General features: G+C 44.8%; 5 protein-coding genes, 1 long non-coding RNA gene and 3 pseudogenes across 15 annotated transcripts; 6 read left to right on the top strand and 3 right to left on the bottom strand.

Annotated features, from left to right (window-relative positions):
• The first annotated feature begins 7,487 nt into the window (after nt 1-7,487).
• LOC120660452 (probable protein arginine N-methyltransferase 1) lies at nt 7,488-11,278 on the top strand. The gene is made up of 9 exons (XM_039938990.1): nt 7,488-7,871; nt 8,752-8,762; nt 8,884-9,039; nt 9,668-9,731; nt 9,825-9,967; nt 10,111-10,198; nt 10,336-10,451; nt 10,535-10,685; nt 10,781-11,278. The coding sequence occupies exons 1-9, from the start codon at nt 7,679-7,681 to the stop codon at nt 10,984-10,986; spliced, it is 1,128 nt and encodes a 375-aa protein (XP_039794924.1). The 5' UTR covers nt 7,488-7,678; the 3' UTR covers nt 10,987-11,278.
• Nucleotides 11,279-11,699: 421 nt separating this feature from the next.
• On the bottom strand, nt 11,700-14,244 carry LOC120660453 (syntaxin-71-like). The gene is made up of 8 exons (XM_039938992.1): nt 14,107-14,244; nt 13,894-14,019; nt 13,634-13,796; nt 12,358-12,443; nt 12,171-12,239; nt 12,033-12,077; nt 11,883-11,945; nt 11,700-11,780 (listed from the first exon to the last, which is right to left on the bottom strand). Exons 1-8 carry the CDS (start codon nt 14,242-14,244, stop codon nt 11,700-11,702), a joined length of 771 nt encoding a protein of 256 aa, XP_039794926.1.
• Nucleotides 14,245-15,886: 1,642 nt separating this feature from the next.
• Nucleotides 15,887-22,547, bottom strand: LOC120662610 (ubiquitin-60S ribosomal protein L40-like). Its single transcript, XM_039941720.1, has 6 exons — nt 22,356-22,547; nt 21,036-21,313; nt 17,825-18,014; nt 17,077-17,293; nt 16,912-16,978; nt 15,887-16,176 (listed from the first exon to the last, which is right to left on the bottom strand). Exons 1-6 carry the CDS (start codon nt 22,456-22,458, stop codon nt 16,141-16,143), a joined length of 891 nt encoding a protein of 296 aa, XP_039797654.1. The 5' UTR covers nt 22,459-22,547; the 3' UTR covers nt 15,887-16,140.
• Nucleotides 22,548-32,803: 10,256 nt separating this feature from the next.
• On the bottom strand, nt 32,804-35,869 carry LOC120660451 (annotated as a pseudogene).
• Nucleotides 35,870-36,732: 863 nt separating this feature from the next.
• On the top strand, nt 36,733-53,753 carry LOC120662609 (annotated as a pseudogene).
• Nucleotides 53,754-86,410: 32,657 nt separating this feature from the next.
• LOC120662608 (receptor-like protein kinase At5g59670) lies at nt 86,411-93,457 on the top strand. The gene is made up of 13 exons (XM_039941719.1): nt 86,411-86,486; nt 86,577-87,123; nt 88,936-89,438; nt 89,718-89,850; nt 89,953-90,024; nt 90,658-90,729; nt 90,835-90,909; nt 91,033-91,184; nt 91,293-91,558; nt 91,656-91,782; nt 92,322-92,390; nt 92,690-92,879; nt 93,055-93,457. Exons 1-13 carry the CDS (start codon nt 86,411-86,413, stop codon nt 93,455-93,457), a joined length of 2,685 nt encoding a protein of 894 aa, XP_039797653.1.
• A 3,818-nt stretch (nt 93,458-97,275) lies between these two features.
• On the top strand, nt 97,276-104,875 carry LOC120660449. Of its 10 annotated transcripts, none has more exons than XR_005669604.1 (9): nt 97,276-98,044; nt 98,337-98,412; nt 99,261-99,309; nt 100,349-100,464; nt 101,433-101,534; nt 102,529-103,535; nt 103,883-103,978; nt 104,190-104,272; nt 104,674-104,875. XR_005669604.1 is itself a non-coding variant. In XM_039938989.1 (5 exons), the coding sequence occupies exons 1-4, from the start codon at nt 97,311-97,313 to the stop codon at nt 100,420-100,422; spliced, it is 921 nt and encodes a 306-aa protein (XP_039794923.1). In that variant the 5' UTR covers nt 97,276-97,310; the 3' UTR covers nt 100,423-100,464; nt 101,416-101,534. The 10 variants fall into 10 exon arrangements, 2 of the variants coding, with proteins under 2 accessions (XP_039794923.1, XP_039794922.1); XR_005669605.1 differs by lacking the exon at nt 104,674-104,875 and adding an exon at nt 104,415-104,626; XR_005669606.1 differs by having other exon boundaries at nt 98,349-98,412; nt 102,529-103,978.
• A 19,221-nt stretch (nt 104,876-124,096) lies between these two features.
• LOC120662606 lies at nt 124,097-125,340 on the top strand (annotated as a pseudogene).
• A 275-nt stretch (nt 125,341-125,615) lies between these two features.
• Nucleotides 125,616-126,229, top strand: LOC120660448. The gene is made up of 2 exons (XR_005669600.1): nt 125,616-125,836; nt 125,919-126,229. It is a non-coding gene; the product is annotated as an uncharacterized LOC120660448 (long non-coding RNA).
• Nucleotides 126,230-130,858: the final 4,629 nt, after the last annotated feature.

Below are 130,858 nucleotides of genomic sequence, written 5' to 3'. Positions count from 1 at the left end.
GTGCCCTAACTCCTGGCATATTGGGCACCTATGTTTCTTCTTTCTGCTATTACCTCCCTCCATAGCTGATTTCATTCTATTCTTTCTCCTTCCTCCAACAGTTGACTTAAGCAATGGAGGATGCATGAAGAAGCCATGTGTGGCTTTGGGCCACATGGATTTATCTAGAATACTAGGGATAGAACCCTCGTATGCAACTTTGAATTTCTCAATTGAGTAGTGCTCATGCACATAGTCTTCTAGGTGAGTACCAGTAATTGATGTGATGTAGGCAATGGCATGTTTGCAGGGTATCCCAGACCCCTGCCAAGCGCTGCAGGTGCATGTCCTCTCAATTAAATTGACTACAAACCTGTATGCAGTGGCAGAACAGTCCTTAGCACAAATTTCAGCAATGCCATCAGGTGAGCTTGTGATCACTTCAATGTCAAGGTTGTAGCTGTCGCCCCTCAACTTCTGGACTATATGAGGCAAAATCTTCCCTTCAAACTTTTGGGCACGCCTTTTCCTATTATTCCATTTAATCAAAATGTTTTGTCTAATGGTATCCATCAGATCATCCAGGTGCTTGCCCTTGTGATCCTTTATCTGCAAATGTAGGAATCAATGGTTAGGTACTGGAACAAAAAAGATATCAATGCAAAAGAAAGTCATGATGAATTGAACTTATTGCTTACCCATTTATTGAATGCCTCAGCCAAGTTATTGGTAATATAATCCACCTTTGACAAGGTGGAGAACTGGCTCCTGGTCCACAATTTCTTGTGAGTTTCCTGAAGATATTTCATAGCCTCTGGTTTGTATTCAGCCATTGCTTGATAATGTTTCTCAAACATGTATGGGTTCCAAGAATATGCAGACTGCCACAAATGCTTATCAAAAACCTCACCGCTGTATCTCTTCTTGAATTTTTGGACTAGATGGTACATACACTCTATGTTCAGCTTCTAGAAAAACCTCACTAACCCCATTCATCACTGTCTGCCCACAATCAGTGCTGAATGTTAGGCCAACTGGGGTGCCTATAGCTTCCTTCAACCTCTCCATGAACCACACCCAATTTTCATTTATTTCTGAGTCAATCACACCAACAGCTACGCACAACTGGCCTTTGAACTTTCCATTCAAAAATGTATTATCTACAGCAAGATATGGCCTACAACCTCTAAGGAAGCCATCAACACAGGGTTTCATAGCAAAAAAGAGCCTATTAAACCTTGTTTTGTTGTCGATGGTGTGGTGATCAATCACGACAAAAGATCTAGGACTGCTTTCCTCTATCTGAGCCTTAAATCTGTAAAGGTTGTCAAAAATTTTGCCCCAAGGGCCATAAATTATATCCATAGCAAATTGTTTACCTAGATAAACTTTTCTGTAGGTCACATCAACTTTGTGACTTTCCTTCAGCTTCTTTTTTAGCTCTGTGGCTCCCAATTTTCCATCTTCCTTTAGCCAATCAATCACTTGGTCGCGCACCCAAAACTTTGTCACCCCTACACATGCACCTGCCCTCCTAGTGCTGTGACCCTCCTCATGAGGGTATGGGTTCCTCCTCACCTGCCAACAAAAACAATATCATGGTTAATTACAAAGAAAAATAATGATCTATACAAATTAAGGACAATATAAAGATTACTTTTACTGTGACCCCATCGCTCAAAACAGAGGCATGAAGTCTCCACCTACAGCCCACATTCTTGCCATTGCAGTACACCGTGTGCCGAGTTTTATCACTTTTTTTAATGTTATAATGGAACTCATATTTAGTAGCATGTGAACCTAAAGCCATCTTAAAAACATCCATGTTTGAATACAAAGTGCCTACAGCCATAGGAGGATCACTCTTATCATAGTTTGCATCAGGCTTCTCTGGAGGCAGTCTATCTTCCACAACCTCATCTATGTCCTCTACTATATCTTCCTCATCAGAGAAAGATTCATCATCACCCTCTGAATCATAGCATCCATCTGATTGGGAGGTTTCAGGCTCTTTTTGTTGCATGTGAGGATTGACAGGTGCTGAATTTTGGGGACCAAGATGTACAACCCCTCTCCATCATTTTGAAACTCATTTCATGGGTTTGGATTAGCCATATGTTCAGTAGTTTCAGCACAAAGAGTATGTGTTTCAAGGCTTGGTTCTGCTAGGCTAGGACATGGCATTGAAGGGGTGAATGGGGCTTCCACGGAATGGCCAGTACTACTACCATCCCATACATGAATCCCAGGAGGATCACTACCAGGGCTATGATAACATAAAGACAAATAGCAGTACTTAGAAGCTTTATGTTTTGCAAACATTTCAACCAAATCTTGATCAGAGCATATTGGGATGTTGTCCTTTGTATCCATGCATGAGTAAAATAATTTTACTGTCTCCATAAGAGGGAGGACACTTGTCAACAACTTCATCAACCAAATCTTTGAAGTTGGTGAAGTCAGGATCCACAACTTTGTCTACGATGTACCCCCAACCACGGCTTTCGGGAGGAACAATCCGGATTTCTATATTGAACTGACTCTTTTTGTCCATCCTACAGATGAACAAAAGAGCCCAACATTACAATTGAAGCAGATCCTTGTTCTATGTCTACAGAAATTACCAATCTTGCATCAAGAATTTGATAAATGCTTAAAGAAGAAATTACCTTGAAGCAAACGAGGGCGCCCTGAGAAATTTTTCTGGGCAGCGGCTGGCCTGCCGCCCTTGGCGAGGGTGCGCCCTGCGGCTGCCACGCGTGCAGCCGGCGGGCGAGTGCGGCCCCACCGCCCAGCGCGCGGTACGCGCGGCCTGAGCGCGCCAATCCCTTGCCAAGCCTGCACTCCACGCGGCTGGTACTCCCGAGGCGGCTCCCTGCCGGCGCTCCGCGCGACAGCGCCTGGGCCTGAGGGAGCGCCCGGCCGCCTGCGCACGGAGGGAGCCCCCGGCCCCGCACGGAGAGAGCGGTGCACGCCTACAGATCAGGCGTCTGCCTGCAGTCAGCGCCGACGGCCGGCGGCGGCTGCCCCTAGGGTTCCGGGGAGAGGGGTGAGAGGGAAGGGATTAGTCTCGGGAGTGTGCGGCTCGACTTCGAGAGGAAGGGTGAAGAGACATTGAACTCACAAGGGAAGTATGGTCATTTCCACTTCTATGTCCCACCTGTCAGGATTGTTTCACCGTTATCTTGTGACGGTAGATGGATGGAAGGGTATGTGGGTAAAAAAAGATTAGCGGCAGGGTATACAGGTGCAACCGATCTTTTTAGGGGCATATAGGTCAAGAGTAACTTTCATAAGGGTATACAGGTTAAAGACTCCCGAATAGGCCGGTAGATGCACGGGAAGGCCACACGGGGGAGTATGGCGGCGCGGGAGAACCATACTTATTATGACCGGACCGGAGATCGAACCGGTGGGGCTATCGGTTCACTGGTTCACTGGTCCAACCATAAAGAACCGGTTGAACCTCTGGTTCGATAGTTTCGAACCGGAGAATTGAACCGTCCACAAATACTTTCAAATCAGTGTAATATTATAGTATATAATGGATAATTAGCAATATATAATTGACCACATGTACAAATAAACTATCAAATAACATAATTATATAAACAAATTCAACAAAAATCCATAAAAGATGTGTCTTAATATAATAGTTTTCATATGTTTTGGTGCTCTAGAGTTGTTTTACATGACATATTAAAAATAAATATGCATAAAAGATAATATATGTAGCATTTATGAATTAGAAAATGTTTAATTTAAATATTTGTCATTATAAAACAACCTCAAATGCTAAAATGAAGTTCACCATTGCAATGAGCTCTACGAAATAATCAAAATTGATATATTATTTGTCTAATTTGGAGCTCATATGAAGCTTATATAAAAAACAGCCCGGTTCAATTGAAACCGGCCGGTTCACCGATTCCGTAAAAAACCAACCGGTCCAACCGGTTTTTACCGGTCCGATTGCATGGACGGTCCGTGAAGTGAACCGAACCGCTATAGTCTCTGGTTCGGTCTTTTACCGGTCGAACCGCCGGTCCGGTCCTAATAACTAGGGGGAGAAGACGGCGGGAAGGATGCCGACGACGGCGTGGCCTGTCCCAGCTGTCAGTTGGATTGGGCCGGAAAGGTTTCGGCTCCGTCGAGATTTTATACGGCGTGGCCCATCTAAAAAGGCAACGTATGGGGTGCAAACCAAGCTTCTATGCAAACTATGCAAACCAGCGATCAAAACTCGAGGATTCTAATTCAATGGCTAGAGATGAAGGTGGGCTTTTATAGCACTTAAACCCTCCCACCAATCTTCTCCTAATCAAACTTTTTGCAAAAAAACACCCCTAGAATCCCAGGCACCGGTTCGGTTCCTCCCCTGCGATCGGTTCCGTTCCGATCTTTCCTGCCGCCGGGCTAGCAATCGCTGCTGGGCTGCCATCGCCGCGCCCTGCGCCTGACGCCGCCGCCTCTGCAGAAAACGATCGCTGCAGAAAATTGAAAAACGTTGCAATTTTTAATTGGATGAGTTTTGTGAATTTCATTTGTCGTTTGTTTTTTGTCTGCAGGATTTTTTTTGAAAGCACCCAAGAGCACTGAGGAATCATATAAGAATTCAGTTGGGCACCCACGCCGACCGCACGCTCAAGCACAGGTGGACTGCCAAAAAGTCCGAGGATGCGCCTACCGGGGCACACACACCTACACACTCACACACACAACACCACACCCCGGCACCCTCAGGGGAATAAATCCCCGGTGAGGCAAGCAGGAATCATCCCAGCCAGGGACCACGCCGACCGCACGCTCAAGCACATGTGGACTGCCAAAAAGTCTGAGGATGTGCCTACCGGGGCGCACACACCTACACACTCACACACACAACACAACACCCGGGCACCCTCAGGGGAATAAATCCCCGGTGAGGCACGCAGGAATCATCCCAGCCAAGGATCGATCCCGCGAGCGGTGGCTCACACTCACACACACAACACCACACCACACCCCGGCACCCTCAGGGGAATAAATCCCCGGTGAGGCACGCAGGAATCATCCCAGCCAAGGATCGATCCCGCGAGCGGTGGCTCACACTCACACACACAACACCACACCCCGGCATAGGGCTGGAAACGAGCCGAGCAGAGCCAGGCTCGGCTCGGCTCGCTTCGGCTCGGTCGTGCAGCGAGCCGAGCCTGGCTCGGCTTGGCAATTTCACGAGCCCATAGAAGAGGCTCGGCTCGGCTCGTTATCGGCTCGCGAGCTGGCTCGAGCCGGCTCGCGAGCCACAACAGCCCATTACATTATAGAGCAGTTTTTGTAGGAAAAATGCAAACGACAAAGGCTAGAATAAGGCAAACAACAATGTTCTTTATGTCTTAACAGCAAGGTTCTCTTAGCCCCACTAATTAAGTTCATGAATGTAACAGCAAGAAAAAAAGCATAAAGTTCATAACAAAATGTAGCTTTGGTGGGCTGTCCGCTGGCAATTTGGGCTGGTTGCTTGGTTTGGCCTCAGCTCGCGAGCCGGGGCGAGCCGGCTCGGCTCGGCGTTTTAGCGAGCCGAGAAAAGAGGCTCGGCTCGTTCCAAGCTCACGAGCCGCTCTGAGCCGAGCCGAGCCGAGCCGCACCAAGTCCGAGCCGAGTTTTTCCAGCCCTACCCGGCACCCCTCAGGGGAATAAATCCCCGGTGAGGCACGCAGGAATCGTCCCAGCCAGGGAGGCACGCAGGAATCGTCCCAGCCAGGGATCGATCCGCGAGCGGTGGCTCCTCAACTGGGAGACCGACCAACCGAGCTAACACTCGTCCTCGTCTGCAGGAATTGGAAGCGCTGGTTTTTGGAGCTGACTTTGGGTCTTGCGCAGGCAGGCACGAGCCAAGGAAGCAAGCAGCGTCCTGCAGGGGTTGCTCTTGCTTGGGCCTCGTGCAGCAGAGGGGGCCATCTTCCTGGTCCAGGGCAGGGTTTTAAAATCCGACAGGGTGACCGGTAACCGCCGGCCTCCGGTTCCGGTATATCAGTCCGGTTTGGCCGGTTACCGGTTGGAACCGGACAAATTCAAATTTAAATTCAAACTTCCAAGTTCAACCGGTTCGTACCGGTATACCGGCCGGTTTGGCTGGTAACCGGTCAAATTCAATTTTTTTCTTTTTTGGTTTAAATTCAAATGCCCGCAAAGTATACTAAATAAATATTTGTATAACATATTTTAGTCTAAATAAACCCTCTAACTCTCTTTTGTACTATTTTTACATTGTATTTGTATACTTTTGTATGCACGCTTTTTTTGTTTAACTTCAAATCCCTGCAAACTATACTAAATGAACGAATTTTTGAGAAAATTTGACACCATTAGATTTGTCGCATCTTGAAGTATTTTTAGGATTTTTTTGAGAATTTTTTATTTTTTTGAATTCAAATTTAAATTTTGAATTTGGCCCGGTTTTATACCGGACCAAACCGGAACCCTGGTCTGGGGCGCACACGAGCGGGGGTCATCTTCAGCGGCGCGGTGGTCCAAGCAGGGCAGGCGGCCAGGGTCAGCGATCCACCAGACCACCAGCAGCGCGTGGCCTCTCTTCTGCGACGCAGGGGCGGCGACGGCAGCCCTGCGATCAGGGCGATCGCTAGGTCACGCGCGGCTGCGGGGGAGGAACCAAACCGGTGGCAGGGATTTTAGGGGTGTTTTTTTTTTCAAAAAGTTTGATTAGGAGAGGATTGGTGGGGCATTTAAGTGCTAAAAGAGCCCACCTTCATCTCTAGCCATTGGATTAGAATTCTGGAGTCCTGATCGCTGGTTTGCATAGTTTGCATAGGAGCTTGGTTTGTACTCCAAACATTGCCATCTAAAAAGCATATGTTCTGTCAATTTAAAATCCATTGCCATACAGTAAAAAGAATTTAAAACCCCCTAAAAAAAGTAAAAAGAATTTAAAAACTTGAAAGCTCAACAAACTAACTGGTAACTACAAGTAAAATTTGTGTTATTTATTTTTGCACTGCTTATGTTGAACGAAGAATAATATCCCAAGATATGCTTTTCCATGGGAATTGGGAAGGCCACTTTGGTGCTATCTCAACTTTTTTTTCTTAGATCAAATATTTTCTTTGGTGTCTTTATAAACCCTTGCCATACACATGAAATCAAGTGTAAGGGTGAAATGAATTATTTCTTTTTGATGAAATTAGATGGCAATGCAAGTTCTAAAATGAAATGCAAGATATTTGACAAATTCACATGATCTTCATAATAATATTTTACTACGTTCTTAACATAAAAAATATAAAATCACACATATGGTCATCATTTCAAATAGTTTCACAAGCACAAATTCTAAATCAACTAATAAGAGTTGAAAATTGGATGGAATATTTGGAAACGGACCGGAAAACCTGTGTCTGTGAAATTTGCAGACATGCACCTCCAGCTCCGAGTTTCCAACTCGACCCCCCCCCCCCCCCCCCCCAAAAAAAAATCAATCCAACTCCAACTCCAACTCCAACTAGTACATGGCAGAGGCTCCAGTTTAAGAATTGTGATGATGACTCGTGAGCTGCAATCCGGGCAGATATTTGCGCCACCAATCACACCGTATAAAACCTCACTTCCCCCAATCCCCTCTGTCCTCGCAAAACCCTAGCTTTTCCTCCTCCCCTGCTTTGCGGCGCGCCACAAGAACACAGGCGGGGAGAGATAGAGAGCTATGGATCGGGGCAAGGACGCCAACGGCGGCCTGGCGGAGGCGACGGCGTCGCGGCTGAGGTTTGAATCCGACGAGGAGGCGGAGGAGGTGGAGGGCCCCGACGCGGAGGGAGAGGAGGAGCAGGCGGCGGAGGAGGTGATTGGCAGCGACAAGACCAGCGCCGACTACTACTTCGACTCCTACTCTCACTTCGGTACGCGCGCCGCCGCCGCTCGATTTCGCCAAGATGCTGTTTATTTTACCGCAGATTTGGTTGATATTTCTATTAACTTGCATCGGAAAAAATTTGAATCTTGAGATTTTTGCGGGGCAAAGGAAGTGTTAGATTTGTTTCTATCATTGAATGGCTGTAGTGCGGGCGAAAGGATTGGTCTCTGGTTGTGGATTCGATGCACGCGTGATCAGCCGGAACTTTTAGCTTCAGTGCTGTACTGAGTCCTAAGGAATTGCTAAGTCTGGCCGAAGTTTTTTTTTTGGTTGCTTTCGATAGTGAAGCTGCAGATCGTCAGTGTGGTCTTTTATGTGATCCCATAAGCCTAGTACGTACGCCATTATCTTTTTCGGTCATGTATGTCAGAACCAACATTGAAAGATGACATTTTGATCGGTACTGAGCACATATGAGTTAGAGCTTTGATTAATTGCTGCATTCAGGAATTGAAAGATTGGTGTTTAGATAGTTTTGTACTGTGTGCGGCCTTGCAGTGCCTCCCAGATGATAGATGTTGAAGTGTTGGGAATTTGACTGAAGTTGTTTGTTGGCCAAAAATTGAACCTAGTTCCAATCATTTGTTGAATTTGTATCTTGTGAGTAATCTGCTACAGAAAAAGTATTATTGGTGATGGAGAGAGAAAATATATAGGGCATAAGAGATGGGTAATCTGCTGGAGATGTTACCATCAGGTGATATTTATAGCACATTTCCTGTCTCCTTGCGATCTTTTTAAAATGTAATTATTTTTGCTAGCGTTTTCAAATTAACCTTCATTGTTCTGTTTACTTTGTACCCATGCTTCTCCAGAAAACGAAGTGTCATATTTTTCTCATGTTTCCCCTGTTCTTTGTTTTGCAGGTATTCATGAAGTAAGTGATTCTAGAACAAGCCTTGCTTTTGTGGATCATTTCCCAAGCAGTTGGTTTCTCATTACACTAAATTTTCACAGAGAAGACATTTATGCCAATTATTTTCTCGTACTGACTGCAGGAAATGCTTAAAGATATTGTTCGGACAAAAACGTATCAAAATGTTATCACCCAGAGTAGCTTTCTTATCAAGGACAAAATAGTCCTTGATGTTGGTGCTGGAACTGGCATTCTTTCACTTTTCTGTGCAAAAGCAGGAGCTAAACATGTCTATGCGGTTAGTTGGATGACTTATGCTCATGTTTTCATTTTACTACTATGGTTATTGACCCCACATGAACTATTTCAGTGGATACATCCTAAACTTTTTTGTATTCAATCTAAACTACTAACCTAGTTACCATGCGAATATGTGTCCACAGCTATCATAATTGGAGATAAAATGTATGTCATCTATCCTATTTGGGTTTGCTTAAGAAGCATGAGAAACACAAAATAGGTTAATCTACTGTCAGCAGCTGCTCGAAATAATTTCTTTCCTGTCAAGTTAAAAACGCTCACATTTCCTCAAATATTGTACTCTTCTATTTAGATGCCTGTTTCAATAAATGTCTTTATTGTTTACAATAGAGGACTCCCTGCACGTGCAGTTTGGGATATGTGAAGTTCTGTAGTTTTAATTCAGGGGATTATTTTGTTTTACTATGGGCTTATTGACCCGTATTTTTTTTCCTGTCATCTTGACACGTTGTGAATGTACATTTAAGTTTTGACTTCAATCATTTTCTTTACTAATATATATTGATACGCTCTTACCTGTTTATTTTTCTGTTACTTTGACATCATGTGAATGCAACTTCAATCCTTTTCTTGTACTATTATGTTGATCTGTTTATGCTTTACAGATTGAATGTTCCCAGATGGCAGACATGGCAAATGAAATTGTGAAAGCAAATGGATATTCTAATGGTGAATATCTCCTGCCTTTTAACTGTACTCTTCTGTTTATACATATAGTGTTTAGTTGGCTATGGAACGTTAACATTATTTTGCTCTGTGTAGTCATCACTGTAATAAAAGGGAAAGTTGAAGAAATAGAGCTTCCTGTCCCAAAAGTAGATGTTATAATCTCAGAGTGGATGGGTTATTTCCTCCTGTTCGAGAATATGTTGAACACTGTCCTGTATGCACGTGATAAATGGCTTGTAAGTAATCCTTTCCTTTGTAATTACAATGTTCAGATTTTTGTTCACAGTAGATTTTGTTTGGCTATGTCTAGTTCTGACCTTGTGGACAGTGTTTGAACTTTTTGAGGTGTGTTGCTCATGTTGTGCTACTGTGATGTTAGACTGATGATGGAGTGGTCCTACCGGACAGAGCCTCTTTGCATCTTACTGCAATCGAAGATGCGGAATATAAGGAAGATAAAATTGAATGTAAGTTCGGCAGTACATGGTGCATAAAACTTGCAAAACATGTTTTATATTGCAAGTTTCAGGATGTTCTGCCTGGTTATTACCTATTTAAGTAGTTCTATTTAGATCTCTCTTTTATGTTTTAATTTCTTTTGCAGTTTGGAATAATGTATATGGGTTTGATATGAGCTGCATAAAGAAACAGGCAATGATGGAGCCACTGGTAGATACAGTGGACGCAAATCAGATTGTCACTAACTGCCGGTTACTGAAGGTATTTGCATGACTAATGAAGTTGTATTTCCTTCCCTAATTTAAGTTCAGTGACATTTGGGCCTAAATCTCTCTGTAATTCAGACAATGGATATCTCCAAAATGACACCTGGGGATGCTTCCTTCACTGTACCATTCAAGCTTACGGCTCAGCGGAATGATTATATTCATGCTCTTGTTGCATATTTCGATGTGTCATTCACTAAATGCCATAAGCTGATGGGCTTCTCAACAGGTTTGCTCTCTTATCATCTTTACAATTTGTAGTGATGTTCTTTCATTCTAGCAGTTCGGTGAGCAGAACCTCATTTTAAAATTAACTCCTTGCAGGCCCGAGATCAAAAGCCACTCACTGGAAGCAAACTGTTCTTTACCTTGAGGATGTAATAACAATCTGCGAGGGGGAAACCCTGACGGGTAGCATGACAGTTGCGCCCAATAAAAAGAACCCCCGGGACATCGACATTAAGCTCAAGTACTCGATAAATGGGAATAGATGCCAGGTTTCAAGAACACAGTTCTACAAGATGCGGTGACCAAGGTGCAAACGGGAGATGCCCCAGAGCCCCCTAAATTTTGTTTAACTGAGTATCTTGTTTGGCAGAAATGATGCCTTTTTCTCATGCCCATGTATTATTATGCATTGGTTGGTTAGATTCTTTGGAATCTAGCGAATGTAGAGAGTAGATTAAACTGGTCTGCAGATGTGGGATTGCTGTAGTGCAAAACTTGCAGATTTCCTGGTGGTATGTCTTCCTAAACAATGTTGGCAGTTGTTGACTTGTATGCATCTAAAGATTGCTGTTGCAGTTTATCGTGTTTGAAATATTTTGCCATTTCTTTTTGTTTATGCTCATTATTTCACTTGAGCGTTCGATAGTTTCTTTGTGAGTGCATCTTATGACAGCAAAACAGATTACTGACCAGCTGTAGATGCATGCAGCCTTGGATAAAAGTACTATGTTGTCATTTCCTTTTCCTGGAATATGACCAGGTCCATTTCTTCACAACAGATCATACTCATTTACATAATTACATGAAACAAGGATTTGTCGAAGGTACAGTTTCGGAGCTTATCATTTATGCACAGGAGATACTAATGTTACCATGTTGTGAAGATTCACTGGGAGAGAATGCTGCATCAGAAATTGAGCCACGCAGATTGAACCATGTCAGATGACAACAGCAACAAAGAATGTTATGATGAACTTTTTTTGTTGTTGCAAAAAGTATAAAAATGATGAGCATCTTACTCGTAGAGGTATGCTGCAATGCCAAGAATGATGCATATTAAGATAATGTCAATTGTGAAGTTCCTAGTGGATCGAAACTGCACAAAACAGGACCTAGATTCGTCAGCAAAGCTAAGAACACTATGCCAAAGTTTACCACTAAGTTTCAGTTCAGGAATTCAAGAATATCAGCTAGTCACCTGGTTGACAGTTTGTTTTAGCCTGACATTGGTCCTCTTGATCTCTATATTAGCTTTATCCACCTTCACATATCATGTACACAATTCAATTGCAGCCTTTCACAAGAGATAACAGTTAACAAATTAGCTGCGCAGACTGTAGAAACTAACCTTGGTGTCAATCTCATCCATCAGAGGGGCCTGCCTATCCAGTTCCTGCATAAGTAAATGAACAATGAGAGGTAACATAAAGCAACCACAGAACTATGGATCGCAACACAGAAAGCAGCTGGCATTTGCTACAGAAACCTCGTTCATGTCCTCAGCCAGATTCTTCAGTGTGTCCAGACTTTCAGAGATGAAGTCCAGCCCTTCATCCTGCACATTACACCGCACAGGGCACATTTTATGTATGGCTGTAGATGAAGAGAACAGAGCGATATGATTAGCGTGAAATGCATTTGGTCAAAAAGATTTGCATGACCAGAAAACCTGCCTGTTTGATTCGCCGCATCTCGTATTCTCTTCTGAACTGCTCTGATTGCTCGCTTGTCTGAAAGTACCCCTCTTCTAACTTTTCAACTGAATTTGGATCGGAAAAGATGAAAAATATAGAGTAAATTTCACCAGCTGTCCCTGAACTTGTCCCGAGTTCTCATCCCGGTCCCGGTACTCTCAAAATGCACGTCTAGGTCCCTGAACTTGTCCCGAGTTCTCATCCCGGTCCATGAACTTGCTAATCTGTTTCATATAGGTCCAAATCTCCATAACATGCGCTCCAAACAGTACGATTAAGTGAACTGATAGGTGGGGCCCATATGGCAGTCACACCTCTCCCTTCTCCTTCCTCCCTCTGTATGGGCGCCGCCGGACCCCACCCCTAGCGTCTGTCGCCACCCGTGCGCCTGAGCTGCCACGATGGACCTCAGCTCCGCGCCGCCCCGGTCCTCGTTCATGCCCCAACCGCCGCTTGGCCACGCCGACGGCGGACCCCGCATCCCCGCCGCCCCTCCACCGGCCCCACACCCTCCCTACCCAGCCGCGCTGCCATCAAGGCCGTCGTCCCACGCGACCCTCGGCTACCCCGCTCCTTGTGGATGTCGTGCCACCCCGAGGGCGGCGCCCTCCATGGCCACCACCGCCGGCGCGCCCTGGCGGGCGAGCCCCGCTCTGGTCCTGGTCCCGGTCCAGCGCCCGCGGGCCCGCACAGCGCCGCCCCGGCCGGCGAGCCGGCGACCCCCTCGCCAGAGCCTGCCCCCTTCCCCATTCTCAAGGTTGAAGATGGCCATGGCCATGGGCGGCGACGTTGGGAGCAAGAGAGGAGGGAGAAGGGAGAGGTGTGACTGCCATATGGGGCCCACCTATCAGTTCACTTAATCGTACTGTTTGGAGTGCATGTTATGGAGGTTTTGACCTATATGAAACAGATTAGTAAGTTCATGGACCGGGATGAGAATTCGGGATAAGTTCAGGGACCTAGACGTGCATTTTGAGAGTACCGGGACCGGGATGAGAACTCGAGACAAGTTCAGAGACCTAGACGTGCATTTTGAGAGTACCGGGACCGGGATGAGAACTCGGGACAAGTTCAGGGACCGCTGGTGAAATTTACTCAAAAATATAAGTTTGAACCTGCTTACACAACCAAATCCCCATGTCTAAAAGATGAATTGTGCTGTCGATTAACTAAGATGAAGAATGAGCTCAATGCCCAGTGGTTATCGCTACACGAAACTCCTATGAAACTGTGTTCTTATGTTCGGGAAGGAAACCTGAAGAATCATCGAACTTGATCCCTGGCCGAGCATTCCAGTCGCCGCTGTCCTGATATGTGGCGCCGCCGTCGTGGGTGTCGGGGATGGCCTGGATCCTGTGGGGCAGCGCGGCCACCAGATCAGCCCGCAACGCCTTCTCCTCCGGCGACAGCCCCTTCACCTGCGTCCGGATTTGCGTCAACAATCTGGTACATACATTTCGCTTCGAAAATTAAAAGTATGCGCATTCGAATTCTCCTCTGAAAATTTGTGACGACCTTCTTGGTGGCTATCTTCTGCAGTTTGACCACCTCCTCCAGCAGCCGTGCCTTGGTCCGCCGCACGTCGGCGTTCATGGCCACCGCCGCCGCCCGGTTCTTCTCCCTCGCCGCCCGATCCGACTTCTGAAAAAGAATATTCACCAGACATGAGTGGCTGGCGACACCTCAATCGGCGTCGAGAGCGGCGGATCACTGGGAAACATCAATGACCTCGACGGCGGCGTCGATCTCGGCGTCGACGGCCGCGTAGAGGCGCGAGAACGGGTCGCCGTCGCCCCGGTGCCTGTCGGCGTCGTACCGCTCGTACTTCTTGCAGATGGCGTCCACCCGGGTCAGCACGTCGATCATGCTGCTCATCTTTTCTCCCTCCCGGCGACGATCACCGGCGGCTGGTGCAGGCGACGAAATGCCTTTCCCGGAATAATGGTGCGTCGTCGGCTCGCCGCCGCCGCTGATGTGTCTGTCTGGTGAGACAGCGAATACGGCGGAGCGGAGGAAGAGGTGGGCCTCGTCGGTCTGCGAGATGGTGGCTCAAGATGTCTGGCTTGCAGTTGAGTTCGCTAGTTACCCGCGAAACTCTTGGCGTTTCTTCTTCTTTTCTTTTTTAAGGGAAACAGGAGGGACGCCCCATACTGTGCTCTTTTTAGAAATTTAAACAAAACAAAATAACAGGTTCTTACAAAGCCAAAGAGAAAGCAGGAAGTTAGAGACAAGAAGAGAAACTAGAAACTAGTCTACAAAAGAAAGAAAGAAAGAAAAAAGAGGAGAAGAATCAAATGGAATTTAGCTAACTGTCATCGCATTGATATTACTGTCTTTTAACTCTGTGGAGGACCAAAAGGAATTCATCTGTTAGCCAATGTATGATCACCCCTTCCCCTGCTCCAATTTTAGAAAAAGACCAAGGGTTCGTCATCCCTGAAGCTAGCTTGACACTTGCAACAGTCTTAGGTTTTTGTTGTGATAGTGCAATGGTGCAAACGGGCAATATATATTTCTGTGTAGGTGACACATGAATTGCAACTGTACGAGAATGATAAAAGAAACCATACATTTGTATGAAACTGGTAACTTTACATGGACAACAGGCACAAGTAAAAACTCAAAACTCTGTGCAAAGATGGTTGGCCAGACCAGTCATCACAAGAACGGCCAGAGTTCAGCATGGCTTAATGATGCAGGAGAAGAGCCGAGCAGCATGATGAACCTGATCAGAAATGAACCCAGCATATAGATCAGCATATAGAGCTTTTTTCGTAGGCTCTGTCGGTTTTGAACCTTGGAAGCGACTCTGGAAATCTTGGGCCCCCAGCAAATGCAAAACCTTTGTTTGGTTGGCTATTCGTAACCGATGTTGGACCGCTGATCGCCTGCAGAAAAGAGGACTCCCTCATCCCGTCTGCTGCCCGCTGTGTGATCAAGAGGAGGAGACAAATCCAACATTTGCTCACTTGGACGTATGTCTAGCTCCTTCTCAGATTTGTGGAAGAAGTCTTGGAAGAAATTGCAGAGACAACTACGAAAGGGATTTAATTCTCTTGTAATCCTTGGAGCCTGGACCATATGGAAACATAGGAACTCCTGTGTGAGCTGCTCCTAATTTAAAGGAAGCTCTTCACCTTTAAGAATGAATTTCATCTTTGGCAAATCTCAGTCGCCGAAGGGCTTTCTGCCTTGAGCCTAGAAGGATTTGTAGCTGCTGGTTAGAGGAGTTCTAGTGGTGGTCAGGTCTAGTTTCCCTTCTTTGCTTGTAATAGTCTCTGTTTTCTTTTTCTATTACATCCCTTACTCTAGTCCAAGGTAAGGTGATGGATTTGTAATTGGACTTCTTTCTCTCTTAATACAAAAATGCGCAGCTCTCCTGCGTGTTCGAGAAAAAAGAAATGAACCCAGCACATTTATATGGAATATCTCCAGCCTCCAGGTGACACCAACAAATTCAAGCATGAGAAGAAAAGGCATGCAAAGCAGATACAAAGGAATCGATCGCTAGATTAAGATTCACGTAGTACGTTTACTTGCATTGAATATCAACAACGAAGGTCCAACAATAGACAGCGATCTTAAACTAGCAGTTTGATCTTAGGCTACATGCCATTGCTCAGATAAGTACTCCAGCATGAAAATTAGACTAGGATAAACTTCTATTCAGACAGTATGCAAACATTAGTAATAAGACACACTAGGATTCAACTGATGAACGACACATGGATTGATCACTTTCTGATGTTGCTGCATTCCTTTTTAGTCCTTGTAAGCCAGCTTCTTCTTTAACCTCAGCTGAATCAGGAAAATAAGGGAAATATTAGACATCAGGTTGAAGAGTGAACAAATATTTGCTACAAAAAGAACATGAGGTGCCAGCAATGGCATGCCGGTTGATGCAAAAACAGCTCCAGAATGGAAATTTCATTTAGTATACTATGTACAAATCTGCATCAGAGAACAGAAAATTAAGAAGCGTAACAGTACAAGCTACATCAACATCTGAACTGATATAAATTGACCTAGATATATCACAGTGATGCCAAATTATGAAAACTCTGGAACAAACATCATGTAGACCAAGAGATCACGGGCAATGATATGATAGATGATCAAAGTCAAGGACATGGAAAATTAATGTAAAACAAGGCAACATTTTTCTTTGCTCTCAACTGAACAGGAGTGTTATTGGAAATATATTACCAGATCAAACACTGAACAAAGATCCCCTTCTATTTACAGGAATGTAATCAGCTGCCAGTAATTGAAATTCAGAAGAACAAATTTGTTGCACAACTTGTCCTTGGGCGGATGATTCATGGTTCAGAGAAGCAGATGCATAAACACCACCAATTAAAATAAAGGAGCAGTCATAACTCATAACGACAAACCAAAACATGATGTATCAGTAATAAGGCAGTAACGTCGACTTTGACATAACAACGCTGAACATGAAAGGCTGCCTTCATGGATATACAGGAGGAATCATTGACATAGAAACACATTTGGATGGCATGAAAGGCTGCTCACCTCGTTGAAGTGGCCGCACTTCTTCTTGCGGCAGTTGTAGGCCCTGATGGGATTGCGGGCGTAGCACCTGCACGGCATCCGACGACATAGCACAAGGCACGGTGAGTGATTGATAGCAAGGACAGACCGAACTGAGGATTTGAGATGGCTAGATGGGCGTCGTACTCGCGGCAGATCATGTTGCGCTGACGACGGTACTTGAGCGCGAGCTGGAGGAGGTTGGGCTCGACGTTCCTGCGGTAGCTGCCGCCCTTGCCGCCGCCGCTGAGGCGGAGCACCAGGTGCAGCGTCGACTCCTTCTGGACGCTGTAGTCGGCGAGTGTGCGCTCGTCCTCCAGCTGCTTCCCGGCGAAGATGAGCCAATGACGGTCCAGAGGGATGCCTGCAAAACACAATCAAACACAGCAGAGGTGGTCAGCAAGAACAGGAAAAATTTCTAGGGGATATATAGATGATTGGACCAAATCCAAAACAGGGGGCTTTGACGAAGCACAAAGATAAGCCAAATCCGAACTATGTGAACAACGAATTCATCCAACATTAAGCTCGATCACAAGAAACGGTAGAACAAAGCCCACACAAAACCCTCTCCCCCCTTCTCCCGGAGCCCCGATATCCGAAAAAGGTGCCCTTTTTCCCCCGCCCAGGTCGATCTGCTCCGTTTCAGAGCAGAGACATCAAACTCTTAAAGAATCGAGCACCCAGTATGCAATGGCCCCAATGATCAAACCACACAAACGTGCATGACCGCTGATAAATTAAACCAAACCGGAGCCAAAAGGAAGCGTCTTTGAGCTCGCCACGGCGGAGCAGGGGCGCGTTGTTCGCGCAGCGTGAAAGGATCTGAGGCACAAGGTGGCGAAGAAGGTGAGGGCCCGGAGGGCAAGGAATGCGTCCGCACGCACGCACTAACCTTCCTTGTCCTGGATCATGGCCTTGATGTTGGCGACGGTGTGGCTGCTCTTGACCTCCAGCGTCGCCGTCTTCCCGGTCAGCGTCTTCACGAAGATCTGCATCTCGCCGGAGCTCGGGGATCGCTCGCCGGAGGAATGGGGTTTTGGGGGAGCGGGTGGGGTGGGGTGGCGGAGCTCGGGGATTGCACGTCAGCAGCAGGCCAGCAGCAGCAGCGTCAGCGCCGCAGCTTTATAGCCAGACTGGGCTTGACTTGCGTCGAACAGGCTCGGCCTGGTTGCGTGGTGGCAAATGGGCTCCCGGCCCACGATCATGCGTGTTCAAAGCATAAACATATATAATTTTTTTTCTGAAATAAATCACTAACCTAGAAGTAGTATTTATAGCTAAAAATGTAATTACTCCTCAGATTCTTCGGAATATCTGCTTGAACAAAATATGGTGTTACCGTGTCCATTTACGGGTTACTTGAATTCTATGAGGTAGAGAAGTGGAGCAGTATTTTTCACTGTCCATTTTCAATTTTACACTTTACAGACTTGCAAGGAAACTAAATTTTCCCGCAATTCTGTGTGGATCTAAATTAGCTACATTGTAATATCAGGCGACAGATGGCACACACAGTGTCCCAAAAATCTTGTAATTTAGCTGTGTTGATTACCAACAATATCTACACAAAACAAGTCATCTCTTATCTGATTTCTGCATGCGCTCATATTTTGTAAAGAGAAGAGCATTACTTTATCAGCAATGAACCAGGAACACACATATTCAGGTAAGAAAGCATACAGCAGCCATAAAAAAGAAAAATCATACAGCAGATAAGAGCTCATTTCAGACAATTAAGATTCACGCCGACCATGTTAACCACTAGCATCATGTAAGAACGATCAAGTTTCAACAAGGCAGGAACTTTGGCAAGCAGTTTCTGAAGCTGCATACCGCTGCTCTGCATCAGATAAGTACTCCAGTAGGAAACTTAAACTAGGGGAAAATTAAATTCCGAGTCCCCAACTCTAGTATGGTCTCTAACATGGATAAAGTGCTAACATAGTTGGTTCAACTGATGCATAACATGGATTGATCTTCGTTTCTCTCGCTCTTTGATGTTGCTTCAGTCCCGCTTGGCTACCATCTTTTTCTTCTTCCTCAGCTGAAATCGAATGTTTAGAAACAATTAGTCACATCGAAGAATGAAGAAATTGTATTGATAAAACAGCTTGTGATCAGCTTTCAGTAATTGAGTGTTGTACGCTTGATGCAGAAACTGTTCTAGGATTCAAATAAGATCTTTTAGCACAGTATATGCAATGAACCAAAAGTCTAAGGCCCCGTTTGGATGTATGCATTGAAGCCTGGAATTCGGAATTGGCATTGGATACACTCAATGCCAGCTGTTTGGATGATTTCGGAATTGGAAACTGAACCCAATGCCAAGCGGTATTCTGGGTACCGCTCCACCACCTCCCGCAATTCGGACCTCTTGGCCTCCGTATTGCGCTGCATTGAGCGACCCGGCCTCTTGCTCCCTCCGCGCCGCTCCTCTCCCCTGAGCTCCTGTGCCAGGCCGCCGGCGCCCTCCCCGGCAGGCCGCGGGCGCCACCCCCGCAACTCGGCCGCCTCCCACTCCGGCATCCTAGGTCTGCACCGCCCCTCCCCTGCCTCCCTCCATCGGCGAGCCGCGCGGCTCCTCCATCTTCCTCCCCGGCGGCTCTCCGACACGCCGGTGCGGGAGGAGATGAAGGCTGCGGGGCGAACGAGGAGCCGCCCCGCCCCTCCCCTACCTCCCTCCGCGGCAAGCCTCGTGCCATCCGCCGGCGAGCCGCGGCGCCCCTCCCCTGCATCCATCCTCTCCTTCCCCGCGGTCGCAACCTCCTCCACTTCCTCGCCGACGCGGCCTCCTCCTCGGCTCCTCCACTTCCTCACCGCCGCAAACTCCTCTTCCTCGTGGCCGGCGGATCTCCTCCTCTTCCTCGCGGCCGGCGGCCCTCCCCTTCCTCACGGTCGGCGTCCCCTCCTCTTCTTCCTCGCTGCCGGCGGCCCTCCCCTTCCTCGCGGCCGGCGGGCCTCCTCGTCTTCCTCCTCCTCTTCGCCTCTCTGTCCGCCCCTACGCGCCTGCGCTCCTCCGCCGCGAGCTCCGACACCCCTGCGCCCCTCCACCGCGAGCTCTGTCGCCCCTGCGCCCCTTCGCTTTCCCGAGCTCTGCCACCGAGAGGCCCATCCACTTGTGGGCTCGACCTCCGCGTGAGAAGGGAATGGCACGGACTAGCGCGACGATGGCGGCAGCCTGGAGGCCCGGACCAGCGGGGCTTGCTCCGGCAAGGCGACGGCGAGGCGAGGGTAGCGGGGTGAGCTCCTCCCAATTTCTTGATATGCTCATCCAAACATGAATTGGCATTTGCCACTTAATTGGATTCCATCCGCCAATTCCATCTACATCCAAACAACAGATTTGATATCATAACCCATTTCCAATACTACTCTGTTTTGGTATTGGTACCCAATTCAATTCCAGCTGCTCAATATCTACATCCAAACAGAGCCTAAAGCAAATCATGAGCTGTAGTAGTACACCCAGTAACTTCTAAACTGTTGGAAAGCCAAGTAGGTGAACTAGCAAACTGATGCCAGTTTCTGACAACTCTGAAACAAGCTTCATTATTCATGATGAAGGCCAAGCAATCATAGGCGATGCTACCACGATTACTGGAATCAAGAACATGGATCAAAGGTGACATCTGAACATGAACCATGACATATATTCAGAGTAGTTTGTAGACTGGGGAAAACAAGGACAAATTTTTTCTCTTGAAATTGAACACGAATGTTTGAAAAATAAGACGTCAGATCAAAGTATTAACAGATATCCATTTCACTAGATTGTTATCATCTGCCAGTAACTGAAGACTATGAATATACATTTGATTGCACAAAATGTTCCAAGATGGGACGCTACATAATTCAAAACAGCAGATATACCAAACACAAATCTAATTGGTCAGACAGAAGATAAAATCAAGAGAACACGAGTGCTTCACGGATTCTGTACGATGAATTAAGAATGTACATGGACAATGTTCAGCCTACTAATTGAGGCCATAATGGATAAAATGGAATGCATAAAGATGACAGCCTAATTGCACAGAGAACACTTCGGATATTGATAAGGAAAACAAACACGAGACGAACTGAAAATAGAACAGAAAATTCACCTCGTTGCTGTGGCCGCACTTCTTCTTGCGGCAGTTCTCAGCCCTGCTGGAGTTGCGGGCGTAGCACTTGCGGCAGATCATCTTGTGCTGGCGGTACTTGAGCGCGAGCTCGAGGAGGTTGAGGTCGATCTTGGGGTAGCTGCCGCCCTTGCCGCTACCGCGGAGGCGGAGCACCAGGTGCAGCGTTGACTCCTTCTGGATGTTGTAGTCGGCCAGGGTGCGCTCGTCCTCCAGCTGCTTCCCGCCGAAGATGAGCCGCTGCTGCTCCGGAGGGATGCCTGCAGAACAGAGTTAGGCAAGCGCGGACTGTTAAGACAGAGGCAATCATAAACCAAAGAGATTCATTGCAGATACACGCTTTACTTTCCAACGCATGTCACTACTTCAGAATTCGTAGCGAATCGATCGAGCAGATTAAATAGATGCATCCAAGTGCAGAAAAGGGGCTTGCTCAAATCCAGTTCGAGAAAACACCGTGAGAAGCCAAATCCAGCCCTGATCACCACCAAGAAAAGCCAGAACAAGATCTCCTAACATGTTCTCCCCTCTCCGGATTAGAAAAAAAGGAACTCTTTTGCTCCCCCTAATTTCAGCCTGACGCGACTGACGATCACCCAAAATCGACGGACGCACTCTGCTCCGGGCCACAAGAATCAAACACGATAAGGAGAAGGCACAAACAAATGCTTTTTATTTTAGCATCTCCTACGGTAGGAGTAGGACACCAACCTAAATTGTCATAACGATACAACAAGAACGCTGGCCTTGATTCAGAAAGGGAACCAAATAACGGAGGCCAAAGAAAGCACCTTTGAGCTCGCTGGCAAGAGCCGACACAGTAATACGTCCAATCGAGCTCACGAACCACATCAGGAAATCTAATCCAGCACCGTTCTCGCGCCGGATTCGAAATCGAGCCCAAGCAGCTAAACCCATCAAAACCCCATCCCCTTCTCCCCTGGTCCAAGAAAGGAACCATTTTTTCGTTCAGGCGGCATCACCGGGCGATCTGCTCTGTTACCGAAGAAGCGACCGGAGCACAACCCGCCCCGTACTGAAATCACACGAAAGCGGGGAGAGATTTCTCGCGCCTTGCCTGCTTTGGCACACACGCATAAATACTTAAACCACCGACCGGGAGGCTAAAGCAAGCACCTTTCAGCGATCTTACCGGCCGGTACCCGACAGAAGGTCTCAATGTATACATGCGGAACGGAAGGAGCAGCGCCGCTCGCCGGCCGGCGGCCGGACGGCGCGCGGACGAAGGGAAAGGTGGCCGGAGGGAGAAGACACAAGCAACGCAACCGCTACGACGTGTACCTTCCTTGTCCTGGATCTTGGCCTTGACGTTGGCGACGGTGTCGCTGCTCTCGACCTCCAGCGTCACCGTCTTCCTGGTGAGGGTCTTCACGAAGATCTGCATCTCGCCGGAGCTCGGGGATTTCTCGCCGGACGGCAGGAGTGGGGGTTTGGGGGGTGGGGTGGTGGTGGAGGAGCTGCCTCTGCCTGTGAGTACCTGGTGCGGCATTATAGCCAGGGGCGGACTTGACGCGGCCGCTACGAAAGCCAAATCAAACCGCCCCGTCCGGCCCAACCCAACAACTGGTTGGGCTCGCGCGGATACGAAACGGGCTCAAGACCTTGTTCCGGGCTGGGCCGTGCCGTCGATAAATATATTGGGAAAACGAACAGCCTTTCCAAGCAGGAAACTTGGAGTGTCTTTAACATTCTTGAACCGCATGTATTCAGGAGCTAAGATTGAAATAATCCTAGTGCACTCTCTATTGCATAGAACAAAACAGATATAATTTACATGATAAAAATTGAATCAAGTACTAGGAATTTGCTTTTCACCATGGTGCATGTGCACTAGGGAAAATGAACCTGGCTTCGCCCCTGAACCTGCGTATCATCCAAGCGAGAGAAATTAAATAAGTTCTTCAACTTCCGTCTCCAACGCGCCAGAAAACAGTTCCCACGAGTTCACTCTCGAGGACGGCATTTCAAATTCGTGTAGTAAGTAGTCCAAATTCAAACCGAAAGAGTTAAGTGCTCGTAGTATAAGAGAGGGGGAGTGAATTAGACGTACACTAAAAATTTTAACATATAGTTTCAACTAGTTATAAACTAGATGTGGCTAGGGTTCATTTATTGTTCACACCGAATCCAAACAAGAGTTTTGCAACGTATAGTCAATCATAACGAGATACTACTGTAATAATGTAACAGCATACAAATTGTAAGTATGAAAGCCGAAACGTAACGAATTGCAAACTCAGCACGATGATTTTCTAGTGGTAATGGTGGGCTAAAGCTACCCCTAATCCATGTTGAAGCTCCACCAACAATATGCTGCCGGTCAACAAGTCACTTCCAGACAAGTCGTCAAGAATTTGGTCTCACCACTAAGACTCAAGGCAAATGGACGAGGATCTCAACCAGTTGAGAAAATTACAATTATAAGATACCAAACAATACGCTTTGTAATTATAGAACACCAAACATGACTTCACTAAAATGACCGTTGAAATATTGACGCTTTACTATACAATGACATTTCTAAATAGGAAGTTAGAGTTGTGGAGACGCACGTTAGAGTCAAAAGGGTTCAGACTTAGTAGGATCAAGACCGAGTATATGAGGTGCGATTTTAGTGCATCTAGGCATGAGGGTGGTGACGTTAGTCTCGATGGCCAAGTGGTGTCCCATAAGGACACTTTTCATTATTTAGATTTGATGCTACAAAAGGATGGCGACATTGATGAAGATGTTAGGCATAGAATCTCAGCTGGCTGGTTGAAATGGCGTCAAGCTTCTGATGTCCTCTGTGATAGGAGAGTGCCATAAAAGCTAAAAAGTAAGTTCTATAGGACAGCGATTCGCCCGGCAATGTTATACGGTGCTGAATGTTGGCCTACAAAAAGACGACATGTCCAGCAACTGAGTGTAGCAGAGATGCGGATGTTACGGTGGTTTTGCGGGCACACAAGGAGGGATAGAGTCCGGAACGAAGCTATTCGGGAAAGGGTAGGGGTGGCACCAATTGAGGAGAAGCTTACTCAACATCGGTTGAGATGGTTTGAACATGTCCAACGGAGGCCTCCGGAGGCGCCGGTGCGTAGTGGGGTGCTAAAGCATGTTGATAAAGTAAAGAGGGATAGAGGTAGACCTAAACTGACTTGGGAGGAGTCGGTTAAGAGAGACCTTAAAGATTGGGATATCTCTGAGAAGTTAGCTTTGGATAGGAGCTCTTGGAGACTAGCTATCAACGTGCCTATGTAAGGATCGATGGACCAAGAGGGGGGGTGAATTGGGCCTTTTTCAAATTTCTAAAACAAAATAAAGCAACCTTAACCTATGCAATACTAGTAAGGCTCAATTCAACAACCGACTAACTAAACAACCTACACAAGCTATAAAGGATACAACAAGATATAAAGCTAAGCAAGGTAGAGCTAAGTTATGATCTCTAGGGTCAAGCACATGAATAAATTGCATGAAAGTAAGTGCTTGAATGTAAAGAGTAGGCAAGAGACGACTGGATTTTTTCTCGTGGTGTCGATGTGTTGGCACACACCCCTAATCCACATTGTGACACTCACTAAGAGTCTTGTCACCTCCCAAGTCACCGAGACGAGGGTGCTCACTAAGAGTCTCCGTTCACCATCACGGCGTGGTGGAGCTCAAGCCACGTACAATCTTCTTCGGGCTCCCACAATCAACTTGGCAAGCTCCGCAAGAAACACCTCAATCACCAAGATCGCATAGGTGATGCCAATCACCAAGAGTAACAAGCTAGGGCCTTCACTTGAGTAAGAACCGATCACCAAGAACGGATGCACACAAGCTTCTCCCTACTCAAATCCTTAGCCTTGCTTCTTGGATGATTGAATGATCAAATGAGTGGAATGTGAAGCTCAAGGTAGCTCTCAACAATAGAATGAGTGTATGAGTGTTGCCTGGTGTCAAGAGACTTCAAAATGACCCATTGGAGGGGTATATATAGGCAGCTCACGCGGATAGAGCCGTTGGAGAAAAGCTGCCATAATAGTACGCAACGCCGGTTAATCCGACGGCCCTCCAAAAGTCATCGTCGGAATAACCGATGAATGTAAACTGCCCATTTGAAATACTAGCCGTTACAGCTTGGGCAATTTAACCGACGTATCATCGGTTTAACCGGTGAGTGTAGTTGTCCACTGATCAACTGAAAAATCAACTCTCTGGACAACTGCACCGACGCTAACTCAAATCCTTCGTCGGTTTAACCGGTGAGTGTAAGCCTGAAAACCCCTGAAAAACCGACTCTCTGGACAACTGAACCGACGTTAATTTCAAACATCGTCGGTTAATCTGGTGAACACTGTGTCCAGACTTCAGCAACTGCGTTTAACCGACGTATAGAAAATTGATGTCGTCGGTTAAATCGGTGATAAGACTTTTTCTTGATTTTGCTTTTTCTAATCTGAGTCTTTGAATGAAATCCAAATATTCTTGAGATATGAGCTGAATAGCACTTGTTTGAGCTTCCAAGAATCTGAGTGACCAATGTGTGCATCCATTTTTTGATTGACCATGTCCATGCTCAAGTTACTTGACCTTAACCCCTCTTAATAGTGCGATCTCTATAAAACTATAAAACTTATACTAACCTAAGTGTCCTTCTCAACCTTGCGACATTTAGGACTAGAAAGATCCTTAGTCTTGTTATATATTTGAGTTGAATACTGAAATCGCCTTTTTGAATAAAGAAATTTAGAGGCCTCTTTAACATATGATCCAATGAGCGATAAGATTTCATTAAGCTGCACAAACTCATTAGTTACAATAATGATTGTCATTAATCACCGAAACATACCTCGAGGGCCTAGATGATTTCAGCCTGACCAGGACCTTTGTGTCTTTTGGGTTTCATCTCTAGCCTACCCCAACTTGCTTGGGACAAAAGGCTATGTTGTTGTTGTTGTACTATACAATGACATTTGATCCTTTTAGTCAATTTGTTAACCTTGAAATACATGTATTTTACCCTCCTATGACCTTTTTGCCCTCAGCATAAACCCTACCATCCATCGTCATTAATCCTCCTGGTCCTGGCCAGCGACGTTTCTTCTTCCTCTGGCACAGACGCCGGCGATCCTTCCTGTCCTCCCGACGCCGTCCATGGAGGGCCAATGCAGCCGCTCCCCTGGCGTCCTCGCTCGGGCCGCTGCTGGCCTGGCCTCTGGTTGGTGAATAGATCACTCCCTGCAAGCCGGAACGATGCTGATAACCTGAAGAAGGGATGGCCGGTGCTCGCCTGCAAACTTGACATCGGCTGGACAATGATGAGCTAACGGTGGACAGCCTAGGCTAGCCGTGACAAAAGTGAATCTCCAACAACCGGTAATTAATTAAAGGATCATCCGTTTGCAGATCACTCCCTGCATTGATTCCATTTTAGGTTGAGCTGTATGATTTATTTGATTAGAGTTTATATCCCACCATAGGTTAATGATGCTTCTTTTTCCGTTTTAATTCTGTTGCACTTCCTCACAGCTGTTCCACGGCACTTCCTCACAGCTGTTCCGTGATTCAAAGTGAAGCCAGTTTGTTTTTCTACCTTGGGCCATGGCAATCTCGTAGCATAGAGGTGGAGTAGCTTAACTTCTATAGTTCAGTAGTTCATTGTCGGGAAAAGTCCGGTTTATACCCTCCAACTATTGCAAAAATTTGATTTTCAACCTTCAACTACGAAACCGGACAACATAGGCCATCCAACTATCAAAACCGGGCAAATTTGGCCACTGGGGTGGTTTTGAAGATGGTTTTCTATTTTGTGAGAATTAAAAATATTCAATTTTACACTAAAAAAATTATAAGTAATTCATTTTAAGTCAAAAAATTATGAAATGGGTATCAAAAGTTTTCTAAAAATATAACCTATCTATTGTCACATGACTTGTGAGCTATTCAAATCTAATTTTTTTATGTTCATAATATTTGTCTACTTACAGTTATGCTTATTATTTTTAATAACTAAGATTTAAATGGAGCAATAATATATAGGTTACATTTTTAGAAAAAAATTGGTACTAGTTTCATATTTTTTTGATTTAAAGTGAATCAGTTTTGATTTTTTAAATCTAATTATATTTATTTAATTTTTTTAGAAAATGCAAAACTACCTTCAAAACCACCCAAGGGCGAAATTTGCCCGGTTTTGACAGTTGGATGGCCTATGTTGTCCGGTTTCGTAGTTGAAGATTGAAAATCAGACTTTTGCGATAGTTTGAGGGTGAAAATTAGACTTTTCCCTTCACTGGCTCCAAATAGCATATCTGCAGCACTAGTACTCTTGTTGGCATTAAGTTCTTGATTGAGGCTTCTAAATTGTTGCCTGCCTGCCTGCCCTGAAGTATGCTTGCATCATAAGAAACAGTAGAGCATGTGGTAGGATAGAGATTAGTGGGTAACTTGTTTTTTCTCATGTACTTCATCTGGTAGTAACATATCAAACTTTGTACTTTTTTTGTCCCCCCACAGTATCTGTTGGGGGAAAGAAATTTCCATGCCTTCTTTGCTGCACAACTTTACGCTTCCGGTGTGTGTTGGCTAAATTCAATTATAGGGGTCACTGTATGTCCATTTTTAAAATACATTGTATATCTACTTAGGCTTCATCGCCTTGACACCATCAAGATTGCCATCCAGGCATACTCTGGTTCCCTTTATCTGAGTTTAGTTTTGGACTCCTTGAATTTGATATTATCAGGCACTTCGAACTGAATTGGCCACAACCAGTTAGTTTTCTATGAAAAATGCAGTGAGCACATAGTTTTGTAATTGCTTCTAACTCAAATTTCATCTCTTTTCTGTGGTGAATTCATCACCTTTTCCTGGTTGATGCCTTGATATCAGGACACTTAACTTGGCATACTGATACTATATGACTACAAAATGCCATTACAGTCCAGTGTGGACTAGAGCACATGTCCAGAGCTTGGTTCTCTTGAAATGGGTAATGAAAGGTTGCTAACTGTTCCAGTAAATCTTTATTTTTAGGGCATCGAGGTTGTACCAAGAAATGCAAGATCGCACTCCTGCCTGCTTTCGGCGTGTTTATCGGAGATGTGAAGGTTCTAGTCAGGTTATCATTTGGGCTCAGTGGACCTAATGAAGTCGCAATAAAGCTGGCTGTCAGATCAGATGACCCTGCAATCAGTAGAACTGGTAGATAGCTTTCACCTACACAAAACTTGCATTTTACTCTACTGTACACTTCTGTCGTGGTTTGCTTTTGATGCGTGCTGAAATGCTGGTGGATTAGAACCTGTAAGGTGTGGGCTATTCCCAGGTTAATTCATATGTGCTGTTTTGACTTATGCTGTGAATGCAACCTGTAAGGTGTGGATTGGTTCTTTTGATGCGTGCTGAAATGGTGGCTTGCTTGCTGAAATGCTGGTGGATTGGAACCTGTAATGCGTGCTGAAATGGTGCCTTGCTTGAATTGGGCTGAAGAGCCATTTTGAGGTGGCAGATCTCGGCAGGAGTCTGCAACCTGCTGGTTTCATTCCGCAAAAACCTGACGGACGATCACAGGTCTAACGCAAGTTTTTTTTTTTTTGAAATATTTACGTAACGCAAGTTGGTGGGCTCCTGCAGAGCCATTAACTGGTGCTTGCAGGTGATGCAGGTGGCCCTGCGGTTGTCTGCAGATGGGCCCGCCTGCATATCTTGAAAAGGATGCAGCCGGCGCATCGCGGCCTGCATCGGACCCGCGTCGCGGCTGCAGCGGCCAGCGCCCGGCGAGGCTTCCATGGGCGGTGTCGGGAGGACAGGAACAAGGATCGGCGGCGTCTGTGCCAGAGGAAGAAGAAAGGTCGCTCACCAGGAGGATTAATGACGATGGATGATAGGGTTTAGGCTGAGGGCAAAAGGATCACATGGGCCAAAATACATGTATTTTAGGATATTAGATTGATTAAAAGACCCAATGTCATGTATAACAAAGTACCAATATTTTAAGAGTCATTTTAACGAAGTTAATGTTTGAAGTCCTATAATTGCGAAGCGCATTGCTTGATATCCTATAATAACCAATAGCCATGCAAATATTAATTGTGTACATTTTCAATCTAACCATTCTAACAACCAACTAGCAGGCAAGTTATTAATTATATGAACATGCTATATTTCTAACTTTATATGGCAAAAGCATTTAGCCTTCAGTTGGCTAAATTAAGCCATGCTCTTATTAGGTCATCAATGCGGTAGTGGTAGATAGGTGAGGTGGCACTTCTCGGCTGTGGCCATGTGGTGACTGGTCCACTTGGTGGTGGCTAATACTACGGGATACCAGTAGTTTGCCGTGTGTCAGAGACAAACGGAAAAGACCCAAATACACATGGCAAACTCTTTGCCGTGTGTTGCACACGGCAAACAAACATCGACAAAGGTTGCTTTTGCCGTGAGCCATGCATTTCTCAGGAACACGGCAAAGAGTTTACCTTGTGTTAATGACACTCGGCAAATAACATTTGGGGGAAACAAAAAAATCATCAGCCCCACCAGTCGGTCGGCCACTGCCACCCCCATCGGCCAGCCGCTGCTGCCGCCACTAGCCTGCCGCCGTGGCCCGCCTCCAGCTCGCTGCCGCTGCCCACACCATCCCGCTGCCAGAGCTCCACATCGCAGCAGCCTCGCTGAATGAGAGAGAGAGAGAACCTAGGGCCGCCGCCGCTGCCACCAACCCGCCACCGTGGCACGCCTCCAGCCCGTTGCCGCTACTCGCCCCGTCGCCGGACCTCGCACCCGCACTGCCAGATCTCGCCCGGCCGCACCGCCGGATCCCGTCCGCATCGCTGGATTCCGTGCTCGCTGTTACGTTGATACCATCACCTGATGCGGCCGCGCTACTTGCCCCGCCGCCGCTCCTCACCAGCTGAGGGGGGAGCATAGGGCTGGAGGTGAGTGGGGAAGGAGAGGCTGCTCGTGGGAGGAGAGGAAGGAGAAGGCGCCGACTGCTAGGGAGAGAGGGTTGAGTGCCGCGAGAGGAAATTGGAGGGGAGGGGCGCAGGGAGATGAGAGGAGGGTCTGGAGGGCGGCGGTGGGGGCGGAGAGGGAGAAAGAAGAGGGACCGACCGTCTTATATTGATTGGGGAGTTTGCCGAGTGCTCTGATCTAGCACTCCACAAAGCCACGTATTTGCCGAGTGCAAAATGGAGACACTCGGCAAACTTATTTTTTTCTCCTTCTTTTTCATAATGTGTTCTAAATTTATCCGGAAGCATTTTGAAAATACCTTCTCAAATTCACTCAACAATATATAGTTTATTTTTGTACTCATATTATTTCATTATTTTATATAGTTATAGCTCAAATTCAATTTATACCAATTAAAATTGTATAATTACACTTAATACACTAAAATTACCAAACGATTCTAAAAAATTACCAAAATTTCACATGAAACAATCTATGTTCTCTATTGCCTATACAAAAAGTTTTGTAGTCAAATTCCAATTCGACCATCACTTTGACTCCAAATATTATCGAATCCTTCTCAATGGTACGATTCTTCCTATGAGATGCTTCAGTTTGTAAACATCGTACATGACAAACTGCGCGAAACCTTCTTAATTTTTTATCACAATATCCACGTATGATACCATCACATCATGACAAATCTCAGGATTTTTAGACTTCGTTTGCCTTTTACAATTTAAAAATCATTCTGCCACAAGTTCGTGGTCATGTTTTCTAAATAACATGTTGGAAATTCCTGTTCATTTCCAGGGTAAAGCCTCAAACTGAGATGATTAACATGTATTTGAATCACTTGCCGTTAAAATTTGATTTGATTTAAGAAATTGCTTGAAATACTTAATTAAATAAATATAGCAAACAATAAAAAATTATACCAAATTTTATCATGGAGTACCACATGTTATATGTGGAGAGTAGAAAAAAGTTTGAAGGGTAGTAAAAGAACACTCGACAAACTTTTCTTGTTTGCCGAGTGCCAAGAAGAAAACACTCGTCAAACAACCTATTTGCCGAATGCAAAAGATACACTCGACAAACAAGCAATTTTGCCACGTGTAATTACTTTGCCGAGTACTTTTTACGAAGCACTCGGCAAAGAGCGTAAGATTACACTCGGCAAACTAATTAACACTCGGCAAACTCAGGTTTTCAGTATGGCTACAAAGGCCCCCTATGCTTAGACGAGGGGTTGAGTTTGGGACAGCTCTATTTTGTTTTATTGTCATTGGTACATGAGGATCGGTGCTCCGACGACTCGCATTTGTGGCCAGTTCATCACGGCTGCGGCAATTTACAGAAGATGGCTCCTTGGAGATGGCATCCCCTTCATAGTGTCGGCAATAACGTCTGGATGTGTTTGTTGGCCTTGTGAAGTGGCAGTGGCATCGGCATTTGCCCTTCTAAAACAGCTATGATTTGGTGACCTGCGATGGCCTGCGACAATAATGCAAACAATGAAACATAATCATGTATAAAATTAAGTAGGGCCTAATAACATGTACGTCGTCCAACATGGCTTGACATTGTCATTGTTGTCCTTCCTTTAAACGCTAACGTTTTGTGACCATGTTGCTGCTCTCCTTCAAGTACTCCTTGTCAGTGAGAATAATACAATTAAAAAAAATTAATGGATGATTCCTAAGAGAAAATGCGAGTTTGAGAGTGAAGGAAAATATTGGCCCACTAGAAGAGACAATTCATTTGTATTATTTATCTTTAGCATTGTCTAATGACATGGCATGGAGCATGCATGCTCTGATAATCCTTGGATCATGTGTGAATTTGAAGCATGAAGAGGGTGCGGGTGTTGCCATTACCAATCCAAGACCACCCCTGTCACCTCTCATCAGTATAAGCCCACACATCAATCCCACAATATTTCTTAGTATGACTGTGTAACATATTAACTAAAAATATATCAGAAATAAGCGCATAATCCAGTATGATCATAAACTACTGTAGTCTGAAATGTGATCATATAGATCAGCATAACCGAATCACAAGACATAAATTAAAACAAGTGCCTTTTCTACAAATCTATGATGCATGAAAGAGGTCCAACTTTCTAAGAGAGGAACAAGCTGAAAATGAAAAACGAGGCAAAATAAGCAGACAAATCATGCCCAGACATAACTTTTAATTTGAGATCTGCCATAACTCGCGTATTTAGAAAGACAGAAGTTGAAAACAACTGGCAGAAGAAAATTAACCATGTTCTTTTCTCTGCAATGCTCTCCTTGAAAAACAAGTAAAACTCTTATAGGACTAACAAATAAGACTTATTATATCAACTGATTCAATTGATGATTGACTCTTGGGGGTAAATCATCTCTTATGGTGACTTTCCTTTGTTGCTTCATTCCCGCTTGGCATCCAGCTTCTTCTTTCGCCTCAGCTGAAGAGAAACGTTGGAAATTAATATGTCAAATCAAAAGAACGGGAAAATATTATTACGAGAGGTATCTTGCTAGTTATGAGCTGCAGGTAACCTAAACCAAATTAATGGTTACACATTTGTAGAAAAATTAACTGTTCTAGCGAGCGAGAACATGAGAATGATCTATACCTAGCTAGCAGTTACTATACATATATAAAAGTATGATCATCACCAAGATCAATACTATATATAAAAGAATTTAAGGAAACAGAATAAACAATTTGCTTCAACAGATAGCATGTCGTTGGTATTATGTGCACAGCAGTAGAACACACTGCAAAAAAAAAGGCGAATAAGAGCTTTATTATTTCACCTCGTTGGTGTGTCCGCACTTCTTCTTGCGGCAGTTCTCGGCCCTGCTGGAGTTGCGGGCGTAGCACTTGCGGCAGATCATCTTGTGCTGGCGGTTCCTTGAGCGCGAGCTGGAGGAGGTTGAGGTCCATCTTGGGGTAGCTGCCGCCCTTGCCGCCGCCGCCGCAGAGGCGGAGCACCAGGTGCAGCGTCGACTCCTTCTGGATGTTGTAGTCGGCCAGCGTGCGCTCGTCCTCCAGCTGCTTCCCGGCGAAGATCAGGCGCTGCTGGTCAGGCGGGATCCCTGCAATTCGCATGCAATTATAATCTGATTGCTTGGATCGATGTGTGTATACAATCAAAAGGTAGTAGCTAGCAAGATAGAAATTAATTAAAGCACATACATAATACCTTCCTTGTCCTGGATCTTGGCCTTGACGTTGGCGACGCTGTCGCTGCTCTCGACCTCCAGCGTCACCGTCTTCCTGGTGAGGGTCTTCACGAAGATCTGCATCTTTGCCAAACGTCGCCTCGAGCTCGGTCACTTGCCTGCCGACGAGGAGGATGATTAGGGTTTTTTGGACTACGGGTGGCGAGACGTTTTGGGTGGTTGTATATCTAGGGCGCGGCCTGCAGGGACTTACGCGCCCGCTACGAAACCTTGTCCGCATGCAGGAAGGGACGATGCTAGCGAGATCGTGGCGGCCAAGTTTCCGGGAGACCGGGACTTTCTTTGCAGCTATGCTATACTAGAAAGGATGGCGCACTACGCTGTGCCCGTCTAAACTGATTTTAACTAAGCAATATAGTATGTGATAATAACATATGAGTAAATAAGTTTTTGAATCAATTATATTGGAGACAGTCGTCTTCTTTTTTTGATAATAAGAGATAGCCTTCTTTTGACAGACTATAGGAGTGCTAAGACAACTGTATTCACTAACATATATCTGTGGCAAACACCATATAAATAAATTTGTAGGAAAAACTCCTTGTTAGGATCCACGACTGCTAATGTGAACTTCAATATGTAAAGAAAAACAATTGGAAACCACAACACGGCTAAGAATGCATGGAAAAGAAAAAAATGTAATGAAAATTCGAAAAATGGTGCATATGTATGCAAACAATACAATGATAATTTGTTGAGAAATGTAAACATACATGTGAAATCAATCTATGAGTATAGCTAAAAAGGATCAGCTTAGAAACGGCTTTGTGAACCCATAATAATCTCGTTTTAGTGTCCATTATGCAGCCTGTAAGTAGGCACCATTTCCTATCTGGCCTTCTGCATATCTGAAGAAAAGAGGAGCCCAGTGCAGTTAAACAATAAAAGACATATGCTTGCTAATTAGACATGATACTACTGGTACTGACCTAGAGGGTTTTAGAAGATAATTGTCCCATTAGGGAAGATGTGTGTGTGTGTGGCGGCGCCGCCGAGACGCTCAAGGGCCTGGGCATCGACGCCGCGGCCGTCGCGCTCTTCGCCTTCCTCTACTCGAGAGAGAGAGAGACTCGCGTGCCATATGAGCCCACAGTATTTGGGCTTTGATGTACTTAACAATTACATGCAGCAGCCAGCAGAGCAATAAAATCATACAGTCATGTAATCCACAAAAGAGGGAACAACATGGAAGTTAAGTTAAGCAAATATTAAAAATAATAATCAAAGAAACATGGGTGCCTTGTCTTAAATTCTTAGACAAAGAGAATGAAACAGTTGAGACTGGGAAAGCAAATGGAACTGAAGGAGTTGTTTCGTTCATGTGGACCAAATTAGAATTCTGAAGAAGAAAATCAAAGGCACCAACACACGCATCAGTCAGAATAGGCAGTCCATATTCTCACTGAATAGAAACTAAGTAGGCACAGCGTATAATGGTTAAATGAGGTAAATTAATTCGAATAAAGCGCATATGAAAATTCAGATGGAAAACCATGATAGAACATCAGAATGATTTCGACTTTGGAGAGATAGGGAACTGATGTTTGAGTGTCAAGGTTCATCATAACAGGCAATCTTTGTTCCCATAAGTTGAAAAGGAATATAAACCTTAAACACTATAAAAGAGTTAAATATGACCCTACTTTGGGGTAAAAATTCAGGAGTAGTAAGAAAAATCTATATTCCCTCAATCAGCCTCCTATAAAAAGAAAAAAAACTTGGCTCATAAGGCTCTAGTATACCAAGCTCAGAGTTATATCATACCAAGGTTCGAAGGAATCAACTAAATTTAATTTGGGCGATTTGATTCATGAAACGATTCGGTCAGTGTCCTCTTGGTTGTGTCATCCTTGTCAACGCGGCCTGACCAGCGCTTGCCTCGGCATCTCCTCAAGGCCACCAGCAATATCGTGTCAGTTGTTCTGACTGGAATTCTACATGACAGGATGCTATCTACGGCTCGTGCAGGAAACGAACATGAATCCTTGGAGAAGAACGGAGAAGAACATTCAGGATTAAAGGGAAAAACAATCAGGGCATTGGTTTGCTTAATTGGACAAAGGTGGGATAGAGATGGGAGGCTACCTGAAAGCAAGGCATTCCTGCAGTTTTCCTCTCCTTCAGTGGAAACCGCGAGCAGCAAAAACGGGGCCAAATGGCCTCGTCAGGCCGGCCGCGAAGGCTCGACGCTGTATCCTCCCACTCCCGCACTGTACACACAGGCAGTCCCCGCACACAGCGGCCATGGACGGCCTGCGCACTGCGCATGGAGGAGGACGCCGCCGCAGAACCTTCAGGCCGACGTGCTCTGCTGCATGGAAACGGCACCTCCGCGCCGCCGGCTAGATCCACCGCCAGGATCTGCCAGGGCGCGCGGAAGCTAGCAGCGACCGGGATGGAGCGGAAGGGGGAAGGGGGCGGGGACTTCGGTGGACGCCGCCGCCGGAGGGCGAAGCGGTCCAGACCCGCCACCGGACGCCGCCGGTTGGATCCCCCGTGCCGCGGCGGGGCGGAGCGAACGGCGGGGATCGGAGCGGCGGCGGCGGGGGTTGAGAGGTGCGGAGCCCGGGAGGGGGCGGCGGCCGAGGGCAGCGACCATCAGCGGGGCAGGAGGGTGAGGGGAAGAGGGCGGCGACTGGCGGCGGGAGCGGAGGGCCGCGAGGCACGCTAGGGTTAGGGGAAGGGGGAGGCCGGGGGAGGGTGCGCGAGGAGTGGGGGATGCTGGGTGGGTGGCGTGTGGGGGGTGGGGGGGGGGGGGGGGGGGGGGGGGGGGGGGGGGGGGTTGTTTGAAAAAAAACGTGGACGGCGGGTTCGAATAAGAAAAAATCGAAGGGTCTATTTGCAAAAAAAACCAAGGAGCGATGTGGATCCACCGCCCGCGACAGATAGGACGGTCCGCGTCGGAGCTTCCTCTCTAGGGTGTATAGTATATACAGTATAAGTATATATGAGGTTGCAAGCAATGGACCCTATGCATCTTCCATGCGATAGGCAGTTGTATGTGGTGTCGCATGGCCCACGGCGGCTCAAAAGCATAACCCATATAGACAAGACACAGGTGTTGGTGTTTAACCGCCGAACCCACGGGAAGATACAGATACCCCTAAGGTGGTCGATTATAAGCAGGAAATCACCAAGATTTAAGCTTGAAGGTGCAAGTAACACACAGTTTTAGACAGATTCAGGCCGCCGAGAGCGTAATACCCTACATCTTGTGTGGTGGTTTGTATTGCCTTAGAGCATCTCCAAGGGCTCTTGTATCTTGGGTAAGTTGGCTAAAAAAAGAAAAGGAGACAAAAAAACTCTCATCCAACAGATATTCTATCTACCTCGTCTTCTATCCTTGTTTTGTATCCAGGGGTTGCCGCAGGGCAAAGATACCGAGCCCATCAGCTCTTGTATCCCGCCCGCACGGCCTGGCCCCACCCCGCGACCCACAACTCTGCCCGCATGTCTGGCTCCGCCGGCGCGAACTCCTCTTCTCCTTCATCGGCATCCTCTTGCTTTGCTTCACACGTGCACCGCCAGATTTCTGTTTTTTCTTTTGATTTTGGGGCGGTCTTTGTGTCTGGTCGGCGACGGGGCGATGGAGACGGCGGCGGCGGCGATGCTTGAGGCCGGGGTAGGGCGGTTCTCGCGGGCGCCAGCGATGGCCGAGATGTGGGCGCCGCTGGCCGTGGCGCTGGCGACGCTGTCGAGCCTGCTGCGCTAGCTGCAGGTCATCGTGTTGCGCCTGCGGTCGCGCGGCAAGGTGGCCATCCAGTCACACATCGGGACCTACTACTTCTCCGACGAGGAGGAGGATGAGGACGACGAGGATGACGACGACAAGGAGGAGGAGAGCTCCGACGAGGCGGACACCAGCTCGTCGGGCGAGGAGGAGGCGCAGGACCTGAAGCAGATCGGGTTCTACGAGTGCGTGGACGACGGCGGGTTCCCCTGGGGCGGCGCCATGGTGCGGACCTTGCAGTGCCTGCCGCGTGCCGGCGGCATCCCCGCGGGGAGGCTGTGGGGCGCCATGATGGCCAGCGGCGAGCCGTGGTTGGCCGGCGCCAATGAAGGCGGCTGCGCGTGGCGTAGTGGCCGCTGGTGGAGGGGCGCTTCAGCGGGCTGGTGGTTGGCATCGCCGGCCGATGCCGGTGAGCATAGGAGGCGGCATTTGGTGAGCGTGCAAGGGAGACAAGGAAGGAGGCAGAGGAGGAAGAGAGGTGTGCTCGTGGTTGGATTTAGAAAAGCTGTTGGATTTCATCACTTTTTGGCTAGCTATTTTCATTTTACATAATAGCTAAATTGGAATTTTAGCTACTCATAGATACAAGAGCTCTTGGAGATGCTCTTACAGGATTACGTAGAGGTCGTATATTTTGGAGGGGTCCCTGCCCACCCTTATAGTCTGGGGGGCAGAGTTACATGAAAATCCTAGCCGAATGCTAGCACAGAATTCTACTCAAGCACAACTGAGTAGTTTCCTTGTATATTGACTAGTCCTAGGCCTAATCAGATAGTTACAAGAGGACAAGATACTTGCCATGTGCTAGTTCTTGCTCTAGAATATTCTAATTTTCAGAAAAAAAACTCTAGAATATTCTACGCCTATGACCAGTCCCACTGCGCCAGGTTTGATATGCCCCCGAGCTCTTCGTTGTCGAGTCATGCAGACAACAAGTGCTTCTGAAGGCATTTTCGAGTACTTCGAGTGCTTCTAGAATCCCCAAACGCTCCATAGAGTGCTTCGAGTAGTCTTCCTAATACTTTCTTGATTGCATCGAGGCTATGAGATGCTCAAGCCCCGAATCATCATCTTTTATATGGTGCACATGAACTCACGCTCCATATGGAGTAGCCCCCGAGCCTTAGGTTGAATTGTAGATCCAGGCCGAGGGTCAAAACAGTCTTCCAAAATTATCTTCCAAATCGTTTCCTTCCTTTCAAATCAATTTGAAAATAAGCCATTTATGCCACTTGTCCGGCATCCCCCGAGACTTGAATCCAAACCCAGAGTTTTGGAATTAGTGATCTAAAGTTGTGGCATGCAGTGTAGGAATTTTTTTTATGGTACAAACGGAACAATTGATTCTGAAATTTGAATCCCTCTTTTTTCAAATATAATTCCAAAAAAAATGATTAACAGATAACTGTCGGTGTTTACCGCCAAGCCTGCTCAGGGATGTCCTTAGCAGTAGGGTTTGTGGGTAGGGATCGACGGCTGTGGAACTCGATAGTGCAAGGAACATGTAGCAGCACCACCTAAATTAAACCGGCTTAAGTGCGCTAACCATCATCTTAATACTTAATCAAGTTACTGTGCACTTAAAATGGTGTAATCTGACAGGCTGTCTGGTAAATCCCGATTAAACTACTGTACTCCAGGATCACAATTGCACTAGCAGACCCACACGAAGATGAGCACAGGTGATACCAGCATACAAAAATCTTCAAATTAATTTACAACACATGTTTTACATAAAAGCTTTAAGTACAAACGACAGAGTTCAAAACACAGCGGAAGTTTAAGACCGAGTTCGAAATACAATATGATAACCACGACGACGATACAAGGTGAGCTCCACATCCTGCCCACCGATGTGATGCCATCCTGCCCAATCTTCACGGGGAAGACGGGGCCCACTCGACGGTCCAACCCGGAGGAAGCTGTAAGGATCGATGGACCAAGAGGGGGGTGAATTGGGCCTTTTTCAAATTCTAAAACAAAGTATAGCAACCTTAACCTATGCAATGCTAGTAGGGCACCAATTCACCAACCGGATAACTAAGCTACTAACCCAAGCTAAGAGAGATAAAACAAAGTAAAGCCTAGCAAGGTAGAGCTAAGTTATGATCTCTAAGTCAAGCACATGAGTAAATTGCATGAAAGAAAATGCTTGAATAAAGAGAGTGGACAAGAGACGACCGGATTTTTTCCCGTGGTATCGATGTGTTGGCACACACCCCTAATCCACGTTGTGACACTCACAAAGAGTATTGTCACCTCCCAAGTCACCGAGACGAGGGCGCTCACTAAGAGTCTCCGTTCACCATCCCGGCATGGTGGAGATCAAGCCACGTACAATCTTCTTCTCCGGGCTCCCACAATCCTTGGCAAGCTCCGCGAGAAACACCTCGATCACCGAGATCGCCTAGGTGATGCCAATCACCAAGAGTAACAAGCTAAGGCCTTTACTTGAGCAAGAACCGATCACCAAGAACGGATGCACACAAGCTTCTCTCTACTCAAGTCCTTAATCTTGCTTCTTGATTGATTGAATGCACAAGTATGTGAATGATGAAGCTCAAGGTGGCTCTTGACTATAGTATGAGTGTATGGATGTTTCCTGGTGTCAAGAGTGGGCGAAATGACCCATTGGAGGGGTATATATAGGCAGCTCACACAAATAGAGCCGTTGGAGAAAAGCTGCCAGAAAACTGCGTAGCGCCGGTTAATCCGACGTCCCTCCAATTGTCATCGTCGGTTTAACCGGTGAATGTAAACTGCCTCCTCTGAAAACTAGCCGTTACAACTGGGGCAGATTAACCGACGTAGCATCGGTTTAACCGGTGAGTGTAGTTGTCCACTGAACCACTGAAAAACCAAGTCTCTGGACAACTGCACCGACGTTAATTCAAACCTATCGTCGGTTTAACCGGTGAGTACAACTTTTAAATTCCTCTGAAAAACCATCTCACTGGTCAATTGCACCGACGTCTTGATTCAAACAGCGTCGGTTAATCCGGTGAATAGGACTTGAATTTCCCTGGAAAAACCAACTCTGGACCAATGCACCGACGTTAAATTCAAACACGTCGGTTTAACCGGTGTATTGAATTTGTCCAGACTCTGCTGACTTCGTTTAACCGACGTATAGAAAATTGAGATCGTCGGTTAAACCAGTGTATAGACTTTTTCTGATTTTGTCTTTTCTGATTTGAGTCTTGAGTGAAATCCAAATATTCTTGAGATATAGTTTGAGAACCACTTATTTGAACTTCTAGAAACCTGAGTGACCATAGTGTGCATCCATTTTCAAATGACCATGTCCATGCTTAAGTTACTAAGCCTTAACCCCTCTTAATAGTGCGATCACTACAAAACTATAAAACCTATACTAACCTAAGTGTCCTTCTCAACCTTGTGACACTTAGGACTAGAAAGATCCTTAGCCTTGACATATATAAGTTGAAAACCGAGATCGCCTTTTAGAATAACCGAAATTGAGGGGCCTCTAATAAGCTGCACAAACTCATTAGTCACAATGATGGTTGTCATTAATCACCGAAACATACCTTGAGGGCCTAGATGCTTACAATCTCCCCCTTTTTGGTGATTGATGACAACACAAACATAAATAACGAGAGAGCGAGAAAGATAAAGCAGGATAAACACAAGCAAACTCGAAAGCAGGACCAAAGAGCTCAACGGCTCAAACGAAATCCATAGATATGTCTCAAAGAACGGCATACTCAAGCGACAAAAGTACATATCCATGAACTAACACCAAATGTGATACAAAGAATCAAAGTCCTGATAACTACGAGCTCTCTCTAGCTCTACCCTCCCCCTAACTCTGGTGCTCCCCCTAACACCTCTCCCCCTTTGGCATCAAAACACCAAAAGGCGAGCTACGGGTCGTGCTGTCGTGGTACGGCGACGAAGCGGTCCGGGTCGTCGTCGTCGGACGGAGAACTCTCACCCTCGGTGACAGACGGAAGCTGCTGGTCTGGGTCTGAGCTCACTGGGGGAGTAACTGTCGTGGAGGCTCTCGTGCTGGCACTGCCTGGTAGAGGATCCGTAGAAGTCGTAACCGGGTCAGCAGAAGAAGTATCAATATCTGAAGAGGTGACTGCTGAGGCCGCCGGCTGCGTCGACTGTGGAAGCAGGGACTCCTCTACTGCTCCTCCCCCTGAAGGTGCTGCCTGAAGTGAGGAAGGGAGGGCGACTGACTGAACCGCTGACGGTGAGTCCTGAAAGAGTGTGGTCGCCGGCAGTGGTGAAAAGAGCGGACGACTGGCAGACCCAAAGAGTGCTGACATCGAGAACGTGGTCTCCGGTGTCGCTGTAGTAGCTGGGGCTGCAGTAGGGGCTGGAGGAGGAGGAGCTGGTGTGACGGCAAGCTGAGGTGCTCCTACACCCTGAAGTCCGGGCTGCTGCTGCTGTGGGGCGAGTCCGGTGTGAGAGTAAAGCTGGGAGATCATCCCGAACATCGCCATCATGCCCTGCTGCATCTGCTGGAACTGAGCGTCTGTTCTCTGTGAAACTCTGTCAATGAGGCCGACAAAACGCTCCTCTGTCGCTGCACGCTCTCGGGCTGCCTCTCTCTGAATAGCAGCAATCTGAGCCTCATGGGCTCTCCTGGCCTCCTCCTGAGCAAGTCTATCCTCCCTCTGCTGGGTCACGAGCTGCTGTAGTAGTGAAGTGAGCTCGGACGGCTGAGTCACCTGAGACTCAGAGACTGTAGCAGCTGCTGAAGTCGGAGGAGCTGGCTCTCCTGAACCTCCTGCCTCGTGATCGTGACTGGCTGGGGCAGCTGAAGGAAAGTACTCAACGTCGTCGGAGGAGTCTGACTCAAGCTCAGACCAGTGAATCTCATCATCTCCCCCGGGAAGCTGTGCCTCTGCTGCTAGGAGTGCCTCATCCTCCTCTGCCACTCGTGCCTGAACCTCCGGTGACAGTCGAGCCATCGCTGCTCTATCTGCGTGTCTGCCCCTCCTCCTGTCCTGTGGAGCTGTGGGTCGGTAGACAGGGAACCTGGGAGCCTCGTCGTGACGGTAAGGGGCACTGATGGGTGACTCTGCTGGCACTATCATGGAGCATATGTAACTGATCCAGTGCGCATAAGGAAACTGTCGCACCACACCCATCCCATCAGTGATCACATCCTCGATCTCAGCCAGAATAAAGTCAACTATATCAAATGGCTCGTGAGTGAGGATGTGTAGGAGCAAGAGCTGCTGCAAACCTGTGAACCCCTCTGGGTAGCCACTCCTCGGTAACAGAGTCCTCCGGAGTGCCATGTGAACAGCGTAAGCCTCTGGGGTCAGCAAGCTCGGTACTCTGGCGTAAGAGGCTGGGAACGGCTGGCGGAAGCACTGAGTGATCGCCTCGTGAGAAGGAGCAATCCCGCCAACCATCGCCCTGCGGGGTGGATCTGAGTCCCCGTAAACCCTCTCGTGCAGCGAGACGTCGACCAGGTCAACTCCAAGTATACCAGCAATGGTCGCCCTCGATAAACCAAAGTCCTGCCCTCCAAACATGAAGTGCACGGCTCTGCGCTCGGGGGCTATCCAAGCTGTAGCGTAGAACACTCTGACCCAGTCCTCGATATAGCGGTTCTGCTCCATCTCTAGCAGTCTGGGCAGACCTCTGAAGTGAGCAAAGTGTGCTCTCACATCTGCTCCCCCTGCGGCCGTCCTCAGTGAGACCCAGTCAAGAACCCTGTGCTGGAAGATCCGGTGGCCCCTCCGCTGGAAAGTCTCGTAGAAGCTGGCCTGTAGCAAGGTCCAGAACCTCCTGTCGACTCTGCTGTCTCGGGTCACTGGGAACCAGACCTCCTCGTCAACACTCCACCTGAGCCTCTTGACCTTGGCCGCATTGGCTCGGGTCAAGTTCTGGAGCATCACACCTGGCTCCAGACGCACAACAGTGTCCATACGGAACACTGCGCGCTCGGCCTCTAGGGCCTCGGCTCTGCGAGCTGCTGCTGCTGCAGCTGACCTGCGGGGCTCCTGTGGCTGGTGTCCTCCCCGAGTCCTCGGTCCGGTGCGACGCTCTGTCGCTGCCGGGGAACCTCTCTCAGACGACTGCTGTGGAGAACTCTGCCCCTCTGACTGTGCTGCCTCTGAGTCAGAATCTGCAGCTGTATCTGACTGATCTGACTCTGCTGCTGCTGCTGCTGTCGCGGCTCTGGTGGCCCTGGCACCTCTCACTCTACCCATACCCCTGCCTCGGCCTCTGCCTCTGCCTCTGGGGTCCTCCCTGATCTGGAACGGACGAGCACGGCCTGATGCCTGCTCCTCGGCGGCCTTGGCCACCATCTCGGCCCTCTCGGCCTCCTTCTCTGCACGAGTCCGCTTGCGAGCGGGCTTCTCGACAACGACTTCCTTACCCTTCCTCTTCTCGCGACCCATCTCGAACAGGCAATACGACGAGCACTTGGCGAGCACTAATGGGCTGCGGCTGCGGCGTGAACGTCGTGGATGCTTGGAGACGTGGAGGCTGCGGCTGCGGCGTGGATGGCGTGAAGGCGTGGAGTACAGTGGCGCTTGGAGGCACGTGCGGCGGTGAGGGCGTGGTGCGGCGGCGGCGGCGGCTACGCGCGCAGGCGGCGGCGCAGAGCGTTTGCGCGGGCGGCGCAGGCGCGCACGGGCGGCGCTGGGCGAGCGCGAGGGCGCGGCGGCGGCGGCTCGAGTCGGGCGAGCGGCGGCGAGTGGTGGCGGCGCGGAGGCGAGAGGCGGCGCGAGAACGAGGTCGGCGGCGGCTGGAGTCGGGCGAAACAGAGAGGAAGAAGTCCGCGGGCAAGACACATATATGACAGGTGGGCCCGCGATTTTCTTTAACACCGGTTGATCCGATGCGTAGGGTTTGAACGCCGGTTGATTGCGTCGGTGTGGTTCACCCGAGACTTCTGCAGATCTGTTTTTGAACGCCGGTTGAACCGATGCTGTCAAAAGTGAACTCGTCGGTTGATTGATGAAAACACCGGTTGATTGCTAGGTCTGATTTGCATTTGCTATCACCGGTTGATCCGATGCTCTGACTTTTGTATACGCCGGTTGAACGCCTGAAACTTGACTGAGCTGAGACAAACTTAGTAACGCCGGTTAAACCGATGGGTATAGATCCTTTGAACGTCGGTTTAACCGGTGAAGGCAAAAACCCCACACTCAGCTCACTCTTCTATGCTAAGTCCAATAAACTTATAAGATTCAAATAAACTCAAGTTAATGGACTTGCATAGGCGACTTTACCCCTCAAAATAAATAGGATAGCACACTTGCTTAAATAAATTTCTTTTCAAACACAAGGAAAAGCCGCAAGAGAGAGACAAAGCGCCAAAAGAAATGTATGAGTCATGTCATAGGAATATTGAAGATAGAAAGCTTCAAACTCATCATGACATTGCTCACTAGGCAATAACGCACCTAACACTTTGCTCTTTTCACTTTTCATGAATTAAGATCTTGTATATGAAAACAAGTCTCATTTTCATCAAGTGATCTCCTTTGTGACCCTTACGCATGCAATGATGATGCAAACTACAACCACATGCGAAAGCAAAATAAACATGAAGTGCACATCTATATGACAAGAAATGCATAACAAGAAATTAAGATCTACTTGTCACGTTTGAACCCACGGGAAGCTTCTTCATGATGAGCCTTTCTACAAGCCTAGAGGAAAACAAGTGGACCACCACCTCTAGCTAAACCCTTGCTCATCACTATCTTACCATGGTTAGACAAGTGTCCTATATGTATGCATTTTTCTATATGACATGGCAACTTACATGACGTTTGCCGCATCTAACACATTAAGCTCATTCCTTAGCCTAACAAAGGTACTCTCGTCTAATGGTTTTGTGAAGATATCCGCCAATTGCTCCTCGGATCTCACACCTTGAAGAGATATGTCTCCTTTGGCTTCGTGATCACGCAAGAAGTGATGGCGAATATCAATGTGCTTTGTGCGAGAGTGTTGAACTGGATTCTTGGCAATTTTTACGGCACTTTCATTGTCACAAAGGAGTGGGATCCTATCTAGTTTCACACCAAAGTCCAAAAGGGTTTGCTTCATATATAGGATTTGGGCACAACATGCACCGGCCGCTATATATTCCGCTTCCGCGGTGGACAAGGCCACGGAATTTTGCTTCTTACTCGACCAAGAAACTAGAGAACGCCCAAGCAAGTGGCAACCCCCGGAGGTACTCTTGCGATCCACACGGCTTCCGGCAAAATCCGAATCCGAGTATCCCAAGAGATCTAAACTAGCGCCTTTGGGGTACCACAAGCCTATGCTAGGAGTGTGCTTGAGATACCGAAGGATCCTATTTACAGCCGAAAGGTGTGACTCCTTTGGGTTAGCTTGAAAGCGGGCACACAAGCACACACTAAACATTATATCGGGCCTAGATGCGGTAAGGTAAAGCAAAGACCCTATCATAGAACGATAGAGGGATTGATCAATCGGTTTACCGTCCACATCCAAGTCGAGATGCCCATTGGTTGCCATGGGTGTCTTGATTGGCTTGCACTCATCCATCTTGAACTTCTTCAAGATATCTTTGGTATACTTTTCTTGATGGATGAATGTCCCTTCCTTCATTTGTTTGACTTGAAAACCAAGGAAGAAGGTCAATTCGCCAATCATGGACATCTCGAATTCCCTAGACATCATGGTAGCAAACTCATGGCTTAGTAAATCATTAGTTGAGCCAAAGATAATATCGTCAACATAAATTTGACAAATGAAAAGATCCCCGTTGACGTCTTTTGTGAACAACGTGGTGTCCACCCTCCCGATCTTGAAGCCTTGCATGATTAGGAAGTCACGAAGCCTCTCATACCAAGCCCTTGGAGCTTGTTTGAGCCCATAGAGTGCCTTGTGCAACCTATAAACATGGTTAGGATTCCTCGGATCTTCAAACCCGGGAGGTTGCTCAACATAAACAAGTTCGTTAATAACGCCATTTAAGAATGCACTTTTCACATCCATTTGATACAACTTAATGTTATGATGTGAAGAGTAAGCAAGAAGGATGCGGATAGCTTCAAGTCTTGCAACCGGAGCAAAGGTTTCACCAAAATCCAAACCTTCGACTTGAGAAAACCCTTTTGCCACAAGTCTTGCTTTGTTGCGTATCACCACCCCATGTTCATCTTGCTTGTTTCGAAAGACCCACTTGGTGCCGATGATGTTCTTGTCTTTCGGAGGAGCTTCGAGGACCCAAACTTCATTGCGGGTGAAGTTGTTCAACTCTTCTTGCATGGCCATCACCCAATCCGAGTCCTCAAGTGCTTCCTCTATGCTAGTGGGTTCAATACAAGAAACAAACGAGTGATGTTCGCAAAATGAAGCATGTTTAGAGCGAGTTCTTACTCCCTTGGAAGGACTACCAATGATTTGACCAATTGGATGATCCTTAGAGATGCGACCATGCTTCACTAGCGGTACTTGCGTTGATGCTTGTTGGGGTGGATCATGGGTGACTTGTGCTTGTGGTGGAGCACTTTGCTCTTCTTGTTCTTGAACTTGGGGTGTTGGCGTTGGCACATCTTCTTGAGGTTGTGTATCATCTTTTTCTTGATCTTCATCCACTTGGGGAGCCGTGGAGGTGCTTGGTGTAGATGAGGAAGGTCCTCCCCCTTGATCATTGTCTTCATGCACCTCTTCCGGCTTGATATCCCCAATGGACATCTTCTTCAAAGCTTCATCAATTTCCTCATCACCTACATTTTCATAGCCAACAACCTCCTCTTGGGAGCCATTAGATTCATCAAACTCCACATCACATGTTTCTTCAACTAACCCGGAGGTTTGATTGAATACTCTATATGCTTTGGAGTTTGATGCATAACCAAGAAAGAAACCTTCATCACATCTACTTTCAAACTTACCGAGCCTTTTCTTCTTGTAGATGAAGCATTTGCAACCAAAGACTCGAAAGTATGATATATTTGGTTTCTTCCCGGTTATGAGCTCATATGGAGTTTTCTTGAGGAGTCGGTGAGGATATACTCGGTTGGATGCATGACACGCCGTGTTGATTGCTTCCGCCCAAAACTTCTCGGACGTGCCATAATCATCCAACATTGCTCTAGCTAGGGTGATGAGAGTCTTGTTCTTTCTTTCCACCACTCCATTTTGTTGAGGCGTGTAGGTGGCGGAAAACTCATGCTTGATGCCCTCTTCATCGCACCATTCTTCAATCTTCATGTTCTTGAACTCGGTGCCGTTGTCACTCCGGATCTTCACAATTGGGGAGTTGTACTCCCTTTGAGCTCTTCTTGCAAATGTCTTGAAGAGTTCCAGAGTTTCACCCTTATCGCCTAGAAACATAACCCAAGTGTAACGTGAAAAATCATCAACGATTACTAGGCAATAGAGGTTACCACCAATGCTCTTGTATGTAGTTGGACCAAAGAGATCCATGTGTAGTAGCTCGAGCGGCTTGGAGGTAGACAACATTGTCTTGATGGGATGATGTGTTGCAACTTGCTTCCCGGCTTGACATGCTTTACATAGCTTGTTCTTGTCAAAGGTGACGTCCTTCAAGCCGGTGATCATCCCTCTCTTGTGGGCTTTCTTGAGGTTGCTCATGCCAATATGAGCAATTCTTCTATGCCAAAGCCACCCAAGAGAAGACTTGGTGAAGAGGCATGTCATGGTACTTGTTTGCTTTGAAGAGAAATCCACCAAGTAAATGTTGCCATGCCTAAACCCCGTGAATACCAATGACTTGTCTTTTTCATGAGTTACTACAACACCATTCTTGTCAAAGGCACACGTTAGTCCAAGATCACACAATTGAGCAATTGAAATAAGATTAAAACTAAGTGCTTCTACAAACAAAACATTAGAAATAGATAAATCTTTAGAAATTGCTATTCTACCCAAACCTAAAACTTTTCCCTTTGAGTTATCACCATAGGTGACGTGTTCATGATCGCCGGGGTCTTCAAGGGAGGTGAACATGCTATCATTGCCGGTCATGTGTTGAGAGCAACCGCTATCAAGTACCCAATGTTTTCCACCGGCTTTGTAGTTCACCTACACACATGAGAATTCACTTTTGAGTTTTAGGAACCCAAACAAGCTTTGGGCCTTGCACATGTGTGACAAGAGCTTTTGGGACCCAAAGTTGCTTGGGGAGCTTCTTCTTTGACTCCTTAGTGAGTTTGCCAATGAATTTGGCCTTCACCTTGCCCTTCACTTTACTCAAGAGAAAATGGTTATTTTCAAACATTGAAGAGTAATTCTTGGGTAATTTAGGAAGAGGACGTGATGGTAAAGTGCACTCCCTAGTGTGGTGCCCGGTGACTTGGCAATGTTGGCAATATGATCCAACTTCCTTGATGAAGCTAATCTTGATCTCCGGAGAAGGAGTAGTAGCTATGTTTGGCTCCGGAAATGAACCAAGACCTCTCTTGCCATAGTCACGGGCATTGTTGAAGAGAATCTCCTTGTGGATGTATTCTCCTCTTGAGAGCTTCTCCACACTACTCTTGAGGCTTGCAACTTGATCCATCAATTCCTTTTCCCTAGAAGGTGCAAGCTTGGGCAAAGCATTAGTAGCATTTGCATTAATGAGTAGGTCATCACATGAAGTAGAAGCATTGACCTTCTCAATAGTTTCATGAGCAAAGTTCTCAAGACTTGGGTCAATTGCTTCATAGGCAAATTCAAGTTCTTGATACTTGTGAGCCAACTCCCTATGCTCTTGTTTAAGCTTTTTGTGGCTCTCTTCAACTTGCTTAGCAAGTACAAGTGACTCATTGTGCTTTTTGAGCAAGTCATTGTACTTGCCAAGCAAATCGGAGTGGGCAAGCTCTAACTTGGCACGAGTGCTCTCAAGAACCTTGACTTTGCCCTTTTCCCTCTTGATGACGGATGTATACTCATTAATGAGGTTAGCAAACTCATTAGGGTCAAGCTCATCATCACTATCATCTTCACTCTCACATACCTTAGAGTTACCTTTGGCCATGAGGCACATTGGAGGTGGAGGTAGTGATGGTTCTTCATTTGTGAGGGCGATGGTGACTATGTCTTCTTCATCACTTGAATCTTCGCTTGATGAGACATCCGTCACCCACTCTTGTTTTTCCACCAAGAAGCTTCTCTTGGTGTGCCCTTTCTTCTTTGGGAAGAGCTTGGTCTTCTTGTCATGGCTTTTTTTCTTCCCAAGTCTCTTGTTTTTGTTCTTCCTTTCTTCTTCTTCATCATCGCTTGAATCGTGGCGATGCTTGCTCTTGTGATCCTTGTTTTTTTTGTCCGGCTTGGGGCAATTTGGACGGATGTGACCTTTTTCTCCACAATTGTAGCAAATTTTGTTCTTGACATCCATTGGCCGGAACATTCCCTTTTTAGAGTCAAAGTTGAACCCCTTCTTGTTGATCTTGTCATTCAAGCGGGTGAACTTTCTTATCATAAGAGCAAGCTCTCCATCATCTTCAACATCGGATGAGCTTTCATGATGATCATCTTCTTCATTGCTTGAGCTTGAATCTTGCTTGATCATCTTGAGCTTGCGGGCTTTGTTAGCTTTGGTTTTGAGAGCAATTGATTTGCTTGTTGTTGGCTCTTCGGACATACCAAGGATACCCATTTCATGAGCGCGAATTTCGCCCACAAGCTCTCCCACTTCCATTGCATCAAGATTCTCTTTTTGAAGCATAGCATTGATAATGTTGTACTTGGGCTTCGGAAGGAGCATGAGAATCTTGCGGTTGATGGAGGCACTGTCAATTTTAGAGACTTCAAGAGCATTAATGTCCTTGACAATGACATTCAAGCGAGAATACATATCATTGCAATTTTCATGAGCAAGCATCTTAAAAGAATCATACTTTGCTCTAAACAAGTGATATTTTTGTTCACGGACTTTTGTGGAGCCTTCATGAATTTCTATTAGCTCTTTCCATATCTCACTTGCTAAGTCCATGCCATTTACTCTAGCAAAGACTTCCTCACTAATGGCTTCGAAAATTGCATTTCTAGCCTTAGCGTTCCATTTTAATTGCTCCGAGGTGGGAGTTCCGGTGAATCCGGTCTTTGTTGCCATCCACACTTCGGGGGCAATCGCATCAAGGTATGCGGCCATACGAACTTTCCAATAGGCAAAGTTCTTGCCCTCGAAGTGAGGCGGCGAACCTCCCATCTTGGCCATAGCTCTAGGCGGTGAAGCCTAATGATCCAAATGAGCAACGAGGCTCTGATACCAATTGTAAGGATCGATGGACCAAGAGGGGGGGGGGGTGAATTGGGCCTTTTTCAAATTCTAAAACAAAGTATAGCAACCTTAACCTATGCAATGCTAGTAGGGCACCAATTCACCAACCGGATAACTAAGCTACTAACCCAAGCTAAGAGAGATAAAACAAAGTAAAGCCTAGCAAGGTAGAGCTAAGTTATGATCTCTAAGTCAAGCACATGAGTAAATTGCATGAAAGAAAATGCTTGAATAAAGAGAGTGGACAAGAGACGACCGGATTTTTTCCCGTGGTATCGATGTGTTGGCACACACCCCTAATCCACGTTGTGACACTCACAAAGAGTATTGTCACCTCCCAAGTCACCGAGACGAGGGCGCTCACTAAGAGTCTCCGTTCACCATCCCGGCGTGGTGGAGATCAAGCCACGTACAATCTTCTTCTCCGGGCTCCCACAATCCTTGGCAAGCTCCGCGAGAAACACCTCGATCACCGAGATCGCCTAGGTGATGCCAATCACCAAGAGTAACAAGCTAAGGCCTTTACTTGAGCAAGAACCGATCACCAAGAACGGATGCACACAAGCTTCTCTCTACTCAAGTCCTTAATCTTGCTTCTTGATTGATTGAATGCACAAGTATGTGAATGATGAAGCTCAAGGTGGCTCTTGACTATAGTATGAGTGTATGGATGTTTCCTGGTGTCAAGAGTGGGCGAAATGACCCATTGGAGGGGTATATATAGGCAGCTCACACAAATAGAGCCGTTGGAGAAAAGCTGCCAGAAAACTGCGTAGCGCCGGTTAATCCGACGTCCCTCCAATTGTCATCGTCGGTTTAACCGGTGAATGTAAACTGCCTCCTCTGAAAACTAGCCGTTACAACTGGGGCAGATTAACCGACGTAGCATCGGTTTAACCGGTGAGTGTAGTTGTCCACTGAACCACTGAAAAACCAAGTCTCTGGACAACTGCACCGACGTTAATTCAAACCTATCGTCGGTTTAACCGGTGAGTACAACTTTTAAATTCCTCTGAAAAACCATCTCACTGGTCAATTGCACCGACGTCTTGATTCAAACAGCGTCGGTTAATCCGGTGAATAGGACTTGAATTTCCCTGGAAAAACCAACTCTGGACCAATGCACCGACGTTAAATTCAAACACGTCGGTTTAACCGGTGTATTGAATTTGTCCAGACTCTGCTGACTTCGTTTAACCGACGTATAGAAAATTGAGATCGTCGGTTAAACCGGTGTATAGACTTTTTCTGATTTTGTCTTTTCTGATTTGAGTCTTGAGTGAAATCCAAATATTCTTGAGATATAGTTTGAGAACCACTTATTTGAACTTCTAGAAACCTGAGTGACCATAGTGTGCATCCATTTTCAAATGACCATGTCCATGCTTAAGTTACTAAGCCTTAACCCCTCTTAATAGTGCGATCACTACAAAACTATAAAACCTATACTAACCTAAGTGTCCTTCTCAACCTTGTGACACTTAGGACTAGAAAGATCCTTAGCCTTGACATATATAAGTTGAAAACCGAGATCGCCTTTTAGAATAACCGAAATTGAGGGGCCTCTAATAAGCTGCACAAACTCATTAGTCACAATGATGGTTGTCATTAATCACCGAAACATACCTTGAGGGCCTAGATGCTTACAGAAGCGGCTGTCCAATCCAGGACGCACGGACCTCCTCGAAGTCAACGGAGACGCAACCTGCTCAGGAGGGTTACAACAACAACCCTGAGTATACTAATACTCAGCAAGGCTTACCCGACTTTGGGTATACTTAGCCCATTACCTAGACATGCAAAGCTTTTTGGCTCTGGAGTTCTTTTGCTGAAAGACTGCTAGAAGTGAATCCTTACTTTCAATATTTTATCTCCATTGAGTACAGCGAGTATTAACTAAATTCGCCTAAACATCTAGAGCACACATGGTGGATCAATTCAAATCTCTAGTAAAACACCAACGAACGTTTTCATTACACTCTCGTTTACATTCTTTACTACGATGTGACGCAGTGATCAAGGCTCTCATATCCGCGAGACACGGCGAATCGATTCATTTTAACCTTGCAAGGTGGACCTAACCAACACGACACATGTAAGCCCCATCGGGCCACGCGCGTCAACTGTTTCCATCATTACCACGATATCTGAACCACGCCAGCTAAAACCTAGGTGATGGGCCCCTCCCGGTGAACTCCCAGAGAACCCGAAGGCAGCATCCTATCCAACACCCGCCAACTCCCACGCCTAGCGTAGCAGGTCAGAATTCAAACTATCATTGTAAAGCGGTACACAGCTTACCGGTTTCGACTACCTCCTACTTACGGCATGTCGTTAGTACTGTTCAATCCTCGATCAACAGGGCCAACAATGGTATGGTCCTCAATCGACACAGGCGGAGGTTTTCTTTTCATCCCTTTCATATCCAGAACCAACTCATCTCCGCCCGGTCTCCATTTCTGTTTCCTCATTGATTCATTTTCAAACCACATTGCCACAAGTATCAAGATCTTAAATTTTCGTGAGTGACAGGAATCACTCGACTTCTACCGAGATCCTACTTAGCAGAGCATTTCTATCGACACCTACATACTAGTATGGACTCACGGGTACCTAGGAAAACATGCATACTAGGGTTCCATACAACTCCTAGAACATAAATGCACGAATACTTAATTAAACATTAATATACTGAATTTATGGGTTATGCTCCGTGGCTTGCCTTGCAGGTCAGCGGGGTTAGCAACTTCTTCGGAAGTGGGCTCGACTGCGTCCTCCTGCTGCTCTCCTGCTTGCGGCTCCTAGATCGGCTCGGCGACCAGCTCGTAGGCAACTTCGTTCGCGGCGTCTACACGTATGAAAAAGAATGCCATGCAACAGTTAGGACACAGTGCGATGCATGAGTGCTTATGATGCGATGCATTTCAAAATGATGCAATGCCATGCGGTTCAGAGGTCAAACTCGATTTAGCCTGAAGTGTTTCCTTCAAAACAACAACTATTAAACTTGCTTAGAGTAGCATGGATTAAGACAGAAGCTTGCTTTGTTGAGGTTACACATGCATGAAGCAATAATCAATTACCCACAATTATAAAAGAAAAGTGTAGCTAGAAGCCAATTAAAAACAAGGATTGACTTGCAGATATGATCTAGCAACAAGAATTTATCCAAAATAACATGATTTTGATAAAGCATGCCACATAATTGTTCCAGCTTTTATTGATGACCGAAAGTATTTATTTTAGCCCTAGCAAGCTAAACCAAACACAAATATATCTACACAAAAGTGTATAGCAACAGGTCATGAAAATTTTACAGTGGGTTACACATGCAAAGATGATGCTACTAAATTAATTTCAGAATTTTTAGATCAACAGAACTGCAGATATTAAATAAACAAGCTCAAACACAAAGTAAATTCTAGCAGGGATAAAACTGGCATTTGACATGCATGAGTATTTTTCCTCTGAATTTTGAAATTTAACTAAACCAACAAAATTGAGTTTGCATTTTTAGCATTTTTCTACACTTTTCTACGATTTTTGGAAAATTTCAGCCAAAATGAGTAAAAAGAAAAACATAAAGAGAGGGGGGGGGGCTGACAGCCGGGCTCCACACGTCAGTGGGAGCCCAGCTCCCAGTCGCCCCTCCCCCTCCCCTGCTTTCGCCCGTGCAGGGCCAAGGCCGTGGCCACGGCGGCGGCGGCCGACCGGCGGCTTGCCGGCGGCGCGGCCTGGGCCACCCGCAGCCGGGGTAGCCCGGCGGTGTCGGCACAGGCGGAGTAGGGCGGCCGCGGGGAGGCGCAGAGGGGGGGCACGTGTGCGCGTGGCGGCCCATGGCGGCGCAGGGCAGGGCGCGCGGTGGTGGCGCGCGTTCCGGCCCGGCCACGGCCGGCCGGTGGCGGAGGAGGGGTGCACCGCCGCCAGGGGGCTCAGGCGGCCCTCGGGCGTGTGGTGGTGGCGCGCAGCCCCGCGCAGGGAGGCTCGGCGGCGTGCACGAGCGGCGCGTAGAGCGTCCGCTCTGGCGCGGTGGTGAACCAGCGGCGGTGGCGCCGAAATCGAGCGGGGAGAAGGTCGGGGAGCAGGAGAGGGTTGCGGGGGAGCTCACCGAGTACTCGATTTGCACGGAGGAGGGCCGGAAGAGGGAGCTCGACGGAGAGGGGCGAAGCTCGACGGCGGACGACGATGTCGGGTGACGACGACGGCCCGATTCCGGCCGGGGTTTGGCTAAAACGGGCACGGGGTGGAGTGGAGAAGGTGGACGGCAAGGCTGCGCAGCTCTGGGCGCGGCAAATCGTGGCGGGGTGGCGAGGAACGGCCGGCGCGGCGTCGACGGCGAGCTCTGCTCGTCTTGGCTCCGCGCGAGCGCGAGGAATGGAGAAGAGGATGGACGGGACAGGAAGCTTCCCGGGCCTACGCGAGGAGAAGAGCGGCATCGAGGCGCGATGGCCGACGCGTGGAGAAACGCGCCTCGCCGGCGTCCAGACGCCGGTATGGGCGTCGGGCGTCACAGTGCCGAGAACAGGAGAGCACAGTGAACTCATTTGAACTAATTTGACTCGAGTTTGACCAAATAAAACTCCAAGTTTCATATATCAACTTGAAATTTGGCCAAAATAAAAGTTGTAGAGGAAAAGAAGATCTACAACTTTGCTTTTGGGCGAAAGTTGATTTGAAGCTTGGATCATTGAGAAAAACATAGCCAAACACGGCTAAGACAATGTTTAACGCGCGGACTCGGTTAACGCTAATGACGCGCTTAAGCCATGATTAGCGATTAAACACATGATTAGCGAGCACGATTAACACAGGGTTGTTACAGAACACAAAGATTTAGACAGGTTCGGGCCGCGAGTTGCATAATACCCTACGTCCTGTGTGGTGGTTTGTATTGTCTTTGGTGTTGAAGTGTTTTGAGGGGGTACCTGCCAGCCCTTATATATCCGGGGGGACATGTTTACATGGAAAGTCCTAGCTGAGTACAGTTGGAGTCCTACTATAGCACGATCGGGTAGTTTCCTTTGTACTACAGCTAGTCCTACGCCTATTTGGGTAGTTACAAGAGAGGTAAGGTACATTCATGAGCTATCGCTTACTCTAGAACATTCTATGCCTATAAGCAGTCCCACTGCCCCGGGTCTGACTTGCCCCCGAGCTCTTCGTAGCCGAGTCCTGCAAACATCGAGTACTTGGCTGGTCATCCTCGAGTACTTCAAGTAGCCAGAACATCCTCTGGGTCTTCCTTCAGAAACGTTGAGTAGTCCTCCAAGTACTTTTGGTTACCTCGAGGCTGTGAGGTGCTCAAGCCCCTAAATCTTGATCATATATGGTGCGCGAAGTACTCACGCTCCATATGGAGTAGCCCCCGAGCCTTAGGTTGAATCGCAGAATCAGACTGAGGGTCACTTCAGTCCTTTTTCTTCTTTATTTTCCAAAAAAATTGAAAAATAAATCTCTGATGCACATATCCCGCAGCCCCCGAGTCTTGAATTTAAATCTCCATATTTAGATTTAAGAATCAAAGCAAACTCGTGACAAATGAAGCAATGAAGCCTTCCCTAAAAAGGAAAGAATACGTTGATATCCCAAATATTTACAAAATTGCCACCAGAGACCATATAAATCCATCTGGAATCTTGTGAGGGTTTTACCACTTGAATTCCTGGCCGCCGTCAAACTCAGTTTTCACGTGTTTCCTCTCTCAGTGAGATCCACAGCCCCTCTCGTAGCCCCCAAGCCTAAACTCGTGACTTTGAGATGACTCCCAAGAAGGACAAATCCAAGGTTGAAGAGAAAGCGGTCGCCAATATGTCAACAGGTTGGCGCAAAAGCAAAATGTCTGAAGCAGCAGTGCAAGAATTGGAGAATTTGGGTCTTCTCCAATCTCAGGGTGTGATCCAATGGCGTGCAGGAGAAGGTGAAGATTACCCCATGGAAGGTACCCTTGAGACCATTGTATTCCGTGATTTCATGGAACGTGGTCTTGCACTTCCCGTATCGGAATTTTTCTATGCTCTTCTGTAGTTTTGGGGAATCCAACTGCATCATTTGACTCCTCAATCCATTTTGCATCTTTCCATTTTCACTCATTTCTGTGTAGCATTCCTTGGTATTCTTCCCCACTTTCACCTTTTTCAATATTTTTTCACTCTTGTTCCCGTTCCAAATTCTGCCAAACCCGCCATTGTGGGGGTTGTGAATTAGTACTCCGTCCTGAGACCCGAGACAAGTACTTGGCTTATGATCTAGCAGGTAAAGGAGTCGAGTGGAAAAAATTCTGGTTTCATGTCGGAAACTTTGAATCTCCACTTTCAGAAAGAATTCCTGGTGCCCCCCAAGTCCAAGAAAGCTGGTCGGGTAATGGACCTGGTGGCCAACAAGTTGACTGCATCCTGAGAGCCATTTCTCATATGAAAAATAAAGGAGTTGACTGGCCAACAAGTTGACTGCATCTTTTCCTTTGTAAGCCGTCGGGTCTAGCCTCTCCAGCTTCGAAAACATCCTGCCTTCAGATATGAAGGCACACAAGATCCTACCAGGATGTCTCCAGAACCAATGGCTCAGTCTGAAGTAGTCAAAAGATGCTGCAAAGTACTCGACAACTTCGATAAGTCTCTGAAGCTTCCAACGCTTTTCTAGGCACATAATCCTCCCGAGAATGCATGGGTATGTGTTTTGAGAAACAGTGTCGAGTACTTGTAACTAAATTTTTTGATCTTCTGACAAATTATTTGCTTCTTTTGTAGAAGAATTATAAGTCTTGGTATTGTATGCCTCCGACTTTAGCAGATGCTGCTTCTGATGGCAGCAAGAAACAAAAAACAACTCCTGGATCTCTGTTGCAGAGAAAGATTCCTCGTATTGATGCTGGCCAGTAAGAATCCGATATTCTTTTGATTTTATCCTATTTGCCTCAGCTTTCTTATTTCAACTCTTGCTTGGCTTAGGATCCAATATCTACCAGCTCATGAGAAAGATCAAATCCAAGACTTTCGTAACTGGGTGAAAATAGTTCAAAAGGAACTAGTCGATCAGCTCCCGAGTCGCCAGTAATTGGGTTGATTGAGAACCCATCCACCAGTTTGCCAAATGCAGACACGGCTGGGATATCAACTAATCCAAATCCTCAAGCACCCGAACATACTCCTGCAGCTGCTGAGGGTGCTTCCAATGCTGATGGAACCGGCAAGAGTGGAGCTCAAGGATCGGGAGGTCCTGCTATTCGACTGGTGCCTTTTCAATCTATGCCACAGTCAACTCAGCATGAGTTGAAAAGGAACTGTTTGATGATCCTTTGTTGTCCATAGACAACGTGAAGAAGCTTGCTGACTATATGCAATGGAGCTTCAAATATACCAAGGTGAGTCTGCTGCTGCTATTTGTCTCCTTCGAGTAGTTGGTGGTGTCTGACCAGTCTTGCCTTATATGTTACAGGACGTTGCCAATCGGTCTTTCCTGAAGTCTCAAGCTTTGTATAAGACTATGGATAATCGAAAAACCTTAGAGCAACAGAATGCCATGATTGCCAAACGATTGGATGAATCTCTTGCTGCTCGGAACAAGCTGTATGAAGCAAACCGACAGCATCATCTAGAACTTTGCGATATGAAGCGGCAGATTAAGAGCCTTGAAGAAGAAAGATCAAAGCTCCAAGAAAAGAATACAAAGCTTCAAGAGCAGTTACAGATTGCTCAAGCTTGTGAGTATTCGATCTTTTGTCTTGATATTGCTTTATCAATAATAATTTCTGAAATATCCTTCCGTCAGGTTCTCCAGATGATCATAGTCGACTAGTAGCAGCAGCTCGAGTCCTTGTGGATATGGTTGATTTTGTAGAGGGGTCGTCGAACATCAAGTCATTGGTAGAGCGCTTAGAAGAGCCTCCCAAGAAGATCTTTGATGTCATGACGGCGACCTCCAAGAATTATCTAACCCACATGATAGGAGTTGTCAAGTTCTACTTGCCTCAGTTCAACTTAACTCCCATAGCTAAAGGAATAGCTCCCAATTGTTCTAATGAAAAATTCCGGGACTATTATAGAGAATCGGAGGTTATTGATGAGGAAATTCTGAAGAACTTAGCAGAGTAAACTACTTGTAACAACTCTTGTAATCTTCAGTGGAATTTTGTTGTTGTTCGTAGCTTGTATCCTGTTAGTGTGTCTTCAGAAGTATGATCTGATACCGTAGGATAAGTGCAAACTATTCGATCAATCAAGTAGAATGCTCATATGGGGTAATCTTTAAAGTTGATCAGTTAGGGTGAGTCCCGTCGGACTACCCAAGTAGAAAAAGCTGTAAAGATATCCATAAACTACTCGAGCGAGCGAATAGGGTGTTCTGACCAGGGTCTGGAGTAATTTTTAAGATAGATCTGTTAGGATGAACTCCGTCGAGTTGTCTAAGATGAAACCATCTTAAAGATATCCAATACCTATTCGAGCTTGCGAATAGGGTGTCTAACTTGTAGACTAGAGTAACTACTAAGATTGATCTGTTAGGATGAACCCCGTCGGGTTACCCAAGATGGACAAAATATAGTAGTATCCATAACATACTCGAGCGAGCGAGTAGTTTTGCCTTTAAGGCAAGGCTGGAGTTCCTTGTAGTTGACTTGTTAGGATGAACTCTGTCGAGTTATCCAAGATGGACAACTAGTGCAGGTATCCATACACCTTCTCGAGCTAGGCGAGTAGGTTGTGCCCTTATATTAAGGACAAGGATGTGGCTTGTGTAGTTATCCTGATGGAAAACCATGTAAGCTATCCTGAACAGGTGATGCTGTCAGATTGAAAAACTGCCTTTAATGTAGTCAATGAGCTGATAAAAAAACCCTTGCTTTATTAAAGAAATCAACTGACATCACCATGTTGCTTGGATCAAGGATAGAACTTGCGCAGGTGCTCAATATTCCAGGAATTCGGTACCTCATTGCCATCTGCATCTGAGATTCTGTATGATCCTGGTCTTGTAACCTTGGTTACAATGAAAGGACCTTCCTATCTGAAATTTAACTTGTGCAGTCCCATCTCATCTTGGATCCTTCGTAGTACTAGATCTCCAACGTTGAAAGATCTTTGCTGAACATTGCGATCATGATAGCGCCTGACTCCTTGAAGATATCTAGCCGATTGAGTTAAAGCATTGACTCTGGCCTCTTCGACTGAATCTAACTCAAGTTGTCGAGCTTCATCTGCTTCTCCTTCTTGATAGGCTTCTACTCTTGGAGATCTCCACATGATATCTGTAGGTAGTATAGCCTCTGACCCGTAAGTGAGGAAAAAAGGAGATTGTCCAGTTGCTTTGGTAGGCTGCGTTCGCAGCCCCCAGACCACATGGGGTAATTCTTGAATCCACTTGGCACCTTTCTTGGTGTTGGCGTCATAGAGTCTTTTCTTCAAGCCGTCGAGTACTAAACCATTGATGCGCTCTACTTGACTGTTTGCCCGAGGATGAGCTACTGAAGCATATTTGATCTTGATATAAGAGTTGTCACAGAAATCCCAAAAAGATTGTGACGTGAAATTAGAGCCAAGATCCGTAATAATAGTGTGAGGAAAGCCAAATCAGTGGATAATGTCAGAGATGAAATCCACTACTCTATCGGATAAGATCTGGACAATGGGCTTGTACTCGATCCACTTGGTGAACTTGTCGACTGCTATCAGCACATGATTGAATCCTCCTGGAGCTACGGTTAATGGTCCAATCATGTCCAGACACCAACAGGAAAACGGCCTTGATGGAGGGATTGTTATCAAATTATGTGCTGGGACGTAAGTCTTTTTGCTGAAGAATTGGCAGCCAGGGCATCGTCTGACAAGGTCTTCTGCATCTGACACGACTGTTGGCCAGAAAAATCCTGACCTATAGGCCTTGCCGACTAGTGTCCTTGATGCGGCGTGGTTGCCACAAACTCCTTCGTGTATCTCTCTGAGGATGTCTTTGCCTTCTTCAAGGGTAACGCACTTCATGAGGATGCCAGAAGCAGAGCGCTTGTATAGGTTATCGCCGACTACGACGAAACCCTTGCTACGCCTGATGATGCGGGCAGCTTCAGCGCTTTTAGGATCAACATGTGGTAGAAGCTTGAACTCCTTGATGAAGTCGATAAACTGAGTCCGCCAATCTTCTTCAATCATCAGTACTTCTCTAACTGTGGCCGAGGCCTCCGTGTTAGTGGCTTGTTGGCTTTGTACCTTGACTGATGGGTGATGAAGTTCATGGACGAAAACTCCTGGTGGAACAGCTGCTCGAGTAGATCCAAGCTTGGAGAGGACGTCGGCTCCCACATTGTTGTCACGGTCTACGTGGTGGATTTCCAGCCCTGAGAACTTATTTTCGAGCTTTCTAATTTTTTCAACGTATGTGTCCATTGTATCCTTGTTGATGTCCCATTCTTTATTGACTTGTTGTACGACGAGTAGAGAATCGCCATAAACAAGTAGTTGCTTAATGCCGAGAGAAACTGCTAGTTGAAGGCCATGTAGCAGTGCCTCGTATTCAGCTTCATTGTTGGAGACCTTGAACAAGATTTAGAACACATACTTCAATTGCTTTCCCTTGGGGGAGATGAACAAAACTCCTGCACCGCCTCCGTCGAGCTTGAGTGAGCCATCAAAGTACATTACCCAATGCTCTGGAACATTATGAGGTGCTGGAAATTGATTTTTCTGCCATTCAGTTAAGAAGTCGACTAGTGCCTGTGACTTGATTGCTGTTCTTGGCTTGAAGTTGATTTCCAAGGCTCCCAGTTCAACTGCCCACTTTGAGATTCGTCCAGTGGCATCCCGATTGTGGAGTATATCCCCCATTGGGAAGTCAGTTATTATTGAGATCTTATACTCGTCGAAGTAATGTCGAAGCTTTCTGGAGGTGATTAGAATTCTGTACAGAAGTTTCAGAATTTATGGATATCTAACCTTTGATTCAGAGAGTACTTTACTGATGAAGTAGACTGGTGTCTGAACGCCGTGAGCATGGCCTTCCTCTAAGCATTCGACTACTATCGCCGTGCTGACTACATGAGTAGTCGCCGCGATGTAGAGGAGCAGTTCCTCGCCAGGTAGTGGAGCTGTTAAAATCAGCGGTGACTGGAGATGATGCTTGAGGTTCTCGAGTGCTTCCATGGCTTTTGTAGTCCACTCGAATTTATTCTGTCGCTTTAGGAGCTTGAAGAAGGGTAAGCCCCGTTCGCCAAGCCTAGACAAGAATCGATTCAGAGCTGCCATTCAGCCTGTAAGCTTCTGGACGTCCTTGATAGTGGCTGGGGCATCCATAGCCATGATGGCGTTGATCTCCTCTTTGTTGGCCTCGATTTCTCAGTTGCTGACGATGAATCTGAGTAGTTTACCAGAGGATACGCCAAAGACGCACTTGGTTGGGTTGAGTTTCCAGCGAAATTTTCAGAGGCTGTTGAAGGTCTCTTCCAAGTCAGTAATGAATTGATCCTGGGTCTTGGTTTTGACAACGACGTCGTCAACATAGGCTTCAACATTGCGATGTAGCTGGTTAGCGAAGCACAGCTATATCGCACGCTGGTAGGTAGCACCAGCGTTCTTCAACCCGAAGGACATGGTCTTGTAAGCGTATGCCCCATAAGGGGTGATGAAGGCCGTCTTGATTTGGTCTTCTTCCTTCAGGGCAATCTGATGATACCCTGAGTAGAAGTCGAGGAAGGATAGCAGGACACATCCTGCTGTAGAGTCAATTACTTGATCGATACGTGGTAGCCCGAAAGGATCCTTCGGGCAATGCTTGTTTGGATCGGTGTAGTCGATGCACATCCTCCACTCGTTGTTGTTTTTCTTCTGGACGAGCACAGGGTTAGTCAACCATTTAGGATGGTAGATTTCCTTGATAAACCCTGCTACGAGTAGTTTCACCAGTTCTTTCTTGATGGCTTCTCACTTGTCCGGTGAAAAACGCTGCAACCGTTGCTTTTTTGGTGTAGCTTTAGGATCGACCTTCGAGGCATGCTCGATCAACTCCTTGGGCACCCCTGGCATATCCGCTGGTTTCCACGCGAATACGTCTCGGTTGGCCCTAAGGAAGTTGACTAGCTCGAGTTCCTATTTGTTGCCCAGTCCTGCTCCAATGATGGCGGTTTTGGAGTCGTCACCCTCTTGTAGCTGGATCGTCTTGGTGCCCACGTCACCAGTAGGTTTAACCGATGATTGGCTTAGTTTCTTGGAAGGCATTGACTCCTTGAGGGAGAGTTCCTTGGCAGCAGCAAGTATCTCACTGACAGAACTAGGGACCCGGATTGTGGCAGCATGATCTATTGCTTCCTTGTCGCACTCGAAGGACTTTAGGAGGTCTCCACGTAATGAAAGTACTCCTGTGTTGCCTGGCATCTTGAGGAGCAGGTAGACGTAATGTGGTACTACCATGAACTTGGCTAGTGCTGGTCTTCCCAAGATAGCATGGTAGGAAGATTCGAAGTCGGCTACTTCGAATTTGATGTACTCTTTTCGGAAGTTCTATTCTGTACCAAATGTGACTGGGAGAGTAACCGAGCCAATCGGTGTAGAGGAGTTCCCGGGGACAATGCCGTAGAATGGGGCCTTGCTTGGAGTGAGCAAACTCATGTAGTTGAGGCCTATTTTTGCCAATGAGCTTGCAAAGATCAAGTTGAGCCCACTTCCGCCGTCGATGAGCACTCGAGTAAGCTTGGAGCCTTGGACGACTGGGTCGAGCACCAGCGGGAACTTTCCAGGTTCAGAGAAGCTGGTCCATTGATCTTCCCTAGAGAAGGTAATGGGGACCTCGCTGTATTTCAGTGGCCTCTGAATTGTTGGTTCGACTGAAAGGATCTCTCTGAGCAGGAGCTTCTGGGCTCGCTTGGAGAAGCTGGGATCTCCTCCGAATATGACGTTAACAACGTTTTGTTGCTGTTGGAAACCATCATAGTCTTTCTTATCGTCTTCGTCATCTTTGTCCTGTTCTTTCTTAGGAGCGACTGCAGGTGCCGACTTGAAGAATTTGCGCAGGATTGTGCACTCCCACATCGAGTGGTTGCTCTTGGGGTGGATTGGACATCTCTTGTTGTGAAGAATCTTGTCGAACTGGTCCTGCGTCTTGTCGCCCTTTTTACCACGCGGGGTGCAATCCATAGTGCCGACAGTGTCATCAGGCTTGCGTTTATGCGCAGGATCCCGCTGGTTGCTAGGCCCTCCATGGTCGTTGTGGCGCTTTCCATTGTTGTCATTGTTACGGCGTGGGAAGCGACTGCGTTCTTGCTCTTCTTTGTCCGCCCAGCATTGCATCATGTCTCGTAGCTCCACTACCATTTTGGGGCGATTACGCCCAAAGTCATGGTATAGAGACTGGACGGTGATGCCACTCTGGAAGTAGTCGATGACGTTGTCGTCGGCGATGTTGGGGATGGTGGCTCTTGTGTCGAAGAAGCACTTGACGTAGGATCTGATCGTCTCGCCTTGCTCCTGGTTGCACATGGATAGGGCGTGTCAAGTAGCTACTCGATGTAGCGACCCTAGAAGTTGTCGATGAAGGCCTTATTGAGGTCATCCCACGAGTGTATGGACTCGCGCGCCAAGCTTTCGAGCCACGTGAGGGGTGCGGGCTCCAGGGCCATCAGAAAGTAGAGGACCTTGGTGTTGGTGTCTCCCCCTACAACACTAACAGCGGTCGAGTATAAACGTAACCATTGGGCAGGGTCTTGCTTGCCATCGTACTTTTGTATGTTTGTGGGCTTGAAATCCTTCGGGTACTCGGCGTTGTCGAAGACTCTGCTTAGGGCTTGGAAGCGGTCGGAGTTGTCTGCAAACTGCGATCTGCGTCTTGCGTTGATAATGTCCCGTGCGTCCACTATGGAATCGGCTACTTCCTCCTTGTTGTGCCCACGGTTGTTGTTGTTGCGATTTGGCTGAGGCCCAGGCGCTTGGTTTGCTGGTGGTTGGCCACCCCTGGGTCGATGGTTACTTGCAACTTCCTGATCCTCCTGGTTTCTTTGATTTTGCTGCTCCAACTATTGTTGGTGATGATGGCCTCCAGGAGTGCGACTTGCTTGAGGTATGACTGTTGCGGTGGCCCTCGACCGTGTTCCATGCAGTGAGGACAACGGGTTTTGTCTCTCGAGTTGTACAACTGCGTTCTTGGCAAGGTGTATGACACACTCCATCTCCGGGTTTTGAGGCATCTGCATGAGTCGCAGGGTTGCTTCTGTCATTGCAGCAATTGGCGTTCTGAAGACAATGTCCGCGACGTTGTTGAATTCGTTGTTGAGGTTGCGCGGAGGAAGACGAGCACATTCAGCCGCATGAACCCTGCGCTCCTCTGTACGTCGATTTCTTGCCCTATGGTTTGTGCGAGTATCTTCATCTTCATCTTGTGGAGCGTCTTGGGTCAGATTATCTGCTGAAATCTTATCCAAGGCTTCGTTTGGATCATGCTGACTAGCTTCAGATTGTTGGATGATCACTGGAACCAAACGTTCGGGAGGGAAGCTTTCCTGGTCTGAGTCATAATCAGCTAGGACGGTCTCTCCGGACCTAGTTTCCTTCTCGGTTGCGAGGGGAGTACTGTGTTGGAACGGAAGGTCATCAATGCTGGCAACTTCCCGAAGGTCGTCAAGTAGTTTCGCGAGGGTATGGCTTTGGCAAGATTTGAGTTGCATCTTTGCCAGCGCATTGGTGATGAAATCCAGGCTGTCTTGAGGTGACTCGACTGGATCTAGGTATACATCGAAAACGGGTGCCTCCCGGCTAGCGGTGACGGAGTGGTTTTTGACGTGGAGTGGATGATCCAAGCTATTTTCATAGATGGATCTGATCATCTGTCTGTAAGTAGATGATGAATTGCGCAGACCGAAGATGGGTTGAGCAAGAAGAGTCCCAACCCGAGTAGGTTTCGGTTTGATGTTAGTCTGAGTCGGAGTAGAACTCGTGTTATCTTCGAGTTTTGCCTCGATCTCCTTGGCGAGGTCGGGAAGCAACTTGATGCCGTGATCGTTAGATCCGGTGAGTTTGTTGGAGTCTTCTGACTTGATGATCTTCAGTACGGGTGAGTTGGTTAGGTGGCTGTCGAAGCCGCCCGAACCGTTGGCGACGCAGACCCACGAGCCGAAGATGAAGGTGGCGCCTTGAGGAGGCGCCATGGTGCTGAAAGCGAAGGTGGCCATCGAACTCGCCGATGAACTCGCCGAGTCCCCTACCTGGCGCGCCAGTTGTCGGTGTTTACCGCCAATCCTGCTCAGGGATGTCCTTAGCAGTATGGTTTGCGAGTAGGGATCGACGGCTCTGGAACTCGATGGTGCAAGGAACACAAAGATTTAGACAGGTTCGGGCTGCGAGTTGCGTAATACTCTACGTCCTGTGTGGTGGTTTGTATTGTCTTAGGTGTTGAAGTGTTTTGAGGGGGTACCTGCCCGCCCTTATATATCCGGGGGGACAAGATTACATGAAAAGTCCTAGCTGAGTACAGTTGGAGTCCTACTACAGCACGATCGGGTAGTTTCCTTTGTAATGCAGCTAGTCCTACGCCTATTCGAGTAGTTACAAGAGAGGTAAGGTACATCCATGAGCTATCCCTTACTCTAGAACATTCTATGCCTATAAGCAGTCCCGCTGCCCCGGGTCTGACAATAACTTGCTCATATAATCCCAGAATCACCGCTCAAAATGAACTTTTTAACCAGAGTGTCACTTGAGTTTCCAGATATTTACAGAATTGACACCTGCAGCTTTATTTAACCGCGTGGTAAAATTATGGGTTGTATCTTTCTCCGTTCGTGTAGTTACAGCCGCCCCCCCCCCATTCCGAATCTGCTCCACTCCATTTTCGCTTTCTCAAATCCATTCCGCTAGCTAGTAAATCCAGCAGCCCCCAAGCGTTTTTGCGAGCAGCAGCCCACAGATCTCCAGATGGCGCAGAAGAAATCGACTGGAAAGGAAAAGGGGAAAGGAGTCGAAACCACCGATCCAACACTCCAGGATGGATGGGTGGAGAGCAAGTGTGCTCAGAATCCAACATCCTTTCTCTTGTTGAAGAATGCATTCTTCAACCTCATGAAGTAATGGCAGTCCGCTTTGGGTCATGTTCGGCCTTACGAGCATACCCACGAAACTGTTACTTTCTCCATGTTTAATGGACATGGATTTGGAATTACATCTTGCGATATCTTTCAAGGTCTTCTCTTCCATTGGGGAATTCAATCACACCACTTGACCCCAAATTCTATCCTTCACATTGCTATATTTGTCCACCTCTGCGAAGCCTATCTTGGAATCGAGCCCCACTTTGATCTATTTCAGCACCTGTTACACCTGAAACAGCAAACCAGAGCCGATAACATAGCTGAAGTCGGAGGAGCTGATTTGCAATTGCACCAGGGGATGTACAAAAAGTACATTCCATATAAGTTATATAAGAAGGCGATTGATTGAAAGGCCAATCGGTTTTATATTGGAAATCATGCTCCAGAACTTCCCATGGGAACCCCAGGACCACCAAAGATCCATCCCAAGTGGAATTCGAGTGGTCAGAACTTGAATCAGATAAATGATCTACTCGCGAAGATCAATGATTCGAAGAAAAACCATCTGACCGGAGCATCTGTTGTCCTTTCTTGGATTGCACGTCAGGTCCAGTCCCCCCTCCAGAAGCACGTCAGCTTTAGCTTTAGGCCAGTCTCAGTGGGAGTTTTATAGACACAGTTACCGAGACTGAGGATTAGGTAACTGTGCCATAAAACTCTACCATTCTCTTTTCTTGTCATGTCAATAAAATTGATGATATTTAATATCATAAAACTCTCTATAAAACCTCCATTGAGACTTGCCTTAGTGTATAGGGGAAGAAAGGACCCTTTCCGTTTTACAGTTCAACGGATTACTGAGGCCAAGGCTATGCATCGAGTATGCCGAGTACTAGAGGGAGTTCATGGAGTTCCATTGCAGCCAGGAGAATTCACTATCAAAAAGCGTCCCCGAGAGGTAGGAGTGAGTAGTCGATTAGCACAAACCGATCTGTTTAGATCTAAATCTGAAACTTGTCATGCAGATTGACCCAAACATGTATCGGAGTAGTCCGCCGATGCCTGATGTTGTCATCCCTGCACAGCCTTTTCCAAGTGCGCCTGAATAACTTTTCCCAAATTACCTGACCATAACTCCCAGTGTGGTAGAGTCCTATCAGATACTTATGGGCTGTGTTTAGATGGAGGAAAAAGAGATGCGAAAAGTCACATCGGACACTGTAGCATACTATAGCACTTTTCGTTTGTTTGTGGTAATTGTTGTCCTACCATAACCTAATTAGGCTCAAAAGATTCGTCTCGTCATGTACATCAAAACTAGTTTTTTTATTTACCTATATTTAATGCTCCATACATGCGTTATTTGCTATATTTAATGTTTCGATGTGATGTCGATGTGATGGAAAGTTTGGAATTGGGGGGGAGTTTTTTTGGGAACTAAACACAGACATGGTAATGTCCACTTCATGTTTGCAGACTTGGCAGAGGAGGTAAGCGGAGATGGCAGGGTCCGGACTCCCAGTCCTGTGGGCAATCCAGAATCGGGTCAACTCCAAGAGTCGCAGTTTGTGCTAGGGAAGCGCAAAGCTCCCACTACACCTGGAGAAGCCAGGTATGTTCATATGTTTGTTTTTCTTGTTGCATCGGTTTTTTAGAAGAAAGCTGCCGCCAATCTTGCGAGTTGATCTGTTTTGTTTTTTCAAGCCCGAGGCCGACAAAATGCATGGCTGAGGCTGCACAGGATAATGTTGAGAGCCCCCTGCCCGAACAAAATGTTCCGGCAAGTTTCTCTTTTTTGTTTCTTCTTGCACAAATTTTATTCAACTCAAATTTTGCATGATAGTAGATGCTTGCGTGCTCTATCCATTCATATTTTTGGATAAACTTTTGACCTTGTGGACAGTATTTGAACTTTTTGAGGTGTGTTGCTCATGTTGTGCTATTGTGATGCTAGACTGATGATGGAGTGGTCCTACCGGACAGAGCCTCTTTGCATATTACTGCAATCGAAGATGCGGAATATAAGGAAGATAAAATTGAATGCAAGTTCGGCAGTACATGGTGCATAAAACTTGTAAAGCATGTTTTATATTGCAAGTTTCAGGATGTTCTACCTGGTTATTACCTATTAAGTAGTTCTATTTAGATCTCTCTTTGATGTTTTTAGTTTCTTTTGCAGTTTGGAATAATGTATATGGGTTTGATATGAGCTGCATAAAGAAACAGGCAATGATGGAGCCACTGGTAGATACAGTGGACGCAAATCATATTGTCACTAACTGCCGGTTACTGAAGGTATTTGCATGACTAATGAAGTTGTATTTGCTTCCCTAATTTAGTTCAGAGACATTTGGGCCTAAATCTTTGTGTATTTTAGACAATGGATATCTCCAAAATGACACATGGGGATGCTCATTCAAGCTTACGGCTCAGCGGAACGATTATATTCATGCTCTTGTTGCATATTTCGATGTGTCATTTACCAAATGCCTTAAGCTGAGTGCTAATAGGCAGGGTTAGGTCACTTTACCATGTGTTACACTCGGCAAAATGGACCTTTGCCGAGTGCTAATATAAAAACACTCGGCAAAGTGTCCTTTCTATGTATTCTGGAAAAGCACTTTGTCGAGTGTAAATGCAAAGGCACTCGGCAAAGCTTACATTTTTGCCGAGTGTCATTGCAATGACACTTGGCAAAGCTTCCATTTTTAGTGACTGCTTCTCCATCTTGGCACTCGGCAAAGACGCTGTCACTGTCTTCTTGTCGTCCCCTTAGTTTTTTATTTTTTTGTCGAGAACAACATGTTTGCCGAGTGCCGACACAAAACACTCGTCAAAGAGCTGTTTGCCGTTAAAATTGGGGCCGAGAGACCTATGCTGAGGGTGGGACTCGGCATTCGGGAAAGCTTTGTCGAGTGTTTTTCTAGCTTTGGTACTCGGCAAACCAGCTGTTTCCGTAGTGATGCATGCATACAACTCAATGGGGAATGGTCGTTGCTCTACAAGTTACCGCCTTGTCGGATCCTACCTACTAGAAAAATGGACATTCATCCACTTTCAGTTAGTACCGACTGCTTAAAATCCGATACTAATGTCAATTTAATACTAGCTCTACAGCACAATACCCCGAGGGCTATTTAGTACCGGGCCATAATACCATCTGGTACTAAATGGAGGTATTTAGTACCGGGCCATTCGGTACTAAATGCCCCCGGGCCCCTAGGTATTTAGTTCCGGGCCATGACACCACCCGGTACTAAATGGTGGCATTTAATACTGGGTGGTGTTATGGCTTGTACTAAATGGTCCTCCCGAGGTTACTTCAAAAGGATAGCATATCCTATGCAATCACAAGTGATGCGTAGGTTGGATGGTAGAGGAGGCTACATGTGAGGCTCGAGGTGTGGGAGGCCTTCCAGATGGTTCAAATTTTTCTCATTTTTTGGGCCTAACGCATTTAGTACCGGTTGCAATAACCGGTACTAAGTGGCTGCCATTTAGTACCAAGTTGCAACAACCGGTACTAATGGGGGTTTCTAGCCGGCACTAATATATATGAAGTTCTCTAGTAGTGCTATCATATATATGAGCAACTCGAACTGTATTTTGTTCAACCATGGAATGTGCAACTGTTTTCTAAAATGTTCCTTTTATTTGTGAAACACAGTACACACGTAGACACTCATATACACGTACGAAACCCTACCCTATGAACACATCCGAGAGACTGAGCTGACAGATTTCCGAGATTGACGAAGTCACACACACGGCTCGCTGTTGATGGGCTTGTCGGCTACCACTGAAAGAATAGTGCCGGTTAAATGGAATAATCCAGGACAGTATGACCACCCGAGTCGAGAACTTAAACCCAGGTGAGCAGGTGCCACCACAAAAAATCTTACCATCTGAACTATGCTTAGTTCACGATTTCTAAAATGTTTATTATTATTATTATATATGGTAGTTGGTTCGTAAATATTTCAGCTAAGATAATCTAATATGTAATTTTTAACTGGTCGCGCATTTGGTGATCACGAGTGTATTAGGTACTAGTTGTTGCGATCAATGAGCCAAGCCTGCTACAAGTTCAAGTGCACTCTCATAATAAAAGGGGAAATAGAGAAAGAGCAATTGGTGTGTAGTCGATCGACCTAGATTCAGTTAACTGTCATGGTCCAAGTGGCAAGACTACTTTTAGTAATTTCACGCCAACCCAGTGATTACGAGTAGATCAAGAAAGCAACATATATAGATAATTTCATTACTCAGTCTGACGGTGTTATCAAGCATAACAACACTGGTCCGAGCTTTATATATATATTCCTGGGTTCCAACCTAATCCTGAAGTAAACAGGAGGCTTGTGTAGCATTAATATTTATACAAAAAATCTTGTTACACCATTATTTCATCTAGTTTTGTCTATAAGATCATGAATGTGATATATTTCTCCGTCAGCAGCATGAGAACTATGCTAGTTTTGTAATGGTTTGTGGAGTATTATGAGTGGTTTTGGCAGAAGCTTCAGACCATACGAAGCTACAGGCACTACTGGAAATTAAAAAGCGCAATTAGCATCTTGAAAAAACTCTCCAAGTACCGGTTGAAACCGAGACTAAAAGTCGCCCTGCGGAAGTTTCACAAATACATCAATTATTCCAATTGTTGACTTGAGCTTAGTTAATCATGATACAACAATATATTAGTTAGGTTTTATTTCCTCACCATTTCCAAGAAAAACGTAAAAACATTATTGCAATTCAAATTGTGCAGACTGCAGAGGGAGAAGAAGCACATGAAAGCATGTATCCACAAAGAAGTAGCATGCGACTGAGATTCGAGAACAATAACAATTATAAAGTTGAAAAGCCCTATAATATGATCTAGAAGAAGCTGAAGGCTAGCTCCCATTATTATTTATCATCGTGCTCAACAAGCAGTAATATTTTGTCAGGGATTGTCTATTGAGTAAATTGCACTCATCATACAACAACTTAGCAGGTGGATGCAAATTAGTCCAACAACTTGTAAAATGCTCAATTTAGTACAATAACTTGATAGTTGGATGCAGATTGATCCAACAACTTAGAAAATGCTTAATTTAGTACAATAACTTGGTAAATTGGTGCATTCACAGTCCAAACATTACACGACATTATATTTGCTAACGTCAAATCACAATAAAGAGTATATTCACATCGGAACATACTATTTGATCGTAGATTTTTTGTGTCGCAATGGACACCAATAATTTTATTCTTAGAATAAATTAATTATAGTTTTATTAAAAATAATATATTATCTAACCACCATCACAACAACAATATATTAAGCAAAGCAAATGAACGTCAATAATTCTTAAATTTTATAAATGGATATTATTGATGGTGATCCAGTTGTTGCTTTTCAACTGTACAATTTTTAATTAGTTTAAATGCAAACAAATTTTAGAATTGCACTATTAACATCACTCAAACACTGAAGTCAATAAGAGAGATCTGAAACCTTAGATTTCTTCTGTACTTCTGCTTATGTATTCAACAATGCTCATATTTGTTTCTGTTTATTTAGCTCATTGTTCCTTTCTAACAAATAACGAGGCTTTAAAAATATATGTACCAAGCTCCTAAAATGTATCAATAGTTTGTATCAACGTATTGAATTTTTTAGTTTAACAATGCATATAATCAAACATATCGGGAATAGTGAGGGTGAATTTTTCAATATTGAATATCAAAATAAATAGTTTTAATTAAAATTAAATCAATATACAAAAATAATTAATGTAAAGATATAAAATTAATTTATAAATAGTGAGGGTTTTTATCCAGGCCAAATACATTGCCACGCAGTCACAACACAAAAATCAATGGTCAAATAATACTTAATAATTTATCCTAACATGAATATACTCTTTATTAAGACTTTGAGTTAGTTACACTGACGTGTAATGATTGGACTGTGAATGCACCTATTTGCCAAGTTATTGTAGTAAATTGGGCATTTTACAAGTTTTTGAACCGATCTGCACCCACGTGCCAAGTTATTGCACTAAATTGAGTATTTTACAAGTTGTTGGACCAATTTGCACCCACCTGACAAGTTGTTGTATGGTGGGTGCAATTTACTCTTGTCTATTTGTCTTCTAGTTTTGGAACATCGGAAGATCAGTTTCCAGTATTCTTGTTGGGAATACTGATCTCCATCACCTTCTATTCAACCATTTAAATTTTATGTATGCATCAAACAATTGTAAACAACCAAAGTTAAGATGTAAAGCAGCATATGACATGTTACCACCACTAGCTTGGTTTGAAAGTTTCCCAATTTTACGTTAAAATTAGCAAGTTGAGTCCTTGAATATAGGACATTTTTCTAGTATATGATTGGTGACGAAAATGTTTTGTTATTTATCTCCTTTTTTTTATGTGAACTCTAAATGTATCTGCACCAAGAAAGGTGGTACCCGTAGGACCGGAGAGAAGGACGAGTCAGTCAACGCCATCGCCTCTGGCCCGCTATTATATATCCGTACGTGCAAAAGGTTAGTTGGGGATACATTCGCGTGTATCATTGGTCCGTTGGATGGAAAGCTACTTGTAGATGGATATATAACTAATTAAGGGAGGTGCTTATATAGTATAAAAGGGGAGGGGTGAATTAGCCAACTCAAAATCTTAACCTATGGTCTCCAATTAAATTGCACAAAATATAAACCAGATCATACTATTTAGATGTACAACTATGGTTCAACTAATGTGAAACCCTCGTTCTAAAATAAGTTTGCAACTATATATAGCCAATCCTATCAAGATACTACACTAAAAAAGTAGAGGCACGCAACTTGCAAGAGGAAATACGGAAACGTAAAGGAGGGGATGAGAGAAAGAAAACTTTCGACATAAAGATTTATCCCGTGGTACCGGTAGGCCTAAACCACTCCTAGTCCACATTATTGTAGCACTCACTAAGAATATTACTTTCCAATCACCAAGTCTCTTCCAAGGGCACCGCTTGACTTGCCACAAAGGCTAGGCCACTAAGGCTCACGCCAAGTTACCCGATCACCTTATGCCGCCTTCACTACGGAGCTTCACACGAAGGAGGGGTCTCCTCATTCCCCGCATAAAGCTGTCGTCGGTGCTTTGTTGGTATTTCGTAACGTCATCTCTAGATACAAGATTATTTATGAACCATGGATCGTTCCGCAAGCGCACCGAATGCCGCTGTAGCATTTTACCCGAGAGTATTCGATGTCATTTATATTTCCACATGGAAGGGAGCGGCTAAGTTGTGTAGGCAGGTTAATGAACTGATTCCAATGGAATATTCAATTGCATAAACAGGGGTAAGATAAATAATGGATAGAGGTAGTGTGACACACAAGATCATACTCAAGTTCGTACGCCGGCCTAGGATCTCCGTCAAATCCGCGCCGTCTTTGTGTGGATGCTCCTAATTGCCTGATGAAGTCAGTTCTAGACGATTGGCCTGAGATGCGACAATTAGGGGCCGGCCGACCTCCGGCCAGCCTGGGATTGCTGCCAATCGCCCACTGCCTTCTCGTGGACGCTCCTAATTGTTTCCAAAGGTCGGTGTAAAAAGATCCAATGCAAACGTGTTTGCGTAAGCCAGGAGGTCTAGGAGAGGCCGGGCGGCCTGGCCCTGACTCTTCTCAGCCCTCTGTTGCACCGACACGATGATAAACGGATGCATGTTCTCCGGGAAGTTGGTTTCGGGCTTGGAATTGAGTGTAGCACTGAATGTGGACCCGTCTTTGTCTTGTGCTTTGGGACTCATGCCTTCCAGTCTTAACTTGTGAATTTTAAATGAATTCCTATTGGGTTGGCTTGGAATTATCCTCAGGATCACTCTCATAAAGTTTCATGCTGAAATTCACAGTTGATATGTTGGCCGGCCGTGCTCAGGCCGACTGGCTTGGAAATTACCCGTTTTGGCTCAATTTTGGATATGTTGTTCCTGCATTCAAATATGCACCAAAACGTTTAGAGCTCATTAGATTTAGTAAATTTGGCATGGTTGTGGCTTATCTTTCATCAAATCAGATGAAATATTGGCGATGGAAACCATCGAAATCGACGGCCAACAGGCGCACTCTGAGATTGGTCGACACCTTTTGCCTTGGATTGAGGGGTATGTTTCCTTGCTCTTGAGGTGTGTTTTCTCCCTCATTACACCTGCATACAAATATTTACCAACACTTGTGGAAATGATTAGTAATAAACTCCTACCTCTAGGTTAATGTTTATATTTTACGCATTTATGCAGGATTTGACGGTCTAAAATTGGTATTTAGGAGCCATCAACAGACTTGTATATATATATATACAAACAATCCCATCAATGAAAATCACTTGAGAACTCTTACAACTCTTGTCATTTATCATTCTCTTCACTTTTACTCTATAGTACATTATCAGCAATGTCATTCTCCACTGGGCACAAGACAAGGGACAGAGGCCGACGGGCTTCACTGCTTTGGGTATGGACCCTACTAACCTACGTTTTCTCACCATGAAGGATAGTGTCCTTGTTCTCCCACTTCATGGTCGCCGCCACTGGATGACTGCACGTCGATGTGGTTGTTGTGGCCACTGCATCCATTGTTGTCATGTCCGTCACTTCGCCGGCAGTAGGGGTCACTGGATGCCTCACCATTGGAGTCCTCGCCGTCAACGAGGAAGCCTGGCATCATCGCTAAACCAAGGCTAGCTGCTTGGCCCCTCGACGCTCGCAGCAGCAGCTTCGAACGACATGACCAGCGCCTCCTCCGATTGCACTAGGGAATGATGGTGGCTTGTTGTGGTGCACCACCCTTCTTCGATGTGGACGACCTCGCAATGGTGGCCGCAACAGCGGAATCAGGGGCGCCGGCATCGAAATGGTCGACAATAACTACCCCCATATATCGATCTATTTACATGTTTTAACAATCTAGTTCTACATGTTTATATTTGAGATCCTAGATTGTCCTGTTTTAGTCCTTATACTATTATTATGGATTTGCACAATTATTGTAAATAGCTATCTAGACCATCAGTTGGATTCTAGCACCAATATAATAAAGATGCTATGATTACCACAGTAATTGTACATTATGTTATTCATAGATATCACATTGGTTATGCAAAAATTATCTTAGAACAATCTTTTCATGTGCCATTTATTTTATTTGTAAACAATCTTTTTATGTGCCATTTATTTTATTTGTAACATTGCAAATATGATACTTGATTTATGTTCTACATCATACAGTAAAATGTAAAATAAAATTAAGTTATACAAATCTAAATTTTTGGAAAAACACAAGGTAAAGGAGACCTAGGCATCTACTGCAATAATTTCTTAAAGAATTTATTTAGCTAGAGACCACGCTTTTGGGCAGCAAGTCACTTGCCCATACTAAAAGTCTACATCTTATGATGATCACCTACAAAGTGTATATCCTAAATATTCTATACAATGAAATTTGTATAAAATATGGATATCAAGTCATAATTCCTGCAGGAACACTATTTCAAATTAATATACCTTAAATTATGATTCAAGAATCATCTTGATTCCATTATTTAGCATAAATTTACATAGATATAAAATTTAATTTGCCATAATAAATTAATCCTATACATGATCTTTCATGAAGGATAATGACTCATTTAGTCAACAAAGATTTTGCTAAACTTGCAGCAGTTGGTAGTAACTATCTGACTGGAGCTATGGATATTAAAATCATGCTAACAGCAAAAGGCTACATCAATACAATTGAAGAGCCAAATCCACAAGCCCCTATTTCAGATGAAGCCAACTGTACCACATTATATTTTTTGAGACACCATTTTCACCTTGATCTCAAGAATGAATATATGATGGAAGAAACTCCTTGGGCACTTTGGGTTGCACTCAAAGAACGCTATGATCAACAAAAGACAATAATTTTGCCTGAAGCAAGACGAGACTGGTCTCTACTTCATCTTATGGATTTCAAATCTGTTGCAGAATATAACTTGTTCCAAGCTTCATTTTTGTGATCAACCAGTTAATGATGCAGAACTGATTGAAAATACATTGTCCATATTTCTCCATGCAAATAGGTTATTGCAATAGCAATACCGGCGCCACAACTATGCCAAATATTCTGACTTGATATACGACTTACTCCAGGTAGAAAAACATGATGAATTCTTAACAAAGAATCATCATTGCACCCTGTAGACGCATCACCTCTACCTCAAATTCACTACAATAGTCAGAACACTCAAAAGAAGTTTGGTGGCAAGAAATTCAAAAAGAATTTTAAGGGAAAGTGGAACAATAAAAACAAGCATCATTATCAGAAAAATAAGGATTCTCACAAAGGCAAGGGGACTTCCAAGAAAAATTTCGGCCGTGACAACTCTCAGGTTTTTCAAAGGTGTGGTTGTCACAACCACATCACTAAGTAGTGCCACACTGCCATGAATTTGGTTGAACTATACCAGAAATCTATTGGCAAACAAATTCAAGGGGACAAGTTGTTGGTGTCTCTTATGCTCAATCTGAATAGGTATTCTGCAAGCGCACAGAATTCACCGGTGTAGCACTTCACCTTGGAGTATTCTAGGTTATCGTGAAAATCCTCAGGGAAGCACTATGGTAAAGTGTATCGTAAATCGTAGTGACAATCCTTACTGAAGGTATCGATCGACTAATTCAGCAGGGGTAAGCCAGATAACTGATAAGATAAATGGCCAAGCTATGACCGTGTGACACATAGGAGATTCTATACCTTAGAGCGGTAGCAGCTGGGAGGACAACGAGCGAGAAAGGACTCCTAAAACACTTCTAAATTACTGAGCTAGCCTCACTAGAACTAATCTAAGTTTCTAACCTGATGTCGGAACCAGGAGCTTACTTCAGCGTCCTAAGCAAAGGGCGCAGACAGGGGTGAGAAGGGGCCCAACATACGTTCGGCAATCCTACTGCTATGAAAACACCCGAACGTGGTAGACTACGAGAGACAGACAAGGTTGTCACCACTTGCCGCCTACCACTGCGGTACCGTGGGGTGGAACACACTTTCTAGCTAGCACTGAGTCAGACACCACATCTGCTCTCGGTACTAAGATTTCTCTTGAGGCCTTCAAGAGAAATCCCCCGAAACCTAGTGAACTAACTTGAGTACCGGTTTGGCCGGTATACCGGTGATTTAAAGAAATTTTCCGACAGTTAAAAAATAGATCCCGGTGTGAAATAAAAGGAAATTTCGGCATGAGCTATGCAAATATTAATATAAATGACCACACCAAAGCAACAATTTATAATCATGCATACAAATACAATTGTAATAAGCATGCATACAAATACAGAGTCATACACTTGTACACATGAAATAAAAGTTCAACGTAGGAATGGGAAGACCCCCATTTGTGACGCGGTTTGGTATTCGGCGGTGGACATCAAAGCGATATCTCGCACTCTAAGCAGCTCAGGCTTTTTGTGTTGCCAAGTTTGGCCCGTCCACGCCGATGTTGTCTGCCATTCCTGAACTAACATAGTGTAAAAATGGGGGTCTTCCCATTCGTACACCCATCTCGTCGGTGGCTGCATGCTGATGTCAGGAATGGGGCAGTGAAAAGAGTGCCTGGAATCGCTGTAGGAGGAAGAAGAGTACTGTGGAGTGTCGTTGTCCGTCGGTCCACCTGTTCTCCTCTGAAATTGCGGTGCTCCATGGTCGGTGTCCTGAGTAGCATGTGTGAACTGAGTCTCCCCTGCAATCAACCATATATCATAATTAGTAGTAAATACTTATAGTCCAAAATATGTGTGCATTTATATGTGCAATGTATACCTGTGAAACGAACACCACGAGCACCACGAGCACCACCACCAGCATCAGCACCGTCACTATCATCATCATCATCGGCCGAGCTGCTATCCTTGGACTCTTGATACGGAGGACTACACTCACCTTCGCCATCATCAGTCTCGGTGTCGCTGCTCCCTGGTTTTGCTGTTCCTTTGACTTTTCGACGCTTCGGGTGACCCTTCGTAGGTCCCTTCTGCAACTTCCTCTTCCCTAGGTGAGTGTCACCCACATTTTTATGTGCCCAATCGCTGATGGAATCATCCCCCGTAGCCTCACGTAGATCTGACACATTTATTTGATCTCTGACAATATGGGATGGGAGAGGGATGTCGCCATCATCATCATCCTCGTCCAGAACTAGAGCCCGGTTAGATCTACCATATTCCATCCATTCCCGCACCGGATTATTCTCATCATAGAAAGAAAGATGGGCCAGCTGGTCAATGAAATCACCTTCTTCATGGATCGGTGGGCCGGAGACCTCCTCAAGTTGGAGACGAAGGTTGTAGTTGACATAGACAAGCTTGTTAAGTTTCTTGTGCGACAACCGATTGCGAAACTTTGTATGCAGCAAGGCAAAAGTACTCCAGTTCTGCTCGCATCCACTGGACGAACAACATTGTGAAACAAGCCTCATGGCAAGGTACTGCAGCTTTGGAGTGCTTGATCGGAACATCATCCACCAGGACGCTGCATGTGCAACCGAATATGTAAGCAATATATTTGAATAGAGAAAACAACAATGTCGTACGGAGTAACTCTTACATGGGGATGTCTTTGGGTCCATCGCCATCTGCATTGCCATTTCACTGCCATCCTCGCCAACCTTCTGCCGAAACACGTCAAACTCCTGCAATGCCTGCACGGCGCTCTGGATATCCGTCATGCGCTGAAATGTATTCTTGAGTCCACGAAACATTTGTTGAGTTGGATCCATCATATATGCATACCTCAGATTTAGGACAGCAACTGCAAAATATAAATCACTTCAAATAAGCATCAGGTCAATAGAGCTTAAAAATAGATAACTCGTGTGTGCTTACCTGGACCCACATACATGCCTATGAACACGTCACCTAACCTCTCGTCCACCACCTGAATATACTCCTTCAGTGTGGAAACATTTGTTCCAAAGAAAGACCGCAGCTCCTGTTTCATAGTCTGGTAGGCCATCACGACTTCGCAAATGTTCGGCTTCTTGTCCTGATCAGCGAAGTGGAGGAACTTGTATATTGGTTGAACCGTGTCGATGATATATTTCAATGCATCCCACCACTCCATACTTGCAAAACTTGCATGAGTAAATCTACCATCTTCGGTATTCGCCCATTTGCTGTGTTGGAACTCAGTAGATGCCATCCCCTGCATGAAACGATCACGTTTCCGATAGATGCTCTCTAGGAACATGTAGTTGGTTCCAAATCGAGTGGCATTCCACTTGACCAACTCACCACCGATTGCATCCCTTATCATTGTATTCAACTGACCATGATTGTGTAACCAATTTGAAATTCGCTTGCACTGCTTGATCATAACACCATGTTCAGGCCTTCGAGCTATATCCTTCAACATCAAATTGACGGTGTGTGCTAGACAAGGTGTCCAAGCTATGTGTTCATACACCTCACTTAGTAGTTCCTTGCATGCTTTCTTGTAGTTCGAGCCGTTGTCGGTGACTACGTGCACGACATTCTCCGGTCCAATCTCTTCCACCACCTTTCGAATCTCCTGCAAACAAAGACATATTGTTTAGTAACATATGAAAATATATTCAATGTGAATGGAACATGTTTAGGGACTACCTTGAACAAATATGCAGCATCTTGAGTTCTTCCACTCGCATCAATAGACTTATGGAACCACATGACCCCATTGCAATATATCAAAAAGTTGATGACACTCATTCTCGTCGGGCCAGTCCATGAATCACACATCAACGTGATGCCAAATAAAGGCCAGTCTTTCTGAAACTTTACGTACCTCGTCTTCAAGTCTTGCTCGTTCTGATCAAGGTACTTGCCATCAATATCCCGTCCAGTGGGTGATGCGATACCTTCACCTGCAACCATATGAAATCTATGAGATACAAGAATGTAAGCTCATAGGTGTCATTCCAATGAAAGGAAACTTACCCCACTTATGTGTCTCCCTGACCGCGCTGACAAAGTATGGACTGTCAGCCTGTCTTCCAGGTACTCCTGCAATATGGAAAAACTTTGACCAAGCTTTACCAATAGCTTCCTTTGCATTCTTACCCTTCTACGTCCAGGAGCCTGTATCAATCCTTGGTTGCGTCATTCCTCTTCTCCCACCAGCTGCCAAGTTATAGTCCTCCACTAAGGACTCTCCCTCTGCGAAGTGGTCCTTCGAAACATCATCTGCATAACATTCCCCCTCGTCGAACCACTACCCCCTCCACGCTCATATGAACCTCCTCTCTGTTTCACCCCCCGTCAGAACTCTGCTTCCGCTCTCAATAGATCCATGGCACGCTGCACCTGAGCCTCCTCATCTTCTTCATCACCGGGATAGTTTCCCTCCACTGTAGCCTTCTCCCGTCTCAACCTCTCTCGGGCCCTGTCAGCAGTTGCCTTCTTTGCCCTATCCAACTCACGCTGAAAGAAGTCCCGCATATCAGGTGGCACATTCCTACAATGGACCACCTCTGCCCCGCGCCCAGCCAAATGTTGTTTCAATTTAGTCACACCACCTCCTCCTTTCTGCGTACGACAATAGTTACATCGCCATCTGGGATAAAGATTTTCACCGTGTTCCCATACAACATCTCTCCCTGCCATTGTCTATCTGCATACATGGACAACAAAAACATATCATCTAATATTCCAACTCCTAATTCATAGTATCACAAATCATCTAATACACCTAAATCAAATCTACCTAAAACCTACTACATAGTGCAAAAAATCATCTAATACAAATAAATCTTACCTACATTCTAAATACACCTAAGTCATACACCTAAATCCTAAAACAAATCATCTAATACTCAAAATCATAGGGGGGGAAAAACTTACCTGGCCGCGGCTTACCGCCGCTCGTGGCCGGTTTACTGCCTCTCCGGGCCGGTAAACCGAGCTCCACAGGCGGCTAACTGGTCGGGACCGGTAGATCTGCTACCGGCCTGGCTTACCGGCGCAGCTGACCGGCTAGCCGAGCACCGCAGGCGGCTAACCGGGGTAGGACGGCGGATGGGGTGTTCTGGCGGCGGATAGGAGCGTCTGAGGGGGGGAGCGGACTGAGGGGGGCGCGAGTCGCGCTGAGGGATACTGGGGGGGAAGGTAAACTGCCCGCTGCCGCGCGATGGGCCTTAATGGGCCGTCGGTTTTTTCTTTTTCTTTTTTGATTTAACTTCAAAATTCCGCAAACTATACTAAATGAACGATTTTTTTAGAAAATTTGACACCATTAGATTCATCGCACCTTGAAGTATTTTTAAGAATTTTTTGGGAATTTTTTATTTTTTTGAATTCAAATTTGAATTTTGAATTTGGGCCGGTTTGGGCCGGTTGACCGATAACCGGTCAAACCGGACCAGTTCCCACCGGTTTTGAAAACCCTGCTTGATGGTACTTATTGATGCATTAACAAGATGGTCCTATATATGTTTATTATTCACTAGAAACCATGTTTTCGCAAGGTTCATTGCTCAAATTATCAAATTAAGAGCACATTATCCGGGGATCTTATATGAATCATATGATGAAGTACCACATGAGTGGCTAGAATTTTTTTACTAGTCCTTTATATTGCATAGTCCAATAAAATCCATCAGGATGGATAATGACGTAGAGTTTTCCTCAAAAGCGTTCGATGACTATTTTTTTTGGCTCTAAGCATTAATGTATAACATTATGTACCTTATGTACATATACAAAATGAATTCGCCGAATCTCTTATCAAGAGAGTAAATTTAATTGCAAGACCATATAGAATTTGCAAATTACCAACATCATGTTGGGGTCAGGCGGTCTTACACACCGATGACTTGATTCAAATAAGACCTACTGCATATCATACGGCCTCCCCATTGTAGTTAGTTCGTGCAAATCAATGAAGTATTTTCCATCCGCCAAAATTCGGTTGCGCTATATACGTACCGATTTCACCATCGCAACGTACATCAATGGCCCCATAGAAAATTGGGGGATATATGTGGGGGTATAAATCACCATCAATCATAAAATATCTCGAGCCTCTTACTGGGGACTTTGCCCGTCACAATGATTGCATCTTTGATGAGGACAATTTTCTGGCATTACGGGGAGATAATATGTACCATAATGAATCCTAGAAAATAAATTGAAATGCCTCAGGTATTCAGTCCTATGATCCACATACTATAGAATTTGAATGTGAAGTTCATGAGATTATCAATTTGCAAAACATTGAAAATAACCTGTCAGAAGCATTTACTGATTACAAAGGTTTCACAAAATCACACAATCCTGCCATAAATGTACCAGTAAGAGTATCCCTCACCAAAATAAGAGGCGGAGAAGTACGGTAACAAAGGATAAGCCTCCACAGGAAAAAAGGGAAGACTACTTCCAAAACAGTAAATGCAAATCAATACCAATTTGATAAAGACTAATAGGATAAATCCAAATAATATGGATGTTCAATAGATACACCATATACCTAGCACAAATGTGTACACAAATATAAGTGCTAGGACATCGGAAGACCCTGACTCTAATACTTTGGGAAATATAGAAGAGTCGCAAAGGGATAATCATTCAATAGAAATACTACAATTGTCGACATTAATTTCTCCTCTAAGATTGCAAGTGGCCTCCAACTTGATCCAGAAAATAAGACCATGGCAGAGGGCATCAAGCGCTTGGGCTGGATCAAATGAAAGGAAGCAATCGAGGTAGAATTGCACTCGCCAAAAAAATGAGAGGTGTTCTCATCGGTTATATCTACTCCTCGAAATATTTTTCCTGTGGGATCGAAATGGATTTTCGTACCTAAAAGGAATTAAAATAATGAGGTGAGATATAAAGCAAGGCTTGTAGCACAAGGGTTCATGAAAAGACCTGGCATCAATTTCGATGAAACATATTCTCCAATTATGAGTGGTACAACATTCCAATACTTAATATCATTGGCAAGTTAGAAAGGTCTATCCATGCATCTCATGGATGTAATGACAACATATCTTTATGGGTCACTAGGGATATTTATATGAAAGTTCATGAAGGGCTTCACATTCCGAATAAGAATCATACTCGCAACATGTATTATGTAAACCTTCAAAAGTCATTATGTGGCTTGAAGTAGTCAGGTAGAATGTGGTACAACCGACTAAAGGAATTCCTTCTTCAGAAGGGTTTTTCCGATAATGATGATTGCCCATGTGTGTTCATCAAGAAATCCTTAAGTGGATTTTGTATCATATGTTTGTGGATGATCTCAACATCATTGGGAATACACGAGATATCAATGAAGCACGCAACCATCTAAAGACGAAATTTGAAATGAAAGATTTTGGTGAAATCTAATTTTGTTTAGGATTTCAACTTGAACATCTCCCATCAGCAGTATTAGTACATTTGTCTGCATATATCCTGAAAATTATTTAGAAATTCAACATGGATAAATTATATCTATCACAGATAACAATGGTCGTTAGACTTTTGATATAAATAAGGATCAACTTAGACTAAAGGATGAAGATGAAGAATTATTGGGAACTAAAGTTTCATATCTAAGTGGCTTCAGAGCACTAATGTATGTCTCAAATTGTATCAGGCCTAACATTGCATTTGCGGTAAACTTGCTAGCTAGACATAGCGCAGCTCCAACAAAACATCATTGGATGGGAGTTAGGAATATCTTCATATATTTCCAAGGTATAACAGATCTTGATTTATTCTATCGGTTCGACCAAAATAAGTCAATTATTGGATATACAGATCTTGGCTATCAATCTGATCCCCATAATATCATATCTCAGATAGGCTTTTTATGTTTACATGGTGGAACATCTATATCATGGAAATCATCCAAACAAACCTTAATTAGTAGCCCCATCCACTAATCATTATGAAATAATTGCATTATACGAAGATACACCTGAATATGAATGGCTTTGTGAATGATCAATCACAAACAACAGTCATGTGATGTTAGTTCAATCACGAAACCAACAATTATCTATGAAGATAATTCTACTTGCATTGCACAAATGAATATAGGTTATATAAAGAGCAATATCACTAAACACATTGCTCCTGAGTTATTCTATCCCCATGAGTTATAGAAAAATGGAGAGATGAAAATCTTGCAAACCAAGTCGTGTGATAATCTTGTAGAACTATTCATAAAGTTTTACCTACATCATTATTCGAAAAATATATTTTCAGAATTGATATGGACAAATTAAAGATTTGCAAGCATCAGGGGAGTAAACCCTTGATATAACATACTTTTAATCTTTTGATTATAAATTGCACTCTTTTCCTAATGAGTTTCTCCTATCAAGGGTTTCTCACACATAGGTTTTTAATGAGGCAATATGCTATCAAGCAATCATATATGTCATATCAATATTTTCTCCTATTTTCCCAAAAGAGGTTTTAAAGAAAATTTTCCTTTGACATATCCATACATATCCTTATTTTTCCCACCGGGTTTAAAGGAGTATTTATGGTATCTCAATACACAAGTTGGTTTATCCTTAGATTTTCCCAGAAGATTTTTAGAGGAGTTTTTCCATATGATGATCAAACAACGAAAGGGGATTACAAGAAGAAATTGATCAAGGGGGGTGTTGTGCAACACTTCATTTGTGATCAATTACTATATTTAGTTAATGATGTCATTAATCACCCAAGGGGCCACACCAAGGGGCCTCTCCAAGGGGCCAACCCCAAGGGACACTATGCCCTTTGGGCTTGTATATATATGTAAACAATCCCATCAAAGAGAATCACTTGAGAACTCTTACAACTCTTGTCATTTGTCATTTTCTTCACTTTTACTCTAAAATAATCACTTGATTTCCGCTGCACTTAAGTATTGCACCGACCTGTTGAATTTCAAAGGCTTCGGCTAAACCAGTCGCCTGTTTTTTTTGCTGAACTCATCCAATTCGGCACTTCTTTGAGTTCTTTCTTCGTTTCTTTCTTTAATGGGTCTTTGTACTTCATCTTTGGGTCCCACTTGACAAACTTGGTTAGTCCCATGATTATGTTGTCGCACAATCACCAAAATCACAACTATGGCCTAATGTGAAACAAAATTTTCTCTCGAAAATTCACATTTGTATGTATGATGGTTCGGATCGGCGGAGCCTCTAAAAATTGAATAAAGCAAGAAAAGTGGGACAAAATGGATTTTATGTTTTGTGGGTAATAATTATACACTTCAGTGATTACTCGTGCATAGACTACTATGATCTTAATCAAAATTTGGGCTGCTAAGACGATTACTAGCCAACTAAACATGGATTTACTCATTAGCTATCCTTTTTGTGAATCTCATCAGTTAACCTCTCCATGCTTGGAGATAGAGACAAATGGTGGAACCAACACTAATGAACCATCCATGTCAATCGACCTCACTAGGCCATAATTTTTAATGCTGTAACCCATGCTAGCTGAGGCCGTGGACCGATATGATGACAGTAACTATGCCACACTATAGTTTGACATGTTTTTCCACTTTTTTTTTGGTTTAAACATGGGATCATATATTTGTTCTAGAGCTACTCGATCTGCTGCAAGGTTGTATCTTCCTGGCATGCCACAATTTCAACCAAACTGACATAAGGTGACATTCAATAATTATACCTACCACGTTGATGACGACTATGTGTTGAGTAGATTAAAGAAGCGGTTGAGGTAGTAGGACGACCCAACCTAAGAATTGAAGGGGTCAAAACGACAACGAGAGGATGGATTGCATGAAAAATGTTAAATACCATATTCTTATCTAAGTATAGCTTTTAATTCTAATGTTTAATATGTCCTTCAAGGGTTAATTTAGAGGTTGTGGGTCTATACGGTCCTTGCATTGTTTGGCATGCACTCACCAAGCTCCATGGTCAGCAAGCCGTAAGCAAGAATTAATGAATCCGAGCAGTGGCGAGCAGTTATTATTAGGAACCAGTGAGAAGAAGGAACTATTGAAGCATTTTTCCTGCCTAGCTAGTGACACAATGGTACGATGAATCCACACATGACATGGGGGAGTGAGTAAATTAAACTCTGTCTCCATGGAAGTCGGTCGTAAAGACCTCTCATGCATGTGGGTTATGCCTATATATGTGGACCCATCCCCATTGCAAGACTCGGCCAGTCGCTACCTAGCATGCTTGTCAAGCACATCCAAATCCATGGCTGCGATCTTGGTTTTATTCGCTGTGGTGTTCGTGCTCGTGCCGGTTGTTCATGTCGTCGGCGATGAAATAGGTTCGAAACTACATCCCAAATCAAATTTAAATTGATCGGTATATATATAATATGACCTTATGAAGTGATGATGATGTACTCATCATGCAGAACTAAGCATCGACTGCGGTCTGCCCGACATCTACGGCCCTTCCACGGACCCGGAGACCAAAAACTACTACGTCCCTGACGGCTCCTACGTCGACGCCGCCGGCGAGAACCACGTGGTGGCCGCCGCCGGCAACCAGGCTGGGCGGGTCCCTCCCATTCAGTCGCTCAGGAGCTTCCCCTCCGGCGAGTGGAACTGCTACGCGCTGCCCACCCAGGCCCAGACCACGTACATGGTGCGGGCGCAGTTCGCCTACGGCAACTACGACGGCAAGAGCAGCTCGTCGGTGCAGTTCGAGCTTCACCTGGGTTCCAACCTCTGGGACATCATCACCGTGACAACGGACGAGAGCATCGTCACCAAGGAGGCCGTGTTCGTCGCGTGGGCCGGCTGGGCGCCGGTGTGCCTGGTGAACACAGGGGGCGGCACGCCGTTCGTGTCCGTGGTGGAGCTCAGGCGGCTTGGCGGGCTCTACCCGCCCGTGTCCAGCAACCGGTGGATGTCAATGTACGCACGGCGAAAAATGGGTACAGACATTTCTTTGGCCAGGTACTGTGTCACTCCTCCGATTGTATGTGCTGTTGTGCAATTATATATATTTTCAGGTTTTTGCGAAAAGAATTTCAATTCTCTGCTCTAAAAATAAAATCATGTAGTAGTTAGTTTTTAGTATTTTTAAAAAAAGTTTAGTAGTTTTCCTACTATATATATTAATTTCTGGACTATGGTAATCGCATGATTTTATTTATTTCTGTAATCAGACGCAAATTAATATATATCCATTTTGTAATTGTAAAGAAAAAGAAAGTAGGCAAATTAATATCCAAATTAAAGCACTTGTGCCAAATGCGGTCATTACCATAATTTCATTTCAGTGCTAAATTTCCAGCTTGCCTGTCTCCTTCCTTGGGGACATGCTAGTTTACGGGTGACCGTAAGTTGTGATTTGTACGGTCAATTTTCCAACTGTTTTCTTTTTTCTTTTTTAGTAACTTTTTTGGTCGTTTTTTGATAAAAAGTTTTCTGAAAAAAATTTCAAGGGAAAAATCGAGAGGCGAAAAAAATTTGAAAGAAAAAATTTTAAGAAACAAACTTAAAAAAATGACGAGAAAACTTTTACATTCAAAACAAAAAAAACTTGGATAAAAAATCTTTTGCATCCAAAACAAAAGAAAGGCTCAGATAAAAAAATTTTGCATCCAAAATCAGAAAAATTCAGATGAAAAAATTTGTAAAGAATTTTTGCAACAAAAAATAAAAGAAAAAAACCACATCCCTATTAAATGGGATGCCACCTAAGCAAATTGGTGATGTGGCAATCTAATTAAATATGAATGAGAGTGAAAATTTATTTCCACCATTGGATTTGAATGAAATCTCGTACCTTGGCCTTCCGCAACCCACTAATGTTCTTACTTTTTTACTTGGTTTTATTATTGCCATATGAATAATTTTTATGAAGGAATAACTGTAATATTGCAAATATTATTATTACTTTATAAATTTTTAATTTAATATTACTAATATAAGTTACACACGATGATTGTTCACTATATGTGAAATGGTCAATTATATGTACATACTATTTTTAGTGACGAGGACTCCAAATAGTTGAAAGGTTTATTTTCTCAGTAACAGTTACACACAATAATTGTTCACCGTATGTAAAAAGGATAATCATATGTACATACTATTTTCAGCGAGGAGGACTCCAAGTAATTGGAAAGTTTATTTTCTCAATAATTTTAAATTTCATTCCATATATAACCTCAATTCTATTGTACCCAAATATCTCTTAATTAAAAATTGATATCATGTCAAAAACAAAAATGTTAATTTTTTACGACATCTTCTGAAAATAATAGTTAAAAATTATAACAAACATCCGCAGTAACGCGTGGGGAGTTACATACTCCCTCCGTTCCAAATTATAAGTCATTCCAAGAATTTTGAAGAGCCGAAATTTTTCAAGTTTGACCAAATTTATATAACAAGATAATATTAATTATGATACCATTTAAGTATCATTAGATTCTTTGTTAGCTATATTTTCATAGTATACTTATTTGATGTCATAAATCTTTGTGTTTCTCTAAATAATTTTGGTCAAACTTTGAGATTGTTTGACTCTCCAAGATTCTTGGAATAACTTATAATTTGGAACGGAGGGGGTAGTTAATTTAAATAATTTACACCACTAGATAATTAGCTGATTATGGTTTCAAATTTCCTTTCCAGTGAAAAAAAATATTATGGTATACTATATATATGATATTGATTGCAGTTTATGGCTGCTGCCCTCAGACTACAACAAATTATTATGCACTACTCTTTCCTATATTAATTTGATTTCTCGTTAAGGCATCCGGATGATCCGCACGACCGAACCTGGTCAGGGATGACCAGTACTCAGTGGGTCAACCTCACCCTACCAACCCAGGATGTCATCCAGCCAGACTCTAGATTCGACGTTCCCTCGACTGTTCTCCGGACAGCCGTAGCAGCAGCAGCAGCGGCTAGCAACACGTCGCTCACAGTTGTCGTGCCAAATAATAAAGGGTACATCAGTACAGACCAGTACATGGTGTTCCTGCACTTCGCCGACTTCCAGAGCACCCAGATCCGACAGTTCAATATATACGTCAACGACCAACAGCCATGGCTGAGCCCAGTAAAACCTTATAGCCTACATTATGACGTGGCATTCTGTGTGTACAGTTCCGAACCGTACAGTTCATCAGATGGAAAGCACGACATAACTCTTGTCCCCACTGCTACCTCTGAGCTTCCCCCAATGCTCAATGCACTTGAGATCTACACTTTGATCGACTTGGATGATGCCTCATCGACATTTCCTGCAGATTGTAAGCTAGTCCTCTGCTCTGATTGCATTCACATCCATGCATATTGAAGAAAGGCAATTAAAGAATGTGTAGAAATGAGAATTTCCTTTCTTTTTTCTTTTGCTAATATCATGTTTCTTAGATGAAATAAAAGGTGTGGAGAATGGATATTCGTTTCCATGAAGTCACTTTTCTTGGGACACAAAATCAAATGAAACATACATCTAAATTAAACTATATCATTGCATTCAGCGATAAAATCATTATTCATGATCTGATCATCATTTTTTCTTACACTAGTTAACACCATTATGGGTATCAAATTCGATTATGGAGTGAAGAAAAACTGGATGGGGGATCCATGTTTCCCATCATCATTATGGAACGGTGTGGAGTGCAGAAATATAAGTGACTATTGGAGGATAACATCAATGTGAGTAACTGTAACCATTGTTTTGAATATCATGCATCATGATCCTATTAGAATTCTTAAGTTTATGGGTTCACTAGTTTTGACTTGAAAGCTCTGATCCAGAGATCTCTCCAGCAGCAACTTGAGTGGTGCAATATCTCAGAACTTTACATTCCTCAAGGCACTCGAGAATTTGTAAGTGCTATACATACAATTCTTCACTGGCTACTAACCATTATTTCTATTTGTGAAGTGTTTGTTTGATTGTATTAATTTCCAGAGTCTTTGATATTCATGTAATTAAATCCATTATTAGAAGCAGAAATATATTAGGGGTTGTATTAGCTTATATATTATTGTGTATAAGTTGGTTTCTTTGGCTTACATCTTTGGGGCTAAATAAGTATCCATCAGTTCCAAATTATAAGTTATTCGAAGAATATCGGAGAGTCGAAGTTTTTCAAGTTTGACTAAATTTATATAACAAGATAATAATATTTATGATACCAATTAAGTATCATTAGATTCTTTGTTAGCTATATTTTCATAGTATACCTATTTGATGTCATAAATCTTTGTGTTTCTCTCTATAATTTTAGTCAAACATTGAGATAGTTTGACCCTCCAATATTCTTGGAATGACTTATAATTTGGAACGGAGGGTACTTTTCCCCTATTAACTCGATTAATAATATTGGGTTACATGCTAGGTATCTTGATAGACCCTAGATTTTATCATCTTGCATTACTTATGTAGACTTTGAAATAAGTGATGGTACGCCATTGTTTTTGAAGAACAAGTGCTTATATGTTGTGCAAATGTTTCAGGGATTTGTCGTATAATAACTTAAATGGAATTATACCTGATTCCCTACCAAGTTTGCCCTCACTTCGTGCTCTGTAAGTAATATATACATACGTGCGCACATAGACACACACACACACACACACATATATATATACATATATATATATATATTAAATTGATTGTTGTGCTTTCAACAGAAATTTGTCAGGAAACGATTTGACTGGCCCATTTCCAGATTCTTTATGTAAAAACAAAACAGGGCTTGTTTTCAGGTTTGTTTTCTTCTTGAAGTTTTTTTTCCATTAAGATGCTTCTATTTTTGCTAATATCTGTTTCTTTGAACTTTCAAAGAGATGATGGTTTAAGCCTGATTTGATTGCCTTTTGAAAATTTAGCTATGAACCTGGTGGACCTCGGTGCTATAAAGAATCAAATCCATCAGGAAAAAGGGCGACCGTCCTAGCTGTTTCAGTAGTGGTTCCTGTGCTGGTAGTGGCTGTACTTGTTCTTGGATATTTCATCAGGAGAAAGAAAATAGTGCCTAATGGTATGCGCATCTTTGATCTTTCTCTAACCTATGTATACCAAATATATTGATATTTATACTTTGTTATGCCTTGTATTTATGTTATATATCTGATACTTCTGCAACTAGTATCTACAAATGACGATCGTGCAAGAGAGCCAGAATTTGAGAATGTTCCTAGAAGTGCAAAAATCCATGGGGATCACCTGCAAGATAGTGAGAATCGCGCGTTCACCTATAAAGAGCTGGAGAAGATAACAGATAATTTCCAAAGGTTCGTAGGACATGGAGGTTTTGGGCGTGTGTACTATGGGCGTTTAGAAAATGGTACTGAGGTTGCTGTCAAGAAGCATTCTGAGTCATCATTACATGGGCTAGATGAGTTTGTTGCTGAGGTACTGTATTCAGTCTTAAAAAAAAGTACACAGAAAATTAAAAACTCCAATTTTGCTTATATGATACTTTTCTTATGTTTTGTACCTTGTTAAACAGGTTCAGAGCTTGACTAAAGTACATCATAGGAATCTTGTATCTTTGGTTGGTTACTGCTGGGAGGAAGATCACTTGGCACTTGTTTATGAGTACCTGTCTCAAGGCAGTCTTTTTGATCATTTGAGAGGTTTGTCTATTACTTACTGAGTTAACGTCTTAACGACAATAATTGACTGGAGTAGTTTCCTCAAATATGCAGAAGAATAATTGACTAGAGTAAGTAAATAGCCAACCATGTGACTGTTTTAAATCGCACCAGAAATGTCTATACATTTTGTTGAAGTTTGCACCTTCATTATTATCATCCTATATATGATTAACTGCTAGACACTTCAGTACATATCCAGAAAAGCCTTTTTGGGTTATCTACAACTCTATTTTCTCAAGTCCTTAATCCTATAAGTGAAAACATGATGGACATGCGTTTTCTGCCCATCTAAGCAACGGAATTAGAGATGAGTGGATATGGATAATGTTTTATTTCCCTTTGCTATGACTTCAGCAATGCATGTATTATATTTATCAAAAGGTTGGTCATATTTTGAGAAAGTTTTCCAATTTACTTAGAGGATGAAGTAAAAAGTGGAAACAAAGAAATATTCTGTAAACATTATGGAATTGACTCTGAAGTTCTTAACAAAGTTCTTGTCTATGAATGCAATGAAGGTAAAAATAGTGTGGCTCAGACCATGAATTGGGAAACACGTGTACGAGTAGTGCTTGAAGCTGCACAAGGTACGTACGCCACTTACGTAAATCATTTTTAGCCACACTAAAAATACATTTTTACCTGCCTCTAGTTTTTGCAACTAAAAATACTATTTCTAGGGGCGGGTAATACACCCGCCCCAGTAACTTTGTTTTATTTGTAGCAACGGGCTGAAAAAATTAGGACGTTGCTACAATTCATATTTTTGTAGTAGTGCAATACATTTGAGAAAACAAATTCTGAGACTAGATTTTTCTCAAGCAAGTCCTTCATTTGCTCTTTTTTCTTAATTTCATCCGTGTGGCATTTCCTTTGATATACATAGGTCTGGATTATCTGCATAATGGTTGCAACCTTCCAATAATTCACCGGGATGTGAAGACTAGCAACATTCTCCTGGATAGAAATCTTGAAGCCAAACTAGCAGATTTTGGACTCTGTAAAACCTATCTTAGCGATAGTCAGACTCACATATCAGCCACTGCAGCTGGCTCAGTTGGTTACATCGACCCAGAGTACGTGTCTTTCTGTGTCTATGCTGATATTCAGTAATTCAGACAAGACATACATCATAACTTGCTAAAATTCCAACCTTAAAACTAAACGTCTCCATTTATTTGAAACAAGTTTTTTTATGCAACATTTGGATTTAATGATGTCAAGTAACGTTCTTGGCTGCTGTTTCTCCAGGTACTACCACACTGGTAGGCTCACCGAGAGTAGTGACGTCTATAGCTTTGGTGTTGTTTTACTGGAGATAGCCACCGGCAAGCCTCCAATACTGCCAGGCCATGGCCACATCGTTCAGCGTGTTAATGAGATGATCACTGCAGGTGACGACATTGGTTCCATCGCTGATGTGCGGCTGGAAGGTGCCTATGATGTAAATTCCATGTGGAAGGTGGTCGACACTGCCAGTAAGTGCACGTCAGATGCTGCTGCTCAAAGGCCAACAATGGCAACCGTGGTGGCGCAGCTGAAGGAGAGCTTGGCGTTGGAGGAAGCTCGTGAGAGAGGTAGTAGTAGCGTCAGGGCAACTCTAGGAGGCGATATCTCAGCTTTGCTATCCACAGTTGGTCCATCTGCCAGATAAGATGCACTACTATCCAGTCGCCTCATCACTATATATATAATTGCTTTGCTATTTCTTTTGGTTGAGCTATTTTCCTTGCTATGATAAAAGGAAACTATTGTAAAAAACAACCTATATGTCACCTGGAGTCGGGGCCGGCTCATGGTTTTCAAGGGCCCCTGGGCGAGCCAGACACTATGGGCCTTTTAGGCCCTCCACCATGATGTTGTAGTGATTTGAAAAAAAAAAGTCTCGAAGTGAGTGAATATTCATCGACCTTCCAGAGCTGCAGTGTATAGATGAATGGGCATCGAAGCTATCAAATATGCTTGGAACCCACATCAAATAAATAGCATTGCTTTTAGTTTTTTTCTTCTGCGACAAGTGAGCGGCAGTTGGTGAGGAGACCTGACAAGGACAATGAAAAAAAAAATTAATGGAATTGACACCGACGCAAGTTGTTGCCCCACTCCACATTTTTTTTGGCATCGCTTGAAATAAGCATCGCCTTCCACAGTGTGTAGATTAATGCCCCAATCCTCTCTCTCCTTTTTAAGCATCACTCAAGCCTCATATTGTGGAGGATCTTAGGCCATCTATTTTTTATTTAAGATGGTAACTAAAAGGAAGAAAGAAATTCTAATAATATATGTAATTCACGCGGAAGTCTGGAAGATCTACGTGACTGACCGCATGCTAGACTGCTTGCTCGTATACTTCGAGTTGGGTCAAATGCTACTACCTACTACATACTAGATATTGCCCCCCCCTACTCCGTGGGCCCCGGGTCGTCGCCCTGGCCGCCCTCCCCTCTGAGTCGGTCCTGTCTGGAGTCACAGACAAACTATGTGATCTTGATTTCAAACTTGATTTTTCGGTATGAATACATATCACACATCTAGTGTCATTTCTTTAAACACCATGAATATTTCATAAGTTTGAGACAGGCAGAAGGAAACAACTTATACGGCTACTATGTATGTGAGTTCATCCACTCATTTAGCTAGATATAAATACGAATGCTAGATACAAATATGAATACGAATATGCAAACGGCTACGCATATGAATTAAATACAAAAAAGAAAAGAATAGAAACATAATTAATAAGCACTGGCTTGTAGTCCAATAGGTACTAAACTGCCGCGCCAAACGCTCATGTGTGGCGAGCAGTATAGTACTAGTTGGTGCTACAAACTGTACTAGTTGGTGCTACAAACTGGCCTGATCAGTACTAAATGTAGGCGCATTATTTTGGTATCAACCAGACGGTATTGGCGCGGAACTGGTGCTATGCTCAGTTCTCCAGCAGTGTGAGAAGATTCAAATCAGTCTCTAAGTTGCCCATAACGTAACTTGTTGTGGAACCAACGACCAGATTGGGGTGAATGGGAGCCTTCAAAAAAATTCACCGAAAAAGCTGACTCCAATTCACATCTCAAACCCCTCTATTCTAATCGTCAAGATGACATGAATCAATTAGTAACACGCACATCCTAGGAACAATTAGAAAATCTTAAACTGCAGCGGAAGCAACACGTAAATCACAGCCAAGAAAAACTCACACCGAAAGAGAAGCAAAACTATCTCTAAAACACCCTATCTAAGCATGCAGAAAATTAACTTAAGAAAGATTTAACGAACTAATTAAAACTAACTAACTAAGCATGCAAAATATTTAAACACTAATTAAGACAAGCTAATTAAACAAGCAAAGGTTAAAAGCAATTTTACTAGATTAACTAAAAAACTGAAATTGAAAACTAATTAGCTAGAGCCTAACAGGAAATAGAAAAGAGAAAGGGAAAAAGAAAAGCTCAAGGTGTGCAACTTGCTCGGCCCGCAATGGCCTGCTCCACGGCTGGCAGGTCTGCCATCCTTGTTGGTGCTTTTTTCATTTTTATATTAAAAAAAAACAAAATTTCAAAAATATACGCCGAATAGTGAAATTTTCAAAAATGGGTGCCTGTCGCCCCCCTAATGGGCAACAGGGTGCCTGGGCGACAGGACCTAAATGTAAAAAAAAATTACATTTATGTCTTGGCGTCCAGGGCACATTAAACAATGAACTTGTAAAATCGATATAAAATCGTAGAAAAATAAAAAAAATACAAACTCAACTGTTCTGGATTCTATGAAACAAGATATACAACTTTTGTTACATAAAGTTTTTCATTTGATCAATGTGTCTTGCTCTATTTTAAATACCAGTTTAATGCATTTTTATTTAAATCTCAAGATCCATCCTTTGGATGCATGTCATCTTTGGCCAGAGTGTTGCATATGGTGCACATAGGCTTGTACAAAATTGGTAGGCCCAGAAAACATTTCTAGAATAAATTTTTAAATTAGATCTTGCAATATGTCTAGTTTAAATGTGTTATTTATCCATGCTGCTATACTGAGTATTAGAAGCCATAACTTTTACAGCACCATTATTTTATTTCCTAAGAGCTATAAAAAAAGTTTGGTAAATTTTAGATAAGCACAACTAGACCAAATGAATTATTTCAGATTTTTCTAGGTACAAGAACTATTTTTCTTGATTTAGATACATTGATCAAATGAAAAAATTTATGTAACAAAAGTTGTAGATATTATTTCATAGAATCCAGAAAAGTTGAGTTTGTATTTTTCCGATTTTTCTACGATTTTATATCGATTTTACAAGTTCACTATTTAATGTGCCCTGGGTGGCAGGACCTAAATGTAATTTTTTTTACATTTAAGTCCTGTCGCCCACTGGCTGGGTGACAGGGGGCGACAGGCACCCATTTTTGAAAATTTCGACGTATATTTTTGAAATTTTGTTTTTTTTAAATATAAAAATGAAAAAATTCCCCTTGTTAGGCTACCGACCGTGCCTAGGCCTTGAGCCTGCACCTGGGCTGCAGTGCCGCGTGGCCCAACTGCCCTGCTGGGGTGTTGCGCGCAGCAGCAGAGCGCTCGCGGCTCGCCCCCGCGGACTGTTGCTCGGCAGCAAACAGCCGCCGCCGCTCACCTCTGATGCCGCGCCGCCGCACTGGACGCTGCTCCAGTCCCGCGGCGTGAGCAGCACCACCGGGATCAGGTCACCGCAGCTGGCCGCACGCGCGAGCGCCTGGAAGCCGCGTCGCGCTCCCTCACGTAAAGTCTATTTTCTGCATCGCAAAGACAGAGGACAAGAGAGGGAAAAATAAGGATCCAAAGCTTCCAACATAAATCAAGACACCCGAGACACAGGTTAAATCGAATCAAAATTTCGGAGGGCGAGAGGAGAATACGGCCTCCATTTTCTCGATGATCCACCGTACAAAATCTTATGTCTTCATCTTTTAATCTTTAACCCTAGGTGGAAGAAAGAAAAGAGGAAAGAGGAGCGAGGGAGAGGGAGAGGGAGCACGGGAATGTCAACCCCTCTTCTCTTATCTTCCACAAGTCCTCCGCAAAATGATCATTGTCCTACACTACTATGTCTATTACATGTTGGGTGGTATTTTCATCCATCTTTTCTAGAAGCATCGGTCGGACACGTCGTCTTCACGACTTTGTTTCACCCCAATGCAAATTTTGCGATGGCGCCACGTGTCCTACTATAGTACCAATAAGATTTAGCAGAAAAATAAAGGAAAAAATAAAAAATTATCTACCAAATCTATACTATAAGGATCCATAACAATTGAAATATTTCTCACCAAAATTAGTTTCTATACCCATCTCACAAATCCCACTTTGAGATCCACGTGTAAGACCAAAATGTTTGACAGGCAAGCTGGCGGACGGATTTCGTCGTCATCGCCAGTTCATTCGTGAGGGGGCGCCCCTCCCCCGTTATTTTTTTTCACCGCGGGGTTCTCTACCCGCGTACCCGTGCTCGGCAGCCGCAATCGCGGTCAATGGCCACGGGTCGATTCCCAACCGCGCCGCTTTGTCTTTTTTTCCCCCGCACGGCTGCACTTTCCTTTTCTCCGTTCCCCTCCCTCTCTCGCGGCCGCCTCCCCGTTGCTCGTTCCTCCAGGTCGGGGCTAGGGTTTAGCCGGCGGCGCCCCCTCCAGCCCCCTCCTCCCAGGCACACGCATGTCCGGCGGCTCCCTCGTCGCGCACGCACGCCCAGGCCCAGGACCGGCGCCCGCAGCGGATCCGCGAGAGGCGCCGGCAGGCGAGGCCCTGAGGCCTTCTCCTCGCCCGCTGCGGGATCCGAGGCGCCGCCAGCGGATCCGCGAGAGGCAAGGTCAGCGGATACCTGGAGGAAGGAGCTGCACCTCGCCGCCGCCGCCGCCGTCGCCTCGGGATCCAGCGGGGAGGAAAGGGAGCACACCGCGTACCCTTTCCTCGTCGTCATCCGATCCACAGGGCGACGGCCTGACGGCGTGGAGCAAGCGACGAGTGCTACGGGGGCGGATCTGGGGACGCAAGGGCGCAAGGCAGCAGCCGGCATCGGGCAGTCGGCGGCGGCGGCTCGAGTCGCACGGCGCAGGCACAGTTCAGCGGCCGGGAGGTTGGGAGGCACGGGCAGGCGACGACGGAAGGGCGGCGAGCATGCGACGGTGAGGCGCTGCAGGGCAGCAACGAGGCGACTTCAAGTTCGTCCTCCCGTGCAACGACGCCAACAACTGAGGAGTCCTCCAATGTAAGTTCTCTTCTAGCCTGATAATGAGTTTACATGTTTACTTGCTGCTGATTAGTGAGTAGTGGCTTCTTGTTAGTGATTAGTCACAGTGGTTAGTGATTACTGAAGAATATAGTGTTTTACTCTTTAATTTAAGATCTATTAATGTCATGATGTTTAAAGAATATATATAATCTCTATACGAGAATGGGCGCCTGTAGCATGCATATATAGTACAAGATTATAGCTTACAAGTAATCCGATAGATGGCCTTTTCCTGGTTTGCCTCATGTTAAATTTGACAACAATAGAGATTTTTTTGTAGGAAGGGAGATCTATTATGGAGGAGGCATTGTGGCATTGCCTACGAAAACAGCTTGATAATAGAGGTTATCTCTGAATACCTGTCAAAGTATACATTGGAAATGCTATGCATAAAGAATTTGCATTGTTAGATCATTGTGTTGGCCGATAATTCTGTCTGTTTAAGTTTTTATCTCATCCTTTTGAAGTAATTTTGATTGCACTACTGAACATGGATTCACTCACAGGGTTAACAAACTATTTCCCCATTTATCTCTTTCTGTTTTGGTTAACTGCCGCAAGTCGCTAGAGTGAGTTAACGTGTAGAGAAGCAGATCGGAGAGAAACTATTTCCATTATTTTCTATTTAACACATTTTATTTACTAAATCTCAGTCTTCTATTGCCGACAATTGATTCTGCAATAATCATATTAGCTAATCACCCATGATGATAGTTTTGTTTTGTTCTGATGTGGTATATCTTTTTGTTTTTGTTTTTTGGAGCAATTGGATTATATTATTTAGAGTGAATGGCAAGGGGCACTGAAATCTGATAGGTAAAGGGCTACAGTGGCTGACATCATTTTAGTCTTTCATGAAACTGTAGGTTAGTTTTGTCAATGAATTTAGGATACAAGATATTACTCGCTACCGTTGGCTACAAATTTTAGTTGTTACCACTACCTGATGAATGAAAAAATAAAATAAAAGATTGATACTAGCATCATTTATATACTTGTTGTCCACAAAACTGTAAGATATTAATTTTGCTGCTTCCCTGCATGAATTCAACACCAAATATAATTTGCCATGTTGACAGTGACCTGTTTCTTTGTTGGGATTAACCATGACTTCAGTTCCTAACATGAATACTGTTGCTAAGCAAATGATTTTCTTATTTGAACATCTTCCTAATTATCCTTTATTTTGCAGAACTTGTTGCTTCCCAATATCTCCTGGCATGGACAACATCAAACCAAAGGTAAAAATATTTTGAGTCTGCTTCCTAATGTTATGATGCAAAGTATGGAATCAAGTTGTTCGATTGGTACTCTATCCAGTTGTTCCATTTGTTCAGTGTTGACTCCATATAAACGTTTTAAATTTGGACACATTCAGCTATAAACCCTCTACTTCAAAGCCTACTTAAAGTAGAATTTTGTACTTCTATATCTTTCGGGACACTTATTCATGGAAGAAGGAATGCCTATATTGTTTCTTACAACAACAACAACAACAACATAGCCTTTTTTCCCAAGCAAGTTGGGGTAGGCTAGAGATGAAACCCGGAAGAAATAAGTTCAAGGTTCAGGCACATTGATAGCTAGTCTCCAAGCGCTCCTATCCAAAGCTATCTCTTTAGAGATATTCCAATCCTTAAGGTCTCTCTTAACCAACTCATCCCACGTCAGTTTAGGTCTACCTCTACCCCTCTTTACATTATCGACCCGCTCAAGAACCCCATTACGCACCGGCGCCTCAGGAGGCCTTCGTTGGACATGTCCAAACCATCTCAGCCGATGCTGAGTAAGTTTCTCCTCAATTGGTGCCACCCCGACCCTATCCCGAATAACTTCGTTCCGGACTCTATCCCTCCTTGTGCCCGCAAAACCACCGCAACATCCGCATCTCTGCTACACTCAGTTGCTGCACATGTCGCCTTTTTGTAGGCCAACATTCAGCACCGTATAACATCGCCGGACGAATTGCTGTCCTATAGAATTTGCCTTTTAGCTGTTGTGGCACCCTCTTGTCACAAAGGATGCCAGAAGCTTGCCGCCATTTCAACCAGCCAGCTGAAATTCTATGCCTAACATCTTCATCAATGTCGCCATCCTTTTGTAGCACCGATCCTAAATACCGAAAAGTATCGTTCTGGACCACCACTTGCCCATCTAGACTAACGTCTCCCCCCTCATGCCTAGTCGCGCTGAAATCGCACATCATGTACTCGGTCTTGGTCCTACTAAGTCTGAACCCTTAGTAGGACCAAGACCGAGTATTCTTTTGATCATGTGCAGGGGAAAACCAGGCCATACAATCTGCTATACGTTTGGCGGTTCGAATATTGTATTGCCATGGACCATACTTCTAAAGCGATGGTGTGCAGAAGCTCAGTCATCCAAGTCAGTTTGAGGTGATGACCGAAACTTGATCTTATCACAGCCCTGTATGCATTCTTTCTAAGTACAATTATGTGATGCTGTACTTAAATATATTTATGTTATTAACCCATAGCGTTAGCACGGGCCAACTTAATAGTGTTCAGAAAAGTTAGACATATTGTACATTGCTGTCATAAAAAAAATTCCTGGTTGGGTAGATTCAATTTAGATGATAGTAGAAAGAAAATCAATAAATTTAAGGAATCAGCGTGGAAGTTTGTGGCCAAGTAGCTGTTGTGGCATTTCATCTTTTTGTTGCGTCATGGATACCTCTTCGCCTCATTATTTTCCGTTTTTGGATTCTAAGAAGCACAAGGTAAATAACAACTCAGCTTGTAGGTTCTCTGGCATCTTTCGTGTATGTTTAGCATTGCTATATCGTTTTTAAAATTCTATGTGTCTATGAAGGCTCCCAGATTGTAAACCTGAGTACCTTCCCTTTATCAACCATTACTGCATAGCTTCCAGATTGAAATGTTAATCAAAGGAAAATAATAAATAGTTGGATAGAGTTTCTGTGCACTGGGATCTACAGACCGTGGTTTCTCTTCAAATTCCCGTACTAGAATTTAAGTTATAGCTCAATTTTATTATACACATCAAATCCATAAGAATATGTTTTCATTTGCAAAGGAAAAAAATGCATATGCTCATTATTCCCCTCCCTTGCATTGCCTCCAGCTCAAATTTTAGCCTCTCAAGATATGTATCCAACTTATTGTCATTTAATCTTGCTCCTACTGTTTCTTACCTGGTAGTACTTGTTCATTTTGTTTCTCCGTGTCCCTGAACACATTAATGAATATGCATTATCTTATGCATGAAATTCTAAATGTTATGATTTTTGAATGATTTATTATCTTTTAGAAACTAATTGAAAAAACTTGCAATCTTCTGATTATATTCTTGGAGCTTTTTAACAGATGGCGTTTATGCCCAGCTTGAATGGTGTCGCCGTCCTCGGAGAAGCCACTCCCGCCGCATTGAAGGGCAGCGACACGATCCTTCACCTTCAGATGTTATCTGGCTGATCCATTCAAAGTTTCTGCTGGTCTATTGTTGTTTCCAATATGTTTGTTCTGACATGAATATATATTTGCTCTTGAGTTAGCAATTAAAAAATTCTTATTCCTTGAATTTTGTGCAAACATGTGCTGTGCCGCACGTGGGCCTCTTGCTAAACTGATGTTTTAACAATAAAGACACGCTTGGCTAAGCTCATTGTTGTGATAGTCAATATTGCAACAGTGCCAACACCAGCTCAAGCAGAAGAATCCTCTGACAATGAAAGCGATGTTCCAAATTATTATAATATAGAAGTTTTGGTGACTATCTTTTAGCCCAGCTATATATGAATAGTTGAATACATGTTCAACTCTGCAACTACTTCTAAAATGAAGTGCACTTTTGCTATTTGCTAAACTAAATAATCATATTGATTCATCCTTTCTTTTTTTTACTGAGATCAGACAATGGCATTGTAGTGATTACTATTGAGGTAACAGGTAAGCAGCTATTCTACATATATTTGGTTTCTTTATTCCACTCTCTATGATAATATAGTGAACTTGAGTCCAATAATCATTTCTGAAGAAATATTGGCTGCTTATATGTACAGAGTTGCTTTCCATAAATGTTGAGCTATAGAAGTTGCTTGATTTCAGTTTAAATGATTGCCTCAAAGAGTTTTGCAATGTGAATGATACATGCAAGTAAGGATCACATCCAGAAAGGACAGGCTGGGATTAATGTATTTTGTTATCTGGGCAAAGCTAATTTTTGTCCTCATAAATTGCATCCATATCATATAAGTGTAAAATTGTTATTTTGATAAGAATTTTTTCCATTGGTCTGTAAGCTGCACTAGAAGTTCCAGTAAAATTGGCTGGAAGGTAAATTCAGGAGCCCTTTTCATTTTGGCTGTCATATTTGCTACCAAAGTCACACCAATATGTCTCTCTATTATGCAGTAAGACAATCGATCACATGTCCCTTTGTATCTATCACCAATAATCGGCTGTTGCATGCTGCTGCAGGATACCGTCAAAATGATCTCCTTTGTTCTTGCCACTTCAAGCCAGCTGGGTAACACCTACTCTTTCAAGATGTTTCCTTCCCTTGTTCATGAATCTGAGTAATGCCAAGCTGCATGTTTACCGATTTGATTATGCTTTAGGCAGAGAATACAGATTTAGTATTCTTATACACTGGGTCAACTTTATTTAAGCATAAGAGATCAAAAGTATTGTTCTGTAACCGCTTAGAATGCATTAAAATGTCCTTATAATATGCTTGAAGCCTGGAATGTATTTTCATACCAACTCAATTAAGAAATTAGAATGCATTAGAATGTTTTAAGATTATATTGTTATAAAATGTCTATAGGTACAGCATGCATTATAGTGCTCATCTTGTTCGGTAGAAAACCTTCAGATTTCTTAGCCTGAATGATGTGCAGATAACACAATTCTTATGAATCACCCTATGTTGCTGTGGTGAAAATAAATCATTCAGTTTAGTATACAACAAAAACTGAATTACTTACCCTTGTGGCAGTTAGTTACTGAGCCAGAGAGTTCCGAGACATTTGTTGTGCTATGCCGTCTTACGTTGCAATAATGTTGCTATGGGTTTTTTATTCATTAAGAAAACATTTTTCATGGTTGTGGAGGTCCTTAGAAAATTTAATCTGCGGCATTATCAAAATCATGCTGTGTAAAGGTTGGATATAACAAAAGCTTCTTGGTATAAGAATTGATGTTTGTAACTATGCTTATTTGTTCTCTCCTATCAGTCGCTCGAAAATCAGGATTTCATGTGCTATATGGAGATGGTTCATGCCCTGCAATTCTGCAATCTGCCATCATATTGTTTCCAAAAGCATAATGAGAAAACAATTGGGGTTGTAAACTGAGTAATTGAAAATAAATAAACATCCCATCCTCCTTAGAAAACCACTTTCTTTGTGAAGAATTTTGAAAGGACCAGAAGAAAGCACTTGTCCATGAGAATGGGAGGTCACAGCAACCACCAAGCTTAATAGGTGAGCTATGTTTGTTTTCTACATTTTGAAAGGACCAGAAGAAAGCAGTGAGATGCATGTTTCAGGCAATGCGACAACACATGCTTGTGCCAGTAGTCATTTCTGCTGCTCCATGTAAAGTGATTCATTTGGCATAATAAACTGCAATGTTCTGAATGTTTTACAATAGAAACAGCGAGTCACATATTTTAGGAAATGGTACAGAACTTGCTTATGTCAGTAGCCATTTCTGCTGGTCTATGTGAAGTGATTATTGTTAGGGTATGATGCAAATTCATTTTTTTTCTAATTCTTTTCTTCAGCCAAGGTTTATCCAGCTTTATCTCTTATATTTATTGTGTGGACAGATCCATACTACGAGCCAGTCTTCCCCGACATAGGCCTACACCCAGGCTATCAGTACTATAGACAAGGAGCTCGAGTACCTTAAGCAGGCTTTCGAGGTCTGTTTCTGATATGTTCACTCAAACTCTCAATTACCTTTGCAGTGATTTGTTGTCGTGTCATGGAATAGTAAGGAACAAAATTAGAAGGATCAGTTCAACTTGATCTCTACTATAAAAGAAAGTGCCTCCTGCTTCTGCTGCTATTACATTTCGGTGGGAAGTTCTTTGATACATTGAGTGAGTTGGTGCGTGATGTGTTCGCCTGCAGATTTTTTGAAGCTTGGCAGTGCAAACCGGATAAATGAGAGGTGCTTGGAACTGCAAAAGAACAAGAAGAGCAGCAAAACTAAGGTTTGATTATCTCGATTCATTCTTGGCATCGCTGATTCTGGGGGGTACGCAGTAAAATGGAACCCTAACGACCACCTCTCTCCATTGCCCTACTCCATTGACCCTATCTTGCCCTGCATCGCGGGTGATTTCGAGCTAACAGTGACGCTGGCCACCATCGTTGGAGAAGCCGAAGCTATTGCAATTTAGTCCATGTGTATATCTGTAATTTGGATGATTCACGTTGTGTCATGGCATACTTATCGATAACACCCTATATAATTATATGGTGTATAGCACCTTGCCGTAATGGTGTCTTTGATCTTTTGTTTGGTCTTTTGCAGTTATCACTAATATATTATAATTTTAAAAGGCCAGTCTGATTGGTTTTTTTTACTTAATGAAACTTTAATTGTATGCAGTGACACCGGAGTCCATCATAAATGTGATATGAGTTGGAAATTAAATTCTGGCGACATAGTGTGAAGATTCTGCATCATTAAATTTTTATAATATGTATGTTAGATGTGGCATTCATATGTGAATTTTCTGTAATAAAAAAAAGATGTGCTACAATTAAGATATGACCAATGCAAATATTTTATTCTTATCTTTACCCTCTTATATAATTCTTGTGATGTCGTTAATGGGACATGTATTTATGGTCATGTCCATGTGATCTGTATATCTCAAAATTTTCATTTTGGGTAAATTTGTAACGAACAATATACTAAATATTATATCCACAAACTAATGGTATATGTGGCTAGGAATACATATTTTTTGTAACATAATTTTTTTATTTGGTTTTCTAAAACACGTGCGGCACCCTAACCCTACTAGTGTAACTAAGTTATCTGATTTAGCATCAAATGATGCTGATGCAGCTGTTCTTACATGTGCATCAACTATCCATACTGCAATATGTTATGCTATAGCAGTTACCACAAGGTGACTCATCATTTCTGCAGCTCAGCATGCAAAAAGGCGCATGTCATCTTCTGTAGAAAAAGAAGCAAAAAGTAAGATAGAATGGATCTAAACGAGCTACCACCAGAATTTGATTATGATTTCCTAGATGATCAAGATGCAAATCATTTATATTGCACTCAGGCAGTTGTTGGCGAGCAGGGGCCAGTACATGGCATTGTGCAAGTTCCAGAACCACAAAAATCAGCTGATTTTTACAGTGGAGAAGCTGCTATTGTCTAACAACGTGGGATGTCTAAAAAGCTTGTGCTTAGTTTCACATGTGGGGAGCTAAGAAATGATGCAGGCCTAAAAAGGCAATTCAAGCTTAAACGCTAAGCTGCTGATTTGCTGAGCCAAAACTGTGATAAGGTTTGTCGAATAATGCAGTCTGACGAACAAAAGGTAGCTATTGTTGTGTCAATCCAACCAAATAAGAGCTACAAAAATACATTAGAACTAATTTAGTATACCAAGTAGCATATTGCATAATCTACACAAATTGGTATTCAAATCATATCAAATGGTCATAGCAAAAAAAAAACACATTAGAAATACCCATAAACTAGCCAACACATAAATGGTACTTTGCCTAATTAATAGAATATTATTGCCTGTCTATGTTCAGGTTAATGCATGTGTTAAATAGAAAAGTTGCTTAGTATACAGTGTGGTACATATTTCGAAAATGATCTCAGCAATGTGGGTAGCTCACCTGCGATTCACGGTCGTGATGTTTACCCAAAATGATCCAAGCACGTGCTCTGTTGATGACTGCAAAAAATCAAACATGGGATGAGCACACGAGTATCCTACTCCATGACCATCTCCAAAAAAATAAACACCACGCAAAACCCCCGAAATCAAAACCTCGATTGGACAGACAGGATGCCAACAAAACCTCATTAGATAACTAAAGCATTAGTTATCTACTATTTGGCAAAAATGTTTATGGCAAAGTACTGAAAATGCTTCTACTATTTGATAAAAATACCTAGTACAAAGTACTGAAATGCTTATGACGAAGAAGAGGATTGGGGATGCGCCCCCGCAGCCACTGCTTCCTCTGTCTGGTGTAGGCCGAGCCTCAGCAGCTCCTCCTCCTGCCTGTTGCACGGCGTCCACGCCCGCAAGCAGGCCTGCCCCCCCCCCCCCCCCACGCATGACTCCTGCGACGCCCGCAGCCCGAACCCGCGCCGCCGCAGCACGCCCGCGCCTCGCCGCCCGGATCTCTGCCTGCGCGCGCCACCTCGCTCCGCTGCCGGACCCGCGCCGCGCCGCCCTCCTGGCCTCTGACCCTGAGATCGGCTCCACGTTGGCACGACCGCCTCGAGGATGAGCATGCACGCCCAAGCGAGGTCAGCCGGGCTCCGAACATCGTGGCGGTCGATGGGGAACACCTCAGCGAAGGCGTCCATGACGAATTTGGCCGGATCTACGCAAGAGCATAAGGGCAGAAGGCATCTCGACACACAGCGCGTCGGGCTCCTTGCGGCGGGCCACCACGAAGCACGGGAACACGGGGGACCACCTCGCGCCCGCGCTACGAAGCCGCACGCCCTCGCCGGGGCCACCCTAGGAGGTGCTGCCATGCCCGTGCTGGGGGGTGGGGGCACCCCAAGAGGCGCCGCTGCGCCCTCATCAGGGGACGCCGCCGCGCGCCCTCGCCGGTGCCCGTCCCCGGCGGCGCCACGGTGAGCCTCGACATCAGCGGGGTCCTGGTGAAGTTGGGGTCGGACGAGCCAAACGTGGCGTCTCTGGCGTTCACGTCCTCCGGTGACGACATGCCCGTCGGCATCCTCGGGAACACGCAGCAGAAGACATTCGACGTGGTCTATGACTTTTTTTTTTGAACTCGGAAAGCTTGTTTCCATTAGACTTCATCTCCAGCCAGGTCACTGGAGACCAGGTCGAAAATAAAAGTGGGGGCTTGACTCATGAACACCGACGAGCCCGAGCTAACCACGCTCGCCCCATACATTGCAAGGCAATCAGCCACTTTGTTGCAATTCCTCGGGCAATGCCGAATCTCACAGTAGACAAAATCTGATTCAATCAAGTCTCTGATTTGCTTGAGAAGGACGCCCTTCGGCTTGAAAAGAAGTTGCCACTCTGCATAAGTTACCATAGCCACCTTCCAGAAAAGCCCCCACACTATTGCGAACAAGAAAACCCCATCCTCCTTTACTTGTAGCAGATTTGAAAGCTCCATCAATATTAATCTTATACATATCTTCCGGAGGTGGCTCCCAATTTTTGGGTGTGGGCCGCATCATGCTTTTGTTTGTCTCTTTCTTAGTAAAGTCAGCCACATAGAAAGTCACCAAAGAGAAGAATTCTGGGCAAGTAATCCTTCTTTCCCCCGCGTTAATCTTGTTCCTGGCCGATCACCATCTCCATAGAAACACCACAACTTGTAGCTGGATTGTGGCTGAGAAGGACCATATTTTTTGCATCATATCTTTGCCTGACTGAGAGGTTGCTAAGATTTGGCGCTGCTCCTCAAGGTTCAGCTCTCTCCAACACTCCTTCACGGCGTGGCATTTGAAAAATAGGTGCCCGGAATCTTCATCAAGCCTATGGCACATGGGGCACAGGGGATCTTCCTTCAGCCCTCTACGGAGCAAATTCCGCTTGACCGCCAAGGTGTTGTGAACTAGTCGCCATATAAACATTTTAACCTTGTTTGGGACCTCCATACTCCAGATCTTATCCCATCTAAAAATAGAATGCCCACCTGGCATAGAGCCTGATGCATCTCTGCTTCGTGTCCTCTCCCTTATTTGAACTGCCAACTTGTATGCTGATTTCACAGAGAATAGCCCTTTTTTATCAAATTGCCAAGCCAATCTGTCCTCCACATCCGGGTTCACTCTCAACTTAAGAATAGCATTAGCATCAAACTCTGAGAAAATGTCCTGCACTAGAGATTCATCCCATGAACCAGAGCCCGGATCAATCAGATCTGCAACCTTGGACAACACTGTTTGCCCTCTATATGTGGCTGGCCGCCTCGTATCACCAAGTGGAACCCAAGGGTCTGTCCAAATATCCACAGATTCACCATTCCCTATGCGCCAAATAATCCCTTCATTAAGTAGGTTCACCCCTTTCAAAATGCTTCTCCATGTATATGAGATCCCATCACGTGCTTCACACTGCAAGATACTCCCATTAGGAAAATATTTGGCTTTTAGCACTTGAGCACATAAGCTATCTGGGCATACTAAAAGACGCCATGCTTGCCTAGCCAACATGGCCATGTTGAAAAGATGGAGGTCCCTGAACCCCAAACCTCCATTGCTCTTCGAGAGAGTCAACTTGTCCCAAGCAAGCCATTGGATTTTGTTTTCTTTGTCATTTTGGCTCCACCACCATCTCCCAATCATGGAATTCAGCTCATCACACAGACCTTTGGTCAATTCAAAACAAGACATTACATAGGTTGGGATAGCTTGGGCCACTGCCTTGATCAGAATCTCCTTTCCTGCTTTAGACAACAGCTTTTCTTGCCACCCTTGAATACGGACCCAAACTTTCTTCTTTATGTATTCGAAATCTTTCTTTCTTGATTTACCAATGGACACCGGCAGCCCCAAATATTTCTCATTCTTTGCTTCTTGTGCAATGTTAAGAGCTTGCCTCACCTTAGCTTTATCAATAGAACTAGTGTTTGGGCTGAAAAGGATAGCAGATTTGTCCCTATTAACCATTTGCCCCGAGGCATTCTCATAGACTTGTAAGATCCTCCTCAGCTCTTGTGCATTCCCACTGCACGCTCGCATCAAAATTAGCGAATCATCAGCAAAAAAGATATGATTAATCCTCGGTGCTCCCCTACACACACTAATTCCTTCTATCTTCCCATTCTCCTCTGCCCTTTGAAGCATTGATGATAATCCTTCAACACACAGTATGAATAGATATGGGGATAGCGGATCCCCCTGCCGCAGACCCCTATGTGGAACAATGCTGTCTGAATACTCCTCATTAACCTTTATATGATATCTCACTGTCGTGACACATTTCATCACCCTCTCCACCCACTGCTTAGAAAACCCCAACTTTGTCATCATTTTTTCTAGAAACATCCACTCAACCCGATCATAGGCCTTGCTCATACCCAATTTTATAGCAGCCACACCATTCTTCCCCCACTTTCTATGGTTGAGGTAATGTGTGAGTTCATATGCTAACAAAACATTGTCAGTAATCAGCCTGCTTGGCACAAAGGCACTCTGGGACGGTGAAATGATCTCTGGCAGCACCTGTTTCAACCTATTTGCTAGCACCTTCGAAATGATTTTGTACACTACATTGCATAGGCTGATCGGCCTTAGATCTTTTAGCTTTTCAGGTGAACTGATTTTTGGTATAAGAACAATAACAGTTTCATTCCACCCTTCCGGCATATCTGCACCATTCAGAACAGCAAGCACTTCTTCTTTTACCTTCTCCCCCACCATAGACCAGAACTTCTTATAGAAAAGGACCGGCATACCATCAGCCCCCGGTACTTTTAACTCCCCCATTTCTTTCAATGCTTCCCATACCTCCTCTTGTGTGAAAGCCACACCCAAATTTTCATTCATTTGCTGGGTGACCCTAGTTGGGACACATTCAAGAACTTCCTCAACATGGGTACCTGCAGTGGACATGAAAAGTTCTTGATACTGGTTAGTGATAAAAGTTTTCAAGTGATTCCCCACCACTTCCCCACAACCCTCCACCTTCAACTTCTTTATTGTATTCCTCTTCTTTCTTTCAGCTGCTTGGGCATGAAAAAATTTTGTGTTTCGGTCCCCTTTGGCCAGCCAGGTAGAGTACGCCCTCTGCTTCCAATAGATGTGCTGCTGGTCCAATAGATGATCCAGCTTGTAACAAAGCAGATGCTCATGATTTATTTGCTCCTGAGAGATGGTTGCCCTCCTACACCTCTCCAACTCCCTTCTAGCATTTTTTATTCTTTTCTCCAATGCCCCAGGAACTTCACGATCCCACTACTATAACTCCAGCAGCACATGAGATTGTATCTCCATCAGATTTACTTCTCCCTCAACTGCTCGTTCCCAAGCCTCCCTCACCCTCTCACTGCACTCTTCTTCCTCCAACCATCTTGCCTCAAACTTCTTCATAACCTGCAATGGCTCCCTCCAATGGATCTTTTCTCTCACACCTGGCTCCACAATAATAGGCCTATGGTCAGAATGTCGAGGATCTCCATTAATAACCCGCACCAATGAAAACCGGGCCCGCCATGTGCTATTTGCCACTGCTCTGTCCAACCTCTCTCTCGTGTAGCTGGCCTCATTGTGGTGGTGGTTCCTCCATGTGAAAGCATCCTCCACAAACCCCAGATCATGCAGATCACAATCCTCCAAAGCTTCTCTAAATTTCAGCATACTATTTTTAGCTCTTGGTGCCCCCCCCCCCCCCGTCCTTTTCACAATTAAACATGATCTCATTAAAATCCCCACAACACATCCAAGGAAGATTGCTGCGGTGGTATAAGATACATAGTAGTTTCCAGGTCTTCTCTTTCTCTTCAGTGCGAGATTCCCCATAAATACCAGTAAACCTCCAAGTACCCCCATCCTCCTCCTTGATCAGAGAGTCAATATGATATCTAGACCAACTCAACACCCTCAGATCAACCCCCTTCTTCCAAAACAGTGCCAGACCACCCTTGGCCCCCACACTATCCTTCACCACCATATTTGTCATGTTCAGCTTCCACCTAAGCCCCTCCATCCATCTCTTGTCATGTTTTGTTTCCGAAAGGAACAGAACATTGGGGTCCTCCTTCTTCTGGACATCCAGAAGACCTCGAACTGCCGGGCCGTTCCCCAATCCCCAACAGTTCCACGCTATCTACCTCATTGGGACAGGCCGGGCTGTTCATGCAGCCCAGCCATCTCAGACGGTTCCGCCATCTCCTCTTCAGCAAACTCCTCCTGAATCTTTGTCCTTTTTTGCTCATCTCTCTCCCCACTCCCCTCCTCAGGGCCCCTTTTCCGCGAGCCCGGCGGCAGGATATTCTTCTCCCCTTCCCCCACCTTCGCGCACTGTGGGCGCCTTCTGAAGGTGGAGGTTCTCTTCTTTCTTACATCAGCAATTAACGGCCCACCCTTCTCCCGCACGCCTTTGCCTCCTTTGCCAACCACAGGAGCCTCCTGTTTCGCCTCTCCATCAAGTACATTGGTAGCCACCTCATCCACCTCCATAGCAGCCTTATCCACACTCCCTTTCAAATCAGCAGCTTGCTGAAAATCTACATTTTCTTTTGTGTTTTCCTTTGGGGCCTCCTCCAGTGGCGACACCACCATTGGAACAACATGACTCCCTTCTCCAACAACCGGCTCGACCCCCCTCCCATCCCCCTTTTCCCCCAACTCTGTCCTGCTCTCCTTATCAGTGCTTGTGCTATCACCAACTCTGTTGCTGTGATATTATGCGACGTCGTTTTCAGCGGGCTAGTGCCATCATCTCGAAGATCATTGTCTAGCAAAATCTTCTCCCTTCCACCTCCATCACTCAAAAGCATCCCCTTCCCCACCTCCCCTCTTCTCCATGGCCCAGACGTTTTTTGCTGCATACTACCCCCCGAGCTACTACCCCCAAACCAGCGGGGACGTTGATCCCGTCTCTTCGCCGGTGTTGCCCGCATCCAATCCCCAAACTGCTAGGTATCATCTTTCCACACCTTCCTATCGCACTCCTTCTCTACATGACCCAGAAGCCCACATGAGTAGCAAAAATTTGGCAAAAATTCATATTTGAAGCTGCACCAAAAGTGGTCCTCACCCTGACTGCCTTCCATCATAACCCCCTTGGAGAGAGGTTTGCGAACATCAATGAGAGCTTTGATCCGAAGGTAATTTCCTACTGCCAAACCATCATCATCAGTCTCAACCTCCAAAGACTTTCCCACCTTCTCCCCAATTAATCGACCAGTAACCCCATTCATCAAACCGAGCGGTAAGTCAAACACTCTAATCCACATCGGGATGTGTGTGAATTCCAGATCCTTTAGCCTTTTCGTCTCATCAAACTCCACCACCATCAGCAAATCATCTCCAAACTCCCAGGGACCCTCTGTCACAGCCCTTCTTTTGCCGCCCGCTTGGAGGAACGTAAATAGAAACAAATTATCTCCCAATTCCCTGCACCTAATTCCTTTCACCGGGCACTAGATTTTCCCCAAGGTCTGCACCATCCCTTCCACATAGCCCGCTTTTGTAGAGAACAGTTTGCCCACCGCCTGGAGAGGTCTTCCGGACTCACTATGGTCTGCCTGCCAGGCTCCCTTAACAGCTCCTCGCTCCTCATCTATGAGCTTTAGTCCTCCAAAGAAAGCCTCCAAAATCTCCTTTCCCCTCCTTCCACCCTTCTCCATTCGGACGTCCCCAACACCAGCCAGCTACCCATACCACTCCACCTCGCTGCCACCCACCAGGCTCCACCACAACCCTTGAGGGACACCTCACCACATCACCACCAGCCACCACATAGCAGAAAGCCCCATCACCGCAGCTGCCTCGCCATGCCTGCACACACCACCACCTCCCGCAGCACCACCCCCACGCCTTAGCCACCAGCTGGCCCCGCCGACTCCCACCCATCACCACCGCCGGCCGAGAACAGTACCACCGCAACCCAGCACCAACCCAGCCACCACCCAGCGCCGTCCGTCCATCCTCAGCAGCAGCCAAGAGACCCGCGCCCCCTACAGCAGCCCCTGCGCACACAAACCTCTCACCCGAACCAAGGGAGAGGACCAGGCAAGGAGTGGAGAACAGGATCCGTGGAGATTTGTGGAGATTTTGTGGAAATTTTGGAGGAAAACCCGAAACCCTAGGGTTCAGGACAGGGCTCTGAGTCGCCGGCTCAAACAGAGTCGAGCGAACAGAGACTCACGGCGCCCCGCTAGCTAGGGTTTCGCTGGCCGGCGGAGACGACTGCGCGGGTGGCAAATGGCAGTCTGGCGACGTGGTCTATGACTTGGCCAACCAGAGGGTCGGGTTCGGCGCCAAGGGCTGCGCCTGAATTTTTGCCGGAGGGAAACACCTCCTTCACATAAGGGTAAACTTGTCTTTTCCCAACTTCGTTTGCCTCCGTTAGTGTTCATTCCGTCCAGAAGGGTACACAGGTAAACAAAACTAAACGCGAGTGTATAGAGGTGTGAATTCATTTTTCAGGGGTATGAAGGTCAAGGGCACTTTACATAAGAGTATAGAGGTAAAGGACTCAAAGATGAGAGCCACAAGTGCGAAAGGATAAGCCTGCTGGGAGCTTGCGGGAGAGAAGAGCCTGCTGCGATTGCGTGGGAGAGTAGCCTGCTGCGGCCTGCGGCCGCAAGAAGAGCCAAATTACAGCCGGCCGGTAACAAGTCATTATCTTAGAGGTATTAAATAAAGGTTTATTATAAAACTAACTGCAGAATTCTGGGGCTAAACCGTGAGACGAATCTAATGAGGGATATTAATTCTTGATTATTTGGGATAATTACTATAGCATCACTATAGTAAATTATGGATTAATTAGGTTCATTAGATTCGTCTCGCGAATTAGCACTCAACTGTCAAAAAAATTATAAATAGATTTTATTTAATACTCCAAGATAGTAAGATTAATTTTGATTTGACAGAGACTAAAAAATTCTTGAAAACAAACAGCGTCATGATAGGCTGTAGGTAGCCGACGAGCAGTCGCGCGCTGGGTACGATAGATTTTTCCTTAATTAAAGATATGTGATACAAACAAACAGTAACCAGGCCCCGGCATGCAAAAAAGGCCAGATAGCTAGGCACCAGCGATTTTTTATTTTTTATATTTAAAAAAAATCAAAATTTCAAAAATATATGCCTGTTTTGAAAAATTTCAAAAATATACCCCGGTCGCCCTACCCCCCCGCGGGCGACACCCTGTCGCCTCTCCCTCGGGCGACCGGGTCTTTACCCCCTATATAAGCATTCTACCCCCATTCCCTCCTCATTTGAGCCCAAAAATTTCACCAAAAATTCAGAAAAAAAGAGAGGGGTGAGGAAAAGGGAAGCGGCAAAGTCCTGCCGGATTGCGCACTTGTGATCTGTAGGTTAGTACATTTAGCTTATGTATTTTTCCATTGATATTGTAGAGTAATTTAATTTAATTAGTGCTATAGTAGAACCATTTAAGTAGCAGTTTAATGATACTTTAGTTACGTAGTAGTAAATTAGTTTAGAAAATTAGTAATTCGCGTTTATTATTACAATTGCAGTACTATTAGAGATGTGTTTATAAATTAATTACGATTTAGAATAGAATTTCGCATATGCAGTATAGAATTTGAGTGACATCACGTAGTTATGAATACTTATATGTTGTAGTTGAAATCCATACTTAGTTTTTACGGATTATTGAATAAGGTAGTGAAGTAAAGAGTATAACTCGATAAGTATTCTGTGATATACAGATATGTCGAGAAAGATGCAGTGTCAAGTATTTTATGGTGACTACAATGTTTTGTATGGGCCAAATGGAGTAGACCTTTCTGCCTTTAAGTGCACATCTAGCGCCATAGATAAACCTCTGGAAAGGAGTTTTGGTTCCATATGTAAGTGGCTGCAGCGTGGGTTCCATGTTGATCCGTTGACACATGTGATGACCGTCCAGTCTCTTGTTAATTGGGAGGTAGAAAGTGATTTATGGGAATTGATGATGATACACAGCACTGATGACTGGCAGAAGTACATGCAAGCAGCTCTTGAGTATTCGAAGAGACTGGACACAAAATTTGGGAGAGGACACAAAATTCGGGAGAAGACACAAAATGAAATCCAACATGGTGCAGATCAAGCAACTCCGAATATTCGAAGAGAGACCAACTATGTTGAGCAAGATGAGTCAGAAGAGATAGAGAACCAAAACATCGGACCACAGTGCATTGCTGATGAGGGAGAGAGGATACATAGCATTGTGGACGAGATGGAGACAGAAGACCAAACCAGGCAGCCACACCAGGCGAGGCCTTAGGATGGCTATGCCCGGCACCACGTGGAGGCACTAGCTGGCGCGGTGAGTCTCTTGATCATATATATATATATATATATATATATATATATATATATATATATATATATATATATATATATATATATATATATATATTAATATTCATAAGATAATTCATGTGTTTCTAACTGTTCCTTTACTGAATGGATGCAGTTTCATCTTTGCAACATGATGGAGACGGACTGCTCGACTTACCTGACGAGAGTACGTGCCGGATCCCCAATGACCCAGTTTGAGCAGACAGAGGCATGGTCGAGGCAGCGTGACCAGTTGTGTCAGTTAGTGCACAACTTGGGAAGCCGTGTGCAGTACGAAGACAGACACGGGTCGTCCCAGGCCTCGTCGTCGTTCCCGTGTCCGGCAACCGTGCACGGGCCGATGTCGCAGTACTACACAACTCCAGATAACATAGATATCTCTTTAAAATTAGATCAAGTGTTGCTACATATTTACTAATATCACAAACAGGATACGATCCAGCTACTGGGTTCGGCCATGCTGAAATGTTTAGAGGGGCACCACCAGTTGGCGGACCGTATCCAGGGATGGTACCGGGGCCACAGATACCGGCCTACACAGGTTAGTTTATGTTTCGTATTTCGGTTTCTACATGTCATGACGAAAGACACGAGCGTACGCTAACATCCGCATTTTATGCGTAGGATTCTACCCCGATGCGGGCGCCGGACCTTCTTCTTCCTCCTTTCGACCTGGTACAAAACACTCTCTCAATACACTCACTAATTTACCACGCAACATATGTTGGTTTACGTTTATATGTTACACAGGGTTTGTTTGCAGTACGTTCGTTCCAGATAACAAGGGTTTCACCTTAGACGAACTCGACAGCTTGACTCCAGACTCACCTGGCTTGCACGGTGACCCCGATATCTTGGGGTATTCACAGCTAGGAGGAGCACCACTTGGGATCTCTCAGCAGTAGACACCGCAGCCCCTTTTGCGTCCTGAGCGACAGGTGAGGTCTCCGGATCGTCACAGCTACTCTGAGGGCCATGTCCGTGCCCAGCAGAGGGCTAAGAGGGTCCGACGCCCTAGGGGTGGTTAGATATATCCGATGTTTGTATCTCTGATGTTTATTTGTAATGAGATAGCTGTAGACCGCTTATTTGTATCCGATGTTTATGATTGTGATAGTTTACTTGTCATTTGTTTCTATAGATACTATTGATGTGAATTTGTTATGTTTGTGGGTTCCATAATGCTCGTGAAATAAGAGAAGTTCTTGCGAATTTTTTCCGTTATTTAATGAAGGACAAGTTAGGTGCGGTAGGAGTTAGCGGCCGAGATCCCGCCGACGATGATGACGACTACCGCATACAGTGTAAACTTCATAACACGCTCGTATAGCTCAAAATAGGGACCATAGTGTATCTAGCAGCGAGTACAAGATCACAGGATGCCACTGCTCAGCACGGCGATCACGGATTTCCCACATGTCGCATTGTTTGCCCAGACATACGTGACAAAAGACGACAACCCAATAGCTGTGCCCTTTCACCATTGCAAAAAGATGTGACAACACGGCAACCACACCAGCTCACCTTCAAAGCAGTCTCTCTGGCGAGGACGACGGACCTGTCATTCCACAGTGAAGGTCTGTGGCGTGTAGTGGGGAAGGCGGCATCTAGGCGCGATCGACCGAGCGGCAGCAATGCAGTGCTGTGAGTCTGCATGCACTTAGATGCAGTGGCATGAAATTAAATGTGTGCTTTTTAATATTCTAGTGACATGAATGCGTGCTTTTTAGTATTCTAGTGAAATGAAAAACTCCGAAAATATTAAGGACAAGTTCCAAGATTTCATAGATTCCCGGCTACAACTGCAAATTAATGGTAAAAGTTACAACACACAGATTTAAGCTCTCAACTGAAAACATAAACAACTAATTGCAATGGCATGTGCACGCGACAAGGTAATTTCTTGTTACATCTAAACCTACCATGCCTTATGGAATGTAAAATGCCAGGATTACATGGTACTACTCTACTGAGTGCACCGAGGATATTTACCCTTCCTAATTGCTTCGGGCCCGGCTTCCTTCGCACGGCGTGCCCTCTCTCGCTTTCTCTCCCAGTCAGCTTCATGTTCCGCCGCCGCCTTACGATCCACCTCCTCCATCCTCTTGCGGATCTCTTCTTGCTCTTTCTTGCGCTTCTCCTCTTGCTGTTCCTCGTGCTTCATTCGGCGCCAACGTTCTGCAGCTCACCTTGCTTGTTGTTCCACAAAGCCATTTGCCTGCTGCGACTGCACGGTGTCGAACCACTGCATAAAATCACAAAGAGGCGGAGGAGACTTTGTCCAACAAAAGTTAGAATCATAACTCAATGTTAGGTCACAAAGAAAAATAGCGTCTGTTGTCCTGCTACCTTGGCCCGGTCTTTGCCGTATCGCTTAGGTGGATCATATTCGTAGTTCTCACACATAAAGAACCTCATGCCGTAGTCATCTCCTAAAACCTCAGATTGCATGAACTTGCATAACGAACTGCAGAAGCACATTGGCACATCAGTTTCTTCGGGTACGGTGGCTTCACACTTGCTCCACAGAATGTAGGTTGATCCTGACGAAGACATTAGCGCTATAGTGTGGTGCGCCAAATGACGAACAATGATTTTAATAATGCACCTATCGTATACCAAATCGATGCGTGAAAATATATGTACTGTCATAATTCTATTCTAATTCATAATTAATTTAAAAACAAGTCTGTAATAGTACTGAAATTGTAATACTAAACGAGTGTTCTGAAGCACAAAATCTAATTTAGCTAATCCGCTAATTAAATTAAATTGTTATACAATATCAACGGATTCATACGGACGTTACCGGTAGATCACAAGTGCGGAATTCGGCAGAGCTTCGCCGCTTTTCTTCTCCTCACCCCTCTTTTTTTCTGAATTTTTGGTGCAATTTTTGGGTTCAAATGAAAAGAGAATGGAAGCCAGGGATTATATAGGGTGGGAGACCCCTGTCGCCCGTGGGGGGGGGGGGCTGTCGCCCCTTGGGGGCGACAGGCCCCTGTCGCCCGTGTGGGGGGGGGGGGGCGACAGGCCCTCTTCCCCGGCCAGGGACCTCTTTGCAAATTCAAAAAAAAAAATTACATTAGGGTCCTGTCGCCCGTTGCTTGGGCAACAAGACCCCTGTCGCCACTGGGCCGGGCGACCGGGGGTAATTTCAAAAATTTTCAAAACGGACATATATTTTTGAAATTTTTATTTTTTTAAAATATAAAAAAGAAAAAGTCGCTAGTCACCAGCGGCTCAGCAGACGTCCTGAGCGTACTACCTATGTGAGCGTACTACCTTGGCCCAGCAGGTGGCGGCCCAGCCTAGGAGGTAGCGGGGAGTGCTACTGGCTTTATGCCCCACGGCGGCGTACTAAGGTTATTGGTGGCTTAAGTGACCTCCTTTTATAAAATAATGATGTTAATTATTATCCTTTCAAAACAAATAATGGAGCGAATTATTGGTGAACACACAAGTTTTATGCTCAAACTCAAAATAAAATAAACATGGTGAAAGGAAGAAGTTAGCCGCTCGGATTTCATATACTTCTAGTTAATTATAAAGCTCATATTATACTTTACACCATACACATAATTGTCATAGCTCTGGTTAACCTAGCACTACTGGGAGATCGCTTATCACTTACAGATAAGACTGTCATATCATTACGATACTTTATGGACCTCCTACCCTCTAACCGAACATGGAGGATTTCACTGGCACAAAATAGGGCTGTAACCATCAGCAAGCTACATCTACAAACCATGGAAAAGGGCGACATCTAGTAAGACTTAATTAGCCCATACACCAAGACTATATTAATAAGTGATACTGTATCCCGCGCGGATGGTTAGACATCTTACTAGAGCAAGACTTAATTAGCCCATACGCCATGTCTACATTAATAAGCGATACTCTAGTACCCTTCGGATGGTTAGACATCTTACTAGAGCAAACATTCAAATACTGGAACGAATATCGGTGTACTAAAAGCCAATTGTCTAATCATGCAAAGTATAGAGAAAGCATACAAACTGATCATGAAGTATACGTCTGACACCGTAAGATGTAAGTCATGCAAAAATAAATAACTATAAGATAAGTCGATTACAGATATCCGAAGAAAAGTAGAAGATAGACCCATACCGAAACTCCTGTGTAACCTCGGAGACCCAAAGACTAGCTAATTCAGCCTAAACTCCACTAGCCTATAGAACTAAGCAAGAAAGAGCTTGAGAGAGCAACTTGTGGCTTCACGGTGAGTTATGCCATGGGCCGGTCAGCCGATCGAGATGGTCAGCCAGTGGGAGGCTGCCATGTTGAAGAAAGAAGGTCAGTTATGCCATGGGCCGGTCAGCCGATCGAGATGGTCAGCCGAGCTAGGCCTGGCGCCAACCGCCCCAGCTTCGTCTCGAAGACTGCCCAGTGGGCCCTCATGTCAAATTCAAGTGAGTCGGCCTTTGTCCTAAGTCGGTTGCTCTGCAGGTGGGCCCTTTGATCCGTGTGAGTCTGATTTCTGCACTCTGATTGGTCAACATGTTTCTTACTCGGATCAATAGGTGCTTATAGCCTGCATTTCTGCTCAATTTCCAATATTGCATATTTTCTAAAGGCATATTGGATTTTTGGCATTATTTTAGATAAATAGATAAATATGTGTGTAAGAAATGTGTTGCGGTAGTAGACCTGATCATGGGTCACCCGACCCGATAAACCTGACCCAACCCGCCCAAAAAAAACCCGACCCGATCAAGTGACGGGTCGGGCACGGGCCGAAATTTTTGACCCGAAACTCAAAAAAAAAACCGATAGAACTCGAAAATTACACACAAAAATGCGGGCCAACCCGACCCAACCATGTCACGGGTCGGCGCGCGGGCCAATATTTTTTTGACCCAAAACCTGAAGTGACCCGATCCGAACCCGACCCGTCCCGACGAATGATCAGGCCTATGCGGTAGCAGTGGCGGACTGGCGGTCGCGGCGGCACCAGGCTGCGTCCTGAATTCTGCCTCCTACTTGCATCTGGTTTATATAAGAGAGACATCAAGCAACCATATTATCTATTTTCTTCTAAAAATAATACACTCCTTCCATAAAACAATAATGTCAATTATTATTTTTCCAAAACAAATAATGAAGCGAATTATAGGTGAATGCATGTGCGAAGGAAGTAAAGTGTGTGCGAAAGAAAAGTAATATGCGGGCACAAGAGGTGGGTAGATGAATGCTTGGTGTAAAAAGAATTAGTATTTTGGTGGAAACATTTTCCTTCTATCAATTTCATGGGTCTACATTCTATTTCGTCAAACCTTTGGCCTGACAAGTTGGACCTTCGGTACGGTACGGTGAGCTTAATCTTGGTGAGAAAATAGTTCAATTGTTTTAACTTTTTATAGGCAGACAATCCTTCCTTATATGTCCTCTCACTTTAATGCCGTAGCTAAAAGTCTAATGTAGTGTATATATACCTATGTGTGTGCTAATATCCATCCTTTAGTTGATAGTAAGAAATTGAGTAAATTTCATTGCCGGTCCTTAAACTTGTCCCGCACGAAAAGCAAGGCAATTGCGGCCCAGGTGTCGATGTTTAGTGCTGGCTATAATTGGATCATCCATATGGACTTGGACATTTGAGTGGATTGAGTTGGACTGGATTTTTTTTCAATTTAAGTTGGACTAGATTGGACGTGGATTATTAATGTTTGGATCTTCCTTGGACTCCTTTTATTTGGATATGGACTTCCATCCATTCCCAGGAGTAGGCGCTTGGGTGCAGGACGAGACGTAGAGATTGTGCATGACTAGGGAGAACCGAGATCCCTAGGACCACGTCCTGCATTAATGTACAGGTGAAATCTAAACATTGCTAACCTTCATAGTCACACTGAATTGGTAGATATTGGAGTACTTGGTTACATGTAACTGGCAGTACTGCCTGCGTATGGGCCTGCAATCAGGCTGTGCGAGAAGACTCGTCTCCTGCGGGTAGGGGAGCAACCCGGAAATGTCAGCAATAGATACTAGGGCCGGTGTACTTTACTACCGTTTGACCTGTTGGTTTTTGTGTTGGTGAAATATCCCTGAACCTGCCAGGAGTTCCATATCTGCTTAAGCACAGCCGCTCAACAACCATTGACATTCCTAAAATAAATGACAGATAAAAACTATGCATTTAATAGAATTTGGAAAACGACATAGACTGGTTACGGTTATCCCTCTTTCCAAAGTCTGCACACATATTCCAACGGTGCCAAAATGGTCTACACAGCAACACATGCTAGAGACTCCCAACTTCGCTCGGAGCCTAGCGCCGCCCGTCTCCCGCCTGCAACACCGCTTGGTCCCCCTCCCTTCCCCTTCGGCGTCTCGCCGGAGGCCAAAGGGAGTGAGGATCCATCGTTTTTTTCTAGTTTCTCTAGTAGATCGAGTCATCTAGAGTTAAAGTCTTCTAGGTTTAGAGTCTCTCCATGCCAAGTCTCTTGGTATTGGAGATTTATTTCCTCCTCCTCCTCTCCGGTGACGGCAAAGGGGCAGGGTGAATTCGTCTTCTCCATGGCGGATCTGTTGAAGATGAGGGCGACACCGACGTAAACAACTTCATCGATTTAACGACATGGAGATTTGGTTTTCCGGGTGGTGACATCAAGGTGGAGATAATGCCGCCGTCATGGAATAATTTTCTCCGGTCTTTTCTCCGTTTTGTTGTGGTTAGATCTGACCACAATGAAGGACTAGGGAGAATATGCAGATCAGTCTTTCTTTTTCTTCGATGGCAGAAAGAAGAAGACGGAAGACACAAGAAAGAAAAAGTTTCTCCACTTCGCCTGCAGGAGTGTTGGTTGTCATTCGTTGGGCTTCTGTTCCCGAGTTTGTTGTCGGGTGTTTGTCTTGCACACCGAGTGTTTGCCTGTGCAGCCTTTTATACGAAGCGTCATATAGGTCTGGAGTTGAGAATTTAGATTATACAAGACTTTTAGATGATCAGGTTGTATTCCAGCGTGCTTGTAACCTGATGATGTACTCAACTATGGTCTAATATATTTCTTCTTTCGTCTAAAAAAAAGCAACACATGCTAGAGAAATTACATGTCATAAGCAACAAATGAATAAACACAACCCATTTAATAGAATTTAGAAAACGACATAGACTGGTTACGGTTATCCACACACATTCCAATGGTGCCAAAATGGTCTACACAGCAACACAGGCTAGAGAAATCTATACTATAAGAATCCAAAGAAATTGAAAATAGTATTACCATGACTAACCTAACCATACTCCTCACAAACCACCCCTTTAGAGCCCACATGTAAAACGAAATGTTTGACGAAACCTGGAGGCAGACTCATTTCGCCGCATCTATCTATATATCTATATATACTCCCTCCGTATCAGTTTTAGATGACGTTTAGGACATGATTGTGCATACCAATGAGTAATTAAGCAGGGGTTAGTTTTCCATATTTGCCCATATTAAATATGGTGGCGGATGCCTTGTAGTCGTCAAAATGCTTGCAGCTTGATTGGTTTAAGCTGCTTCTCCCGAGGTTAGAGGATGCCAGTTCGATTCCTGATGTGCTCCCGTTCAGCAGAATTTTTTTGCATGGGAGCCCGAGAGATTTTTTTTGCATGGGAGCCCGAGCGGCCGTATTAACTCGGCGCACACATGCAGGGGCAGTGGCGTCCAAAACAGCGCTGCATTCACAAGACGTCTTCCTTTTCTCAACTCGTACGGAGGGAGTATTATATATTATAAGAATCTAAAGAAATTAAAAATAGTATTATCAAGACTAACCTAACCATACTTCTCACAAACCACTCCTTTAGCCCCGCATGTAAAACGACGAAACCTGAGGCAGACTCGTTTCATCGCACACGCGAAAGAATCCCACCGAAAACAAAAAGTTTTTGTCACCCACCGCCCTCTTACCCGCCCGCACGTACCCACTCCCGCCCGCCGCCGCCAATCACGCCGCCTCCACCTCCGTTCCCGTTTCCATCCTCGGGTCCTCCCAATCCGCCTCCTGCACCTCCGCTTCGGCACTTCCCAATCCGCCGCCCCCGTCTCCTCCCCTTCTCTTCCTCCCAATCCGCTCCCGGCGTGGACGTGGCGCGGCGCGGCGCGGAGGCCATACCTCTCCCGGCGCTCCTCCCCAGCCGCGCAGCGCGAAGACCCGCGGACAGGCGGCGCACAAGGCGGCGGCGGCATGCCGCGCGAGGGGTCGCGGGGTCACGGCGCGAAGGGCAGCGTGGTAGCGGCGCGAGGGGCCGCAGTGATCTGCACGAGGGAAGGTGGGGCGCACGGGGCGGCGATGCGCCGGGGGCGGCGATGCGCCGTTGGCGGCGAGCGGCGAGGCCGCGTGGTCGCGGCGCGAGGGGCGGCGGTGATCTGCACGAGGGAAGGCGGGGCGCACGGGGCGGCGATGCGCCGGTGGCGGCGAGCGGCGAGGCCGCTGCGCGAGGAGGGGCGCGAGGCCGCGCCGGCACCTGTCACCTCCGTCCTCAACCCCGTCGAGTCTACAGCCCCTGTCCCTCCACATCCTCTGCCATCAACAATGAGGTAGCTCTGATCCCATCACTTCTCCCTTTCTTGGATCTACGGTTTATCGATCCGTATGCTTCTTTTGTAAAATTGCTAGATTCATTTGTATTGTTGATTACACGTAGGTACAGTTTCCAGTATCTTTGGGCCTCATGTAATTGCCGTGCAGCAATTCTTCGTTAGTTCATTGTCAAGTGTTCTTGTTGATCTGCACATCGATTCGTTATACATATTACATGAACATGTGAACAATGAACATTATGGTATTACCTGGGGCACATAATATTAGGCTACATTTCTGTGAGAACCTTGGGTTAGATCCTTTTTTTAGAGATCTGAAAATAAATCCTTGCTTTCTCTAATGCATAGTTATGTAGCAAATCCTTGCTTTCTCTAAAAGTAACCAATTCATTAATGAGAATGTTTTTTTTTGTGATAATGCAGGTTGATGATACTGAAGTCATCAGGTTTTTGCTGGAAACTGAAATAATTCCTCTGTGCTTACGAACCATGGAGATGGGCAGTGAGATGTCAAAAACTGGATGTGGCTAGCCAACTCAATTCTTGTTTGAATATCAGCATTTTATTTCCTCTACCTGAAGGGCCATGGGACCAGAGTCGCGAGGCTGCACCTGCTCGACTAGGTCGTGTTGACCCTCCTCGTCGCCCTCGATGGTGCGCTCAACACTGTCAAGCCCTTCCACCAGTTCGTCGGGGAGGACATGGTGCCGGGCCTCCGGTGCCCGGTCAAGGGCAACATCATGCCCGTCTTGGCTGTGCTGGTGCATCGCCTGCGCGCGTGATTCGACGACGAGGAGGTATGTGGCTGTGTTTCACCTGTATTCAACAACCTTGCTGCCTTGTTCAGAGCTAACCCTGCCAGCTCTCTGAACGCGATGAGTCTTCTTCCGCGGTATGACAACGTCACCAGATAGGTTATCTGCCACGGAGACCCGTGCGTGATCAAAGAAGGGTACAAGAGCTTCCCAAGTGGCCGCACTTCATGTAACTCCACTGAACACTCGGTCCTATTTCACTATGCTCCCCTTTCATGTTTGCAATTGCAATTAGCTGTTCTGTTACTTGTTCCGTGCAGGGTTTTTTGCCGGGTTGGGCTTCTTGTTGTGGTACCTGGACGGCAAGATCAAGGCGTTCGACAGGGGATGCCACGGCGCCAAGCTCTGCATCGTCGCCATGCTGCTGCTCCTCGCGGCCATGGTGGGGGTGTCGCTGGTGGACGACTACTGGCACCACTGGCAGGAAGTGTTCACCGCCGGAGTTCTCTGTACGTGTGTCCTGTTTCAACTGAATTGCATTGCCTCCCAGCACCTGTTGTTGCCAGGCTCTTCTGGTCTCTGAAGATCACATTGTCAGTCTATCACGCTCCGCTCGCTGTAATTCTGCGCCTGCAGGATTGGTGGTCATGTCGTTCTGCTACCAGTAGTTCTTCCCACCACCCTCCGGTGATCAAGGTATGATCCTGCCGGCAGTGTAGGTGCACAGTTGTATTCAGATTCAGCACACTACAGCACTCTTGTCAGATCGAGGCACCTTTGTTTGTTCTGATCTACCTTAATTGCCATCCTTGTCTGAACATTACAATGTATCTCTCACATTTCATTCTCTGAATAATCAATGCATTGTTAGATAACTGATGTTTCTTGCCGATGGATTTACAGATTCTAGCTTCATACCTACTTTGAGCACATGCTTACCCTTGAAAGGGAGGACGGGTCGTGGCCTACGGCATGGAAACCTGATCAGGTTATTATTTTCAGGTTTCAAATTCTGGAATTACTATTTGCTCGTATCATTAAATCCTGTTGAGAAAACTCTTCTACAAACTTGTAGAAAGTAGGGTGCATTTTTTACGGGAATGGATTATTGATACTTTGTTAACAACTGAGGGGTAACTATTTACTGGTTTTAGGGATGGAGTTAGTGAAAGCCAATTTACCCAGGTCATAAACATTGAAGGAGTTCTGTTCAAGGTCTTGTCGCTCACTTACTCTCTGCATCTTAGTCTTGTTGCATGTGTCTTTGGAGAGCGTCTAACTAACCGATGAGCTGCAGAGCTGGCAAAATGAAACTGTGATTGCGAGGTCTGAAGGCGGAGACTGGGTAATTCTCACGCTTGATGAGAATTCTCATATGTGGAATAGTAAGGTACAACACAAACTCAATTACTTGTGTTAAAAATGTTATGAGCACAACAATTTCTTAAGAAATGTGGACTGTTAGCCTGTCCAGTTTCACTTTTTAGCACAGCTGTTATCTGTTTGGGTCTTTTTTGCTAATTGCCGGTAAATGCCTAAGCTTAATTTTACAAAATGTGGATGCAAGTCATATAGATTTGTTACACAAGTTATGTGATGCCAAACTAACATTACATTGTTACACACGTGCGTGTCGCACATGAGGCAATACGATTCATCTGTCATTATATTGGAGTTTTTTTATTGTATTAATATAAAGCACGTGCGTGCCACACGGGCCATCTTGCTAGTTACATGTCATAGCAACAAATGAATAAACACAACCCAACTGACTACTGCCCCATATTATCATCTGCATGATTTGGCCAAACCGTAGCATAGATCAAAGAGCAATCTTCACATTGATAGTAATGACCATGACTGAACAAGTGACGAGAAACCAAGATTCTAAATAGCCGGCTATAGTCACTGTTATAGCCTGCTATAGCCTTTGAGAGAGGAGAAAACTAGAATATCCATCTCTTAGCTTTAAATGGCTAAATCCGCTAATAGTCGGCTATATCCCACTATAGCCGCTAAATTATGGATTATTTAGCCAGTTAAATCATATAATTAGTCTTTATTTGTTATTAGTTTAATAATGAACTTCATCATTTACAAAACTTAGTATTTCATCAACGATGTAACGAGGGAAATGAAGCCCAAGACGTATATCAGTCAATTAAATTTTCTTGATTTCATATTTATATGCAGAATTACTCATAGATTTATGTATGGTATTGAAATAGAAATACATAATTGCGAGAAGTTTCTAGAAGATTAGGGAGCATGCATGAACTATGGTTGCCATATTTCATGGTGAAATATGGTTGCCATATTTCATGGTGAAATATGGAATACTCTAGAAATTAGATATTTGTATAACTAGATAAGCATGGGGAAAATTCTAAAGTTAGATATTCTGTAAAGCATTGTGTAGAAGATGGACACATGGCGAAACCATATAAGCCATAGAGTTCTATAAATATGGGTGCTCCCTTCCCCCTCTTGCCATACCATGGCATAAGAGGCCATACCAGGGCATAAGAGGTCAAGTAGAAGATGGCAATGTTGCCATGTAGTGTAGTTGTGTCATGGTAGGGTAGCGATATAAATAGTGCAAAAGTATTGTGTTGTACTAAGTTATGGTGAATAAAGAGTTGATTTCCCATATAGAGTTGGTCTCTCGTATTAGTGCCTAGGTGAAGGTGGTAGGGGCGTCGATTTCTTAAACACATGGTATTTACAGAACCGCTAAATGAGTTAGCTAGGTTATAACCCACTAGTCTTTATTAGCCTCTACAAACACCAACCACTAAATGTCTTATCCCGCTATTTTAAACACTGCGAGAAACACAAGTCTGAGTCCACCCGTGCAATACTAGTCTGGAAAAGAAATGAACACCAGTCAAGATTGCTTGTCCAAGTCAGGTGTTTGTGATGACACCTCATCCATCTATCCACCAGTGCATTATATTTTTGTCTGAAAAAAGTGAACATCAAATAAGGATTACTTGTCACATTATACTATTAAAACTAGGTTAGTAATATAGGAAAGTAAGCCTTTTACTACCTCTCAACTACACGGGATAAAAGATTACATGACCCAGTTTTTTTGTTTTTCAAAGAGCGTTCTATCACTTGTTTAACAAAGGTACATGTATGACCAAACAGTTTAGAGTGTAGGGCTTCCATACTTCCTTTAATTCCATAAAATAGAATCTGTTGTATCCTCTCTTTCCAATAAGGTGGAATGATATCCTCTAGATATTCTTGGTCCATTAGCATATGGAGTATTCTGCGCTCTGAATATGGTAGAAGAGAGATGTGAACAGATGATACCTTTTCATCATCAATTAAATCCATAGTGAACATCCCAATCCAATGAATGTTCTGCACAGCCAGACCCAAATTGTCATACGACATATTTATAGATCCAAAGGCATAGGTAAATAACATCTGAACACCAAAGGCGTCTAGATCCATCAGGGCATACACAAAAAGATCGGTCTGAACCTGCAATCTCTTAAGGGAAGCTCGGGTAGCGATATCTGGATCGCCATGGCCTGTTATCATGATGCAGTTGTTCCTCAGATGAAATTTCTCTTGAACCAAATGATCGAAAAAGCTCTATTTTTCTATCAACAAAATATGAAATTTCTCTTGAACCAAATGATCGAAAAAGCTCTATTTTTCTATCAACAAAATATATTTTGCAATACTATGATCAAAACCCTCAATATCTCCCAGCCATCTTGGTATTCTTCGACCCTCCAACTCAAGACAACTTACAACTGATCCATCTTTCATTCTTAAATTCAACGGACCTATAACAGTGCTCTTTGATCCCGAAACAATATATAATGATGATTTATCGCAACCCAACATGCAACAAACGTCATTCAGAATCTCATCTGAAATCTTCTGGCTGCTAAAGATGTGCTTATACCGATAAAACAGATCTCGGTTTCCAACAACTCTTTTATTGTTGGTTGCTGTCATAAACAGCCTTTAGCACACAAGAGGTCGCAATGGCTATTTCCATATTGTTGGCTATTTCCATAGTGTTCACAAAATCACAGATCATTGGCTTCCCACACCTTAGAATAGGCCCAAGCTCAGGCTCAAATATCATCCTCTTTCTGCTCCTTGGTGGTATCTCATATGAATACCTTTCTCCTCTAAGAATTTTTTGTCCATTTTTTTCCATAATCTCTTTTATCTTCTGTGCAACTACTTTTGGTTCAAGATGCTGAACAACAATAAACTTATCTTGAACCAGATAATTATGATCAGGTCTTGATTGCAAAGGGCTTGAGCAAAGCACGTAGTCACAGTCAAGTTCTTCCCCATCAGGATTGTGATCCATTTCGTTAAAAAAAACCCGTATTCTGGAAAAGCACAAACATTCAATATAAAAGATCTGCAAAGCAAAATTGTGCAAAATATACCAGAATCTCATATGGGATTCAGGTCACGAGGAAATTGCACTCAAATTTGCTACCATAGCATATGTGTTCATCTACCAAAGTGACTCCCTATCTCACACACATCTTCAAAAGGTCACAATGAATGATGCACCTCCATACACTAAAAAGGGACCATGCACAATTGTTTGAGAATCAGGGATCATGTACATTAGAATGTACGAAATAAACTTCATAGACAAAAATGCCATAAATCAAATTCAACAGATCCACATATAAACACTCAAGAAAGCGAGGCATATTTAATATAGAAAAGAGATACAATCATTCTTGACCAAACAACACATCTAGCGACATATAGAAAAGAACAACCATCATCAACCATGGTAACCCTACTTGAGACAAGAAAGAACAAGATCTAGCACTACCACATGAAGAACAAGTAGCAGTAGCGTCCTAGAAAGAATATACATGCATCATCAACCCTAGATATCCTAGCTCAGACCAAACACCAGATCTACCAATATCAAACGAACAAGAACATGTACCAGTAATCATTGACTCTGAATCCCAGCGCACAATAAAAAGAACTCTATATATTATTGCATATCAACGGCCAAAAGAAAAAAGAGACCAACACAAATACGCATTAGTATGAACCAAGATTCGCCAAGAAACTGTAAGGGCACTCCTATCTAGTACACTGACATCTCTAAATACACATGAAAGATATGGTACACCGCATACGCCCGACAACATATACATGTTCCAAATCACCACAACCGAGAACTAGGAAATAGACTCGGATTTGCTTACCTGGGCCGGAAGGACGGCGCGGCTCTGTGATGCCCGGTGGTGGAGGAGATGGACGGCTTGCTGCAGATGCGGTGACGAGGGAGATGGGCGGCCTGCTGCAGATGCGGTGATGACGGAGAGGGGCAGCCTGCTGCAGATGCGGTGACGACGGAGAGGGGGGGAAGGGGCCTCCGGGAGATGCGGGGACGATGGGGAGCGGCGGTGCAACCAGGTTGCCGCCACGAGGGACGGGAGTCCGCCGGGCCGGCGCGGGCAGGGAGCCGGGGCGGCCAGGAGAGGCGGCGCAGGCAAAAAAAACCATTCACATTTGGCCATCATGTGGTTTTGCTGAGTGGTTTTGGTGACGTGGCTGACACATGGTAGTGGGTCACAATGTCAGGTATTTTTTCTCTTTTTCCCCTCTTTCGTCCCTTCCGCTGTGTCTCCACCGGCTTCGCCAGGCAGGAAACGTCATCGCCTCGGGGAACGTGGCACCGGACCGCCTGCAGCTCCGGTTGCGCTCGCCTCTCCCGCGTGTCCACGAGCGCCGCCTCCTCTTCCCCGCCGCGTTGCTCCCGGCCAGCGCGGCCAGCCACCCCTCCATCTGCCGGCGCAGGAGGAAGGGCAAGGACAGCGGCCGATCACGACAGCGAGATGAGCGGCCCCGGAGCGGCGCGCGGCCGACTGGAGCTGGTCGAGGCAGCGCAGAATGCCGCACGAAGAGGCAGCCGAAGTGCAGACCATTCGGCCACGCCCCCTTCCAGGCCGCCGCCATGGACCGCAGGCCCCTTAGATCCCCCTCCCAGGTCTTGGTCGACGGCGACGTCACACTCGAGGACAGGGACCGTAGGCGCCCCTCGCTCTGCCACTGCCGCAATTGATGCCTCGCCCGCTTCGCAGGCGTGGTCCGCGGCGGCATGCAGGCGGGCCAGCGGCGGCGAGCAGGTCAGGGCCAAGTTGGGCAGCGCTCTGGCGTGGTCGCATGGAAGAGACAGAGAGGAGGGAGAGACGAAACAGAGAGAGGAGAGGAAAATTG

This window comes from Panicum virgatum, chromosome 2N (assembly GCF_016808335.1).
Source record: "Panicum virgatum strain AP13 chromosome 2N, P.virgatum_v5, whole genome shotgun sequence".
Lineage (NCBI taxonomy): Eukaryota > Viridiplantae > Streptophyta > Magnoliopsida > Poales > Poaceae > Panicum > Panicum virgatum.
The sequence above is the reverse complement of the archived record's forward strand: the minus strand, read 5'-3'. Positions and strand labels throughout refer to the sequence as shown.

Bases quoted from the DNA above. Each gene is read 5' to 3' on its own strand.
- LOC120660452 (XM_039938990.1), top strand. From the start codon at position 7,679: ATGGATCGGGGCAAGGACGCCAACGGCGGCCTGGCGGAGGCGACGGCG. The intron at 10,199-10,335 runs GTAAGTTCGGCA...TTTCTTTTGCAG, and splicing joins TAAGGAAGATAAAATTGAAT to TTTGGAATAATGTATATGGG. The intron at 10,686-10,780 runs GTTTGCTCTCTT...AACTCCTTGCAG, and splicing joins GCTGATGGGCTTCTCAACAG to GCCCGAGATCAAAAGCCACT.
- LOC120660453 (XM_039938992.1), bottom strand. From the start codon at position 14,244: ATGATCGACGTGCTGACCCGGGTGGACGCCATCTGCAAGAAGTACGAG. The intron at 13,797-13,893 runs GTCGTCACAAAT...ATCCGGACGCAG, and splicing joins AGAAGATAGCCACCAAGAAG to GTGAAGGGGCTGTCGCCGGA. The intron at 12,240-12,357 runs GCAGGTTTTCTG...TGTAATGTGCAG, and splicing joins AGATGCGGCGAATCAAACAG to GATGAAGGGCTGGACTTCAT.
- LOC120662610 (XM_039941720.1), bottom strand. From the start codon at position 22,458: ATGCAGATCTTCGTGAAGACCCTCACCAGGAAGACGGTGACGCTGGAG. The intron at 17,294-17,824 runs GTTAGTGCGTGC...TGTGTTTTGCAG, and splicing joins CATGATCCAGGACAAGGAAG to GCATCCCTCTGGACCGTCAT. The intron at 16,177-16,911 runs GTGAGCAGCCTT...TTCCTGATTCAG, and splicing joins AGTGCGGCCACTTCAACGAG to CTGAGGTTAAAGAAGAAGCT.
- LOC120662608 (XM_039941719.1), top strand. From the start codon at position 86,411: ATGGCTGCGATCTTGGTTTTATTCGCTGTGGTGTTCGTGCTCGTGCCG. The intron at 86,487-86,576 runs GTTCGAAACTAC...CTCATCATGCAG, and splicing joins TGTCGTCGGCGATGAAATAG to AACTAAGCATCGACTGCGGT. The intron at 89,439-89,717 runs GTAAGCTAGTCC...TTCTTACACTAG, and splicing joins ATCGACATTTCCTGCAGATT to TTAACACCATTATGGGTATC.
- LOC120660449 (XM_039938988.1), top strand. From the start codon at position 97,311: ATGGCCACGGGTCGATTCCCAACCGCGCCGCTTTGTCTTTTTTTCCCC. The intron at 98,045-98,336 runs GTAAGTTCTCTT...ACAACAATAGAG, and splicing joins CAACTGAGGAGTCCTCCAAT to ATTTTTTTGTAGGAAGGGAG. The intron at 98,413-99,260 runs GTTATCTCTGAA...TTTATTTTGCAG, and splicing joins AAAACAGCTTGATAATAGAG to AACTTGTTGCTTCCCAATAT.